At 33.7% G+C, this 141274-nt stretch overlaps 15 protein-coding genes across 25 annotated transcripts in view; 12 read left to right on the forward strand and 3 right to left on the reverse strand.

Annotated features, from left to right (window-relative positions):
• The window catches only part of LOC108321266 (L-ascorbate peroxidase 3), a 3482-nt gene extending 1086 nt beyond the window's left edge, over nt 1-2396 (forward strand). Inside the window, exons 3-9 of one of the 2 annotated variants that reach the window (XM_052869583.1) lie at nt 1-35; nt 155-220; nt 615-666; nt 1355-1470; nt 1571-1668; nt 1771-1870; nt 2146-2396. The exon at nt 1-35 is cut by the window's left edge and continues 21 nt beyond it. In XM_052869583.1, the coding sequence (XP_052725543.1) occupies nt 1-35; nt 155-220; nt 615-666; nt 1355-1470; nt 1571-1668; nt 1771-1870; nt 2146-2355 (677 nt within the window). In that variant the 3' untranslated portion in view covers nt 2356-2396. The remainder of the gene's footprint in view (nt 36-154; nt 221-614; nt 667-1354; nt 1471-1570; nt 1669-1770; nt 1871-2145) is intronic. The other variant, XM_052869584.1, reaches the window with a different exon arrangement.
• Nucleotides 2397-3715: 1319 nt separating this feature from the next.
• On the reverse strand, nt 3716-4316 carry LOC108321267 (uncharacterized). The gene has a single exon (XM_017552967.2). The coding sequence runs from the start codon at nt 4220-4222 to the stop codon at nt 3845-3847; it is 378 nt and encodes a 125-aa protein (XP_017408456.1). The 5' UTR covers nt 4223-4316; the 3' UTR covers nt 3716-3844.
• A 2854-nt stretch (nt 4317-7170) lies between these two features.
• On the forward strand, nt 7171-20492 carry LOC108321285 (DNA-directed RNA polymerase II subunit RPB1). Of its 2 annotated transcripts, XM_017552990.2 has the most exons (15): nt 7171-7503; nt 7640-7903; nt 8141-8440; nt 8536-8694; nt 8846-9007; nt 9113-9333; nt 9420-9561; nt 9645-9980; nt 10089-10375; nt 10730-10988; nt 15936-19018; nt 19157-19228; nt 19374-19427; nt 19531-19634; nt 20118-20492. In XM_017552990.2, the coding sequence occupies exons 1-14, from the start codon at nt 7420-7422 to the stop codon at nt 19631-19633; spliced, it is 5526 nt and encodes a 1841-aa protein (XP_017408479.1). In that variant the 5' UTR covers nt 7171-7419; the 3' UTR covers nt 19634; nt 20118-20492. The 2 variants fall into 2 exon arrangements, with proteins under 2 accessions (XP_017408479.1, XP_017408478.1); XM_017552989.2 differs by having other exon boundaries at nt 19531-20492.
• A 595-nt stretch (nt 20493-21087) lies between these two features.
• LOC108321278 (uncharacterized protein At1g76070-like) lies at nt 21088-24320 on the forward strand. Of its 2 annotated transcripts, none has more exons than XM_052869585.1 (2): nt 21088-22153; nt 24257-24320. In XM_052869585.1, the coding sequence occupies exons 1-2, from the start codon at nt 21687-21689 to the stop codon at nt 24306-24308; spliced, it is 519 nt and encodes a 172-aa protein (XP_052725545.1). In that variant the 5' UTR covers nt 21088-21686; the 3' UTR covers nt 24309-24320. The 2 variants fall into 2 exon arrangements, with proteins under 2 accessions (XP_052725545.1, XP_017408466.2); XM_017552977.2 differs by lacking the exon at nt 24257-24320 and adding an exon at nt 22687-22891.
• Nucleotides 24321-27677: 3357 nt separating this feature from the next.
• LOC108321294 (phospholipase D delta) lies at nt 27678-36031 on the forward strand. The gene is made up of 10 exons (XM_017553000.2): nt 27678-28864; nt 28964-29080; nt 29868-30062; nt 30968-31270; nt 31374-31442; nt 31670-31817; nt 32237-32385; nt 33880-34032; nt 34851-35051; nt 35443-36031. The coding sequence occupies exons 1-10, from the start codon at nt 27917-27919 to the stop codon at nt 35737-35739; spliced, it is 2580 nt and encodes an 859-aa protein (XP_017408489.1). The 5' UTR covers nt 27678-27916; the 3' UTR covers nt 35740-36031.
• Nucleotides 36032-46613: 10582 nt separating this feature from the next.
• On the forward strand, nt 46614-49472 carry LOC108321244 (serine/arginine-rich splicing factor SR45a). Its single transcript, XM_017552940.2, has 8 exons — nt 46614-46739; nt 46839-46858; nt 47605-47733; nt 47845-47868; nt 48024-48123; nt 48228-48377; nt 48953-49022; nt 49116-49472. The coding sequence occupies exons 1-8, from the start codon at nt 46737-46739 to the stop codon at nt 49349-49351; spliced, it is 732 nt and encodes a 243-aa protein (XP_017408429.1). The 5' UTR covers nt 46614-46736; the 3' UTR covers nt 49352-49472.
• Nucleotides 49473-51097: 1625 nt separating this feature from the next.
• LOC108321261 (ankyrin repeat domain-containing protein, chloroplastic) lies at nt 51098-54896 on the forward strand. Its single transcript, XM_017552958.2, has 7 exons — nt 51098-52011; nt 52478-52554; nt 52861-52959; nt 53041-53139; nt 53348-53446; nt 53537-53635; nt 54392-54896. Exons 1-7 carry the CDS (start codon nt 51264-51266, stop codon nt 54506-54508), a joined length of 1338 nt encoding a protein of 445 aa, XP_017408447.1. The 5' UTR covers nt 51098-51263; the 3' UTR covers nt 54509-54896.
• Nucleotides 54897-55380: 484 nt separating this feature from the next.
• LOC108321307 (ankyrin repeat domain-containing protein, chloroplastic) lies at nt 55381-61292 on the forward strand. 4 transcript variants are annotated; one of them, XM_052869589.1, is made up of 9 exons: nt 55381-56371; nt 56529-56611; nt 56966-57064; nt 57149-57244; nt 57447-57545; nt 57634-57732; nt 59826-60179; nt 60276-60375; nt 61071-61292. In XM_052869589.1, the coding sequence occupies exons 1-7, from the start codon at nt 55675-55677 to the stop codon at nt 59922-59924; spliced, it is 1272 nt and encodes a 423-aa protein (XP_052725549.1). In that variant the 5' UTR covers nt 55381-55674; the 3' UTR covers nt 59925-60179; nt 60276-60375; nt 61071-61292. The 4 variants fall into 4 exon arrangements, with proteins under 4 accessions (XP_052725549.1, XP_052725547.1, XP_052725548.1 ...); XM_052869587.1 differs by having other exon boundaries at nt 59826-59997; nt 60083-60179; nt 60276-61292; XM_052869588.1 differs by having other exon boundaries at nt 59826-59939; nt 60083-60179; nt 60276-61292.
• Nucleotides 61293-68609: 7317 nt separating this feature from the next.
• LOC108321263 (bifunctional nuclease 2) lies at nt 68610-71336 on the forward strand. 3 transcript variants are annotated; one of them, XM_017552961.2, is made up of 10 exons: nt 68615-68969; nt 69192-69386; nt 69487-69539; nt 69634-69690; nt 70090-70155; nt 70235-70306; nt 70477-70586; nt 70686-70777; nt 70870-70934; nt 71030-71336. In XM_017552961.2, the coding sequence occupies exons 1-9, from the start codon at nt 68705-68707 to the stop codon at nt 70920-70922; spliced, it is 963 nt and encodes a 320-aa protein (XP_017408450.1). In that variant the 5' UTR covers nt 68615-68704; the 3' UTR covers nt 70923-70934; nt 71030-71336. The 3 variants fall into 3 exon arrangements, 2 of the variants coding, with proteins under 2 accessions (XP_017408450.1, XP_017408451.1); XR_008245692.1 differs by lacking the exon at nt 71030-71336 and having other exon boundaries at nt 68610-68969; nt 70514-70586; nt 70870-70926; XM_017552962.2 differs by lacking the exon at nt 69634-69690.
• Nucleotides 71337-99578: 28242 nt separating this feature from the next.
• Nucleotides 99579-109026, forward strand: LOC108335786 (serine/threonine-protein kinase STY17). Its single transcript, XM_017571939.2, has 16 exons — nt 99579-100009; nt 100381-100495; nt 100769-100869; nt 101031-101150; nt 101631-101685; nt 102739-102849; nt 104324-104374; nt 104771-104946; nt 105032-105139; nt 105959-106032; nt 106432-106607; nt 107190-107285; nt 108008-108088; nt 108205-108258; nt 108348-108482; nt 108559-109026. The coding sequence occupies exons 1-16, from the start codon at nt 99810-99812 to the stop codon at nt 108625-108627; spliced, it is 1722 nt and encodes a 573-aa protein (XP_017427428.1). The 5' UTR covers nt 99579-99809; the 3' UTR covers nt 108628-109026.
• Nucleotides 109027-111890: 2864 nt separating this feature from the next.
• Nucleotides 111891-114264, reverse strand: LOC108335064 (thiosulfate sulfurtransferase 16, chloroplastic). Its single transcript, XM_017570989.2, has 7 exons — nt 114073-114264; nt 113895-113972; nt 113460-113567; nt 113269-113342; nt 112711-112781; nt 112559-112612; nt 111891-112195 (listed from the first exon to the last, which is right to left on the reverse strand). Exons 1-7 carry the CDS (start codon nt 114171-114173, stop codon nt 112121-112123), a joined length of 561 nt encoding a protein of 186 aa, XP_017426478.1. The 5' UTR covers nt 114174-114264; the 3' UTR covers nt 111891-112120.
• A 1345-nt stretch (nt 114265-115609) lies between these two features.
• On the forward strand, nt 115610-119917 carry LOC108334578 (thiol-disulfide oxidoreductase LTO1). The gene is made up of 6 exons (XM_017570438.2): nt 115610-116031; nt 116133-116389; nt 116482-116594; nt 117203-117350; nt 119334-119471; nt 119562-119917. The coding sequence occupies exons 1-6, from the start codon at nt 115716-115718 to the stop codon at nt 119634-119636; spliced, it is 1047 nt and encodes a 348-aa protein (XP_017425927.1). The 5' UTR covers nt 115610-115715; the 3' UTR covers nt 119637-119917.
• Nucleotides 119918-123033: 3116 nt separating this feature from the next.
• On the forward strand, nt 123034-124823 carry LOC108335117 (uncharacterized). Its single transcript, XM_017571057.2, has 3 exons — nt 123034-123337; nt 123441-123705; nt 124354-124823. Exons 1-3 carry the CDS (start codon nt 123214-123216, stop codon nt 124574-124576), a joined length of 612 nt encoding a protein of 203 aa, XP_017426546.1. The 5' UTR covers nt 123034-123213; the 3' UTR covers nt 124577-124823.
• A 4342-nt stretch (nt 124824-129165) lies between these two features.
• LOC108336130 (protein S-acyltransferase 10) lies at nt 129166-134440 on the forward strand. 3 transcript variants are annotated; one of them, XM_052869590.1, is made up of 11 exons: nt 129172-129560; nt 129722-129836; nt 130009-130083; nt 130205-130276; nt 130405-130542; nt 130614-130647; nt 131320-131429; nt 132369-132455; nt 132778-132861; nt 133393-133458; nt 133718-134440. In XM_052869590.1, the coding sequence occupies exons 1-11, from the start codon at nt 129470-129472 to the stop codon at nt 133890-133892; spliced, it is 1047 nt and encodes a 348-aa protein (XP_052725550.1). In that variant the 5' UTR covers nt 129172-129469; the 3' UTR covers nt 133893-134440. The 3 variants fall into 3 exon arrangements, with proteins under 3 accessions (XP_052725552.1, XP_052725550.1, XP_052725551.1); XM_052869592.1 differs by lacking the exon at nt 133718-134440 and having other exon boundaries at nt 129166-129560; nt 132369-132555; nt 133393-133462; XM_052869591.1 differs by lacking the exon at nt 132369-132455 and having other exon boundaries at nt 129174-129560.
• Nucleotides 134441-136775: 2335 nt separating this feature from the next.
• On the reverse strand, nt 136776-140153 carry LOC108334739 (lysine histidine transporter-like 8). The gene is made up of 5 exons (XM_017570672.2): nt 139611-140153; nt 138972-139108; nt 138426-138853; nt 137663-137794; nt 136776-137550 (listed from the first exon to the last, which is right to left on the reverse strand). The coding sequence occupies exons 1-5, from the start codon at nt 140042-140044 to the stop codon at nt 137062-137064; spliced, it is 1620 nt and encodes a 539-aa protein (XP_017426161.1). The 5' UTR covers nt 140045-140153; the 3' UTR covers nt 136776-137061.
• Between the last annotated feature and the right edge of the window lie 1121 nt (nt 140154-141274).

The following is a 141274-nucleotide window of genomic DNA, read 5'->3' on the forward strand; positions in this document are numbered from 1 at the left end:
AACTTAAGAAGGTTTCATACGCAGACCTTTACCAGGTTATTTGTTTTCAATTTGCAACTATTTATGATGATAAAAAAAAATTATACTAGAGTGGATTCAATCACCTTAAGTTTGATTATATTAACTTGTATAATTGGATGAATTTGCGTTTCAGCTTGCTGGTGTTGTTGCAATAGAGGTTACACAGGGTCCAATTATTGACTTTGTTCCTGGGAGAAAGGTATACTCATGTGTGTGTGTCTATATATATACAAAGTTTTGGTTCATAAAAAAGTTTAGATATAAGACACTCTTGAAAAGTATAGCATGTTACCGGGCTATTTAGTAAAATAGATTGATTGAGCATAATGAATACTGATGTCTTTCAAATTCAACACTTAAAAAGGTGTGAGTAGTTAATAGTGAATGAACACTTTATAGCAAGACAATTGAATCTTTGATTTTTTTTTTCTTTAATCACATTTAATGAGGGTGGCATTATTTTCTTATCATATATCACACATTTGAGGAATTCGTTGAGGTCTCTTGACCTTTGATTTATCATTGAAATATATGAATGTCATTCATTGTATTAGCTTTGTTTGATTTGAAAGTTCTTAATAATTCTTTGTTAGGATTCAAATGAATCTCCACGAGTCCAAGCACACTTTCTAAATGGTGAAGAAGGTAATGTTGGCTGTTAAGTCTCTAATTTTTCCTACCGTTTATTAATGTATATCCCTTTGGGTTGTCTTCCCAGTTAAAGTTGAAATTAGATTTTGTTAACAATGATTAAAAAAACTTTATAAAATTAAAAATACATGTCTCACTTTTTGTATTTTAGTATATAATGAAATTTTCTCAATAACTTTTTTATTTTTACATCTTTAATCAATAACCAATGGTTAAAAAGTCAATTTAGTTTTCTCGTGCTAACTAGTTATAGTTTATCGTTTCACCACCTGAAACTTTGTTTAAATACTAGTTATGTTTATGTATACAAAAAGGTGAACAACCGCAATAGACTGTGAATTATGTGATTATAGAATTTACTTAATTTTTCTAATATAAAGTTTAACAATCTTTTGTAGAAATTGTTGTTCATGTGTCCTATATGAGATTTTGACCTTCATTTCCGAAGTAATCAACTTTTTCATAGAAATCGTTGATATATAATTTGCCCGTACATGCCTGCTAATTGTTTGATTTTATCCTTCTGACCACCTCTAATCTGGATCTAGCTATTAAAACATTTTAAAAACATAGTTTTCTTTACAATAATTGCTTATTCTTATTCTGTTGATGGTATGCAACGTATCTGTAATCTTGGCTCGCCATTATTATGAAAATTCTTTTTTATATGGAAAATTTTCAGATGCAAGGAGTTTAAGGAGAAAATTTTCACGCATGGGACTAAGTGAAGACGAAGACATAGTAGTTCTATGTGGAGGCCACGCTTTGATAAGAGCTATGCATCCAAAAGTAGCAATGGTAAGCACGATATACTCATAATCATTAGAAAAACTGAGTGATATGTCCAGGAGTCGCTACTTATATGCATAACTTCATTTTATTCACTTCAATTGACAAGAGAGAGACACCTAAGGGTGAGACGCATGAAGATCGCAGCAAGTTCGAAGAAAGAAAATGGACAAAGGAACCTTTGAAGTTTGATAACTCCTATTTTAAGTAAGATATTTATTTACACGATGATAATTATTTGTCCATTTAAAAGTATACAATTGAAATTCCACGCAACACTTAACTATATTCTTTGAATGGGGGAAGCAGGGAACTACTGAGTAAGGGTGCATCCTTTTCGAGGCTTCCCATGGACTCTGCTTTAGTAGAGGATCAAAGATTTTATCACTATGTTGAACGGTATGCTAAGGTAACTAACTATCAAAGGCTTCCTTTTTTATCAAATACATTTTTTCCATTTGAGACAAATAGAAATTTAACGCAGTTACAAATTATACACTGGGGCAGTTAGTAAATTACATTTATCAGATAAAATCGAATAGTTCAAATTTCAATATCAGAAAATCAAATTTAAATCTTGAAACGAATGCTGAGTTTTATTCAGTGATCACGATGTCATAACCGCATCAACTGTGCTAACTTTTTATTATATTGATATCTCGATCTATATTTTAATTTTAACAGGATGAGGATATCTTTTTTAAAGAATATGCAATTTCACATAAGAAACTCTCAGAGCTGGGCTTCGATCCCCAAAATCTAAACAAGTCCAAGGGACTATATCAGAAGCTAAATCAACACAGGGGACTCGTAGGAATCGGTATAATATCAGTTGCGGTGGCCGGAATATTAGGTTACTTACATAAGAAGAAGAAAAATCAATTGAAAGATTGATCCAAAATTGGAGTTTGAGCTTGTTATCATCATCATCTTCTTCTAAAAAATGCTTACAATTTGTGAACTTCAAAAGTCACCAAATATCTCTCGAATATAATGTACATTCTATTTAACTCATCCTGGTTTACTACTATCAGGTTCTTTCATCCACCAAGCAGCTTTGGTAGCTTGGAGAAGATTGGTTTAATTTTTCTGGTCAATAGTAGTAGCCCATAGTTCAATAATCAGTGGAAAAGAACAATGTAGAAACCAGAGGAATTTATTACTGAGGCTTAGCTGACTGAACGAAAACAAATTTCAATGAGACATCAAAGATGGCTCAGTTTTCTGGTAAGTGTACTGATACGTTCTTATTGTAATACTAATAATTTTGTCTACTTTAATGTACATGGAGTACTATAATCAACCAAGTGCTCTTACCACAAAACTGGTGAACGTAAAGCTGAACATCAAAGATTTCCGCACCTCAAGAGCACTACAGAACATTGATCTAATCTCTAAAGATAAATATGAAATACAACTTTATAGTCAATTTTATCTTAGTATAATATGTGAATGATCAACGTCCTACCAACCACATCCTGATCCTGCCCATATTACCCACCTTCACTCTTCCCTTCCCAGGTTAACCATAGCACAACGCCAATTTGTCAGAACAAACCATTTTATGAGTACCATCAAACTGAAGGGGTCTGGCAAGAAATATAAAAAAGAATGTTATAAGAGGACACTGATCAGAAAAGTTATAGAAATTAGTTCACATCCTCCAAACAAAACACAAAGAAAACTTTATCAAGTTTGAAGGAACTGTTATGTTTTTTCTCTCCATAGCAGAGAATTTTACTTCCAGTCCCTCAGCCTAGGAGGAGCAGAACTTAGTGACAGATTCTTTTGTAATTACAATGGTTGTTGTAGAATATAATTATAATAATTAATAGACAATTTAATTTCAGACTCGATAGATTAGATTCTTAAGCTCTTAAAGTTGCCTCTACCCTTTTATTCTTAAATGAAATGCCATGAATTCTATATTTACATATAGAGTGGTTTTTCCCTACTTTGTAATCATCATATCAGAAATAAACTTACGTTCCAGTTTTCTTCTTTCAAATCTCTCTATTTTCTAGTTAGTATAGTGTATCCAAAATCTATATTATTAGTTCACCTGAAACAGCACACTCTAGACTATAACCGTAGACGTGAAGATAATGATTGTTGAAAAGCAAGTTTGATTCATTTTCTAATCAAACCCAAAACTCATCTTTCTAAAGACCTAAACTACCTGCCACATCCAATTTGCAATGCAATCTGTAATCGAAGTATAAAGCAGTGTTCTATTATGATTCTAAACACAAAATGCCAATCAAGAACGTAGATTACATATAGTAACAGCAAAAATGTACACACACAAATTCAAAGAGAAGAGTACAATATTACAGAAGCTATAAGCTACGGTGGTCTGTATAACAAAGGACATAGTTTGAAATTAAGTAGAAGAGATTGTGATGGCTTTGGTCTTAAACCTATATCTTGGTGCTCGGGGGATGACTTGGCTGGGTCCCATGTGAAACTGACCGGGAGAATTGGTAAGCGGTGGACCGTCGTCGTAGATATGGCCAAGGAGAGAGGAGCAGGTGTTGCACTTGATCTTGGTTCTCTTCCTATGAATTCCCCAGTAGTTGAGGGTTTCGAAGAAGGGGCGAATCTTGTCCTCCATCTCGAACTTGAACTTGGCTTCGTCTACGGTGGAGAAAGAGACGGTGTCCTTGTTTCCGGCCTCAAAGTAGAAGTCCGGGAGGAAGGCGTGGGCGGAGTTGAGATTGAGGTTGGAGCCGCACGCCGTGCAGGTGTACTCAGAGGCCATGATCGGCAATGGTGTGAGGAGAGGGTGTTGAATGTGCCAGAAGTAGAAATACAAGGTGCTTGCGAAAAGTCCAAAGCGTGTAGTTGTGGAAAAAGGACACAATGGGACTGCTTCATTGCTAAGGTGAAATTATTTTTAATTTTTAAATCAAATTTTGCAGATCATATATGACAATATTCAATGACTTAAAATCAATTTTTCTATCTTGTTTTATTTATAACTTAAAATAAAAAACATCTTAAAACCTGTTTTTAAACTATGTAAAAAACCTTTTTCTTATAACTAACTTTAATACCTCCTATACCACACCAAACTGAAAGAAAATTAAATAAACAAAATAAACATGTTTAACCAATGGTAGGTGGAAAGTAATGAAGAGAAGATAAATCATTCGCTTACAAAATAATTATACATTCCATCTTATATTTTATCTAAAAGGATACATAAGATGTTATATTAATTTGTATTTATTTACTAAATATACTTTTTGAAAAAAGATTGCAGAGTTGCTTAATTTTGCCAATCACATAATTGTTTGATAAACTTACACATCGAGCTCAAAGCCTTGAATCAGAGAGGTGCTTGTGTTGTGTTGGATAATCATAAGTAACAAAAAGTGCTATCTCTGAAATTTATGAAGTGTTTTATAGACAATTTGGTTTTGGATCGAGCGTGATTTAAGCAACTAAGCAGAAAAGTCATGACTGATTGTGTTGTTGATACTTTAACTGAGGAATTGTTAGTTTCTGCTAAATCTCTCTTGGAAGTTCTCTGCTTCATGCAACTTTGTTTCAGTACTTGCATATATCTTCAAAAACTTCAGCTATTTTAAATTGCAATTTCTGTAGTTGTTTGTTCAGGATGAGTCTCTCAGACACAGAGGAAGTCAAAAAACAACTCCAACTTTTGAAAGATTTAGACCAAGAAAAGAAGATTAGCCGTTGACAAATTTTGCATCCCTTTTGTGTATGGAAATTTTAGGACAAATACAATATTGAATTATATTCAATGAAATGTATTTAAATGATAGAAAAATAACAACATTTCCATCAAATAAAAGAAAAATGTTACCTATCATATATAATGTCTGATTTCAATTTTCAACAACTGGAATAGGATTTATATTGAAATTAAGTTTTATGCTAAGAACTGTATAGTGAAAACTCTAGGCAAGGATGATTTTTTTCTCTCTCTCTATCTGCTGTGTGTCATAGAAAAGCACACCACATTTATTGTGTTTGACTAAAAATAGAGTATGGATAGAGATAAAATAAGAAAAATACTTTTACATTTGATACATTTAAATTTTTTACATACTACTTTATTTTTTATTTTTTTTAATATATAACCTTACATTTATTATTATTTTATTTTTATATTTTGTATTAAATGAATATAAAAATCTGTCTTAATATCATTCTTCGTAAAATAATATTAGTATGAAACATATTCATAAAATAATCTTACTGAATTTTTGTAATTAAAAAAAAGTAAAAAATAAATAAAAAAAATGTCAATAAAAGAATTATGTATGTTAAAATATTATTTTTCTTAAAATTATGAAGTAAACAATAAAAAAAATTAAATTTCATGCCAGAATACCATCTTATAAAACTTTGACTAAATACATGCATAATCGAGATCTTATTTACACAATCTTTTGAATAAGCAATTTTGAAAAAGAAAAATTAGTTTCTTAAAACTACAGTGTATTTATGCATAGATTAATTTGTAGAATTTGTTTTCTGACAAAATAATTTTAGTTTATGAGAAAATTAAATTTATTTTTCATGTTTTCTTATAAAAGTTTGTGGAAAAGTTATTTTTTAAGCAGGTTATATAACTTTGGTTGTGAAACAGATGGTTATTTGTTTGATCTATTCTCTGTATGAAAAATATTTATTAAGAAGTATAAATTTTTTAAATGAGTATTAGTCTTTTGATGAAATAGTTATTTGCTTTTGATGATGCCTTGATTGTTCTAAAAAACATAGATGGGAGTTGTGGCTAGTAAAGAAATTAGTTAAGGTGCATGAAAAAGAAAAGGAAAAAAATGACTATCATGGTTTTTGTTTTCAATATAATTAAAATATATATATATATATATATATATATATATATATATATATATATATATTTATTGTAATTCAGAAATGACATACCTGGTCTATCAATGCAATTTTGCCTCTTATTGGAACTTTAGCTGTGCTAATTATCTTTTTGTGTCTAGTTTAACGTTCCAGGAAACTGCGATTATTGGGTTGGACCAAGAATGTTTAAAAGAGGTGGAAACTTCTATCATTTCAAACAAAAAAAACGAGGGTATATATATATATATATATAAATCATAAGTGATTGTACACCCTTCGTTAACATAATACACTACAAATTGCTTATATTTTTTAATAATACAAAACACTAACAATTATTGATCATTTTTAGGTAGCTATTATAACTATTTTATTTATTAAAAAATATAGAAGTTTCCTTTATCTACCAATATTTTAAAAAATAAGTAAATACACAAATTATTAGACCACATGATTAATTGGGTATGTGATTGTTTACTTTGTTTCAAGATTAAAATATAAAGCTTAGGACTTGGTGATCACTGATCAATATTATTAATAAATAATAGTTTTTTAATATACATATCATATCATCTTACAATTTTATATTTTTATATTATTTTTTAAATATATATTATTGTTTATCCTTTTAAATATAATTAATTTCACCATGAATAAAAATATAACAATTCACAACAATTTTTTACATTTATAACTTTTTACATGTATTCACTTTTTATAATTTTAATATAAATTTTAACAATATTTTTTAATAATTATTATGATAAATAATTTTTTATTTTTATGGTAAAGCAAAAGCGGAAAGGGGCATAGTTACCTGTGTTTTTCCTGGTATTTAAGAAAACCAATGAACAAATTGATACATAATCTCTCACTTTGTTTTAAGTTCTAGGGCTTGCGCTGCCCCTAATACTTCTGAAGAAATGAACAAACCAATCCATAATCTCTTACTTCATTCTGCGATTGAAAAATAGAGACTAGGGTTTGCAGAAACCCTACGCAAAGAGCAAAAATCCTCTGCAGCGAGCAGAAATCTACTCCTCTAACTCCGAGAGCTCTTGCGTTAATCTTTGCAGCGAGCAGAAATTCTTTCCTCTAATCCTTGACATGGATATTCGATTTCCGTTCTCTCCGGCGGAGGTCGCCAAAGTCCGGATGGTTCAGTTCGGAATACTCAGTCCCGATGAGATCGTAATAAACCCTAAGCTACTATCTAATTCTTTCACTTTGTTTCGAAATTTCTCGAATGAATGTAAATGGATTCGAGTGTTTCTTTCCAGTTTTGTGGTTCTATGAAGTTGATGATTGGTTTATGTGTGTCTTTCAGAGACAAATGTCTGTGGTGCAAATTGAGCACGGTGAGACGACGGAGAGAGGGAAGCCGAAAGTTGGAGGATTGAGTGACCCTCGACTTGGAACTATTGACAGAAAGCTCAAGTGTGAGACTTGCACGGCTAGTATGGCTGAATGTCCTGGCCACTTTGGACACTTGGAGCTTGCTAAGCCAATGTTTCACATTGGGTTTTTAAAGACAGTGTTGACTATAATGCGTTGTGTTTGCTTCAACTGCTCTAAAATTCTAGCTGACGAGGTATTTTTGCAAGTGGACTTTGCATAATATTGACTTAGCTATTTAGGTTGTGGGAAATGAGAAAATAGAGGAATCTGAGTTCCATTGGTTGTGAATTGTGGTCAATTGGAGTTTTTGTCTGTTTAGTAGGAGAGGGGAATTTGTTGTTCCAGTTATTGTTTAATCTTCTATTTTGTAAGTGTAGTAGAATGAAATTAAATGTTTTTTATTTTTTTAAGTTGATTGCCTTTTATGCAGAATGATCACAAATTTAAGCTAGCTTTGAGGATCAGGAATCCCAAGAACAGGCTGAAAAAGATTCTGGATGCTTGCAAAAACAAAGGCAAGTGTGAAGGGGGAGATGAAATTGATATTCCTGGACAAGATACGGATGAACCAGTTAAAAAGAGTCGCGGTGGCTGTGGTGCTCAGCAACCAAAGATCACGATTGAGGGGATGAAAATGATTGCAGAGTACAAAGCTCAAAGGAAAAAAAGTGATGACCAAGAACAGCTTCCTGAACCTGTAGAGAGGAAACAAACCCTTTCTGCAGAAAGGGTAATTTTTCGTAATTCTGGATATTTAGCATGAGCACTTTTACGATCACTCTTGCAGGAATTGATGTAGTTGGTGACTTGTTATATCTGTTGAAGGTTCTTGGTGTTCTGAAAAGGATAAGCGACGAGGACTGTCAGTTGTTGGGCTTGAACCCTAAGTATGCCCGTCCTGACTGGATGATTTTACAAGTTCTTCCAATTCCTCCTCCACCTGTGAGACCTTCTGTGATGATGGACACATCCTCTAGGAGTGAGGCAAGTTTTTTATGCTTTCTTGGTTGTTGCAATTTTTGCAAGTGTATGTTGTTAATTATAATTTTCTCTGGTCATTTTGACTGATATCATTTGGGGTAAAACTTTTAATCCTTGTTACTTGCTGACTTTTTTTGGTCTTCCTTATTTGTAGGATGATTTAACTCATCAGCTGGCTATGATCATCAGGCACAATGAGAATCTTAAGAGACAGGAGAGGAACGGATCTCCTGCACATATTATTTCTGAGTTTGCTCAATTATTGCAGTTCCACATTGCAACATATTTTGATAATGAGTTGCCTGGACTGCCAAGGGTATTATAGGAATTGAACATTTACTATGGATATATACTTCCTGTAATCTTCATCAGCTTTTTAATTTTTGATGAAGTATTGATTAGTTGCTATTTATTTTTGCAGGCTACTCAAAGATCCGGAAGGCCTATCAAATCAATATGTAGCAGGCTGAAGGCAAAAGAAGGACGGATTAGAGGTAACTTGATGGGTAAAAGAGTTGATTTTTCAGCTCGAACAGTCATTACACCTGATCCAACAATCAACATTGATCAATTGGGAGTGCCATGGAGTATTGCTTTGAATCTAACATACCCTGAGACCGTGACTCCATACAACATTGAAAGGTTGTGTTTTGGTATGCATTTCCTGTTGCCATTTGTTGCATTCTCTTCCATTTTTAACAGAAAATATTTGAAATAAAAAAAATCAGGTTGAAGGAACTTGTCGAGTATGGACCCCATCCTCCACCTGGAAAAACTGGTGCCAAGTACATCATTCGAGATGATGGACAAAGGCTCGATCTCAGATATTTAAAGAAAAGTAGTGATCACCATTTGGAGCTTGGCTACAAGGTACCGCTTTTAAACAATGACGATATTGTTCATTTTGGTTTTCTCTCAGTGCCTTCTAATAGCTTTTGATGTTGTGGTTTTAGGTTGAGCGTCATTTGAATGATGGAGACTTTGTTCTCTTCAATCGTCAGCCTAGTCTTCATAAAATGTCCATCATGGGGCATAGAATCAAAATCATGCCATATTCTACATTCCGACTTAACTTGTCTGTAACTTCACCATATAATGCTGATTTTGATGGGGATGAAATGAATATGCATGTTCCTCAGTCTTTTGAAACCAGAGCTGAGGTGTTGGAGCTTATGATGGTGCCGAAATGCATTGTGTCACCACAGTCAAACAGGCCAGTGATGGGAATTGTCCAAGATTCACTTTTAGGATGCAGAAAAATCACTAAGAGAGATACTTTTATCCCAAAGGTTAGACAAAGTGAATTTTTCTGCTGTTGCAGTTTATTTAAGCTGCATGGTTATTGTACAGACTTTATTTATAATCTTATCAGAACTTTCCTTCTTTTTCTTAACTAGGATGTTTTTATGAACATATTGATGTGGTGGGAAGATTTTGATGGGAAAGTTCCTACTCCTGCAATATTGAAGCCAGAACCATTATGGACAGGGAAACAAGTTTTCAATCTCATCATTCCTAAGCCTATAAATCTAATTAGGTATTCTAGTTGGCACAGTGAGAATGAAAGGGGATCCATAACCCCTGGGGATACCATGGTCAGAATTGAGAAAGGTGAACTACTTACTGGAACACTTTGCAAAAAGACACTTGGAACATCTACTGGAAGTCTCATTCACGTGATTTGGTATGCAGCTTATCGTTATAGTTTTATATTGTCATTATGCTATTTTTAATAAATTTGTCGTTTTATTGTTTTATTAGTGTGTATAACTTATCGGCCACAATTCCGGCCACCACACATGTGTGATATTTATAAGGCGGGTTTTTGGCTCAGCCAGATGCCACTTTTGGTATTTGATAACATTGCTTAATAGATGAATTGGTTTATGTAATAATCAATCTACCTCTACAGGCTCAGGAGAGGGGTTGTTTCTATTGATCTAAACTCCAACTCTTAAGTGACTTTGTTGTCCTGGAAACTACTTCAATCGATTCCTTTTTTCTATGTTTACATCACTGAATGTCTAATTTAATACAGGGAAGAGGTTGGCCCTGATGCAGCTCGGAAATTTCTTGGGCATACTCAGTGGCTTGTAAACTACTGGCTTTTGCAGCATGCTTTTAGCATTGGAATTGGTGATACAATTGCTGATGCTTCCACTATGGAAACCATAAACCAGACTATATCAGCAGCTAAGGAGAAAGTGAAACAACTTATCAGGGATGCCCAAGAGAAAAAGTTGGAGGCTGAGCCTGGTCGGACAATGATGGATTCATTTGAAAACAGAGTGAATCAGGTTTAATTTGGAATGTTTTTTACATTGTTATTGTGAGAAATGGAGAGGATTAGGAGAAAATATCCCCTTGTGTTTTGAATACACTAAGGGTAGTTTTATTTATAGTGAAACATAAGGGCCAATGCCCTTAATACAGAATGGGCTAAGCCCAACTAACAGAAAATAAATCCTTAACATCTAACACTCCCCCTCAAGCTGGAGTATATAAATCATATGTTCCAAGCTTGTTACAAAGATAATCAATTCTAGGTCCTCGTAAGGACTTAGTGAATATGTCTGCCAACTGGTTGCTTGAGTTAACAAACTCAGTCTTGATGTCTCCGGATATGATCTTTTCTCGAATAAAGTGACAATCAACTTCAATGTGCTTGGTTCTCTCATGAAAGACAGGGTTAGAGCTGATATGGAGAGCAGCTTGATTATCACATATAAGTGTCATTTGAGTGACATCTCCAAATTTCAATTCACTGAGTAATTGTTTAAGCCACACAAGCTCGCAAGTAGCTGATGCCATAGCTCTATATTCTGCTTCTGCGCTGGACCTTGCCACAACACTTTGCTTCTTACTTTTCCATGATATTAGGTTGCCACCAACAGAGACACAATATCCAGAAGTAGATCTCCTATCAGACGGGGAACCAGCCCAGTCAGCATCTGAATAACAAACGATTTTTGTATCGTTGTTAGGACCATATAGCAAACCTTTTCCAGGTGATCCTTTAATATACTTCAGTATGCGAACAACCGCATCCCAATGGTCTTCACATGGGGAGTTTAGGAATTGACTCACAACGCTAACTGCGAAGGAAATGTCAGGACGTGTAACAGTAAGATAGTTTAATTTGCCAACTAGTCTTCTGTACCGTTCAGGATCTGAGAAAGGCTCCCCCTGATTTGGTAGGAGTTTGATGTTAGGATCCATAGGTGTCTCAACAGATTTAGAGTTCATTAACCCTGTTTCCTCCAAGATGTCTAACGCATACTTCCTCTGAGATATGACAATACCGGTGTTGGATTGTGCTACTTCAATACCCAAAAAATACCGGAGTTTGCCAAGATCTTTGGTTTGAAAATGATGGCAAAGGTGTTGTTTCATCTTAGAGATGCCAAGATAGTCACTTCCTGTGAGAACAATATCATCGACATACACTATTAAGTAGATACATCCAGCATTTGAGTGGCGATAGAACACTGAATGATCCGCTTCACTGCGAGACATACCAAATTGTTGAACAACACAGCTAAATTTACCAAACCAGGCCCGAGGAGATTGTTTTAAGCCATATAAGGATTTGCGAAGACGACATACCAATCCAGATGACTCCCCCTGAGCAACAAAGCCAGGCGGTTGCTCCATATAAATTTCTTCATGCAAATCACCATTAAGGAAAGCATTTTTGACATCAAGTTGGTGAAGAGGCCATTGGCGAAGAGCGGCCATGGCAATGAATAGGCGAACAGAGGTCATTTTTGCCACTGGAGAAAAGGTATCACCATAATCCAAACCAAAAATCTGTGTGTAGCCTTTGGCAACCAATCGAGCTTTGAGACGATCAATAGTGCCATCAGGACCAACCTTGATAGCATACACCCACCTGCAACCAACAACAGACTTTCCAGATGGTAATTGGACAAGCTCCCAAGTTCCACTTTTCTGTAAAGCACTTAATTCATCCAGCATAGCTTGACGCCAGCCAGGATGAGTTAAGGCGTCACCCACAGAGTGGGGAATGGACACAGAAGAAATGGATGAGAGACATGTATAAAAAGATGGTGACAATCTGTGGTAACTAAGAACAGTATAATGGGGAGAAGTGTTACGGGTAGAGCGTATACCTTTACGAAGGGCAATGGGCAGGTCAGACTCATTTGCTGGAGCCGGAGGAGACACAGGAACCGGCACTGGAAGTGAGTCATGAGGGAGACGATTGCGACGACTATACACCTGAAGGGGTGGTGGTGAAGGACGATCCTGTGGTGAATGAGAGTCCAAAGAAGGAGGAGACAAAATGGGTGGAGCATCACTAGGAGAATCACAGAAAATAGGAATATCAACAGTAACAGGTGGAGGTTCAAAACTCGAAGATAGATGTGAAAAGTAGAAAGAAGATTCATCAAAAGTAACATCAGCAGAGATAAAATGACGATTGAGGGAAGGGGAAAAACACTTATAGCCCTTTTGTGACCGTGGAAATCCTAAGAAGACACATTTGTGAGACCTAGGAGATAACTTATCAAGACCAGGACTAAAATCATGAACAAAACAAGTAGACCCAAAAACTCTAAGAGGTAAAGGATGTAGAGGATCTTGAGGAAACAAGATAGAATGAGGGATTTTGTTATCTAAGACGGAAGATGGCATGCGGTTTATAAGATAACATGCCGTGAGAACGGCGTCACCCCAAAAACGTGAGGGTACTTGACCATGAATTAGAAGAGTACGAGTTGTCTCAATAAGGTGTCTATTCTTGCGCTCAACCACCCCATTTTGTTGAGGGGTATAAGCACATGAGGTTTGGTGAAGAATGCCATGAGAAGCCATAAAATGTGTAAACGATTGAGAAAGGTATTCACGACCATTATCACTACGTAGAGTTCGAATAGAAACCCCAAACTGTGTTTTTATTTCATTGAAAAATGATTGGAAAATAGGAAACAACTCAGAACGATTCTTCATTAAAAACAACCAAGTACATCTTGAGTAGTCATCAATAAAAGTAACAAAATACTGAAAACCTAAATTGGACTTAACACGACTAGGTCCCCAAATGTCAGAATGAACCAATGAAAAAGGGGACGATGCCCGTTGTGAGACACTACGAGGAAAGGAACTACGAGTATGCTTTCCTAACTGACAAGACTCACACGACAAACTTGATAATTGTGACAATCTCGGGACAAGTTGTTGTAGTTTGGCAAGACTAGGATGACCTAACTGAGCATGAAGAAGGGATGGTGACTCCATGATTACGCCAACATGTGGAGAAGGGCGGAGATGGTATAGGCCATGAGACTCACATCCTGTGCCAATCATGTGTTTCGAACTCCGGTCCTGCAACCAAACAGAATCTTTAGTAAATGAGATAACACAATTAAGGGTACGAGTTAGACGACTTATGGACAATAAGTTGAAAGGAGACCCGGGAACATAAAGTACATGATCAATGGATATGGACGAAAAAATATCAACAGTACCAACACCATGAGATGAGACTCTAGACCCATCAGCCATTGTTACCGAGGGTAAGTTATCCGGACATGACAAAGAAGAAAATAAGGACTTGTTACCAGTGATATGATCGGTGGCGCCTGAGTCAAGGACCCAAGATCCGAGGGAGTGAAAGTGAGTCAGACCAACAAAAGGTGTACCTGTACGTGCAACAGATGCAGATGTAGTGGAACTAGAGTGCTGACGATCCTCATACCATCTGAGAAATTCGTTAAAGATTGCAGGTTTTTCTACGGTATTAGATGAAGTAGGAGGGTCTCCAGATGGTTCAGAATTGGCCATTGCTACAGGTCGAGGAGGTCGTCCATGAAGTGCATAACATTGATCAATTTTGTGGCCTAACTTGCCACAGTGGTCACATTTTGTAACACGTCCTTTATTTTGCCTGCGAGGCCGACTTCGATCATTACGTTGGATAGCCATAACTGAGGAGTCATCAATATGAGGAGATGTCTCAGTGACTGGTTTGCTCGGTATACGCAGAAGAGCTGAACAAGTAGAAGTAAAGTTGGGTATGACAGGAGAACCCAAAATCTGATCACGGACATGAGAGATATCATCAGAGAGTCCGTATAAAGCCAACAACATGAAGAACTTTGATCGTTGTTCCAGTTCTTCAGCAGGAGTGGGAGCAGGAGGTAATATATCATTAAAATCATGAAGAAGGGCATGAATTTTACCCAAATATTCGGCCATGGGACCATGATTGCGTGGACCAATAACAGTTAATAGGTCCTGACAAACACCATACAGGCGTTGAGTGTCATTTGTGTACAACAACTTCGCCTGTGCCCAAACTTCTGAACATGTTTCATATGATCGAAACATTTGTTTCAACGAGGAGTGAATGGTGGATTTTATGACAATGCATAGCTGAGCATCAATTTTCATCCAGCGGGAAGTGTCATCCGTTGTAGCAGTAGTCACATCTTGAGTAAGGTGATCTAAGTACCCTTGACTCTTCAACCAAAGTTTGATGTCAGACGCCCATGTTGCATGATTTGTGCCATCTAACTTGTCAATAGACAAGTGTACATTCACATAATTGGTGTATATTGAAGGATCAGAAGAAGAGCCACCAACATAAGTGTTCGTAGAAGAGGAAGATGCCATGGAGAAGGAGAAACCCTAAAAATCCAAAGTGCTCCGATTGACGCAACGATCACAGATCCAGAAAGAGGACGAGGAGGCGATCACGGCGGTCCAGATCGGCGACGGAACTCTCCGGCGACGCGCCGTCACGCGCGGTGGGAAGCGGCGGCTCCGGCGATTCTGGCGGCGGCGCGTGGAGGCGCGTGACTGGTCCGTTGGCTGTGATATTTGTACCACGGTGGTCGCCCGGGCGAGACGATGCCGATGATGTGGTCGTCGGTCAATTCTGGAACTCCGGCGGCGGCGGAGGCGGCGGAGGCGGCGACAGCGGCAGCCACAGTGGCGCGGCGGCGGCGATGAGTTGTGCCGGAAACTAGAGTTGGCTGGACCTAATCCTATGCTCTAGATACCATGTGAGAAATGGAGAGGATTAGGAGAAAATATCCCCTTGTGTTTTGAATACACTAAGGGTAGTTTTATTTATAGTGAAACATAAGGGCCAATGCCCTTAATACAGAATGGGCTAAGCCCAACTAACAGAAAATAAATCCTTAACATCTAACAGTTATAATATTAAAATTTTCTTTTGGGTAAATATGACAAACTTCCATATGTGATAATTTCAGACACTAAACAGAGCTCGTGATGATGCTGGAAATAGTGCTCAAAAAAGTTTATCTGAGAGCAACAATCTGAAAGCAATGGTGACAGCTGGTTCCAAAGGAAGTTTTATCAACATATCTCAAATGACTGCTTGTGTGGGCCAACAGAACGTTGAGGGTAAACGAATTCCATATGGGTTCATAGATAGGACATTGCCTCATTTCACAAAAGATGATTATGGGCCTGAAAGTCGTGGCTTTGTGGAGAACTCATATCTGCGAGGATTGACCCCTCAAGAGTTCTTTTTTCATGCCATGGGTGGTAGGGAAGGTCTTATTGATACTGCCGTGAAGACCTCTGAAACTGGGTATATCCAGAGGCGACTGGTGAAGGCTATGGAGGACATCATGGTTAAATATGATGGGACTGTTAGAAATTCTTTGGGAGACGTCATACAGTTTCTCTATGGGGAAGATGGTATGGATGCGGTTTGGATTGAAACACAGAAGCTGGATTCCCTTAAAATGAAAAAGACAGAATTTGATAGGGTGTTTAGGTATGAATTTGATGATGAAAACTGGAAGCCTACCTACATGCTTGAAGAACCTGTAGAAGACTTAAAAACCATCCGAGAATTTCGTAATGTGTTTGAGGCTGAGGTTCAGAAACTTGAAGCTGATAGATATCAACTTGCAACTGAGATAGCCCCTAGTGGTGACAGTTCCCTCCCACTACCTGTTAACTTGAAGAGGCTTATCTGGAATGCTCAGAAGACATTTAAGGTTGATTTCCGAAGGCCTTCTGATATGCACCCAATGGAAATTGTGGAAGCCATTGATAAGCTGCAGGAGCGGCTTAAGGTTGTTCCTGGTGAAGATCTTTTAAGTCAAGAAGCTCAAAAGAATGCTACTCTCCTGTTTAACATTCTTCTTCGCAGCACTTTTGCAAGTAAAAGGGTCTTGGAGGAATACAGGCTTTCTCGTGAGGCATTTGAGTGGGTAGTGGGAGAAATAGAATCAAGGTTCTTGCAGTCGCTCGTAGCCTCTGGAGAAATGATTGGTTGTGTAGCTGCCCAATCAATTGGTGAGCCTGCTACTCAGATGACTCTTAACACTTTCCATTATGCTGGTGTCAGTGCAAAGAATGTTACTCTTGGTGTTCCTAGGTTAAGGGAAATCATTAATGTGGCAAAGAGAATTAAAACACCTTCTCTGTCTGTGTACTTGAATGCTGATGTTGGTAAGACTAAAGAGAGAGCCAAGAGTGTGCAGTGTGCTTTAGAATATACCACTCTAAGGAGTGTGACTCAAGCTACAGAGGTGTGGTATGATCCGGATCCGATGAGTACAATAATTGAAGAGGATGTTGATTTCGTGAAGTCCTACTATGAAATGCCCGATGAAGAAGTTGCCCTTGAAAAAATCTCACCTTGGTTGCTTCGCATAGAACTGAATCGTGAAATGATGGTGGATAAGAAGTTGAGTATGGCTGACATTGCAGAGAAGATTAACCTTGAATTTGATGATGATTTGACTTGTATATTTAATGATGATAATGCTGAAAAACTTATACTTCGTATCCGAATTATGAATGATGAAGCACCCAAGGGTGAGATTCAGGATGAATCTGCTGAAGATGATGTTTTCTTAAAGAAAATAGAAAGCAACATGCTGACTGAAATGACCTTACGTGGTATCCCTGACATCAACAAAGTTTTTATAAAGAATACTAAAATCCAGAAGTTTGATGAGAGTGAAGGTTTTAAGCCTAATGAGGAATGGATGCTTGATACTGAAGGTGTCAACCTTCTGGCTGTGATGTGCCATGAAGATGTTGATGCGACCAGAACCACAAGCAACCACTTAATAGAAGTTATTGAAGTTCTTGGTATTGAGGCAGTTCGGCGAGCTCTTTTGGATGAATTGCGTGTTGTCATTTCGTTTGATGGTTCCTATGTCAATTACAGACATTTGGCTATTCTTTGTGATACAATGACTTATCGGGGGCATCTGATGGCCATTACACGTCATGGTATCAACCGGAATGATACTGGGCCAATGATGAGATGCTCATTTGAAGAGACAGTTGATATTCTGCTTGATGCTGCAGTATATGCTGAGACTGATTACTTAAGGGGTGTCACTGAAAACATTATGCTAGGTCAGCTTGCCCCCATTGGCACAGGTGAATGTGCATTGTATCTTAATGATGAGATGCTGAAGAATGCCATTGAGCTCCAACTGCCTAGTTATATGGATGGTCTTGATTTTGGCATGACTCCTGCTCGCTCTCCAATATCTGGAACTCCATATCATGAAGGCTTGATGTCTCCTAGTTATTTGTTGAGTCCAAATTTGCGTCTGTCTCCTACGTCGGATGCTCAGTTTTCACCTTATGTTGGTGGGATGGCGTTTTCTCCCACCTCCTCTCCTGGGTACAGTCCATCATCTCCAGGCTATAGTCCATCATCGCCTGGGTATAGCCCCACATCACCTGGGTACAGTCCCACATCTCCGGGCTACAGTCCCACATCACCAGGTTACAGTCCGACCTCTCCCACATATAGCCCTAGTTCTCCAGGATATAGTCCTACAAGTCCGGCTTATTCGCCAACCAGTCCATCCTACTCTCCCACATCACCCAGCTATAGCCCAACATCACCCAGCTACAGTCCCACATCACCCAGCTACAGTCCCACATCACCCAGTTATAGCCCGACTTCTCCCAGCTACAGCCCGACTTCACCTGCATACAGCCCCACTTCACCTGCCTATAGCCCCACTTCACCTGCTTACAGTCCCACTTCACCTTCCTACAGTCCTACGTCACCCTCTTATAGTCCTACCTCACCTTCATACAGCCCCACTTCACCCTCTTACAGCCCTACCTCCCCATCATATAGCCCTGCATCCCCTGCTTACAGCCCCACTTCACCTGGATACAGCCCTACGTCACCCTCATATAGCCCAACATCCCCATCGTATAGTCCTACTTCCCCTAGTTACAATCCCCAGTCAGCAAAGTACAGTCCTTCGTTAGCATATTCTCCAAGCAGTCCAAGATTGTCTCCATCAAGTCCATATAGTCCCACATCCCCAAGCTACAGGTGAGTTATTCTCTGGACTTCTTTAAAGTTCAAACACTGGTTTCCCTTGATTTTTTAGCCAAAAACTTGGGTTTGATTGCATATTTATTTTTACTTAATTTTGCATTCCAAGCATATGTCTAATTTATCATTTTCCAGCCCCACGTCCCCATCATATTCACCGACATCACCGTCTTATTCACCATCAAGCCCAACATACAGTCCCAGCAGGTAAGTTAAGTTCATTTGTTGTCGTGTCAAGCGTTTATACAGTTTATCTCTTGTCCGTGATAAGGACAGTGGCAGCATTGGAGATTCTGTTATAATAGACTTTTGGAGGCCTATGTATGACTTGTTCATTCTTTCTTTTTTCTAGCCCATTTAATTCTAGTGGGAGCCCAGACTATAGCCCAAGTTCACCCCAATATAGGTATGCGTTTGTACGCTGAAAATTCTTTAACTTATAAATTGTAAGAAAGCCATATTCCTGAGCACGGTCTGTTTTTGTTCTTTTTCCGTTTTATCATTTGCAGTCCCAGTACGGGTTACTCACCAAGTCAACCTGGTTACTCACCATCATCAACCAGCCAGTACACTCCTCAAACTAGTGATAAGGATGATAGAGGCACTCGCTGAGGTAAACTAACAGCTTTGCTGAAGCGCGGATATATTGACTTATTTTTTTTATCTTATTGGGTGGAGAATCTTCGATATAAATAGTTCTGAAATTCTACAACTAGAGGCTTAGACTGTAAAAATTTCTTGGTTCTGCAATTTCCTCTCCTTTTGGTTCAAAATTGTGAAAAAGGGAATTTGGCAACGAGGTGTTTAGGAAGATTTGCAATTGATGTCCGATAATTGGAAGTGTGAAGGGTTTTTAATGATCATATTTCTAGAAATCCCCAAATTTAAGGAAACAATTGCTGTTAATTTTGGAATGGGGAAAGCTGATTTAGATTTTAGACTATATAGACAGACAACTAGGGATGTTGTAAAGAAGTGATGTGCATTTGGCATTTTCATCGAAGTATTGTGCATATGTGAAAACAAATTCTCATTCTCTCCCAAGTTTGAATGTAAGCCTTATTGAAAAAGTACCTATGTCCGGTAAAATGTTCAGGACAACTTGAGGCTGGACAGAGGAGGACTTTGAGTTCTGCAGGGATCAGACATCGAGATGCTCGAAGTCTATTTCTTTGCATTTTATTAATCCTCTATATCATCAGACGCTGTTTACAATAACTTCTGAACAGTGCATCGTAGTGTCGAACTATGAATTCAAATTGTGGTTTAATAGTTTGAACATTCTTTGAGGAATGGCTTGTGAACTGTGATTGTTCATCCTCTTAATGCATTTATTCAACCCATGCCCCAAAAGTTGAGGATGATATAAATCACTGTAAAATATTTATTTGTAAAAAATGTATGGTATATGTTGAACAAAGGATATTCTGATCTACTTCTAAAATAATGATACATTTGGGTTTATCTTAAATGCTTTTTTTTCTCTTTAAATATGCCGTGGATTCAGCTGTGGCTTTAGGTTATTTTAAGGGTATGGTGCAATTACATCAATTTTGGTATGAAAAATGAAAATGTTTGTACTTCTTTTCTTATATTTTTTTAAACCTTTTACTGGTACGAAAATGTTTTCTCATTACGTAAATTGAACAATTTAATATTATTTAGTATATTCTTTTGTAATTTTGTAAAAATTAGAAATGTAATCTTCAAGATAATTTTTTAATTTTGGTAAACTTGATATCAATGGAATGCATCTAATTAATTTGCTTAGTAATCTCGAATAAACCTCATTAAATCTAGAGCGTGATTATTTGTAATAAAAAGGGGTTGGAAAATATTGATTCTGCAACAGGAACCTGCTTGCTCAAGCGGTAAACGTTTGTCATATTCTCCATATCACATCATTTTCTTATTCAACGATTTCTCGTTTTCTTTTATCCCTTGAATAATGGAATTTTTTAAACTCGTCTTTCATGTTTAATATGTTGAAACATGGTTTATTTGCCATTAAAAAGTTGAAAAGCGGCTAAGTAATAGTTAATTGCGACAGGGGTTCAAACATTTTCTTTTATTATTGAGACGGTCTGGAAATACTTGTTCCAAATACATATTTTCCACAGATATTACTCTTATGCCTTCTCTTCACAACAATTACGACAAATGAAAACATCCCCTAATATTGTAAAGTGATCATACGTAAAATGCAGTAACTTTCAGATAAAGGATGAGTAATTGATACCTCATCACTTTCCCCAATCACTAAAATCAGTTCTTAGCTTACTCTTTACGATACATCAGAACTGAACAATACAGACTTCTGAAAAGACAAGAAAACAAGAAAAGAAGCAACAAATAATCATAATCATACTAAAAGTCAGTGTCACAATGACGCACCAATCTGTGAAACCACGACCAAATCCAATCTTCGTGTAATTTTATATGTCTTCGTGTAATTTTATAATGTGCCGGCAACGACAGCGTATTGCGACAAAACTTTTCTTCCTCTCCAAAAGCACGCCACACCATATCAATGTCAACCATAGTGCTTTTTCAATGGCCCCCTGCTTTTGTTTTTGGCTGATTAAATGATTTATAACCATGCATCATCCCTCTCTGTATCATAGTTACCCCGTGGTTGATATCATATATTGTGTAGAATATCATCATGGAGAAACTGTTTCAGATGAGAAGAAGTTTCCTGAAGTTTCTGACAAAACAACCTGCCACTTTGGTAGTAGCGTTTCAGAACCCAACTCCTAGTCCTTGTCGATCACCGGCACGAATGGTTTCGATAATTCCCAGGGAAGCGCGAAGGAAGCGCCGAGGCGAGAGCTTTAGCACGAAAGAGCCCACTTCTCCCAAAGTATCATGCATGGGCCAAGTTCAAGGCAAGAAGAAGAGGAAGGCCCGGAAACAGAAAAAGGCCCAGACCCAGAAGGATTCAACAAAAACCGTTGACTCTGTTGGAGAATTGAAGAAGATTGTGCTTCGGATTAGGAAGGGAAGTGATGAGAGACAAAAGCATAAGGTTTTGGAAGAGAAGAGAGTGGAAGCTCCATCGTTGAATACAATGAAGAAGTTTGCCAGTGGGAGAGGATCCTTGTATGATTTTGATGTTACAATTGCAGAAAGGTAAACTTTTCACTTTCACCAAAAATCATAATAAATTGTTTCTCTTTATCAATCTCTTTTTTCTTCGTCTCACTGTCTTTATATGTTAGTTTATGGTTGAATGATGAAAGCTTTATCTATTGAAATACAGATATGTTTAATCAAATTATTTATTAAATAGTTCATACATGTAAGGTGATATAAAAGAATGTTCGTATATATTTTGTTCAAATTTTGTTTTTGTAATTGTAGTTTTAAATATAGATTACCGTTTTATTAATTTAAAATTATTGTTAACTTTTTTACAGTGCAATCTTAGTGCCCGAAAGTTTTTTCAAATTAAAAAAAAATAGGTTTAATCATTCCCTAAGTCCCTATTTTCGCATGGAATCTCAATTTCGTCCTTTTCTTTCTGAAAATATCAATTGGGTCCCAATTTTATGAAAATTGCAATAAATGGATCATTTCCGTTAAATAGTGTCAAACGGCGTTACGGTGTGTTTGACGTGGCACGCTGTTGTGGACGTGTTATCTGACGTGGTTGATTCAAGCAGGAGCAGTGGGCACGTGGAAATTCGTCCTCTCCCTCGTACCCCTTGTCCTCTTCTTCACCGGCTTTGCCGCCGCCATCGCCTCCTACAACCAAGCCCTAATCCACCACATCCTCCCCGACTTCCTTCCCCTCCTCCACTCCTCCTCCCTCCCCTACCAGCTCACCGCCCCTGCCCTACGCAGCCTAGATGACTGTTTTCTAAAACCTAGATCTAAGTTTGTGTTTGAATCAGTTGGGAGAGCTCAAAAGAGGTTTTTAGATGCAACAAGTTCTATCTTCGTTTGATGCATTTCAATAGCAAATCTGAAGACAACAATTTTTTTAATTGATGATGGTTAAATAAGCATCATAAACAAAGGCAGGCACATGAAGAGAAAGAAAGGACAAAAAGGCACTGTTTCCCTTTTGCTGAGTTCTAAAAGTCCATACAACCAAAACCACCAACGCCATTACTCTGCTTCTTCTCCTTTTCCTGTACGAACAGGGGCTGCTCACAGAGACGAAGTCCAAGAGGAAGACCCAAGCCCTCGTCGCAATGGCTAAAGAGAAACAACAGCAGCAAGAAGAAGACTATCACAAGATGTTGCGTTCGTATTTAGGGCTCAGCTTCTCCATGTTTCTGGCCACGCTGGCAAACAACTTGGTACCGACGCTTCAGGGGAAGATGTGCATGTTGTCGCTGCGGGCGGTGGAGGCGGCGGAGGAGCTGCGCCAGATGAAGTCGCGGCGGCAGGAGGACTCGAAGGCGAACGCTCGAGTGGTGGAGATCTTCGCGTCGCACCGGAACGCGTGGCAGGCGGAGGAGAAGCGCCTGTTGCAGCAATTTTAGATCAATTTTTAACCTGAAGACAACAATTTCTTCTTCATTTGGTGCATTCGAATTGGCAGAAGTACTTTTTAAACTTAATTCAAACATAGTCTAACGTGTTAGGGTTCTATCTATTTGGGCCTTTTATAATGTTAATGTGAATTGTGTTTGTGATTGGACTTTTTAGGTTGGTAGTTAGTTGTGGTTGATGGCGAACCCACACGTCGCGGAAACACCGCGCCTGAGCCACCAAACCTGATCTCCACTCCCAAAGAGAAATCGCTGGAATCAGAGAAGAAGAGAGGGAAGTTCCCTATTTTGATTCGAGCCTTGAACCCATAAGAGTAAGGGAAAGAACTTTCCCGTGCACGCCGCAACTCCCATTGCTTGAGTTCTTGGTTCAACGTGAGACAAAGAGAAAAGGGAATGAAGCTTCCCTGCTTTACGAGCTCGAATCATGGCGAAAGAGGAGAAGAAAAATTCTTTTCTTTTTACTTATAAAATATTCAATTTCCACGTGCCCCACTGCTCCTGCTCTCTTAAACCACGTCAGATAACACGTCCACAACAGCGTGCCACGTCAAACACACCGTAACGCCGTTTGACACTATTTAACGGAAAGGATCCATTTGTTGCAATTTTCATAAAATTGGGACCTAATTGATATTTTCAGAAAGAAAGGAACGAAATTGAGATTCCATGCGAAAATAGGGATTTAGTGAATGATTAAACCAAAAAAATATTATGATTTTTCTTTTTTCAGCTTAAAACAAATAAGAAGAGGGAGTGCAGTCGAGAATAATGGAATATCTTGAGTTCAGAAGTCTAAGTTTTTCCTTTTCATTTCTTTTAGATTGATTAAAATTTTAAATATTTCTAGAGAATGAATTTGATTTAGTTTTTTTTATAGAAAATAAATACATAAAAATAATACCACTTACACATAAGTTACTTATAGTGCATTACTTAACGTAAAAGCGTTAATTTATAAAGGTTAACCTAAATAAATTTTACAAATGTTATTCCAAACACACACAAAAGGTTATTCTTCCATAATCATACAAATACAGACAAATTATAAAGTAATGGATTAATAATTAATGTACATTAATATTAATTAATTTAGAGTAAGATGTAATTATCAGCAATTGAACAATAACTTTTAAGTTTATAAATATAAATTTGAATTAAAAATATAAATGATTGTATTTAATACGTATTATATTAAATCATACATTAAAGAGTAAATGATTAACTTTTTCCACCCTATAACCTTAATATCATAAAAATAAATAAATATTAGCATTGGTGAATGCCACTGGCAGTAGTTTTATGAGTGAGATTAGATATTTCTAAGATTTGTGAGTGGTCTATATTACATTTTATTTCTATATTATAATTTTATTTTATTTATAATTAATGTGAGATTCCATCTATATTTTTCTATCATAAGACAGTTTCTGGAATGTGCATGTAGAGTGGTACATAAATTTTTGTTATTGTGTGAAAGTTCATTTAATGTTTCAATTGGTGTACTTCATCCAGTGAATTATAAAAACGAGACTGCAGAATGTAATTTAAAGAAGTGTTACTTTACCATCATAAAAATTATTACTTGGCTTGAACTTTTAATATTTAAGGTTATTAAATAGGATGCTTCAGAAACATGAAGTACTTTGAACTTTTTAACTGCAACATATCACTGTCTTGTACTTGGATATTCCATTGCAATATATAACTTCCATCAATGGAAAAACAAGTCTTCATACCCAAAAACATAAAATTTTAAGACATCATTTATGTGTAAATCTTTAAAGGAGATTTCATGATTTATTGTAAAAATATCATGACATTTATGTTTTGTTCACTTGGCGGAGAATAGATGGATTTAGAAGGATTTGAGGATAATTTTTTTATTATTTATTTAAGTGAATTTGAAGATAAGTGAGAGTGAATTTGGAAGTAAAGTTTCTTAAAAAATAGTGTAAGATTTGATTGATGTAACAGAAAACTAAAATTTATTTAATCGATAGAAATTAAAGATTATCAAAATATCCATAGTTATTAAAGTAATATAAAATGATAATTGTTAATGTTATATTTAATTGTAAAAATGTTTATAAAAAATGAAAAATTAACGATAAGTATTAAAAATAATTTTAAAAATGTAAAAAAATTATAATTTAGTAAAAAGATTTTTTTTTAAATTTAATAAAACTTTTAAACATCAAAAATTACAAAACTTGTTAGAGAGGTTTTAATTAATCTTAAACTAGGTTTTCTTATTTATTTTAACTTTTAAGTTTAAAATAATTTTTTACATTTAAAAAGAGTAAGTAAAAGTACAATTCCAAATATCTTGAAGTTAAAAGCATGCTTCATTCAAAAAGACACTTAAAATTGGAAGTGGAATTATATGGGCATAGAGGGACACATCAGATTTTTTGACTTGGATCCCTCCAAATTTCACCTTCTTCGCACGTGATTAAAAAATACATAATCTCACAATTCCCTTTGATTTCTTCTGTGCATTTCTCTCCATGTGAACACAAGTTTCCCTTATATTTGTTGCTCGCAAAAATGCTTTAACAGTAACTTCCCTCCAAGTGAACACAGTGTTAAAGAGATGATAATGTAAGATAATTCCTTTGTTTGGAGGATGTTGGGTACAAACAAAGTCCCATATCAGATAAAACAAGAGATGAACATGAGTTTATATACACATAAGATACCTCTATTGGTAAGAGACCTTTTGAAATGGTACAAAAAACAAATCCATGAGGGCTTGACTCAAAGCTGATAATATCTTACCATGGATAAAACCTAAATTTATTGTCTTCTTCTATCTCATTTAAAAATTTAGGTATTAGATGTATCCATTTCAATTCAGATGAGAATACCATAATTTATTTTTCTTTTGTGAAGGATGTTGAGTTGACAGATTCGATATTCTTACATTATTTATTTATTATTATTATTATTATTATTATTATTATTATTATTATTATTATTATTGTCAAATATGTCAAAAGTAAATGAATATAGAAGGCTTGGAATCTGGTTTTAGTATCTTTTCACGGTTGCATGATGAAAGTTTTCATGATCCTCCTTTGAGTCGAGAATATCACATGCCAAGACATCAAAGCGATTCTACTTGTCAATTTCAAACACCTTAATATTCCATTACATAATTTCCTAACTTATTATACACATTTTCTCCCTCCTTTTCCCTTCCTTTCTAATTAACCATAACTCAAACTTTAAATTACCAACTACTTTAACTTTAGTCATTATCAAAAACCTTTCTATTCCTCTCTAAGAAAACTATTTTCTATTTCGCATCATTTATTTCCATTTATGCCCAATGAAAAAAAAAACACACATAAAAATCAAATGTTGCAATAATTATAGAAACCAAACTAAGTCACAATTGGTATGTTTGTCTGTAGTGATGGACCCACTTTCAATCACGTCTATGATTTACCCTAATGGCTTATGACACCAACATCACCAACCATTGCAATTATTCAACTCTTGTTTTTTAATTCTCTGTTTTTCACCCTATCATAACTATTAAGCACCGCACACAACAAAAATAACTTTAAAAAAATAGCTTTTTCTCTTTAATCCCAACATATTTCTTTATTCCGGTAGTCTATTCCCATGCCAAAAATAAAAAAGGAGAAAAGAAAAAGAACAATTTTTTATTCTTTAATCTCATAAAAAAATTGTAAAAAGCTTTAAATAACGAATGATGAAGCTTACCTTTTCCGCTACTAGGGACACAATTTGGTCAACAGTACAATCTAAAAACAAGGTTGGGCCCACCGAATGTTGAATATGACCCATAAGGCCCACTGACGCGCCACCATGACCTAATCCAGAGGCCCACGAACAACGCAGAGAAAAAGGATTTGTGATGAGGATTCAATTTCTCACGATCCCACCATCCAGCAGGACATCGTGCAAAGATCTGATCAAGAATCAATAATTTATTGCACTGTGATTAATTAAAATAACAACAACGTTGAGAAAATACAGTAGGTAGTAATAAAATTAAACGGGATTTGGGTGTCGTGCACTCTCCACGTGCGATGCGTGCATGACTGCTGCTACCAACAGATTAAATTCAAATCAATTTTTTATTTTTTATTGAAGAAAAATGGTGGTAAATTGAGAATGACATGGAATACTGCGAATGAGCCAGCAGAGAAACACTCAGACTGTCCCCCCCGCTACGCAACGGAAATCCAAAACCAGAAGCTAACAAAAACGTTCTCAAAATTCAAACCAAGCGACCACGTGACTTCACTTCCTTCGTTGCAAGCTATTCCAAAATATTTTATAGTTTCGACTTGTACACTAAAAACCCTCGTTCGCTGCGGAGTGTAAATTCAGAACTATACACTCGGCGCACGGGAACATGGCGGACACTGGTGGCGACGATAATGGCGTCACCTATCTTCACGGTGACCTCAATTTGAAAATTATCGAGGCGAGGGACTTGCCGAACATGGACATCTTCTCGGAGCGTCTCCGCCGCTGCGTAACCGGCTGCGACACTATCAAATTCCACTCCGAGGACTCCGCCGACGGTGGAAGCCAGCGAACGCGGCAGCACCACCACCGGAGGATCATAACAAGTGATCCGTACGTGACGGTTTCCGTGCCGCAGGCGACGGTGGCGCGCACGCGCGTGCTGAAGAACTCGTCGGATCCTCTTTGGAACGAGCGGTTCCACATCCCGCTCGCGCATCCGGTTGTGGATTTGGAGTTCCGCGTGAAGGACGACGACGTTTTCGGTGCGCAGATAATTGGAACCGTGAAGATTCCGGCGCAGCGGATTGCCACCGGCCAGTTGATTTCCGGCTGGTTCCCTGTCGTCGGGCCGTCTGGGAAGCCGGCGAAGCGGGACACGGCGCTGCACGTTGAGATGAAATTCACGTCGGTGGAGAAGAATTTGCTTTACAAGCGAGGCATTGCGGCGGATCCGGAGCAACGCGGAGTGAGGAACACGTATTTTCCGGTGAGAAAGGGGAGTTCGGTGAGGTTGTACCAGGATGCGCAATGTCCTGAAACTGGCGGAGCGAAGTTACCGGAGGTTAAGCTTGAGAATGGAGAGGTTTACAGGCACGGGAAGTGTTGGGAGGATATTTGTTATGCCATATCTGAGGCTCATCACATGGTGTATTTGGTGGGCTGGTCGATTTACCATAAGGTGAAGCTTGTTAGAGAGCCTACTAGGCCGTTGCCACGAGGTGGCGATTTGACGCTTGGCGAATTGCTGAAGTATAAGTCTGAAGAAGGGGTGAGAGTGCTGTTGCTGGTTTGGGATGATAAAACTTCGCACGACAAGGTTTTCCTCAAGACGGTTAGTCTTTTTCTCTAATTGGCTTTTCACACTATTTCTTTTTTGTAATCGTTGATAATGATTGATTGATTGCTGATTGCTTTGATGCTTTTTGAGCAGACTGGTGTGATGCAGACTCATGATGAGGAAACCAAGAAGTTTTTTAAACATTCTTCAGTAATGTGTGTTCTGTCGCCTCGGTATGCCAGCAGCAAGATGAGCTTCTTGAAGCAACAGGCAAGTGTTTGGATCATTCAGGGTTTGATCCACTTTTCACTCTAGAACAATTCCACACTACCCAGGGATCAATTTCTCATACAAAACCTATTAAGTTCTGAAAATTGTTTTCCAAACAAGTTTTTTCAAAACCAAAAACAGGAACATCTGGGAAATGTTCTCTCATTCTCTTCAGTTTTCTTCAAGTGCTCCAACACCGAGACGGACTATTTGTAAACAGAAATGTACACTGGGAAAACGTACTCAGGGAACGACCTCTTTCAAATGTACTAACTAGGGGAACAATCAAACGTTAGAGACAGAAAACTCTTTTTTCAAAACTGTAAGCTAACTAGGCCTCAGTAATGTGGTACAAGTTTTGAGTTTGGCTACCTGCCAATGATAATTTGATCGTTGCTGTGTTAAATGATAATAATGTAGTCAATTCTTGTCATATGGTATTGCTCGCTTGTCGTTTGTGTTTTGTTGTCTCATAGAGTTGATACGTCCCTCCTGTATGTTGTCAGGAGATAGGATTCTGTGTGAGCTAGTTTTCAGTGGAGTCAAATATGAAATGCCCTGTGTTTTGTGGCCTAAGCTCTAAACAGAGGGTATGTATTTTGTAGACGCAAAATTTAGCATGGGAAATATACCTTCGTATGGTAATTTAACTGTTTGAATTTACAAGATATGTTTCTGTTTATTCAATTTCCTCTCACCTTTCCGCCTGTAACTTTAGTAGTAGTTGTTAAGTTGTCTTGTGTTTTGAGATAGTGTCATGGAGTTGTTTTAATATGCTATTATATAGGTTGTTGGAACGGTCTTCACACACCACCAAAAATGTGTGATTGTGGACACACAGGCCACGGGGAATAATCGGAAGATAACTGCTTTTATTGGAGGTCTTGATCTTTGTGATGGTCGCTATGACACACCCGAGCATCGTCTGTTTCGTGATCTTGACACTGTATTTTCTGAGGATTTCCACAATCCTACATTTCCTGTAAGTTTCAGCCCAATTGTTTGTTTCACTTGTTCTTTCATTTTATTAGGAATCAGGACAGACCAGTTTTTAACTATATTTAGCTGAACAATTTTTTGTTATATCATTCATTATGTCTGGATCGAACCCATGGTGGGAATGAAGACTGTTGTGTGGACCTCTATTAATCCTTATTTCCGCCAAGTACACAGTAGCTTCTGACCGGAAATTGTATTATATATTATCATTGATAATACCTTGGCAAAAACCCTAAGTTACAGGGTTGAGTTAGATAGATACATCATCAGATTCTATGTGAGTTCCTGCTTAGATACTATGATTTCGTTTTGTGGTCACCAAGTATACTGAAATTTCACCACAGAATTTGTATTTTGTAATATTGCTCATAAGCACCTATAGGATGGGATCAGAAGAGCTACACCATTTCTATAGTTGGGGTTTATTACCAAAACTTAAGATCCCTTTCCAAATGCCCACCTACTCCCGACCATTGATTGCAAATTTGCACTACTCAAAAAGGAAAGAATTATTTTGTGGAAAAGATGGTATAGTATATGTGGTGTGTTGGCTTTTGAGGGATGTTAGGTTCTTGAATCGGCTTATAGGTTATGCCTTAATGCCATCACTACAGTTATTTTCTTGCCTTTCTTGTCTTTTGCCATAATCTAGAATAGGTCATAATTGTAGAATAAGTTAATATTTTTTGTAGATTCATACCTATGAATTGGTGAGTATGGAAGTCAATTATCTTTTCCTATTTTTACATTGTAGGAAGTATTGTTTTATGTTTTATTACAATGTGGTTACACTTTGCCTTTTCTCTCATGTTTTTCCAACAAAAAAATGGAATCATTATCTGATTTGTTGTTACTTCTCAGCTCTCACCCCTCTTATATTGTATGTAGGCTGGAACAAGGGCTCCTAGACAACCATGGCATGATTTACACTGCAGAATAGATGGACCTGCTGCATATGATGTTCTTATTAATTTTGAGCAGAGATGGAAAAAGGCAACTAAGTGGAAAGAATTTGCAATCCTTTTCAAAAAATCCTCTCAATGGCATGATGATGCTTTGATAAGAATAGAACGCATCTCATGGATATTAAGTCCTTCCGTTACCACAAAGGATAATTATACAGTTGTTCCAGAGGATGATCCTTTAGTATGGGTTTCTAGGGAAGATGATCCTGAAAACTGGCATGTTCAGGTTGGACAGTGCAAGCTTAGTTCTGAGTAACGTTACTTGACTGCTATTCTTTGTTGACTTGGGATATGATTCGTTTCATTATGTTGTTTTCCAACTCTTACAGATCTTCCGCTCCATTGACTCAGGGTCCCTTAAAGGATTTCCCAAACAAGTTGATGTTGCTCTGTCCCAGGTTTACATACTCTCTTGTTCATCCTATTTTCCAAATATAAGTGAAACTCTATACAACATATTTGCAACTCAAATATATATATATATATATATATATATATATATATATATATATATATATATATATATATATATATATATATATATATATAATGAGTTTAGATTGTAATATACGGAATTGAGTAGACCTTTATGCCACACTTTCTAATCAACATAATTTGTATGCAGAATCTTATTTGTGCTAAAAGTTTGGTCATAGACAAAAGCATTCAAATGGCGTACATTGAAGCAATCAGATCTGCTCAACACTTTATTTATATTGAAAACCAGTACTTCATTGGATCATCGTATGCATGGCCTTCTTATAAAGATGCAGGTTAGGCTTAAATTCTTGGTTTTTAAAAGCAGGATAATTTTATGTATTTTATCAGTTGGTATACTCTGTATGCGGAGAAGGGACATCCTGTAAAATTTGATTTATTGATCTTGAAGGCAAAAGAAGACAAAGTTGAATGCAAAAAAAAATGTGATTATATTACTTTAATTTAGTCAGAAAGAACTCTTCCTCCCATGTTTTTCCAATCTTCTTCTCTTTGACTTAAGAATTTTTTTTTATTAATTTTCTTAATGAACTAATGGTATTATTTCTTTTGCTTTTAGTAACTATTTGACTTGTTTCTATCCTTGTTCATAAGACATACTTTCAAATCGTTGGTGTGTTTCTTTTGTCTGCAAAGGAAAAAGAAGAAAAAAAATTAATGATGATGAGATGTTTCATGTGTATTCTGATGTCAGGGGCTGATAATCTTATCCCAATGGAGTTGGCACTGAAAATTGCTAGTAAAATCAGAGCTAAGGAAAGGTTTGCTGTCTATGTTGTTTTACCAATGTGGCCAGAAGGTGATCCAAAAACTGGGGCTATGCAAGAAATCCTCTTTTGGCAGGTATTAGACTGTGTGCATTGTTTTGAAGTTTATTTTCCAATGGTGGAAATTTAGAATTTGTGAATATTAAGGATTTGCTTCTCTAAGTTTTCTTTATAGAGTTCAGTTTAATTGTTGACGACCAAATCAAGGGAGTGAGTTCTCACAAATTCTGATTAGAACCAGAAAAGGAATGGTAAAACAAAAGTAACATTAATACTGAATTAGAACTATATCAGAGGTATAAACCCTTGCTACAAGGTTGCATGCTGGGAAATATGAAAATGAAACTGGGGTAATGGCCGGAGACAAGGTAGTTAAATTTGACATTATGAGTACAATCATCTATAAAGATTATAAACTATTTAGTACATGAGATAAGGACCCCATACATTAGTATGGACAAGATAAAAAGGGACAAGACTCCTCTTATTGTTAATCGGAAAATTTACACGCTTGTGTTTATCAAACTCACACTTCGTAGTGGAGACTTTCCACCTTTGAGTTCCTAAAATATGAAGGGAAAACACCTTGAAATTAAGGATGTCCCAACTAACAATTGTATAGTTGAATTTTTTCTTTACTAGTCGTGGTGGATTCATATATCAGGAAGTGGCTATTGATAAGTTGATTCCAAGAAGTAAGGGTCATTCCATTCTCTAACATGTCTAATTGTCCTCCCTGAGTTCTTGTCCTGTAAAATACAACATTTTCTATGAAAAACAACATTACGTGAATGATCTTTAAGTTTTTGTGCAAAAATTAGATTAGTGGACAATTTAGGGACATAAAAGACACCTTTTAAGGTTATGTATGAGCTTATTTAGACCTCTTCTTGTCCTACTTCTGTTACAATGAAGGCTTTGTTTTAGGGTTGATAGACATGGCCAGATACTCCCAAAGATCAAGAGCTCTAATACCATATTATGATAGTGGAATTTAAGCTTAACTTTACAAAACCAGTTTAGAAAGGTGAACTTTGCCCCCTTTACATAATGTAATTTGCTCATATATTTACTATATGTGGGATCTCTAACACACCTTATGCTGAGGACATTGAGCATGGGAATAGAGGGGGACCCTACAGTAGGTGACATAATACGTCCAACAAACTTGACCTAGGATGGACTTTAAATGATTTTGATATCATCTCAAATTTAGAATGAATAATATATTTCTTTTATATTATAATAATGAGGTCATTGGACCTATAAATACATGTGATTGTTGGTTATTTTAGGAAATTTGGAGAACTAAATCTAAGGAAACAAATCTCGGTAATTATGGGATTGACTATAAATATATATAACCCTAGTACTAATGACATGATGCTACTGTAATAAAGAATAAACTTATAGCAAAGATAATATAGAAGACTCCTACAATACATAAATCAACCATTACCAAACCCTCACTTTACTCTCTAATGTGCTCTCTCTGTTAAAAGATCTTTCTAAAGCTTAGTGCTCCTAAAAAATATATATTTATTGTCAATTCTGTGTTTTTGGTGTACAGGGCCAAACAATGCAAACAATGTATAACGTAGTTGCTAGGGAGTTAAAAGCAATGCAACTTTCTGATATAAACCCACAAGATTACCTCAATTTTTATTGCCTTGGTAATCGGGAAGACTTCAATGAAGAAATTTCAAGCACGAACGGTGCACAGGTGATTCTCTGAAATAATATTATATCCGTCTTATTTATATCTTCCGTACAACATAATTATTTTCTTTTAAACTTTTTTAAAATGTAGTTTATTAACATATTAAGCATACAACCTTGGTTTTATTGTCCATGATGAAATTTTCTGTATACCACTTCACTCACGAAAGGTGTATTTTAAATTATTGTTTATTTGCCCTAAGCTTCGTAGTATAGTAAAAATCATTGGTTACTTTATTTCATCCATTAGAACTCATATAGGCAGCATCTTCTAAATCAGTGTTGACTTTTGTTTGTCAATTGTAATATACAACATTTTGGTAAGGCTTTGGCCATTTTTTGAGTGAACATAACACTATAATCTTCTAGTTTATCCCTTTACATGATACTGGGACTCTAAATGAAAATAGCAAGCAATATGCAGTTGTGTGTGGATGTTCACCCAGGCTGCATTTGTAGTTCTTCACTTTGCTCTTAATTAAAAAGCCATTAGCGTTTGCTTTCACTATGCTTATATGATACGATATGATATCCTTGACATATGAATTAATATATTCCAGTCTTGTAATGGGATTGGCTACTAATATATATACTTATGTTCTATGATCAAATAGTGCAAAAAGTTGTTGTTGGAATCCCTCTTTTCCCAGTTGTACATTGTTCTAATCAGATGATATCTTTTTATTCCATTTTGATAGTAGAAACTGTGGATACATTTTTCCTTTGTTATGTATCTCCAATATCTCAGCTTATGGAGTATTTCAAGTTCTCTTACGTATTAGACAGTGAACGAAAATGGGTTGAGTATATTTTTTTTGTTAGGTCTCAGGAGCATATAAATATCGCAGATTTATGATTTATGTGCATGCTAAGGGAATGATCGTTGATGATGAGTATGTTATAATTGGATCTGCTAATATAAACCAAAGATCTATGGCTGGTACTAAAGATACTGAGATAGCTATGGGTGCATATCAACCCCATTACACATGGTCAGCAAAGCAAAGACATCCATATGGTCAGGTTTGTATTTCTCCCTAAGCTTTTATTCTTGAAGCAGATTTTCTAGCTGTAAATCTTTCTATCCAGCCACAGATGTCATGTTGTGTCATTTTACCTAAATGGATTATAAATCAAATATATCAAATTACTGGATTTTCTAGGCATAGATAGACCTGAAAATCACTCTTATCTTCTACTGAATGAAAATCTCCTAAATTATTGAATGACTAAATGGTGTCATGGATAAGTAACCAGATAGAAAGCATTGCTTGTTGTTCTGCCTATGTATCTCTAGTACCTTGTCTGTTTGGAGAAAATTGACTGATGCCTTAATGTTTGAACCTCTTAGCTTTTTGTCCCAATATACTATGTGAGATTATATTTATCAAATTCAACGGTTTTGTTCTTGCAGATTTATGGTTACAGAATGTCACTTTGGGGAGAGCATCTTGGCATGTTAGATGAAACTTTTGAGGAGCCAGAGAGTTTGGAGTGTGTGCATAAAGTGAATGAAATTGCTGAAAACAATTGGAAATTATTCGCTTCTGAAGATTTCTCACTATTGCAAGGACATCTTCTTAAGTATCCTGTAAAGGTAGATTCTGATGGAAAGATTAGATCCCTACCCGACTGTGAGAATTTTCCCGATGCTGGCGGTAAGATATTAGGTGCTCACTCCACAGCAATCCCAGATATTCTAACAACTTAAACTCCTGAATTCATGTTGTGAAGATTGTGTGACGTGTTGTTGTCTTTCCCTTCCTGAGAAAGATTATACAAAAAGAAGTTGGGGTGAAGTTATGTAGCTTTCTGTACTTAATTTATTGTTCAGGTCATTTGTAAATCTTTCACACAGTATTGATTCATATTTTGAAAAGGATCACCTGTTTATAGATAGTTTTTGTCCGTTATCCTGTCATTTGTTTCGTTATAGTTTTGTGTATCTAAGCTGCATTCATAGATTGCATCCCCGAATGAAATACACTTTTTTTAAGTAGCAACATCTCCTTCAGGTGGTAAATACATGATACTTAGATACTATTAGCAGTTAGAGTAAACGTGAGGACTTTCAGAAGATTTGTAAAAGCAACTCTTAAGGTTCATTTTGTGTTGAGTGAGTTTGGTGTGATTGTGAAACATTCTCTTATGATAATATATCCTACATTCTCTTACCTAAATTTATTTTTCATTTAATATGATAATATCCTCTATTGTTAACATTTACCATGGTATCAATGCTTTGAGGGACTGAGAGAAAAGAAAAAGCCAAAAAGTCTGAGAGAAAAACTATGCACACAAAATCTCCAGAACTAATGTGACTTTCAATAATTCTTTCTCTTCACTTTCGGTTGCAAAATGAGAACTTACTTAAGAGCTTAAAAGTTGTGGGATACAGTGGAAAATGGTAATATTCAAATTTCATTACCTGAAAACCTAATAGTAACAAGACCATTAAAAGTCATGATGACAAAATAGTAAAGGAAGGAAAACTACTTCTCATCATACTAGTAGTTGTACATGATGGTATTTTCATCGAGATTGTTACTTTGGAAACTGCCGAGGAAACATGGAATCAATTAAAGGAAGAGTTTCAAAGAAGTGATAGATCGAAGAGGAAGGAAGTTGTAAATCTGAGAAGTTTGAAGATGTCATGAAGTACAGTGAAATTGTCAAAAAGTTCACTGATAAAGGTGGTTACACGTATAAATAAGGTTACTTGGTAAAGAACTATGTCATCAAATTGTAGTGGAGAAAATCTTGGTTTTTTTTCTGAGAGGATCGAATCAAATATATGTTTTAGAAGATAACAAGGATTTCTCTATGATAACAGTGACAAAATTGGTGAATGTGTTACAAGCCGTTGAGTAATGATGATCTCTCTAAATGGAGGAGAGTATGGAAAGTGCCCTAAGATAAAATCGAACAATGGGAAAAAAATGTTAGTGGTAAAAGTAAGTTTGAGAATAAAAACGTAAGAGTAAAAGTTAGAATGAGTTTCCCCCTTGCTCATACTTCAAAAAGAAAAACCACACTGAAGAATTTAGTTGGTTTAAACCAAACACAAGATGTAGAGTTTGTAACCAACTTGGTCACAGAAAAATTGTCAGAATAGACAAAACCAACAAAGATAAACTATTTAGACTTTCCATCAGTAATGTCAGACAAGAGAGAAACTCTTGTTACAAGTTGTTGTGACTCAACAAGAAAGAGCAAAGAAGCTTGGATGATATACTGAGGATGAACAAATCACAAAAACTCACAATGCTAGCATCTTCAAAGAGTTACACAATGCATACATATCCAGAGTTAGTTTTCTGTTGAGAGACAGAGGAGTTGTCTGTTTAGATTTCCTCAAGTACAAAATATATTTCAAATTTTTTTATAAGTACTTAAACTGAGTTAGGGTTGAGTGTGGGAAAGATGTTAAAAAAAATAATTTCTAGTTTTTAAAAAAATAAAGTTTAAAATACTTTATCCATATGGAGGTTAGATATGTCCTGATTGTTACTATGGGCTCATAGCCGACCGAACAGTAAAAATGCAGAAGAGTCAGCTCGACCGATGATACCTCTCAAGTAAGTGAACCGATCGGTAAAAAGAGCCGTTAAGGTAATCAATAGTAATAACTATCGTGGAGTTAATGAAAATAATTGTCATTTATTGACAATTAATATTGTCATTCATTGGTGGTTAATGACTCAGATCTAACGGTAAGCTCATTAGAATTTATAAATATATTTCTGGCAAAGGAGACAGGTAACTTCAACTTGAACTCAAACTTAGAGCTCTGATAACTAAATCTTGATTACAAGATTATTACGCAAAGTCACTGACTTGAGCGTCGGAGTGCCTTTTGCAGGCACCCTCCCCCGCGGCTTGGACAAGGAGAAGAGAGAAGACAACACAACTGGACGTCGGAGCAGACAACTTTGAATATTTTGGATTAGGTTCTAAATCCTGCCGAAACATTTTGGTGCCCACTGTGGGGCCGAACGACATCCCCTTTTGGCCACTAGAAACCAGACGAGCGCTCGATCTCAGTATCAGAACTTCGATCAAAACCCCATCTATTGACCCTGATCGGTGACGGCAAACAACGTCAACCAACTTCGCCACTCGCGAGCACTCTGTTTTGTTCAAACATGTCTATATAACCATTTTAAAGTTATTTTATTATTATTGAATAATTTAATTCAAAATTATATTATTCAAAAGATTTATTCAGGAACAAAGTATTGGACTAAGGATGCACCTGAGATGCATATGTTATTTGTAAGATCTTGGAAAAGTAAACCGTAATCAATCTGTCTAATCTAAATTAATGCACTGCTGAGTCACCTGGTTGCTCTCATAAATGCACCACGTCACACACTCAGTCTCATTAAAAACGCACTCACGAACTCTGACGTACGTCCGCCAAGTGTCAATTTGGAACCTTCTGAATCTGTAGTGGAAAACAGGTGTCCGCATGAGAGTGCACGTCCGTTTGACCTTGGGAAGAAAACTAATTTTTCTGAAAACACTTCTCCCACTCTCTGCATTCACCTTCTTCCTCACAAAACTCTGACCTTTCTTCTTCTCCACCTTCTCTCTAGAAAACCCTATCTTCTCTCTACTGTAACTCACCACTCCGTCCTCCGTTCAACTTTCAGAAACCGTAGGAACGTTCTCGGAGCCATGAGCTTCAAGTTGAACCGAACAGTTTTAGGAACTGAAGCGGGTAAGTTTTCCTTTAGTTGTTCGTTCTTAGGTTTCCTGAAAAACTAAGTTTTGGTTGCATGCAAGTGTGTAGTCTGGGTATATTAATTTTCTTGTGGTTAGATTTGATTGGAATAGTAAGCGATCGTTACTGGTAGAAAACGGTAGTTGGACGAGTCACAATTCTTACTTATTGAACGTTTCAGTCATCAATCCGGGTAAGGGAAGCTTATTTAATTTAATTGATACTTGTATGTTGTATGGACGTCTGAGGTTGACTAAATGTATGAGATGTATGCTGATTGGGTATGCATGAACGATCGCTGTTGTACTGAATGAATAGAGTATATGTTGGTTGAAATATATGTTTATTATTGATACGTATGAATATGAGATGAGTTATTACTTGGAAGTATGAATGATTAATGTGAATCATATAAAGTTTGTAAATTGATATGAAGTTATAAAGTATGAACTGATATGTTGAAACTTGATAATTGAAATAGACGAAAATCTGAAATATGAAATCCTTACTATGATAAAATACGTTCGTCATCGTACGGTCTTATACCGTTCGGTTTCTAGTAAAATGCTTAAAAAGGAATCCTTTCATTTGGAAAGAGTTCTGATCGAGAACGAACGTCCCGTGAAATACTATGTTTGAGCGTTCGGCTCAGCCTAGTGGTAACCGTATATTTTAAATTAAGTCATAATGTATTATCCCCTTATACTTTCAAATTAGTAGCGCTCGGTCTTATACTGAGCGTTCGTCCTCATTAGTGCTCGGTCTTATACCAAGCGTTCGTCCTAATGAACTATAGGTCTTATATCTAGCGTTCGTCCTAAGTAGTGTTCGGTCTTATACCGAACGCTCGTCCTTACCTTTGATTTCTAAACGGGCGTAAATAGCGTTCGTCTAAATTATTAGTAAATGTATATTATCGCGTTCGATCATTGACTAACAATCGATCCCTTTAAACAAATTGTTCTCAGTATAATTAATTATTTGTCTTGTTGTATCTTTATCCATTTGGATTCGGCCTAGAGCCTTTGTACCTAAATTATTCTGAACATTGATTGTATATCTCTAAGAGTCGGTTCATTCAACTGATTCGAGTAGCAATGACGTTCGTCATATAAGTATGTGTTGACTTATTCTGATTGGCAACGAGTCTTTTTAAATCTAGTCTTTAGCGTTCGTCTTCGTTCTTCAGAAGTATGAACGTTCGTTATTTTATGCCTTTAAAACTAAAGATAAAGATGATGATAAATTATAAGATTTTGAAGTGTGAACACTATATTGAGTGGTTATACGATTATGGATTTTGGACGAGCGTTCCAAGGAGGAACGACTCATATATATATATATATTAAATATTGGATTTGGTAAAGTATGACTGTGGCTATGCTAAGACTGGCTGTCCATCCTGATGTTCCATGAGTACTCATCCTCACGTAAAGGGGGTAGGTCATGTGTGGGAACGGCAGGAGGTCCTTAGACCATAAGTTAACATGGGCGACGTAAGAACGGACTAACCTCGAGTGGTAGCTATTGAGTGTATCCCAGTTACTACATCACTCGGGTGCAAGGACGCTTGTAGCTACACAGATTCATACAGTCCGGACGATTGGTCTAGTATATCTATTCCGTATGATGTTATATTGAATTATGTGCTTGTGTAGATTAAATTGTTTATTTTATATGTTGATGTATAAATTAAATTACATAAGTTTACCCTGTCGTTTTCCTTGTGTTGTCTGTTGTCTCTGTACGTTCGTCCTGTCATTGCAATGATCATCCGTGTGGATGTGAGCAGATGGAGGTGCATCTCTTGAAGAAATGCTGGAAGAAGAAAATTTGGAAGACGCTAATCTGGTTGAAGTGGAAGTTAAAGCCGAGCCTTAGAACGCTCGTACATATTAGAAGTTTAGACGTTAGCTTTTATTTTGACGTTCGGTCTATTGTGTTTTGTTAAGCCGTTCGTTCTAAAGCTTCACTGTTTCCGCTTTGTGTATTTTGGATCTGTACTTTAAGCCGTTCGGCTTTTTGAACCTCGTATCTTAGTGTAAAGACTGCATTGTTTTACTATTAAATGTAATTAATTCTGATTATGGTTATTACTGTATTTTGGGATGTTACATTATTCAATATTCAAAATTTATCCTTAATTGGTGCACTTTTCTTGATAAAGATGCAACAGGTACTTAGCCAAAATTTGGCATTAGATGTTCGGCCCTTCGGCCTCAACTGCTCGGCCGGTCGACCTCAACTGCTCGGCCGGTCGACCTCAACTGCTCGGCTGGTCGGCCTCAACTGCTCGGCCGGTCGGCCTCACAGGTACTTAGCCAAATTTGGCATCAGATGTTCGGCCCTTCGGCCTACACTGCTCGGCCGGTCGGCCTCACAGGTACTTAGCCAAAATTTGGCATCAGATGTTCGGCCCTTTGGCCTCAACTCCTCGGCCGGTCGGCCTCACAGGTACTTAGCCAAATTTGCCATGAGATGTCGGCCCTTCGACCTCAACTGCTCGGCCGGTCGGCCTCACACGTACTTAGCGAAATTTGGCATCAGATGTTCGGCCCTTCGGCCTCAACTGCTCGGCCGGTCGGCCTCACAGGTACTTAGCCAAAATTTGGCATTAGATGTTCGACCCTTTGGCCTCAACTGCTCGGCCGGTCGGCCTCACAGGTACTTAGCCAAATTTACCATTAGATGTCGACCCTTCGGCCTCAACTGCTCGGCCGGTCGGCCTCAACTGCTCGGCCGGTCGGCCTCACAGGTACTTAGCCAAATTTGGCATCAGATGTTCGGCCCTTCGGCCTCAACTGCTCGACCGGTCGGCCTCACAGGTACTTAGCCAAATTTGCCATTAGATGTCGGCCCTTCGGCCTCAACTGCTCGGCCGGTCGGCCTCACAGGTACTTAACCAAATTTGACATCAGATGTTCGGCCCTTCGGCCTCAACTGCTCGGCCGGTCGGCCTCACAGGTACTTAGCCAAAATTTGGCATTAGATGTTTGGCCCTTCGGCCTCAACTGCTCGGTCGGTCGGCCTCACAGGTACTTAGCCAAATTTGGCATCAGATGTTCGGCCATTTGGCCTCAACTGCTCGGTCGGTCGGCCTCACGGGTACTTAGCCAAAATTTGGCATCAGATGTTCGGCCCTTTGGCCTCAACTGCTCGGCCGGTCGGCCTCACAGGTACTTAGCCAAATTTGCCATCAGATGTTCGGCCCTTCGGCCTCAACTGCTCGGCCGGTCGGCCTCACAGGTACTTAGCCAAATTTGGCATCAGATGTTCGGCCCTTCGGCCTCAACTGCTCAGCCAGTCGGCCTCAGAGGTACTTAGCCAAATTTGCCATCAGATGTTCGGCCCTTCGGCCTCAATTGCTCGGCCGGTCGGCCTCAACTGCTCGGCCGGTCGGCCTCACAGGTACTTAGCCAAATTTGGCATCAGATGTCCGGCTCTTCAGCCTCAACTGCTCGGCCGGTCGGCCTCACAGGTACTTAGCCAAAATTTGGCATCAGATGTTCGGCCCTTTGGCCTCAACTGCTCGGCCGGTCGACCTCACAGGTACTTAGCCAAATTTGCCATCAGATGATCGGCCCTTCGGCCTCAACTGCTCGGCTGGTCGGCCTCACAAGTACTTAGCCAAATTTGGCATCAAATGTTCGGCAGGGAACATTTTTTCAACTCGGTGAGGCAGACTCTTTGTGAGCTCTCACCTTGGTCTTAGGGCACGCTTCTAGAGAGCTCCTAAGACCTAAACCGAGCGGGTGAGGCAGATTTCTTTTGTGAACTCTCACCTTGGTCTTAGGGCACGCTTCTAGAGAGCTCCTAAGACCTAAACCGAGCGGGTGAGGCAGATTTCTTTCGTGAACTCTCACCTTGGTCTTAGGGCACGCTTCTAGAGAGCTCTTAAGACCTAAACCGAGCGGGTGAGGCAGATTTCTTTCGTGAACTTTCACCTTGGTCTTAGGGCACGCTTCTAGAGAGCTCCTAAGACCTAAATCAAGCGGCGAAGCAAGCACTTTCGTGAACTCTCGCCTTGGACTGAGGAACACTTCAAATGAACTCTTAACGCAAAACCCGATCGGACGATAAAGAACGCATGCTAGTATGAATTGAAACTCAGGTAAAAATCCTCTACCGATCGATATAACTTTATAAACCCAACGCAACATCAAAATTTTTGCTAGGGCTTGGGAGGCTTATGTTACTATGGGCTCATAGCCGACCGAACGATAAAAGTGCAGAAGAGTCAGCCCGACCGATGATACCTCTCAAGTCAGTGAACCGATCGGTAAAAAGAGCTGTTAAGGTAATCAATAGTAATAACTTTCGTGGAGTTAATGAAAATAATTGTCATTTATTGACAATTAATATTGTCATTCATTGGTGGTTAATGACTCAAATATAATGGTAAGCTCATTAGAATTTATAAATATATTTCTGGCAAAGGAGACAGGTAACTTCAACTTTAACTCAAACTTAGAGCTCTGATAACTAAATCTTGATTACAAGATTATTACGCAAAGTCACTGACTTGAGCGTCGGAGTGTCTTTTGCAAGCACCCTCCCCCGCGGCTTGGACAAGGAGAAGAGAAAAGACAACACAACTGGACGTCGGAGCAGACAACTTTGAATATTTCGGATTAGGTTCTAAATCCTGCTGAAACACTGATAAAAGATACAAATTTCCCAGCTGAATGGAAGATAATAGAGGACCAAACCTTTACTGGAAAAACAGGCAACTCAAATTTGTGGCAAAGAAGATTTGGTCACCCGAATTTTTCTACTTTGAAAAATATGAACTCAGAGTTACAAGAATTGAAAGTCATGAACTGAGATATAAGTCGTGACATGGAATCTACAAAGATAGAGCATGAGAAGCTAAACATGGATTTGAAAGAGACGAAAGCTCTGCATGGTTTGTACTAAAAGAGTTTTCTTATGACATTGCAAAAGGAACATCATGAAAATGGCCTCTCTTCGATTTGTTGCTTTGAAAAAACAAATTAATTACAAAAACCTGTTGAATCTTACTAAAGGTCTAAAGAAGCAAAATGACCAACTGAATTCTAAAATCATTCACCTTAAAAAAAATCAAAGAAAAAAAAGACATAAAAGAATAGGGAAAAGAAATCGAAAAGGTTTGGAGTAGTACCATTTCAACGAAACTACAATAATAAATGGGTACATTCGAGTTGGTAAGTTTGATGAAGCACAAGAAGTTTAGAATCAGATGCCTTGCAAAGGCATTACAACGAATACGACAATAAAAAAAAATGAAAGGATAGAGATGAGGCTAATAAAATGTTTAGTCAAATTCATGCACCCATTGTTATTTGGAGCAACATGATCTCATAAAATAAATGTATTTATTACACCCAATAATCTCATATTTTATGTCAAACACAATTTAAATACTTATTCCAATCTCAAATTTGTCAAGTAACATAATTATGACTAATCATTATACATCTAAAGTATTGTTTGCTTTAGAATGTAAAACTCCATTACCATTATTTATTTAAACAAATGTCGATTAAGAATGTTGTTTAATGAAATACTTTTATTTATTGATATGCTAAGATTGGGTATATGAATAGAGTAACAAAGGTCTTTCACGCCATGAGGGAAAGAATTTAGTTTCCTAAAATTATGTTAATGCATGTTTCCTACAAAATAATCTATACTCTGAATGTTTTTTTAAGACTTTGGTTATGTGGTGCAAAAGGGAAAAAATCCTTATCAATCAAATTTAGCATCTGCCGCAAGTGCATGTGTGGATCTTGCTTTGAAAGTAGGTAAGCAACTTCATGAAAACATTTTGAAGAGTTGTTATAAGAATGATTTATTTGCCAACAATGCCTTGGCCCCTATCTATGCAAAATGTGAAAGGGTACAAAATGTTTAGCAAGTGTTCAGAGACATTGGATGTAGAACTGTCAAAACAGATAACCCGGCCCGACCCACCACGGGTTGACTACTTAGTGAGTCAATCCAACTCGACTCATTTATTAGTAAGTCGAAAAAATTCGAACCCGACCCAACCCACCACGGGTTGGTGGGTTAAACGAGTTGGTTCATTGGCTCATTTAATTAAATTTTTTTTACCCATTTCTTCTGAGATTCTTATAACATGTTACTTTGATCGATCAAATTGAAACAATAATAATTTGACCAATTGATATAAAAGAAAATGAAACAAAAGAAATATATTGTTATATATATTCTAAGCTATCAAGCATAAAATTTTGCCAATTTAGTTTAATGAAACATACACAACCGTTTGACCAAGAAACTATATATAACCGTTAATAAAATTATATAGTACAAGATAAAATTGTCATGCATAGGTCTAAAAGCAAGATAAAACAAATGATATATTCCTGAATTATCCAATCTATAATATTATCTTTATTAAATTGGAGTCCTTAATGGATAAATTCACCGTATTATGCTCTCTTGAAGCATCTTCTTGTTTATCTCCATCTATAATATTATCCAATCTATAATCTTAAGGTTTTATTTGCAGAGGAAAACTTTTGGAAAGACAGCAGCGCGGATGGCTCTATTGCTAAGTAAAGGTTGTGGATTTCGAATAATCAATTTAATTAATTTTATTTCAATAAAAAAATAGGATTTGAATAATTAATTTAATTAATTTGATTTAATTAATAAAACTAGGTGAGTTGGTGAGGCAACCCGACCCACCACAGGTTCAACCCGTGTGAGCCGGGTCAAAATTGGCTCGCATAAAAAAATTTGCATTTTTTTTAACCCAACCCGACTCAAACACGTGGTGAGCCGGATTGACTCACGGGTTTCATCCTATTTTGACCGCATTAATTGGATGTGTAATCTTATTTCTTGGAATTTCTTGGAATTCCTTGATTTGGAGTGATGCTTTTGAATGGATACGCAAATAAGGAATTTATAGCCTTTGGCAAATGTTATAAGAGAGTGGTTCTTAACCAGGTTACTTTTATTGGGATATTGTTAGAATGTAGTCATATAGATTAAGCAATTGAGAGTTTGGGTTTTTATTTTTAAATGTATGATTGGGGATTTTTCTATTGAATCCTTGGTTGTGCACTACAATTGCTCAGGAGAAAAAGTTGGAGGCAGAATCTGGTCGGACGATGATGGATTCATTCGAACATTGTTAATCATGCACTTAATTTGGACTATTTTTGACATTATTGGTAAATATGGCGAACTTTTTCATATTTATCATTTAAGTTATTTTGATATTGTTATAGAGAAGTTTGAATTAAAAATATTTAATGTATATATCTCTTTTCTGGTAATTATGTAGAGGTAGATTTATAAATTTGGAAACATTTATTATCGACCTATTATCTAGGAATAATGGATCTTATTAAACAAAATGAAATAAAAAATAGGACTTTTTATCTCAAGTCAAGCCCAATATTAAGATAAAAAAATCAATATCTTGCCATAAGATCGAGAGTAGTTATCCTAGACAGATTATTAATATTTATTTATAATCTTACTTTGTAGTATTATTTTTTGCATTTTTATATAAATACTTTACTTTTATTACTATTTTTTACATACTTTTTATAACTTTAATACAAATTTTAATAATATTTTTCATTTTAATATTATTATAAAAAATAATTTTTAATTAAATTTGGTATTTTCATAAAAATATTAATTATTTCGGATTATCATTGAAAAGTATTGTTATAAACCTTTTTATTTTCCTAATAATCGATTCTAAGAACTCTCATCTTGGGAAGTAGTGCCATATTTGGGCTCTTTTTTTAAAAAAATGCTAACCAGAAAAGTAATGGGTCCAGTCCGATTAAAAAGGACCGACTCAGTGACCCGACCCTTATAACAGCTCGCTATATGAATCGAAGGTCAATTCGTTGCTCTGCGATTGACAAAACAAAACCCTTAGCCTTCGTGGTCTCTTTCTTGATTCTTCTTCATCTCGGTTCAAGAGGTCTACGCTTGAAGATCTCGTTGAAATGGCATGTTCCCCTTATCAATCCATTCCAATCACTCAGATTCTTCTCTATGGCTTGCCCAAGATATTCTAACGCTTTTTTCATTTTTCAATTATTTTGCAGGCCGATTCTCCGCCGAGAAGGTAAACTCCGTAATTCTCTTAGATTATGATGATAATGATTATCCTGTAATTTTCATGCACTGCGTGGCATTTGATAACGAGTGTTTGTATGTGTCTGTGTTTGTAACCCTAATGCACAATGAATTAGAACATCGAAAATTATTTGTTGACGAATTTGTTCTTGACAAAGTTTAGCGTAGGAGGTAGGTCCGGAACCTAGGTTATTGCTATGGCGATAGCTATGGCTGAAACATTTAGTTGTGCCGTGTTCGGTGTTTAGGGCTTGCCTTAGGTATTCAACGTTGTTCTAGTATTGACCTAGGACGTTGATTTGGGATTTGATCTCCTCTCTGTCGGCGAGAATCTGTGACGATAATTGAGATCCACCATGAACCCTCACATTCGGGCTGGTTTATGCGTGTACAGCGCTGCCATTCCCAAGCCGTAGATGAAAGGACTGTCTATAGAGAAAACTTGAGTTACACATAATTGGCTACTAGTGTTTGCCTTTGTCCAATTTCAAGTGGGGTCCTCAACCGAGTTTTGCTCTGATTATCTGCCCAAACCTAGAGGGTCCAGAATTAATTTCTTGATTCGGGTATTGTGAACAAGTTTAATACTAGAATTCATGTGTCACCAAGGTGAACACGTTCAATTTTGTGAGATTTTAATTTTAAGCTCATGTTTAAAGGATGAATGTGGAGGACACTCTAAGATTACTGGTTAATGAAACTGTTTGTCCTTTGTGTTATGATTGGATATTTCAGGAATTCAAGGTCCCCTTCCCCATGGAGGGCTCAGTCAAGATCTAGGTCTAGATCTAGGCCAAGGTCTAGGTCCCGGTCAAGATCATTTGAAAAACAAAGGCCAAGGTCTCGCTCCAGAAGTCGTGGAAGGTTAGTGCCAAGCATTTATCTTTCATGAGTTATGGCTATTGTGTTAATGTGTTTAATACTTCTTCGTTTTTTGTGGCTGTGCTGTGGACTAAACCATCTTGTCTCGTTCAGATCAAGATCAAGAAGTAATGACAGGTTAGTCACTTTCCGATTTATTTGTATCTGGACATAATGCTTCCATTAGAAGATAAATATTAAATTGTAAAGTATTTCTGAATTAAGTACGGTTGTGCCTTTTTGATATGGTTTAATGATGTGTCAAGGGCTTATATGTTCAATTTATGTTTCAGGATGGAGACTAAAAATACAGGGAATACACTTTACGTCACTGGCCTATCTTCAAGGGTCACTGAGAGAGACCTGGAGGAGCATTTCTCTAAAGAGGGAAAGGTGAGTGTTGTTTGATTTACACTTTTTCACTTAATTGTCACAATTTTCCTCCCCGTTGAACCCCATATTTTGGAATGGGTGTTAATAGTCGTCTTCTTTGTTAGGTTGCTTCGTGTTTTCTTGTGGTGGAGCCCCGTACTCGCATTTCTCGAGGTTTCGCTTTTATTACAATGGATAATGTTGAGGATGCAAACCGCTGCATCAAATATCTCAATCAATCAGTTTTAGAGGGTCGCTATATCACTGTTGAGCGGGTATTGTGTTCTTCAATTAACTTGTAGTTGCTACAGAATACTTGTGCTCTTGTTTCTTCTTAACTTGAAGGTTTTGTGGTCGTATTCAGAATACATTGCCTCAGCTATTTTGGCAGCAATCAAAGATGATCAGTTCATCCATGTCAACTTTAGTGATACAGCTTGATCAATGGCAAGCTTAAACAGCTCTAATCAAATGCCTCTGATCCACTAAACACATAGCAACTATATTGTCCAACAACTTTACAACATCAGCATTCACTTTCAACTCAACTAATCAACGGACATTATCAACAACTTTCTAATCAGGCTTTTATGGTATCTCACACCTGGCATTAATCATGTGTGTGGATATACATTTTTTTTCCTTATAAGCTAGCCTGTTTACGTTGTAGAAACTTACTCTTAAAGAACAAACATAGATATAGTGTGCAAGTGTTAGTACATTTTGCTTAGGCCACAGGGACATCACGATATTCTACGTGTTTTTCTTCCAGTGTTACTTGGATGATATATTTATGCAGTCTTTAGCCAAATAAACTCCAGGGATTGTGAGCCTCTGTGTTTTATTTCAGTCACGAAGAAAGCGTGCAAGAACTCCTACACCTGGACACTATCTTGGTCTGAAAAGTACTCGAGACTATGGTAGGTTTGAGACAGCGTCTTTTGAATGGTTAGTCTAGTCTTCATCTTTTGCTTTATGTAAACTTTTACTGAACCCCACCTGTTTGTCTGAAGGATATCGCGGTGACCGCGGAAGGTATAGAGGAGGTGGATCTGGCCGTGAAGATTATGCATATCGAGGAGAGCGTGGAAGGTCTCCAAGGCGCTCACCTTATCGAGGTGGTAGAGATTATTCTCCGAGGCATTCACCGCCACCTTATGGCGGAAGAACTAGGAGGGATAGGTCCAGGTCACTTCCATACTCTCCATATGGTAGCCCAGACAGGAGGTATGCTCGTGGATCTAGGTGATGTCTTTTGAAGCTTTTTCCATCTTTAAATTTCAAGATGGAAAGGAAAAAACTGTTTTATGAACATCAGTTTGTATCCATGTTTTGGAAACAGTTTGCACTTATTAATACTTTCTTTCGTACTTCTGTTTGTTTTAAACTTAACTAGTTAGTATAATTCGTAATTTATTGGTCAAATCTAAAAGACCCACTACTATGTAAAGCTCCATTTTGTCTGATATTTTTCGGTTCGTTATTCGTACCACCAAGCAGATTCGCAAACTTAACTAAGTTTTTAGTAGGGGGTGTGTGTCGTGGCCAAGTGGAAATTAGTTGGGTATGCCAGTAATTGATGGACATTTATTAAACTATTAATTGTCGAAGTTTGGTTTTAAAAATTTTAAGCTTGTGGTTTATGACATCTTTTTGCTTAAACATTTTCAATATGGAGGTCTTTAAATAAGTTAGCCACAAGTAATAATTGATGAGCAATATTTTATATGTAATACTTAATTTTGAAAGTTATAAAAACATAGATCTTTATAAGATATTATTTAGACAAATACATACGAAATATCCCGAGTTTGCAAAATAATGTGACATTATCCATGTTAATTTTGTTGAAAGCTTTATAATAAATTTCTGGTTAATGTTTTAGCAATCTTTTGAATTGTAGGTGTTTTAAAGATAGATTTAGTTATAGAGGTGAAAATATCAGTAGTAGAAATGGGGGATTCTTTTTCAACAAAATTTATGGTCGCTCATTAAAGTATAATTTTGTAAAGTTGGCAAATGGTGTTTTGACGACAGATATTAATAGTATAATAAAAAGTTGCCATGATATTGGAAAAATGGTAAAGTTTAATAGATCAATAAAATTGATTATTTTATAAATTAGGGTCTTGGTGGGGATAGTTTAAATGGTAAACGTATTTTTTAATTTTTTATTATTATCTAGGTTCATTAAACTTGTAAAGTATTTGTCTGTAATTTTACTAAGAGTCCGGAGAAGAATAAACGCATTCTCGATGTTATGTCTAAAGAATAAACGTTTTTCCTTTCTCTTTTCTGGATCAGTTGCTGCTGAAGCTACAAACCTTTACTTATCATATATCACACATTTTCTTAGAAACCATTCATGTGAAGAAAAGTGAAGCAAGCTTATATGAGACGTTATCAACATCATGAGACTATGTCGTTGTTTATTGATGTTATAACGCTTCTGACAAAAACAAAGAACCATGGTATGAAGCTGATGTGGTTAAAACCAACACATGGTGGTGATGACCAATTTCATTATTTTGATCCTTGATGGAAGAAGTGTAAAGAGGGAAAAAATGAGGGGAGAGAAAAAAAATAGTAATAAAAAAAAAGAAAGAGATGAGAAAATAAATTTTGCTTATCAATTCAAAAAAGTAATATATAATAACAATAAATAAAATTACATTTCAAGGTAAATATTATGTTCCTAAATGCATTAAAAAAAGTCCTTGAAGGAATAATCTTTTGTTCTGTATGAATTAATCATTTAATATCATTTTAATCCCCGAAAATAATTTGAAACATCAGTAAGAGTAAATGCTTAAATTTAAAAAATAAACTACAAGTAAATGATTAAATTTAAGGACTTTACCAAAAGCAATTTTTTAATTTCAGAGATAAAAAAAGGATAATAAATAATTAAGTTCAAATATTAAAATCAAATGAAGTGATAAAGTTAAAGGGACAAATAAAATTCGTGGATAGAATGGTTGTTCACACAACATGATGATTCAATAGCACTATTTGATGAAAGAAAGAGGCAATGCCAACAATTTTTGTGCATGTAGGATTCAGAATTGAAATATAGTTCGAAATTAAAGACAGATAGACATAGAATGTGGAAATTTATGAGCTAAAGAGGAGACAGGGTTCAGGAAGAGCAACAACCTGGTATGGTAATGCAAGCGACCATGTTTCATGTTTCTGCGATTGTGCTCAATCCTCAACCTCACACTTTCCTCTTTCCCTTACCCGTTTCCACCTCACGCAACTTCAAACTGTCACAAACTCTCCACTTCCCCAGAAACTCTATTCTCCGCTCTCTCTCGCCGTCGCTGCACCCAACTCCCCAATACGACGATTCCGAAGAACACGTCATCGGCGACTGCATCGTATTCGAGGAAGGCGTTTTCGATGACCCCCTTTTCCACAGCTCCGACACTCTCACCGTCGATAAGCCCAAGCCCAAGCCCGGTTGGAGGAAAAAGGTGGAGGAGAACGTGGGCGAGAATTTGGTTCCGGGTAAATGGCGAGAGGTTCAGGCGGAGATAAACATCACGAAGAGGGATAGGCGCAAGATAGCGCGGGAAATGGAGTTCAATAGCAAGGTTGAAAAGAAGAGAAGGGGGTTGATTCCCCTTAGGGATATGAACTTGGATGAGTATAAGGCTTATAAGGAGGCCAAACTGGCGCAGATGAAGTTTCTCGATAACGCTTCTAGTTCTCCGGTGAAAGAAGATGTTCCTCAACCTGAACCTGAATTGAATCGTGGTGAAGAGGGCCACCCTGAACCTGAATTGAACGGAGGCGAACGTGTGGAGCCCAAGAATCCTAGATGGCTTGTTTATGGAAGGGGTTTCGAGGATGTCACTGAGTTTTTCAATAGTGAAAACTATGACCCTGACGCTAAAACCCTTCAAGGTACATAAATCAGTTGTTTTTCTTTTCTACGCTTTGCTCGATTGCCTACATTCTAGTGTCTTTGGTTTTTGTTTGCTCTTGTTTTGCTACTTGTGTTGGATATGCTTATTCTTCTTTGGGATATGAACTGATCAGTGAAAACTAATGCTTTGGTTTGGATATGTTTTCGAATAACACTTTCGTGAGAAGGGTTAAAATTAGCTGCTTCCATGAGTCAAATTTAACTTACCTTCCAAGCTTAATTCATTTTATCTTCTTCTGATGAGTATTTATTTAGAGGTTTACTAGGGTCTAACTGGTTAGTCGTTAGTGCACTGTTGCTGCATGTCATGGTTGTTATTAAATGACAATGTGGGCTGAGAAATTGCACTGTGATCAAATTAATGATTTTATTCTTGTGGCATGTGTCTGGATTTTATCAAGTATTGGGATCGTTGTTCTAATTCTTCCGTGCCTGCATGAATAGGTAAGCGGAAGCTGTTTACCAAGGAGGAGAAGCTTTTATTGAATAAGCGGGTGCCAGACTTGGAAACTGCTACTTCAGTAAGTTTTATGTTAGAAGGAAAAAAAATGACTGTTTTTTTTACTGTCGTTATTATATTTTTGCTGATGTTGAAAAAAAAATCCTCTTTTTCTTCTTTAATGGAAGTTGTTGTCATTTTTTGTTCGGCTAATGATGTTGCTGAGTACTCCATCCCATTAATGATGTTGTCAGTCCTGTTGGACTGGATACTCTGTGGTCATAGAAACCTTGTTGCAATGTTTTTTGACTGTGGTAAAGGTCAAAGGAGGAAAAATGGTTCTGATTCACTTATAGCCTCTGGTGAATATTCTCAACGCTATTTTCAGGATAAATGGCAACCCCTGCACACTCTTGCTGCTTGTGGAGAATTTGAACTTTTAGATTCTCTGTTGAAGCATAATGTTGATATCAATGCTGTGGATAAGGTATTGCAGTTCTAACTTTTCATAATGGGAATTGGAATGCACAAGTCCTCTATTTACTTTACTGATTTACTTCGTTTCCAGGATGGTTTGACTGCCCTTCAGAGAGCAGTAATTGGAAAAAAGCAGGCCATAACCAATTATCTCCTGAGAAACTCAGCTAACCCCTTTGTACTGGACAAAGTGAGTAAAATTTTACTAAATAGTTGAGCTGTGCTGTTGTAGTTGCATCCTTTACTTTCCAATGTTTTTAGCTCTTCTGCCATCATTCAAAAATCATTAGTGTTGTTGTTCCATCTTAATCTAACAGCATATTGTTCTTGTAAGCCTTAGTTGTCTGTTACTGATATGTTTATATGTAACTGTTTTGTTATTTATGTTCTGAAAACAGGAGGGAGCCACATTGATGCACTATGCGGTACTAACAGCTTCTACCCAATCAATTAAATTACTCTTGCTGTATAATGTGGATATAAATCTTCAGGACAATGTATGATTAATTTTTCTCTTGGTTATTTTATCTACCTTTTGCTTTTTATGCTGAGCTGTTTGAGAACATAATTCATTTTCTGTCTGTTAGTATGGCTGGACACCATTACATCTTGCTGTGCAAGCTCAGAGAACAGATTTAGTGAGGCTTCTGCTGATTAAAGGTGCTGATAAGACATCAAAAAACAAGGTAATTTGTTATTGATTTCCTGCTTTAATCTATCAATGTTAAAAAACCTTGGTGTCTTGCATAATTTAGCTGAATGTAGATGCTTCGGTCATTGCTACGATTATCAGCTTTTGTTGTAGTTAGAAGGTCTGTCTCTGTCATATGTAGTTAGGTGATTTTAATGAAAGGTTATTCTGATATCCAAATCTTGATTAACAATTTTGAATTTGAGATATTAACATGATATTCTCCCTTCAACGAAAGAAACCGCTCACGTGTCATAAACTTTTTTAGTTATTGAAGATATTTTTTCAAAAATGATTGAGGAGTTATTTAACTTTGCCAATAACACAATTCTTTGAAAAACTTATATATCCAGCTCAATGTCTGAATCAGAGAGGATGGCTGTTTTAGACAATCACAAGTAACAAAAAGTTTGTGCTATCTCTTTGACATTGATTAACTGTTCTATGGAAAAACTAGTTTTGTATTGAGCATGATGTGTCAAGTAGCCAATCTGCTTAGGATAGATCATATTTATGTTGTTGTTACAGTAACTGAGGAATTGTTAGTTCATGCCTAATGTCTCTTCGAAGTCCTGTGTTTCATGCAACTTTGTTTCAGCTGTTAGTATCTTCAAAAGTTTCTACTGTTACTAAACTGAGAAACCTTTGAATAGGCATTGAATGTTCAGTTTCTTTTTCTAGGTGCTTAATTCTGGTAATTTATTTCTTTTTTGTTGATCTTATATTGCAATTTCCATGATTGTTTGTGCAGGATGGTTTAACTCCACTTGACCTTTGCCTTTACTCTGGACAAAGTGCCAGAACATATGAGCTAATCAAGTTGTTTAAGCAGCCTCTAAGGCGAGTTAGCCATGTATCAAAACGATGATGGAGCCTGAAACAACACAACTTTCGAAAGATTTTCACCAGCAAAGAATATTAGCCCTTGACAAGTTTTGCAGAGAATTTGCACCCTTCAACATATGGAGATTTTAGGACAAGTACAACATTGTACTATATTAGTAAAATGTATTTAAATGATAGGAAAATAAGAACATTTTCATGAAAAAGAAAAGAAAAATGATATGCCATTTTTTAAAATTTGATTCTCATACAATACACCAAGCATACCTAAAATCTCAGCTTTAATTCTAAATAACTTGTTTGTGCTAAACTTATATTAAGATAATATTTTTATTTATAAACATCTCCTACGGGAAATGCTGTAAACTATCTTTTATTGAAAATCTAGGCAGTGATGGTTTTTGCTCTATCAACTTGTTGCCAGGAAACCACGTTTATTAAATTTGGCTAAAAATATGGATTGAACAAATTAAATTGTAAGCTACCACACCATATGTATAAAACTTTCACCAAACACATTGCATAATTGATGTCTTGTTTGGATAAATTTTATTATAAACACTTTTAGGAGGAAAAAAATATGAAATTAGTTTATTCATAAGTTAATTTATACGAATTGTCTTTTTCTCTAAATTTATATTTTTACCTTATGAATAAATTAATTTTAGTTTATGAAAAATTGAAACGTTTCTCCTTAAAACTGCCGGTGAACAATTATATATATATATATATATATATATATATATATATATATATATATATATATATATATAATTTTGAATTATAAACCCGTGATTAGTTGTTTGATCGATTCTCTGTCTGTATGAGAAATAACTATCAAGAAATGTAAATTTTTAAATGAATATAAGTATTTTGATTTTAGGAGTTCGCCAAAAACCTGAACCAGAGTTCTTTCTGGGTTATGAAGTAATTGGTTAAACCATATGAGAAAAAAAAAGGAATAAATATGGTTGCCATGTTTTCTTCAATGTGATTCAAAATTTGAGGTTAGAACTCAAGAAGTATATATAAATCCAATGTTATCATGTTGATGATAGTGAAATGGCATACCAAGCATATGATATATCCAATGAAATTTGGTACAGAATCATCAATATCTAACTGATTTTAAGGATTTTGTTTAGATCCAACGTTGTTTTAGCTTAGTATTTGCAGCAGTAGCAACTGGAAATGGAAGCCTCCATGTTCAACTTTTCCACCGTTATGTTCAATGCTCAACCTCACAATCTCTGCTCTCACCATATCAGTTTTCCTTTAACCATCTCTCCCCTCCGGTTCCAATCCCTTCAATTTCCGGCCAAACGGAATGAGCACTCCCAAAAGAACCGCAACTGCGTCGCTTTCGATGATGACATCTTCGAAAACGACACCGTTTTGCTAAACGACAACAACAACCCCAAACCCAAAGCGGGTTCTGGGAAGAAAGTAACGCCGATTAAGCGCGAGAATTTGGTTCCGGACAAGTGGAGAGAGGCTCAGGCAGAGACCAAAATCACCATTAACGAGAGGCGCAAGCAGAAGAATCGAAGAAAGATGGTTCCATTCAGAGGTTCCGAGAAAATTAAGTTCAACGGAACGGTGGAGAAGAAGAGAAAGGAAAATGGAAAAGTGTCGAGTCCCTACCAGGATGTGAATTGGAATGAGTACAAGGCTTCTAAGAAGGAAATATTGAAAAAGCTGAATCCTCTGGTTCTCAAAAACCCTTCTAGATTTCCCGTCGATGAGAAGGTTCCAGAACCTGACTTCAATGGTGAGCGTGTAGAGCCTAAGAATCCGAGAGGGGTTGTTCAGGGGAAGAATTTGGAGGATGTCTTACAGTTTTTCAATAGTGGGAGCTACAAACCTCGTGCTAACACCACCCGTGAAGGTGATGAATGTTATAGTTTTTAGTAAGTTAAAGTTAATAATTTATGTTAAGATCAAAATCAGTTTTCTGGAGAAGATAAAATCACTTGGTATTGGATGTGTATCTTCTTTTGAATGTTGGGATTGTGGTATTGATATTTTCGTGCCTGAATGAATAGGTTGTCGGAATTTGTTTGTTATTAGTAAGGAGGAGATGTTCTTGTTGAACAAGCGAATGCCGGACTTGGCTACTGCTACTTCAGTGAGTTTTCTGTGTCTGACGAACAAATTACAATGACCTGTGCTTTGTTCTCATTATGCATGTATTATTGCTAAGATGAAATTCTATAGTTCTCCTGCATTGTGATGGCTTACTATGCTTAGAGATAATTTGTTCCACGAATGGATGTTGTTCAGCAATTTCAGTAGTTGTTTATGTTTTGTTGCCGTTTATCTGTCTTCTTTGGACCGGGTTAATTGGAGCTAAAATAACGGTGTAGGATGTTGTATTTTCTTTTTTTGAGAACCATGATTGATGGAAAGGATTCTGATTCTTACTGGGAAAGTGTTTGGTGAGTAATGTTTTTTTTTTGGCTAATGCTAACATTATTTCCAGGATAAATGGCTTCCTCTGCACACATTTGCTGCATGTGGAGAATGCTTCCTTTTAGATTCTTTGTTGAAGCATAATGTTGATATCAATGCAGTCGATAAGGTAGATAAATTCCAACTTTTTATATGGCAGAATAAACATTGTGAAGTCGTTGATTTAAATAATAGTGATTTACTTTGTTTCCAGGTTGGTTTGACTGTCCTTCACAAGGCCATTGGTAAAAAGCAGGCCATAACCAGCTATCTTCTGAGAAACTCAGCTAATCCTTTTGTACAGGATAAAGTGAGTAAAAAATTACGTAATTGTTGTTGTTGCAAATGTGAGCCTTTGCGTCCTTAAGTTTTTATATTGTGTCTTTCCTTCCCCCGTTGAGAAATTGTTACTTTTATCGCTCCATCTTAATCTAACAGCATAGTATTATCATAGGATTAGTTGTTTGCTGGTGATAATTTTATGCATCTACCTTTTTTATGTATGGGAACAGGAGGGGGCCACCTTGATGCACTATGCTGTACAAACAGGTTCTACCGAGACAATTGAATTACTCTTATTCTATAATGTGGATATAAATCTTCAGGACAAGGTATGGTCAATTGTTCTCGTACTTAGCATACCTACATTGTAATCTTTTCAGTTGCTATTGAGAACTTAATTTGTTTACTCTGTTTCAGGATGGCTGGACACCATTACATCTTGCAGTTCAAACTCAGAAACCCAATGTAGTGAGGCTTCTGCTGCTTAAAGGTGCAGATAAAACATTAAGAAACAAGGTATTGATTGTTGATTTCCTGCATTAATATATAAATGTTAAAGGACCTTGATGCTTGCATACTGTTACCTGAATATGGATGTTATTGCTGGACAATCCGTAAAAGGTATCTGTCATTGCTATTTAGACTGTTTCTCTTTGCCATACCAACTAGTTAGGTCATCTGAAAGAAAGGCCATTTTCATATCCAAACCCTGCGTCACAATGTAGAAACTGAATCTAGATTTTTCTGTAAACCAGGGAAACGTTTCCAGAGTCATTATAAATTTATCAGTTTTTGAAGAAAAAGGTTCACAATTTATCGAGGGATCGTTAAACTTTTCCAATCTAATGTTTGTTTGCTAAATTTTACGTAGCTGTTTCAAACCCTGGGTCAAGGACATTAAGTTTTTCCAAATCTTTATGACATGATAGAATATAGTTTTATTTGAAATTTGGTTTTTGTTTGAGCATGATCCTTTAAATAACTGACTTAAGAAGATAAGGCATGAATGATTCTGTTGCTTATGTAATTGTGGGATTTCTTATTTTTGCTTAGCTTGGTTGAGGATAGAGAAGAGTGTGGAAAAGAAAATATTGAAAGAAATAGAGTGGGAAAAAAAGGATGTTTGGTTGAATTGAACTAAAGTGGAAAGAGAGAACAAATGGAGTGAAATTGTGAAGGTATATATGTATTTGGTTTGGAAGAAAAGAAACAGCGATTTTGGATAATTTTTTTAAAAAAATTTTGGTGATACCATTGTTATGGTTGGGCATATTCACACTGGTAAACTACTAAACACGTACCTATGACTTACAACGATTCTATTATGCAAGATTTAATCGATTAAACAGTGATGATAATGTATTAAATGAAAGTCCAGGATGAATGATTTAATTGATTAAACACTTATAATAATTGATAAAATTGGCACCTATAACTTTCAACAATTCCAACATGCGCGAAATAATCAATTGAAATGTTCTATGATCGATTAATTTGACCTTCATATGAAAACTTGATCAGTTCCTTACACAATACACCATTTGAATTAATGATAAATCATTTTATGGTGTACAACAAAATATACCAATGAGAATACTAGTCATTCAAGATATACATTACAAGTGGTGTAATAAGTTTAATAGGAAGTCACAGTCTTCCAAAATATCCTGCTACAACAATCCTAACCAGAGTCTTCCAATATATTCATTACACTTCACTTCTAATCAAAGTCTTTCAAGATATACATTACACTTCAAATCTATCAAAAGTCTTTCAAAGTGTACAGTACATTATAAATACACTTCCAAAACAATGTTCGTTTTTAAGGTTGGTTGTTGCATAAAAACTTGTAGCATACATTAGTTGTTCATCTTGCAAATTCTTTTTAACCAACATGTCCCACACATCTGTGATACTGTATTGTGGAACTTCTCCTCAAGATTGTTACTTGTTCATGCATCAATTCATTGCGTTTTTCAATAGCCACAACTTGCCGCTGTGCAACCTGTGACATATTTTCAGTCAACACATTCCCGTTAACAATTGCCTCAACCACTCTATCCAACCCAGTTGTTAGTTTATCAAATTATGTATTAATTAAAACAACCATTGGTGTTTTGCGCTTTGTGCAACGGGAAGTGTAAGTTCCAGTAACGGGATTGAATTAAGTCATACATGATTGACAAAAAAACTATCAACTTCTTTTCTTTCAAACTAAACACAAACATTTACAAATTCCTTCCATTTTCCTCTCTTTTCCACTTCAACCAACAACACTTTTCTCCACTCTATTTCCTTTCAATTTTCTTTTCGCTTCCACACTTTTCTCTTCCCTCAACCAAATGCAGCATTATAATGTCCTCCATGTATGGAATGTCACGTAAGTTGTGAGTTTTACATACTTGCATCTTCTAATATATCAGCTGTTGCTCACTAAAAGAGAGAGAGAGAGAGAGAGAGAGAGAGAGAGAGAGAGAGAGAGAGAGAGAGAGAGAGAGAGAAACTTGGGAATAGTGATTGGGTGTTCAATTTCTTTGTTTTCCTGGTTAGTGCTGATCATTTCTTTAATGTTAATTTTCAAATTGCAATTTCTCTGTTGTTTATTTCAGGATGGTTTAACTCCACTAGACCTTTGTCTTTACTCGGGTCAAAGTTTCCAAACATATGTGCTAATTAAGTTGTTAAAGCAACCTCGAGAGTATCTTTGACATGTATGACAAATGGTGTGTCTCTACCCATTTTGTCCTTGGTTAAATCTATTTGCCTTTTCATGCTGATCAAGTAAGAAGGATTTTAATCACTTGTGTTTCCATTATTACTTTCTATCATTGATTCTTGCGATGTTGGAACTGAATGGGTAAATCAGTTGCTAGAGATTAAGACTTCCAGTCGAAGTGATGTGACTTAACGAGGCAATCACATTTTGTTGTCCTTGTGTTCAATTTCAACAGATGCCAAAAGCAGTTAGTATTTCATTCCCAGTGTGCTGTTATGGATTCTTTTTTTTTGGTTGGTTCATTGAGTCGCTTTTGTGATGCACTGGGTGGATTTTATTGTAGGTCAATTGTGGTTGAATTCCATGCCAGGGACTTCGGCAGCTACTTTTGGAAACGCTAACTGCAGTGTAAATCGATCAAATATGAATCTGATTGGTACTTGGTATTTTACTATGCCTTTTCTACTCCATGTCACTGCCTATTATAAGGAGATAAAAGTAGAAGAAAGAAAATAAATTATGCATACTGTGTTTTGGGGTTGATAATGTACAGAAACAGATGTCTCATACACTATATTATCCTGAGCTCGGATTCTGGTTTCGTTCGCGTTGATGGGAATCGTAGTGATATTATTTTAAGTTAATGATTATCTTATCTGTGCCAAAATAATGTGTTGTTACCCGGTTTGTGATTATTCAATAGCAAAAATAGGTAAGGATGATCAATTCCATACAAGGAATAGGTTATGGATGGAAGTTGCATCATCATATTCTGATTTGTTCTGGATGATGACTAAATTTATGACAGGAAGATGTCTTTCATGTTGTCTTAGCTGATATCATTCTTCATCCTGTCAGTGAAACTATATATAACAGAAACTTGAACCTCCACCATTGACGTTTTTTTTATGAATTAATTTAAATACTCTAACACTTTAGTTCAAGAATCTTTATACTATCATCTAATCGTGTGCTCTATGAATGATAAAATTGTTCGTTTCTTTGAATACTTAAAACTTAAACTATTTGAAGGTGATTTTAAATTTACTGGTAGTGAAAGTCTTTACATTGATTATTTGATTAAACTCGTTTCTATATGATTAGTCCCACTGCTGGCTTTCCTTGTTTAATGTCTAAGGTGCTTGATGGATTCATTGGATTTTTGGAAGCTTTCGGTCATGTTCTCTGCCTCTGCAATCATCCCTACCATGGTTTTTGCCAAGCCTCAACCATAGATTTGTAGATAGTGGATTATGTGCTAGATTTTATGTACATCTAGTTATCTTTCTTTAAAGTAGCTTTAAATTTTTTTGATGATTATGACTTCGACCTTATGTACATATAATTATTTTTCTTTAAAGTAGCTTTCAAAAATTCTGATTTAGTTGACTTGTGAACACGATTTGCTTTTATTCACTTCATTACCGGTCTGTTCGCCTGAGATGAATTTACTATTCACGAGTAAAGGAAAGCGCGGATTTAGAAAATATTTCATGTTCGCTTTAAAAGAATTGCGAGCGATTGAAAGGAAAGATTTGCGGGATCAGTTATTTTTCCAATCATTGGTGCTATGCGAAGATTTAAGATGATTTATAATCAAATGTCTTTTTAGTCCCTTGTACTTACCATTATGTAAATGTATTTTATTACCACTGTGTAAATGTATTACATCTTCAACTAAGAAACAAAAATAATAACTAATAATAATAATAATAACTAATAATAACTAATAATAATAATAATTAATAATATTAATAATAATATTCATAATAATGATTTTCTCTCTCTCTTTATAATAATAATAATAACGATGATAATAATAATAATATTAATAATAATAATAATAATATTAATAATAATAAAAATAATAATGTTATTAATAATAATAGTTATTATTATTATTATTATTTCAATTTACTAAATTATCATTTTTTTATATTTAAAAAATTAATTTTTATTTTTTCTCTTATAAACATTTTTACAATTAAATATAACATTAATAAATAACATTTTATATTACTTTAATAACTAGGGGCATTTTGGTAATCTTTAATTTTTATCAATTAAACAAATTTTTTAAATCTATCACATCAATCAAATCCTACACTAATTTTTACAAATTTTACTTCCAAATCCACTCTCAACTACCCACAAATCCACTCAAAAAAACAACAAAAAAAGTACCTTCAAATCCCCTCAAATCCATTCAATTACTCTCTCCCAAATCATCTCCCACAAATCATCTCATGTGCACAAAGCCTACGTGAGCATAGTTGATTATATTATCAGACTAAGAGATTAGTTGTTCTATGTTCCGTGCAAGTGAGAAAAAAAAAGTTATTAAGAGCTCAAATTTTTAAGAATTAATAGTTTTGATTAAAGCCTAATTTAACTATGAACATAAATTACTCTTATTTCATTAATTTATCGTGAATGTACTTTTTTTTAGACAAATCATTTTAAAGAATATTGGGTGGGAATTATGGGTGTTCTTCTATAAGAATATTATCATGAAAAAAGAAAAAGAAAAATGGCATTTAAGTTTTTTTTCGTGTGAAATGTTATTTAAAATATTAGCACGGCTTATTCGGCTCAATATACTTAGTTCAGTTTGGTTTTGTTCGATTATGTTTGATATGGATAGGTTTGGCTTGGCTTGGCGCGATTCGGCTCAGTTTGGTTTGGTTTTGTTCAGTTCAGTTTGGTTCGCATTGGTTTGACACTGTCCGACTGGGCTAAGTTCGGTTCAACTAGGCTAGTTTAGCTCTACTCGGTTCGGTTTAGTTCTATTTGGTTTTGTTTAGTTGGGTTCGGTTCGCTTCAGTTCGGCTCGGGTCGATTCAGTTTAGATTGATTTTGGTTGATTCGGTTTGGTTCAATAAGGCTCGACTCATCTTAGCTCGGCTCAGCCCAGCTCGTCTCGACTCGGTTCAATTCAGTTATGATCAGGTCGACTTAGTTCGATTTGGTTCAGCTCAACTCAATTCATCCGATTTTGGTTGGTTCAGTTTGCCATTGCTGGGCTCGGCTCGTTTGACTATGCTCGACTCAGTTCGATTTGTTTTGGTTCGACTTGGTTCGGTTCAGTTCAGCTCGGTTCGTGTTGGCTCAGTTCACTTCAATTCGGTTCAAGTCGGTTCGGTTCGATTCAATTCGTTTCGGTTCTGTTCGCTTAGGCTCGACTCAGGTCAGCTCAACTCGGCTCTGTTCCGCTCGATTCAGTACAAATCATTTCTGTTTAGTTCGGTTCAGCATGTCTAGGTTTGATTCTGCTCGGCTCGTCGGCTTGGCACAACTCAGCTTGAATCAGCTCGACTTCGTTCCTTTCGGTTGCGTTTGATTCAATTCGGCTCAGCGCAGTTTTGTTCATCTCGGCTTAGCTTGGCTCACCTCATTTTGCTTGGCACTGCTCAGCTCGATATGATTTGGTTTGGTTTAGTTGGGTTTGGATCCAAACTGAACCGAACCGAACTGAACCGAAGCGAAACGAAATGAAACCCTAGCCCCAACTCCAACCCCAACCCCAACCTAGCCACCCCAACCCAACCCCACCCTCCCCAACCCAACCCAACCCTACCCACCCACCCCACCTAACCTCACCCAATCCAACCTAACCCAAGTCGAACTGAGTCATGTCGAGCCGAGTCGAGCCGAGTCGAGCCGAGTCGAGTCGAGTGGAGCTGAGTTGAGACAAATCGGCCAAACTGAACTAAGTCGAGCTGAGTCGAATAAGCCAAACGAAACCAAAGTGAACCATGCTAAGTTAAACTAAATTGCGGTGAGCTGAATCGAACTTAACCAAACCAAAATGAACAAAATCAAGTCGTGCGATCCGAAACAAATCGAAACGAATATCTGAACAACACGAGAGATAACATCTATTCTTGGAATCCTAGACACACTTTTTCCTCTATTTTTTTCCCTTTATTCTATAATTATTACTTTTCCTTAAAACTTACTTGATTTGGTTTACATAATGAGTTCTCAAATTAAATATATACCAAATTAAACATTGGAGCATATTCACGTCATGAAATAAATTCGCACTAAATTAATTGTTTTTTAATTCCTGAGAATGAGTATAATAATAATTATTATTATTATTATTATTATTATTATTATCATCATGAAGATAAATATAAGAGGTGGTGTTTGTGAGTACATGAAAAATTAGAATTAGAAAGCTGATAGGTGTATTACGTTAATGAAGCCAGATTTTAATGTTAAAACACATTCACCAGTATAAATATAATTTTAGAACATCCTGGTTCATTAGTCAAATCCTTCTATCTCTCTCTAGAACTCAGTTCTTCAAGTTCCTCTGCCTTTTCTCTACCATTCCTCCTCCTGAACCCTTTGATTTTCGATCTGGTGGTGCCCAAGTATCCGCAGCGTAGAGAACTCCACAACTGACCGATCACTTTCTTCATTCGGACCGGTAAGTTGTTTTTCCCTTTCCTCCGCTGTTTTGGACCTAAACCATGCAATCTTTGCTGGTTGCATGCGTCTTATGCTTCCTCTTTTGCATTTCCTGTCTGATTCTAGCTAAGAGTTGTTCTTGGTCACCAAGTGGTGGTGTGTAGGGTGTTGTCTAGGTTTCTCACAACTCAAGGTACTGTTGAGGCGAGTCTTTGAGCTGGGCTATGAAGTTTTGAGGTAAGGGGAGCTATAATACTTCTTTAAATTTGTGGTATGATATGTATGTATACTGAAATTTGAATTAATGTGATGTTTTAGAGTGGTATTTGAGGTCTAAATTTTATGGTGTGGTTTGTGCTGAAACTGAAATCTATGAAACTGTGTTGTGATGTTTGGAATTGATTTGGATGAGTTTAAATTGCTATAATTGATCAAATTGGAAGTGTTTGAAGTGTGAAATCTGTTATAACTTTGGTTAGATAGAAAATTTGGAGTTTTGATAGTGTTTTAGGTTATTATAAAGGAAGTGAGGTAGTGATTTTGAGAAGTAGTGGTCAGGGACTATCGTGGTCTGTTGGGGCAGTCTTAGCAAGTGTATTGTGACTTGTTTTGGGTCACCAAAGTGGTCCAAATAGGTGCAAAGTGTTAGAATTGGGTTTGGGGTCCTCAAGTTGTGGAAATTGATGTTGAGGAGAAAAAAGTTGAGTTGTAATCAAGTTAGAATTGTAGTAGGAAGGTTTAGGAACATCTAGACAAGTTTAATTAGGTGTAAAACATGAACTAGAGGTGTTAAAAATTGGAGATAAGGCCTAGAAATGGTAAGGGGGTGTTTGAGTGCATAATTCTGCAGAATTTGCGTTCTGCAGATTATGCAGACTTGCTATGCGAATGGTCTCGCATAGCGAGTCTCTACCGAGGGTGCTCTTTGTTTGAGTCATTCGCTGTGCGAGCTGGTGCGCTATGCGAATGACTGAAGGGTGATGCTCTCTGTTTGGTGATTCACATAGTGAATCTAGGCGTTGTGCGAATGGTGGTTGCCTGGGAAAATGCTAGTTTAATTCGAACAGCGAATTTGGGGCGTTATGCGAGGGTTTAGGGTTTGATAATGTGTAGCAGAATTTTCAGTTTAGCTAAGCGCACAGACTTGGTGCGCTGAGCGAATGGACTTTAGTTGAGCGCATATGCTTGGTGCGCTGAGCGAATGTGAGTGAGTAAAATCCATTGTTTCTGTTATGCGCACAACGAGTTTGGTGCGCTGAGCGGCTTGCCCATAACCTGTTTTTATTCTTTTTATTCATGTTTTCTGATAACCTTGAACTATGTTTTGATTATTAGAATGGTGTAGAAGTATCTATGATAGTGTATGATCAGTGAGGTTATATGTTTGGATTCAATGTGATAGTATTATGGTATTTGGTTGTTCATGTCTTGAGTTAAGTTTCAAAGTGACAGTATGATTGATGGACATAATTCCATGGATCTCAAAGGTAGGTTACATGGTGGTGCCATATGTTATTGGACGTAATTCCATGATCCTCAAGGAGGGGATCCATGGTGGTGCCCTTAGTATGTTTAGAATGATTTGCATGGAAGCTCAGTCTTGGGGGTTATCCTGAAGCTCCAATAGTCTTTCTTCTCGCTTAGAGAGGATCAATCTATGTCGTGAGGAGTAGCAGGAGGTCCTAGTCTTGGGTGCTTCTAGTATGACCCAAGGTGAGTGATAACGGACTAACCTCGTGAGTGTGGTAGGGTGAAACCCATTGGCAACGGCTTTGCAAAGCAGTAGAAACCACCACGAGTGCATGACCCGTCATAGCTCGACAATCATTCCTAGTCCGGACGAGTCAAGTTTTAAAGTGTAACAAGTTATGTTATGTGATCCAGTAACTTGGAATTAAACTTGTATGTTGTGTGTGATTGTTATAACATGATTTTTGTATATCTAGCTCATCCTTCTGTTTGTTCTGTGTCTGCTTGTGTGTGGTGTGTCCTTTTTCCAATGATCATTCATTTGGATGTGAGCAGAGGTAGGTGATGTGCCCCTGGAACAGGTCTTGGAGGAAGATGATTCCGCTGCTTAGCCTAGTTAGGATTCATAGACGTTATTGTATTTTGAAATATTCTTATGGATGTTTAAAGTTTTAAAGTATAACTATTTTGGGATGACTGTAATCTTAATATTTTATCTACAGTCTTCTTCTAACTGTTCTGTTATATTAAAATATGAATTATTATATTATATATTTCTATATAATCTGGAACGTTTAGAGTGTTATATTTATATATAATATTGGTATTATGATAACATATAAAATATACTATTAGAATTAATATTTATTTTAAAATAATGAGATTGAATAATTTCGTTTAAATAATTTAATAATATAAATAAAATTTTATTAATACATTTTATTACTTAAAATATGTATTATCTCTTTACAATTCATTTTCTAGATTTCTTCTCTTTTCTCTGTACAGTATGATTCTTTTAAAATTAGCTTATTTTGTTTTGTTTGTTTTTGTTTGATCTTTCTTCGTAATAATAATCACTTGATGAGTTGAGTAGAAATTTTTTTGTTAAGAGGCTGCATATATATTATTTATTTATTTAGCCTAGTATATTTTTTAATTTTTCGATATTTTCTTGAACTTTTAGTTAAAAGTTTAGATGATATTAATATTAAAAACTCTTGTATATAAATGTTTAAATTATAATTATATTTTTGAATAATTATAATCATGTTTTTATTTTCTTTGTCGATTAATGTTTTTTATTATGAAATGTGTGATAATTTTTTTTATAGTATAAAAACAATAAATTTGAAATGTTACACATAATATAAAATTTCAGAATTATTATTTGTTTTCAATATATGATAATAATGCAACAAAGATTTTTTTTTCACATGTTCTTATTTAATTTAATTGAAAAAAAGAAACAATATATTTTTTCTCGAAACTGTTTACTAAATTGTGAGATGAGAACAGAGAAAAAATATCAGCATCACAACTTGGTCAAAATATCTTTGTTGTCCAAGGGACACTTGTTAGAACGAGATCCAATTTGGTGACAGCTAAATTTTAAAGTATATAAAGAAAAAAAAAAGAAAAAAAGATAGAAACATAGACATTGATGTTACAAAGAGAGAGAATATTCATAACATAATACTTAAGAGGAACCAATGCCCTTGTCTAACCTCTTATCTACATCCAACATTAACAATTATACAAGATAACTTTTTTTAAAAAAAAATGTAAGTCGTACATTATTTAATCAAGAACGAAGATTACATATTTGCAGTTAAAGAAGCGTAATCATTTTTAGTTAACACTTAATTCAAGTTTAAAATATCGTATAAATATAGATATTTTAATTAACTTTTCTATTGTTAGGCATTTAAATTTTTTTATTTTTAATTGAATATGTCGTTTAATTTTTTGTTAATTGATTTATTCGATTATATTTTGTTTCATCGTCCTACGTATTTCTGTTACTAAAAAAATTGCGAGATTTTATAATTAATGTAAATAATATTATAGTTAATATAAAATAGTTTTCTCATCAGAAATAATAATGGAACAATATCTTAATCGTTGCAAGTGAGGATGATGTGTAAGTTAACAAGAAAGATAATAAGTTGTTATCTAATACTTTTTTTGAATTAAAATAATAAAACTAACTCGTCATGTAATATTGTCATTTTTTATTTTAATCACAAACTTCATTTTTTAAATACATGAATAGATAAAAATAATTAAAATAACATAATAATGTAATCGTCACATAAAAAATATAACGTTAAACTTAAAAATGTAAAACTTAAAAAATATAATAATGTAATCGTCACATTATAATGTTAAACTTAAAAATATAAAAAATATCGAGTACTATTTAAAAAATGATATTAATAAAATTTGATTAAAAATATCTAAATCATAAAAAATGTTAAATTTAATTAAATTTTTTATTAATTAGCCGTTTAAACCCAAATTTGTTTCTTGGATTTTAGTTGGAACAGAACAGACATAAGTTGGTGCATGAGTGTGATAAAAGCAACGCATAGTTAGCATTGCCAGGAGAAGAATCTCATCCACGGCAAAGGGCATAAAGCACACGCAATTAAAGCGGGGTTTAATTTAATTAAATAAAGCTAAGCATGTAATTAAGTATTAACATAATAACATCAACTCCAGTCTCACCAAAAATCTGTCCCCTCTCCTAATCCATTTCACCTCTCTCTCTCTCTCTCTCTCTCTCTCTCTCTCTCTCTCTCTCTCTCTCTCTCTCTCTCTCTCTCTCTCTCTCTCTCTCTCCTCCTCCTCCCAGCATCTGCGTCGTCGTTTCGATACAAAATGCTGGGTTCAAGATTCTGCGTCCGCACCGTAGCCGGCGTGGGCTCCGCCGCGGCAGATCACACGAATGCCGCCGCAACCATCGCCCGCTCCGCTCCCAACTCTGTCGCCCTCGATTTCTCGCCGCTCCACCTTCCGCCGCTCCGGTCCCGCCGCTTACGCTGCCGCCGATCCGTCCTCATTTCCTGCAATTCCTCTCGCCGCAGATCCAGCTCCGACGATTCTCTCGGCAACGATTATCTCGAAGCTTCTCTCCTTCTCTCAGGTTACTCACTCTCATGCATCGATAGCGATTATAGAAATAAACGCAATGCTTCCTCGTGTTTGTTCACTTTTTCTGCTTTCTCAAAAGTGAAAAAGTTGATTACGAATTATAATGGATTAATTGTATTACAGTAGCGTTTTGTAGTAACTCTGGTTGTTTTCATCCTTTAGGTCTATCCATGTGTATGAATGCCTGAAATTTTAATTACTTAAACTGGCGCAGAAACGTTCTCGCACTATCATATGTGGAAGAAAGGATTCCAAGCGGAGTTTCAATGGAAATCGTCTGCGCCATCAATTCCCTTGTCCAGAACGGATAGTAGTTTATTGAGACATAGCTTTCTACAGCGTTTCCAGAACCCTACGATTTTTCTCAGGATTTCTTGCGATGGAGACTATATACTGCCAATTGTTGTAGGTAGGTGTCACATGTAGACGTGTTTTTTAGTTTGTTTGACTTTTTCTGATTTTTTTTGAAAAATTCAACTTTTATTAACTTTGTGTCTTTGTTGGTTCAGGAAAGATTGCTATTGAGAAACTTATGGACGAGGAGTTTCAACGAGAAAGTGAGGTAATTTTAAAATTGGTCCTTGTGGTTGTTCAAGTTGTGTTTATTATTATTATTTATTATTATGATTGATGCTTAGCATATGGTGATATTACAGGATTGTCCTGATCAGTTCCAGTTTGTGAAAAATCTAGTTGGAAGATTAGACCATGAAGTATGAAGCTGAGCATTTCCACTTTACATTGATGCATGTGGATATGTTATCAATTCCTGCTTTTTTTTCTTTTCATTTAAGTTTTGTTTATTCTGATGCTTGCATTATAGGTGTAGTGAGATTGCTGCAACGAGTAGTATTCCACCTCATTCTTTTAGCTTCATTATTTTGCCTTGCATTCATGAGATTCTGCCTGTATGTAGGAGGATCATTGTGTCATTTTTCCTTGGACCTTTCCATTGTTATGCATTCTTCTTCCTGATTATATGTATCTCTATGTGCCTAAAATTTGGCGTTGATCTTGAACTCTTTTTTATTAAACACCCATTTCCATTGAATTCATTTTTCAAATACAAATTTGGTATTAAATAAATAATTCAACTCAATTTACACTTTCAGGTGATAATGGTGAGAATTACAGAGAGAGTGGTCAGCACTTACTTTGCTAGATTGTACATTAACCAGGTTTTGAAAGCTATTTAACTCATAAATGATAAAACACCTCTATTTTATGTTCTTTCGTTATAAAACTTAATTCTTTCAGCCAGGGAAAAGTGATCTTATCAGTGTGGATGCACGTCCCTCAGATGCTATCAACGTTGCAAATAGATGCAAGGTATGAATTCTATGTTATCCTTAGCCAATATTTGTTATCAAAACTTATGTTGAGCAAGAATCAACAAAAACTATAGTTCATCTATTCTTATGCAAAACTCGTAGTAAAATGCATTCTGTGCATAAGTGATGGAAAATGCAGTTGTGTGATTTTAAAGTTGATTTGTGCAGGCTCCGATATATGTAAGTAAAGAAATTGTTTTCACAGATGCTATCCGAATTGGTTATGGAATGGGCAGAGTACGTAATAAAAAGGCTGTTTATGATGTATTGCTTGACAGGTATTACATAGTTACTTTGTTATGTGCCAATTTTGCTGCCATAGATTCTGTGTATCAGTTACTGCAAGACCGATTCTAAACTTTACATGCTTTTTACAGCCCTGTAGATGGTCCAGATTTGGTAGCTCAAGAACTAAGTATGATGCATAATATGCATATAGCTATCAAACAGGAAAGATTTAAAGATGCAGGTGAAATATCTTTTGCATATGATTGTACTTAGTATGTGTGTGTTTTGATTGTGTTATGGAATGCCTAAAGCACTATAGTATGGCTTTTGCAGCTATATGGAGAGACAAACTTGCAAATCTTCGTAAATCAGCCCATGAACACTAATTAGCTTGTTAGGTACACTTGGAATTTGATGTTTTAAAAATTTATACATTTGGAATTTTGTAGTTTGACTGTCTAATTGTATATTGAAATTTTTTATGTGATTACAGGGTGAATTCTGACGAAGAATGTGGGGGAAATGTATGAGTAATGTTATTCCTGTTAATTTCTAGACGGAGATTTATTGGGGTATTGGTTACAGAAATGAAGGAAACTAGCAAAATCTTGTACAGCTGTGTATTATAGTTTTCGACCCCACTTTATGTACATAAATTATTGAAATGCCAATACCTTGTAGAAGATTGTCAAGCATCTGCCAATACCCAGAAATTACCATGATCATCTTGTATGTATTCACTGTTCAATCCCAGGACATGGGTCATGGCTATTAATGAGAATCGGCTTCTGTTTGCTTTATATTCACAATTAATTTTCAAACTTTCCAAAAAAGAACAAGCTAACTTATACGGATACTTGTTGAGGTACTGTATAAATCACAAATATGTTTAATGTTCAAAATTAATTCTATCTCCCCTTTAAATCAAGGGCTTTTCTATCATGTGCAAACTTGAATATAACTAAATAGTGCAAGTTTGAGCATGATAAAATAAACTCTTAAATAAAATGGATACTTGACTTGGGGATCTTTTGAACTTAGCACTCTAATGAATGAATATAGCATTTTTTAAGTTGTTGATATTGATGTTTTTAAATATTTGCTTATAGTATTAATATTGATCTATGGTACTGTCTTTCCTATTGTTATTTCCAAAGGTACAGTCTTTTCTATTGTTATTTCCAAACAAACTTTAGTTGTCTCGTTAACATTTTATGACAATAGTAGAATTTAAGTTATACAGAAAGAAATGATGTATGATGTATGATACATAGTTGATTCAATAGTCAAAATTTGTCCATAAGACTTGTTGTTGGACTGGTTCTAGAATTGACCTACTTGGATCAATCCATTTTCTTTGTTTTGAGGAATGTTTAGAGTGAGAAATTTGTCCTTTAAAGTTACATTTTGATTTTTTTTTCCACTATTCAAAATTACTTACTTATTTTATGCTCTTAATATTCATTTAAAATAAATAAACAATGTATATTCAAAAGTATTTTGAAATTAAACGTGTTGATAAAATATATTAGTCTGTAGCTATCACTGAATATTTTAGAAATACTCCATCAAAGTCAACTCATAAACTTATCAATGAGATTTAAATAAACATTTTAGAATTACTAATATTGCATTTAAATAAATTACTTTTAAACATGTTTTTATTAAAGTTAAATTATTCTTCGATCTCAATTTTAATTGTAATAGTTAAAATATATAAAAACTAATAAATTTATTAATATAGATAAAAAGAATTTCAAAAATATTTAATAAAAATGTAAATTTTAACAAAAATTTTAGTATAACATTTATAAAAAAAAATATAGATTCGATCTCAATTTGAAAAGAACACATTATTCTATTTAAAAAAATTAAAAAATTAAAAAAATATAGATTTATCTCAATTTGAAAAGAACACATAATACTCTCAAATTACACCAATAGTATGAAATGACACAATATTAATTTTGTGGATAGAAAAAACAAAAATTATTAGTTGACCGATGACATGTCCTTAATGCACTAATTAAATTTATTATAAATGTCAAAAAAATGTGTAATTTTTTCTTCAATCTCCATTATCAAGAGTAGAAGTGTATTATATAAATATTAAATTAGAATATCAAATAACAATTAGATATAAAAATAAAATAATTATATAAAAGAATAAAATATCACATGTAAGTCTTCAGAGTGAGTTATGAAATTAAAGAAAAAAAAATCATATGAATTTTTTGAATTATTTAATAAATTAAAAGTGTTGTAGTAACTCAAAACAAAAACTAATATGAGAACAGATATTCTAGAATAAAAAACGAAACAAATATAAAAACAAAAACGAATATATATTATTTCCATATTCGATTTAAAAATTAAATATTACTATATTCATATACATACTGTAAAAATTCATCTTTACACGAAAAGAAATTAATTTATCATCCCTAACGAAATCACACTTACTCATGTGATACGAGGATATATCACTTACTCATGTGAACAGAATAGACATCTTTATGATTAAAGCTTTGATACAATGTTTTGTACAAACGTGTCTCCCAAATCTATATGGATGTAGTCACACGTCTATAGTACAAATTTCCTTGGAAGCGCAATATTTATGTAAACGAACCTATGATGGAATTTTTTATACAATCTATTATATGAATGTCTCCCACATTTCCATAGACACCATGACACTTTTGTCATTGAACCTTCTATGCATTTTTTTACCAGCAAGTCTTCATTGTACAGTGCAATGTATTTTAAACGCAATACTAAACTTTTACACCAAACAATTTCAGACATTGTCTTTTTTTTTTTTTAACTAAATTGGTGTATTTTCATACTGTTTATATATCGTTATAATTGAAATTTAAAATTTATTAGGGAAGTTATAATCTTAATAATAAAAATAAATTAATACTAAATATAATTAGGTAAAATTAATTAATTTATAATGAAATACATGACATTTTTTAGTAATAATAAAAAACTTACCACATACCACTAGCATAAGGAGTTATGCAGTGTTGTAAAACCATGTTGGTGTCATAAATTTGATGGGAGATTCGATGTGAAAAATAAAGGTGGTGGGTATTATAAGTACTAATTGTTGTCATAAATACACAATGAACCTACCATCAAAGGGCTTTTAATAGATTTATGGAAAAGAGAAAATGGAGAGAGTCAAATGGTTGTAACAGCTAGGAGACAGTGTGAGGAGTGAGTGGTACAACCATCTCTTTTACGTCTGGAAGCTTATTAATGGATTTAGATTCCCTCCTTTAATGTTTCTGCTCTTTACACTCTCTGCCAGACACCCACTCTACGCATCGTATCTCTTCTATTGCTTTTTTTTTACACATTTATCATTAAATTTTTTTGTCAAAACACATTTTTTTTAGTTTACAACTAAAAAAATAAAAATATATATACTCTGCTTGTTGTTAAAATTGATTTTTACATCAATTAAGATGTTGAGTTTGTTGTCGGGATTTGGTAATTGTTATGAGAAGGTTAATATATTCGTATACAAATTCAAAATCATATCATTTTCTCTTTTCTCATATATCTCCATACTCAAAATATCATTAATACATTTCTTTCCACATAAATACAATATCATGATCAATAATTATTCTTTAATTAGTTTTCCAGTTTAGAATTACAATCTTTACATACATTATTAATGGATTAAGACCAAATAGTGAGTTGTTGTAATTTTAGTAAAAAATCTTCCTCAAATTATTAAATGGATAAAATAATATTTACATAAAAAATATTATTTTCATCATTAGATTTTTTATCTTCTTTTTCTTTCTGAATTTTTGCTTCTCTCAACTTCTTTTCTTTAAACACCTTTTTTCCTTTTTTTTTTCTCTTTAACTTCTTGTCAATTTCTTTTTCTCTTCATCTTTCTTTAATCTTTTCATCTTTCAACTTCTTTTCATTAATTATTTTTCTCTCGCAACTCTTTTTCTTTAATTTTTTCACTCAGATAACTCTTTTTCATTAATTTATTTTTCTTAATTGATCATAATATTTTGATCATGTTTCTTTTAATATTCATCAAACATTTTTTTCTTTATTTTTATACCTTTGTTATTTATTTTTTTTCTTTTTTTCTCTTATGAAAATTCTCTTTCAATTTTTCATCCAACTATAAAACAAACTCATCAACAAATAATTTGCCATAAACATTAAATTGAATGACACTTTTAGCATGAATATATGCAATAAGTCTAAAAAGTATAAATCAAATTCGAAATATATATATATATATATATAAATAAACTCACTGAATATCAAGAGTTAAAGTTTTGATACCAATCTTATAAAAATTCAAGAAAGACCATTAATGAATTTGGAGAATTACATTGATATTATACTTAAGAAATACGAGAAGGTGAGTGATAAATCGTGAGGTTGATAGTCACAAGTTCCATTGATAAAATCCAAATTCAGTTCTTATAACTCAAAACTCCAAAATGTGAAAATTTTCATTTTTCTATCATTTTCTAGTATCTTTTTGGGGTTTGTATATATGAATGACTCCAATATATCTTTTCAGATGACACGGTAATAAATTAGTCATATATTTTGTATCTTTATGTTTTGTGTTTGTTAATTATATAATTTTTTATTTAATAATTTGATGTTATTTAAGGTTGATTTACCTAAACATAAAAAAAAAAATCTTAATGCAATTTTAATCACTTTATACTTAGTGTACCCTTTTTCATTTTTATTTATATTAGTTAAGCTAAATTGAACTCATATTAATTAAGAAGTAACTTGTTATTAGTTTCTTACTCTCTTTAGTTGTTTCTTTAATTATCGAATGATTAAATATGTTTTAAGTCCCTTAACTTTCAGTGAAAATTGAAATTAGTCACCCTTCAAAACTTTAGACTAATTTAGTCATTCATCTTTAGAAGAGCATGAATTGAGTTCTTTTAACCAAATTCTTTTAATTTTATTTGAGGTTTCAAAATGCATTTCTCAATTGATATTGAAGAAAAAAATGTGATTAAACAATGTAAACAACTCAAATGGTATTATAAAATGTGTTTGAAACATCAAATAAATTTAACAAAATTTGGTTAAAATGACTAAATTCACATATTTTTAAAGTCGATGAACTAAATTAGCTCAAAATTTAAAAAATAAACTAATTCTAATTTTCACTTAAAATTAAGAGAGAAAAACATATTTAACCCACCTAAAGTATACTTCATCAATTGTAAATTCACTAATTATACATATGATAATGAATTGAAGTTTATGTCTAACTAAATTAATAGAATCAATAAATGAATTACATGTTGTATTAATTAATTATTTAGTGAATAATTTTTTACTTGTTTAGTTGCTTTCACTACAATAACTATTTTAATTTTTGATAGATTATTATTTATAACAATCAATTTGTTAATAAACTTAAATCTATTGACAATTTTTTCTTACAAATTTCACAACCAATTTATCAACAAAATATCTATTTGTAAAATTCGTAAAAAATAGTCGTTAGTAAATTACAATTAGTATTATCAAAGAATATTTTTTCAGTAACTTATCATTATAATTATCAACGACAAAAGTCGTTGGCATCGTTTATCGATAGATTATATTGATGAATATTTTTTGGGTAACTTGTCATTATAATTACTAACAATCTTATTTTTTTGGTAAATATGTCAAAAATCGTGTGACAATGGGATCCCTTTAATAGAATTTCTTTTATATTTAAGAAAAATGTGTAAGAAAAAGAAGATAAGTGAATGATAAGGAAGAGAAAAAGGTGGAGGAGGAGGATGTGATGTGGTAATTGCTAGGTGGTAGCTTAGTGGTGACGCAACAGTGGCTTAATGGTGACATGAAGGTGCAACAATGACAGAGAGGTGAAAGATGTTGGTGACGGTGATTGTTACAATTAAAGAATGAGGTGGGGGAAGAGGAAGGGAAAGAGGCAGAAAATGAGTTGAAGGTGGCGATGGTGGCGTGACAACGACGAGAAGAAGAAGAGGAAAAAAATGGAAGAAATAAAGGAAAAAAAGAGAGAAAAGGGAAGAGAGGAAGAGAAAGAGAGTCAATCATGAATTTTATCGATAGATGTTACCAACGACCAATATTTGTCAATAATTACTAATAAATATTTATTAACAAGAACTTACGATGAATTTGTAGTTGTCGGTAATTATTGACAAATTTATTCAACTATGAATAATGTTTATCAATAATCATTTTACTGACGAACTTTTAAACGTCAGTAGTTCATTGATGAACATAATTTACTAACGAATTTTTGTTATTATTGATGAATTGTACATGTTAATAATACATAATTTCCTTGTAGTATTTATTATTAACTAATAAGGTTTAATTTATTTAAAAAAATATATTTTTTATAATAATAATTGATTTAATAGAAAAAAAAAAGTGTATTTGCATACATATTTTAAGTCTAATCACACTGGAGTATCCAGTGATCAATACTTAAATAATTTTAAAAAAATTATACTAATATTATATTACACTTCATTTGAATAGCTAATTTTCTTTTTCCTTGTTAATATGAATTTTTTTTTATATGATTAAACAAGCTAATTGATGTTAGTATTATAATGATATTTTATAGTGTTTTCAATTTATTTATTTTTAAATTAGTTAATATAACTTATTTCATTTAATTTTATAGTGATAATATTACTATAATGTTAAGTGATATTTGTTGCTCGTGTCACATGTCATTTTTGTCTATAAACAAATTTTCGTGACAAACAAATTTTGATTTATGAAGTGTTATTTGTTGTAACACTATTGTTATTAATTTGATGAAAAAGAAAAGTATGTTGATTAATATAAAAAAATTGAAACTGAATTGAGAATATTTGAAATAATGGGACTAAATGATGATAATATTGGATAAAAAAATGTATTTAACCATCTTATATTTATTAGTATTTGTTTTTCATTATCTCCTCTCATCATGCATAATTGTAATGTTAGTGAATAAAAGTCTTTCTAATTAAGTAATATTATACTAATTAAGTAATATTATACTAAGAGGTATTTATTTCTAAAAATGAATTTGAGAAAGTGAATTGGAGAGAAAGGAAATGCGAAAATAGAGTCGTATAAAATAAGAAAAGATGGTAAGAAATGAAGACATAAGAGAAAAGTTTATCAAAGTTTCTTAATGAAGAGGTTTAATTATAAATTAAAAAATATTTTAATTGTTAAAAGATTATAAGATTATCACTCTATCCTTAGTCATAAAAATAAGTTAAACTAAAATATAATAAATATAAATTATGTTAAAATAAAATGTGACTTATTATTTAAATTATAAAAAAGAAATTAAGATAATAAAATTATATTGAAATAAAATAGAATTGGTAAAATTTAAGTTTAAATAAATTATGGGTGAGTGATTAATTTAAATAAAAATGTTATTATTATTATTATTATTAAATGTGAATTATTATTTAAATTGAAAAATTAAAATTGACAATATTATATTAAATGTGGAATTGCACATAACCATGAAAAAAAAACAGAATTATTTTTATAATTAAACATACAATTCTTTTAATCTCTTCATTCATACTAGAATTCAATAAAGTTCACCTTACTCAAATCTCTTTGTGCAAATCCCTTCAAATAAGTTCATTCTTTCTTTTTCTTTTTCTTTCATATGTTGTAGTACTTAGACAAACACAATCTAAATCTTATTTTAATTTATATTTTAAAATATTTTTGTTTAAAAAATAACTTTTTATTTTTTTTCTTTAAATAAAGTTATAATTCCGACTTTTAGTTGGTTGTTAAATAAGAATTTAAAAAATATATATTCTTTTAAAAAAAATACAATACAAGTGATTTAATATGATAGAAAATAATAATTCTAAAAAATGCATAGAAAACCATTTTTCATTAATATGAATTATGCTATATATATTTTTCAAAGTTTGATTATATAACAAACCTTGAAACATTCACAGTCAATATTTTAATCGAGATATTCTATTTAAATGACACCATATATCTCATAATTTTAAAAAGCCTAAGCATTAAAGTTGGATTTATAGTAAAGACACAAATTAAAGATTAAAAAGTTATTCTTCAACCCAACAAAATTACAACAAAACTGAATAATATCAATCTAAGTTCTTATACATCTATAATTTTGTGCCTTTCTTTTAGGTATCATGCATCTCACTTTTTTTTTTCCCTTTTCCAAATACGATCTAGAAACTGAAAATAATGAAATCACCATATTTGACATTTTTTCTCTTCATAATTCTTTATCAATAGTTTTTTTTCTAATGGAACATGATAACTGATAATACGACCTCTTTAATGGGAGTATTTTATGGAATTTTATTCATATTTCATAAAAGAATATACAAAAGTGAGATACTAAAATATAACTAATTTTAAACAAGTAAATATTAGTGTGTTTTTGTTACTTCTAAGTGGTTTTCCATGTTCACGTCCACACCTACTTAATGTTAACTAAATATTAAAATGATAAAAAAAATATTTATATGAATATAATGAATTAAAAGTTAATATACTTATAAGAGTGTCCTTCTTTGTCACTTAAATTTTTTCATCATTATCATATACTTATTGTTTGAAATAAATGAATTTTGACTTTAAAATAATTTTAAAAATGTGATAAATTTGAGATAAAAAAAATTATACAATATTTAAGTAGATTATTTTCGAAAAATAAGTGATAATATTTTTGAAGTTAAAATTTAAATATATGTAAATTGAAACTATAAACATTTTTAAATAGAATTTATGTTTATTTAAATGAGAAAAAAATGTTTTATATACTCTATGTTACTCACATTATTTTTTTTCACTTATTGAAAGATAAAAATTATTATCATAAAGAGCGAATACACATTATTATAAGAAAAAGAGAAAATTTGACACATAAAAAGAAAATGCATTATTGTTATTGTAGTTAAAAAAATTAAAAAGAATATTAAAAATTATAAGAAGTAATGTTTTATTTGTCTATGATAGTATTTACTCCTATCTTAATTAAAGTTTTTTACACCTTGATTAAGATTAATCTTACTCTGTCAATAAATACAGTATACATGGTATTTACTATTGACATATTTGATATGAAGACAAGTTTAAAAATGATTAATACTAATATATCAGAAATTAAATATTAAGTATTTTGAGATAAACTATAAATACTATTTATTTTTTACCATAAAAAAGTTTTAATAAAACATAATTATTAAAATTAAAATAAAACCTTTATTTTATTAAAACTTACATTAAAATTATACAAAATTGTTTATGTAAAAGATAATGATAATGTTTTTTATAATGTTATAGTTATATAATAAAAAACTTGTAATTTAAAAGAATAGTAATTAAGTATTTTATTTTTTTATTAATAATTCTAATAATACAATAATCGGAACTAAAATTTTATTAATGAAGATAAAGATAAAAAGGAAAAAAAGAAAAATGTAGTTAGTAATTCTAATCTTATTATTAATTATTATAGATAAATTAAAAATGGTTAGATTGGAGGTTGATTTTAGGAAAAAGAAGAAAAAAACTATCTGGATATGCATTAGGATAAATATATGAAGAAATTAAATAAAAATATTGCTTTAGTATATATATTAGTTGTTTAAGAGGAGAGAAAGGTAGATAGATAGAAAGAGAAAATGTTTAGGTTCTGACAAAACAGTTGAGACGGTGCAAGAAAAAGTTTGGATAAAAACAAGATTTTAATCTGATGTCGAAAACCACGGTTGTGAAACAACATTAAAAGCGTTATGTTTTGGGTTAAGAAATGGAAAACAACGGTAAGGCATTTAAATGCTCTGTCGCTGCTTTATGCTTTGGTAGTCGGGTTCTTTTAATGCCATTTTCAGACTCTCTTAAACGCTCTCCCCACACATTTTAGTATAAAACGCTCCTTCGATCAACGATTTCATCAAACAAACATAATCACTTTTCTATGATATAGTTATTGTGCTATTGATTCGGTTCATTCACACCTCAAAACACTTCTTTTATTTTTGAGGTTTTGATTGAGCCGCGTCAATATCTCAATACTATTTCATCTTTTCTTTGCTTCAGACAACCTCAAACACAATACAAACAGACATAGTTAACTCTCTTTCAGTGTTTTCAATTTTTTATTTTTTATGAGTCCATTACATATCAATGTTAGCTTAATAAACAAAAGAAAGATTCATTTTTTAGTGGAAAACTATATGTTTAATTGGTCACTACCATTTCTTTTTTGTTAATTTTACATTTTTGTTTATGTTAATGTTTTATTATGGAGAAAGTAATTGTGATTTGTATTTTTCTTTTGTTTTCTGTGTTTTGTATTGTACTGTTTTTCTTATTCTTGGTTTTAAATAAATCAGTTTGAAAAGATTTTATTTTCCACCGTTCATGTTTACAAGTTTGTTGTTGTTGGGATACTGTGATCCACCCATTATACTGAGATAACTCTTCAAGTTTAACATTTTTCATCTTTATATATATGTACATTTCAATGTTTATTATGTCATTTTAGATTAATTATATAAAAGCTAAAAATAACTAATGAATGAATGAAAAAGAATATTTTTTTTTTCAAAATTAATCTTGCCATTATTAATTTGTTTATAATTATGGTTATTTATTGTTTATTTTATTGAAAGTAATTAATATTACATTAAAAGCTAAGATACTTATTTCACTTCTCGACGTTTATGTTTTTAAAATATTAAAGAATTATGTGTTTAATTTTTGTTATTTATTATATTCATTTTATTGAGTTTATAAATAGAAGAAATTAATTAATATTTCATTAAAAGCTAACATGTAACTTATCTCACTTCTCGACGTTTATGTTTCTAAAACATTTAATGCAATAATTTATTTTTTTCATTTAAAATTCAATTTATGATGTTAGCAATGGAAAGTTTAGCCCAAATGTAAAATTTTTAACTCATATTGCAATGTTACATTTATGTATGATAATGCTATCGAGAGGTATAAGTAATACATATATTTCTTTTATAATAGGGGAAAAGGTGGGACTGATTTATAGGATGGAATCAAGTCCTAAAACTTAAGATTTTCATTTTGTATTTTTTTAACAAATATTTGACTATATTGTGTATTTTTTTTTCAATTATACTTAGAATGAAAAAGAAATCACATCAATTTTATTAAAAGAAAATTACTTTATCCGTGAATTTTGGTTAATATTATAAAAATGCTATAGAATAATATAGGTTGTTTCTGAATATCTTTATAATGCATTTTATATTTTAAAATGAACATTTGTGTACAGATAATTGTTTTGAGATCATATGAATATTATTTGTAATGACGTTTTTTTTAGTGTACTTTTTGTATTTTAAAATAATTGTTTGGTAAAAAAATATATTTATACTCTGATAAACTCAGTATGTGTTTTTGATATTTTGAAATTGTATTTATTTTCACTTTGTATTAGTTTAATTGCAATTATCTTAAGTAGTTGTTAAGAGAACTGTTATTTCTATTTTGTTGTTATTCTAAGTTTCTCATTAACTTTTATTTGTACAATTTTTCTTTTTTCTTATCAATATTATAATGTTCTTTATTTATTTATTTATTTATTGTGATTTGTGTCATTCTTGTAATAAAATGTATTATAAAGATATAATGTTCTTTTTCAGAATGAACATTTATTTATTTAATATTGATTTATATTTTATATATATGGTTTAATTATATTTTATAAATGAATTTTAAAATAAATATAATAAGTATTGTTTTAGTTATGAAATCGAGAGACTACATGTTAGTTGTATGCGTTTTAATGGTTGTTTTTATCACCTATCCCAAACCGTAAAATTGGAAGGTTATTTGGGAGAGGTATTTTGATGACAAAGTCAATAAAAATTTGACTAATTTAACGGTTAATGTGTAATAAATGCAATCACCTACCTCATTACTTCAAAATTGTAATTATAAATTTTGAAATGGGTTTGAAATTACTAACAACCTCATAACTGTTTAATTAGAATTAATCATACTTTAATACAAGCTAATAACTATCAAACTAATTGTTATTTAAAGATGGATGCTGGATTTGTAAGATACAGTTATTCACTCTATAAGTGATTTAATAAATATTTTTAACTGTGTGAACCATTCGATTCTAGGTTGACGGAATGACCATACGATATATTTTGATATAGATTCTTAAAAATATAAATAAAGTTCTAAAATTAAATATACGTAGGGGTAAGTTTGAAATTTAGGTGGTTTATCATTGAAAAATGTGTGTGGAAACTCTTATGAGGTGGAAGAAGAAGGTGCTTCATTGATTTAGTTTAGTTTGTTGAGTCAACATAGTTATTAATTGTTTTTTTTCTAAGGTAAGATGATGGATAATGTCATATACGAAAATGCAAGGTGTTTGTCAAAGTTTTTAATATGAAATACCCCCACTAGACGTAATTGAAACAAGTAAAAAAAATTCAAATCATACACCTAAATGACGGAGACTTGTAATACCTAAAACAAATCCTCATTAGAGATTAATCATTCTGAAATACTTTCAAAAAGTTATAAATTATATATTACAAAAAAATTGAATTATATTATAATTACTGTATAAATTTGTTATATTGCTCAATGTTTTACAGTTTACCCTGATTAAAGAGGTTGAACAAAATCATGGTAACAATGAAAAACTATGATAATAAAAAATAACACAAGTCATTTTTATAATGATTAAAAAATTATTTTTATTCTTATGACATTGTTATTCAACAAGTAATGAAAATAATATAATTATTTAATTACTTCATATTATTTATTCTTAATAAAAATATCTGTGTGTTTATTTTTTAATGATAGTAAAATTATCATTATTGCTATTATTATAATTATAAAATTAAATATAAATAATTTTTATAATTTTATTTATTTTGTAGATAGTTTTATAATTAAAAAAATGGTCAAATTGTAAAAAAAAGTTAAATTCAAATAAATGGTCAATTAAAGGATAAAATTGATAAAATAATTATTTTAATTTAAAAATTATTTAAATGGTAAAATGAGAAAATAAAATAATAATAAATTAATATTTATGTCATTCTATTAATAGAAAAGTTAAATCACAAAAAATATATTTAAATTTAAGTATTTAATTAAAAATATCCAAATTTAGAAAAAAATTAAATCTTAATTAAGAAAAGAAATATTACTTATTTAAATAATCAATATAGTATATCTGTTTATGTTTATAAAATATTGATTACAAGAACAACTCTTTTACATTAATGTAATGTTTACATATATTAATTTTTATAATGATTTTTTCTTCCATTGTTAAAAAATATCTATTATGAAGCAAACAACACCATATACAACTACATTTCTTTTCATTTGCAACATAATATTACAATGTCCCACAACATGCCGTTTGTCACGTCCCATTTATTACTGTGATGAGTCACCACTCTGCTTCCATTAATGCTCTGTGCCACGCGTCCAGTGCATTAAAAATCCACCACCGAGCCATGCATGCGCACCACTTGTCAAAGTGGAAACTTCTGAAATCAGTGGTGGGGTGCAGGTGTCGTGTAGAGGGACGCTCGTCCGTCTGACAGTGGGTTTTGAACAAAAGTAACTTTTCTGGAAAATCTTCCACTCTCTACGCGCACCTTCTTCTCTTCCAAACTCAGACTTTTCCTTTTCTCCTCCATCTCTCTAGAACTCTTACCCTTCTCTCTTCTGCAACTTACCATCCTTTGCTCCGTTCACGTTTCAGCACCGTGAGAACGTCCCCTGCACCGTGAGCTTCATATTGGACCGAACAACTTCCAGTTCTGGTAAGTTTCCACTTGGACGCTCGTTTCTGGATTTCCTGCAAACCAGTTCCATCTGCATGCATGGGTTTAAAACCGAGCTCTTTGTGTTTCTTTAGTTTTAGTGAAGAGCTCAAGAGAAAAGTTGATAGAACCATATTTGGACAAGCCAAGACCACTCTTTTTAGAACGATCACTACTGATCCGGGTAAGGGAAGTTTATTAGATTTAATTCATGTGATTTTCTGTACTGCATGTGCGTTTGTGTGATGCTTGAACTACGATTCATGATATTGGACTGTTGGTATATGAAAATGATTCTGAAATGATGTATGGAAATGATGTAATGTTCTATGGTTTGATTTAATTGAAAAATGAGTTGTATGATGAGATGATGTATGAAAATGTATGGATTTGTACTATGATTTGAGTAAATTGATGTATGAAAGCCTATACTGGAAAATATTTGTATACTGAAATGTGAGTTTGAATATCTAAATCCTATGAAAATGAACGTTCATTATCGAAATGGTCTTTTACCGTTCGGTATTTCTAGTAAATTCTTTGAAACAGTCGAACCCTTTCAATTGGAAAGGATTATCCTTGAGGACGAACGCCCTCTTAAATATAGTTTTACGTTTGAGCGTTCGGCCAAATGTAGACATCATGAGTGTTGGGTAAGAATTTGAGAAGCCTGAAAATATCCCTTTGAACTCTTAGTCAAACTATTAAAACATAAACTTTAAGTATCTCATCTTATATAAATTCCAAATTTTCTATGATTTTGAATCAGCGGATAGCCTTGACCTAAAAGCGTACGTCCTAAGTGGCGCTCGGTCTTAGACCGAACACTCGTCCTAAAAGTCTAAATGATAAGTAGCGCTCGGTTCTATACCGAACGCTCGTGCTTTCCGTAATTATCAAACGAGCGGTAATGGCGTTCGTCCTGAAATTGTAATAGCGTTCGTCCTGAATTACCATAAGCGTTCGTCCATAAATTTAAATAGCGTTCGTCCAATAGATCTAGTAACGTTCGTCCAAAACTTCAGTGACGTTCGTTCAAAACTTCATTAAATGCCTATTTTCGCGCTCGGTCATTGACTGGCGGTTGGTCTCCTGAATTACCTCGTGTCCAGTTTATTTATCTAAACCAGTTTGTGACGTATCTATCCATTGGATTCGTTCCAGAGTTATTGAACTTAAATTATTCTAAGTATTTTCCAGATCGTACTAGATTCAGTTCATCTAACTGAGTCAAGTTAATATGAAGTCCGTCTAATAACCTGTATTGGTTTTATTCTACTCGTGAACGAACCTTCTTGGTATTGTATTAACGTTCGTCCTCTATTACAAAGAGGGCTGGACGTTCGTTCTTTTATGAAAGTGGAACTAAGAATGAAAGTGTGAATAAGAGGAAAGATTAAGATGTGTGAATGGTGTAAGAGATGAAATTATGATTGTTGAATTTGAACGAGCGTTCCAGGGAGGAACGACTCTTGTATGGAAATTGAGATTTGTAAAGTATGAATGTGGTAAGCTTAGCTGGCGGGTCATCCTGATATTCCGTGAGTGCTCGTTCTCAAGTAGAGAGGAGTATGTCATGTGTGGGAATGGCAGGAGGTCTTAGTCCATAACTGTAACTTGGACAGAACGGACTAACCTCAGGTGGCTGTTGGCGAGTATTCCAGCTATCCCACCTGGGTGCACGGACGTCGTAGCTACACAGAATTCATACAGTCCGGACGGTCGGTCTAGTATCATGACTTTGATTGAGTTAATGGATGAATTGAATGTATGTGTTGTGATTCATTTGATGTATCTGATATGTATGAAATGTATGTTTGACTTGAATTAAATTCAATAAGCTTACCCTTGCACTTTCCATTGTGTTGTCTGTATTTGTGTATCCGTCTTGTCCTTGCGATGATCATCCGTGTGGATGTGAGCAGAAGGAGAGGCTTCATTGGAGCAAACGCTTGAAGAGGAAATCATAGCTGAGGAGAATCTTGTAGAAGTAGGAGTGAAGGCCGAACAGTAGCGCGTTCGGTTTTTAGTTAGTGTATTTTTTGTCGGAACAATCGGTATCGTTATAGAGTCGCGCAGCGGAATAAAATACTTAGAAAGCGTGTTACGGTCACAAATCAAGTTTAATGGTTCGTTTTAGAAATTTAATTTTCTTAGAGACAAATTTCCAAACGGTTGATGTACGTACAATAAAATAAGTATAGGGAATAAGAAGAACAACACAGAATTTTTATCCTGGTTCGAATCAAAAGATTCTACGTCCAGTCGTTAATCACTATAAATAGTGATTAACCTTTTTCACTAAAAATTGTTTAACAGATTACAAGATAATGAACAATAAAAATGAATGGAACTACTCTACCAACTTGAAGAGAACCACTTCAGCAATCGACCAACGATTCACAAGCTTCTCCTTTCACAAGACCAGGCAGAGCACCTTGCTAACTTGAAGAGAGTCTGCTCCGACTATCGACACACGATACGCGAGCCTCTCCTTTCACAAGACCAAGCAAGGGAACAATGAACAAAAAGCTTTCTGAGAACGTTCCTCTGACACACAGTGTTCTAAGCTTTCTCAGTTCAAAAACAACGTTTTCGTTCTAATTTCTCCAAAACAAAATATATAGCCAAGTACACTGAATGCCAAAGGTCAGCTCCCAACTGCCATGAATAATCGATTATTGTAAGTGATAATCGATTATTCAAAGTCCGTTATAGGTTTTCAAAGATGTGATAATCGATTATATGAAGTGATAATCGATTATTCAAGTATGACTTGTGATAATCGATTATTGCTTCATCATAATCGATTATTGTAGTTAAAAATGTAAGTTTACAGGGTTTACAAGAATTTCCTACTACATTTAATTTCTACAAATTGCTTTTAACTAATTCTAATATCTTCTGCAACTAAAACTTCTTGTAACATCATCAAAACAAATTTCTTCAAGATTTACCAATACTCCTTATTGGTAACAATCTCCCCCTTTTTGATGATGATCAAAAATTCAATTTTAAAAGCAAATTTGGCTTATCTGCAAAACATACAAGCTAACAAACAACAACAAGGTTAGCAATACCTGTAGTAATTTATACTTCTCCCCCTTTTTGATCAGAAGCAAAAAGATCAGATGTTAAAGGCTCCCCCTAAATATGATCTCCCCCTTAATTAATCAAAGGATGCATATAATCAAGAGATCATTTTATTTATGAAAATAAAGATTACATTGGAAGAGGACACATAACAGACTGAATTATAACATAGATGAAATGGCAAGTAAACAACAAAACAGTCTTACAGAGAACCTATATCTAAAACTCAGGACTAGGAGATCTCTCGGGAGGTTGAATGTTGAGATGATTCTCGATGTTAGATAGGCGAACATCAAGATCAAGAAATTGATCAACCATGTGCTCATCAACAGATCGTTGCCAATCATAAATCGCCTCAAAGTGAGTCTTTTGTGCAAGACTCATATCCTCCAATTGTTTAGATAACCTTGCAAAATGTTCTTCCATAGAAATTGAGGAAGAGGAGGGTATGTTGGATGGTCCAGCATCAGACGGAGCAGCGGCACTTACGGGGTCAGCCATATGAGTGTCCATGTCATCATCTTCAACTACATCAGGATGATCATCATCTTTGTGAATAAGGACCCTGCCTCTAGTAATGAATCCCATCTGACGAAAGGTAGTGTCGCCGATTTCCGAGCCAACAACTTGAGTGGCTTGGACAAGTTCTCCTTCAATATTGACCCCTTTGTACTCCAAGATTCTAGAAATAAGAAGAGCATAAGGAAGGTGATAAGAATGGGATTTCTTAGCTTTTACCATAGTGTCAGCAATGAGAGCAGGCCAATCGATGTGGATGTGATTCAGGATCCCATATAGAAGAAGTAGATCCTGTTCAGAGCATTGAGCATGATTGGTTGCTCTAGGACAGAGGATCCAGACAAGTAAGTAGTGAATCATCCTTTCTTCAACCTTGAAACCTCCAACAAGCAATTGCCTTCGATTAGTCTGTTGTTCAGGGTGACGTAGGAAGGATTGGAAGGTCAATAAGCGATCGAAATCTTGGAGTCCGAGATGAACTTTGACAGCATCATCCCAGATGGGTAGGTGGGCAACGTTGGTCCACACATCATCATCTAAAATTATAGGGACACCCTTGACTTTGGTGGAAATAATCCCATCTCGATATCGCAAGTTGAAGTAGAACACTCTGATGAGATCGGGATAAATGCAACCGTTTTGCTCCACCAGATTTGAGAGTCCTTGATCATTAAACAGCGCTGGAAATTGAAATCCATAGAAACCGAAAAAATCAAGGCGAATATACTTTACTGCCATGATGCGTCTCTCTTGCCAGGAAGAAACATAGTCCGCATGTCTTTCTTGATCTGAAATCCATCCATCAATCGTTGCCGGACGTGGTTGAGAGGAAGAGGATGCTCCAACAGCTCTGCGGCGATGTCTCCTTGAATCTGCCATGGAGAAAGGTTGAGGGAGTGATAGTTTGAGAGAGTGAGCAAAATTGGAGGGATTTGAAGCTCAAGATTTTGATTTCAGTAGTTTCTAGGTGCAAAGAGATGGCTAACAATCGATTATCGAGGCCTATTTATAAGAAGAAGGGAAGAACTAGCCGTTTATGACCGTTTTGAGCCGTTATGGAGTCTCTAACGGCTTTATTTTTGAAACTGGTAGCGTGATAATCGATTATCGTAAGTGATAATCGATTATCTGCTCATTGGTCTCGTTCCAGAAATTGTGCGATAATCGATTATGTATGAAGATAATCGATTATTTGCTCATGATTTTCCAGGGATGAGTTTGAAGATTCATAATCGATTATGGTAGTGTAGAGGATGTATCCCAGGTTTGGAATAATCGATTATGACCTGATGATAAGCGATTATTAACGCTGATATTTTGAAAATTTGCAAAGAACCATAAATGTGGAGTCTAAGACATGTCTAATACCCCTAACTCTCTTCTAAGCTCATAGAATCTATCTTTAGGCAGGGCTTTAGTAAAGATATCAGCTAATTGATGTATCGTGTCAATGTATTCAATTTGGCAATCTCCCTTTTGAATGTGATCTCTCAAGAAATGATGTCTAATTTCAATGTGCTTAGTTCTTGAGTGCATTATGGGGTTCTTAGTTAGGTTGATAGCACTAGTATTATCACATTTCAAAGGAATGTGATCAAGGAAGATATCAAAATCCTCCAGTTGCTGTTTCATCCATAAGATTTGGGCACAACAATTTCCAGCAGCAATGTATTCAGCTTCAGTAGTAGATAATGCTACACAAGCTTGTTTCTTTGAATGCCAAGACACTAAAGAACAACCCAGAAAATGACAAGTGCCACTAGTACTTTTCCTATCAATTTTACAGCCACCATAGTCTGCATCAGAATAACCTATTAAACTAAGTGAAGCATCAGATGGATACCAGAGTCCAAAAGAAGTGGTTCCTTTAAGGTATTTCAAAATTCTTTTGACAGCAATTAGATGAGATTCTTTAGGATTAGCTTGGTACCTAGCACACACACATACACTTTGCATAATGTCTGGTCTACTAGCAGTTAGATACAGTAGGGATCCTATCATTCCTCTAAACATGGTTTCATTTACCCCTTCACCAGATTCATCCTTATCTAAATAGCAAGACGTTGCCATAGGTGTGTTGGCTTCTCTACAAGTATCCATACCAAACTTCTTAAGTACTTCTCTACAATATTTAGTTTGAGAGACAAAAGTCCCCCCATCTATTTGCTTTATTTGCAGCCCTAAGAAGAAGGTAAGCTCACCCATCATAGACATCTCAAATTCACCTTGCATGATTTGTGCAAATCCCTCACATAATGAATTATTTGTAGACCCAAAAATAATGTCATCTACGTATACTTGAACAATCAAGATATGTTTTCCTACTTTCTTAATAAATAGGGTGGAATCAACCTTTCCTCTAGAGAAATCATTTTCAATCAAGAAGGTGCTAAGTCTGTCATACCAAGATCTAGGTGCCTGTTTAAGACCATACAAGGCCTTTTTTAACTTATAAACATGATTAGGATATTTAAAATCCTCAAAACCAGGAGGTTGACTAACATATACCTCTTCTTTAATAAAACCATTCAAAAATGCGCTTTTCACATCCATTTGGTACAATTTAAACTTCATCAAAGAGGCATAAGCAAGTAATAATCTAATTGCTTCTAACCTGACTACTGGAGCGTAAGTTTCATCATAGTCGATACCTTCCTCTTGACAGTAGCCCTTTGCAACTAACCTGGCTTTGTTCTTTGTGATGTTTCCATCTTCATCAAGCTTGTTTCTAAACACCCACTTTGTTCCAATGACTTGAAGATCATCTTGTCTAGGAATGAGTTGCCAAACATCATTCCTTTCAAATTGATTAAGTTCTTCTTGCATAGCAACACACCATTTATCATCTTGAAGAGCTTCCTTTATGTTCTTAGGTTCTACCTGAGACACAAAAGCTACTGTTAAGCAAAAATTATTAAGATTGTGTCTAGGAGTTACCCCTTTTAATATATCTCCGATGATGTTGTCCAGAGAAAGTCCTCTTGGTTGTTGATAGCTTTTAGGATCAACTACTTGATGTTCATTTTGAGTTTCTGGTGGATAGTTTTCATTTAGATACATCTCTTCAAGAGCTTCCCTCAAATAATCCTCATCACCTGCAATTGATTTATTTGACTCAAGAGGGTTCACCTCAAGGTCCACAATTTCATCAAAGACAACATGCATTGATTCTTCAATTGTCAAGGTTCTTCTATTAAACACCCTATATGCTTTGCTAGTTAAAGAATATCCTAAGAAGATTGCCTCATCAGATTTAGCATCAAATTTGCCTAAATTATCTTTACCATTATTCAAAACAAAACATTTACATCCAAAGATTTTCAAGTGAGATACATTTGGTTTTCTACCGTTAAACAGTTCATAGGGAGTTAGCTTAAGAATAGGCCTAATTAGCATTCTGTTCAACACGTAACAAGCAGTACTAACTGCATCAGCCCAAAAGTATTTTGGCACATTTGATTCATTTAAAAGAGTCCTAGCTAGTTCTTCTAATGACCTATTTTTCCTTTCAACAACACCATTTTGTTGGGGAGTTCTTGGAGCAGAGAAATTATGAGCAATTCCATGTTTTTCACAAAACTTTTCAAAAGATTCATTTTCAAACTCACCACCGTGATCACTTCTCAAGGTTTTGATTTTCAATTCCTTTTCATTTTGAACACGTTTTGCAAACGATTTGAATGCTTTAAAAGCTTCATTTTTAAGGGTTAAGAAGAATGTCCAAGTAAATCTAGTGTAATCATCAACAATCACAAGAGCATAGTAGTTTCCACCAAAACTTTTAATTCTAGATGGACCAAACAAGTCCATATGCAGAAGTTCTAAAGGTTTTGATGTTGAAATCATAGTTTTAGATGAGAATGAGGATTTGGTTTGCTTTCCCTTTTGACATGCAGAGCAAAGTTTATTTTTCTCAAATTTTAAATTTGGCAAACCAATCACAAGATTTTTTTGAAATCAATTTATTCAAATGTTGCATATGTATATGTGCAACTCTTTTATGCCATAGCCAAGGGTTTTCCTCTTTAGCAACTAAACATGTTATATTATGACTAGATGCATTTTCAATATCAATCAAGTAAATGTTATTATGCCTAACACCTTGCAAAGCAATTTCAGTAGAATCTTTAAGATATACGGTGCATCTATCACGTTCAAAAGTTACCTTGAGACCCTTGTCACATAATTGACTTATGCTTAGGAGGTTATGTTTGAGACCTTCAACACATAATACGTCCTTTATAGTCAATGTGTTTCCTCCTCCAATGTCTCCATTTCCAATGATTCTACCTTTGTTGTTATCTCCATAAGTCACAAAGCCTTGCTTCTTCTTCTCAAAAGAAATGAACTTTTTCTTGTCACCGGTCATGTGTCTTGAACAACCACTGTCAAGATACCACAGTGACTTTTTTGACTTAATAAGTTCCTACAAAACAAATTTGAGCAAGACTTTAGGTCCCCAATCTTATTATGGGTCCTTGGGGTTTGTTTATGCCAACATACATCATTTTACAGTTTTAACCCATGCATATTTACCATTTGGAACACCAAAGTGTTTGATGCTGCATTTGTTTGAGGTGTGACCAAGTTTCATGCAGTAAAAACAACAAGCCTTATACACTTTATTTTTCACAAAAGTCCCTTTTTCTACCCAAACTCTACGGGTTCTTATCACTTTAGATTTTTTGTGTAGATGTGTGTTTCCACTTCTTGCATTGCTTTTCTCAAAGTTTGTTTTGGCATATGATTTAGACTTAGTTGCCTTTGCAAGTAAGTGCTCAAGAATGTCAATATCAAATAGATGACTTTTACATGATAGACATTCAATAGGATGTACAATAGTATCAGATTCAGATAATTTAGTTTCCAAATTACTAACTTTGTTTCTTAAAACAACTTCGTCATCTAGAACTTTTTCATATCTCAATTTCAATTCATTATGCTCTTTCTTTAGCTTTTTATGAGCAACATCAAGTTTTTCAGATTCATTTAACAAATCAAGAAATGCCTTTTGTAAGTCAAACTCATTACTTGACTCTAAGCTAGAATCACTTACTTGGCTTCCTGCATCTTCTAGGTCTGCCATTAAGCACAAATTTGCTTCTTCATCTGAAACGCTTGAGCTTGAAGAACTAGAAGCATTCTCTTCCCAAGCTATGTAAGCTTTCTTCTTCTTTGGAAACTTTCTTTCTTTCTTTTCTTCACTTTTCTTATTTTTTGGACAGTCAGTCTTCACATGACCTCTTTCTCCACATCCATAACATTTAATGCTTGAAGAAGATCCATGATTTTCTTTCCTTTCTTCACGGTATTTGTCTTTTCCCTTGGCTTTCATAAATTTTGCAAACTTCTTAATCATAAGACTCATGTTTTCTTCATCATCATCGGAGTCATCATCTTCAATCCTTTTAGAGTTCTTTCCTTTGGAGATCTCGGACTTGAAGGCTAGTGTCTTTCTTTTGCCTTGATCTTCTTCAGCCGTCAATCTTCTCAACTCAAGCTCATGCTCACGAAGCTTTCCAAAGAGAATCGCCGTTGACATCTGAGTGAGGTTTTGAGACTCCGAGATGGCAGTCACCTTTGGTTGCCAAGACCTGTCTAATGATTTCAAAATTTTCACATTCAATTCATCAGTGTCAAAATTCTTACCTAAACCTGTTAGGTGGTTCACAATGTGAGTGAAACGCTTCTGGACATCAGAAATTGGTTCTCCAGGTTGCATTCTGAACATCTCATACTCCTGGATGAGTGTATTCTTCCTTGCACGTTTCACGTCGTCTGTACCCTCATGTGTGACTCTGAGGACCTCCCACATTTCCTGTGCTGTCTTACATACTGAAATTCTATAAAATTCATCAAGTACAACAGCAGATGAAATAATATTACGAGCCTTAATATCAAATTGGGCTCTTCTATTTTCCTCAGGAGTCCAGCTAAAGTATGGTTTTTCTACTTCTACACCATCAACAGTTCTTTTAGGAATATAGGGACCATTTAGTACAGCTTCCCAGATGCCTCTGTCAACAGACCCCATAAAAATTTCCATTCTGACTTTCCAGAATGCATAGTTATCACCAGTAAAGAGTGGTGGTCTGTTGATGGAAGCACCCTCGGCATATACTTGAGTTTGATGACCGGCCATTTTCGAAAAGATTTGAAAGAATATCAAAGCAAGCTCTGATACCAATTGTCGGAACAATCGGTATCGTTATAGAGTCGCGCAGCGGAATAAAATACTTAGAAAGCGTGTTACGGTCACAAATCAAGTTTAATGGTTCGTTTTAGAAATTTAATTTTCTTAGAGACAAATTTCCAAACGGTTGATGTACGTACAATAAAATAAGTATAGGGAATAAGAAGAACAACACAAAATTTTTATCCTGGTTCGAATCAAAAGATTCTACGTCCAGTCGTTAATCACTATAAATAGTGATTAACCTTTTTCACTAAAAATTGTTTAACAGATTACAAGATAATGAACAATAAAAATGAATGGAACTACTCTACCAACTTGAAGAGAACCACTTCAGCAATCGACCAACGATTCACAAGCTTCTCCTTTCACAAGACCAGGCAGAGCACCTTGCTAACTTGAAGAGAGTCTGCTCCGACTATCGACACACGATACGCGAGCCTCTCCTTTCACAAGACCAAGCAAGGGAACAATGAACAAAAAGCTTTCTGAGAACGTTCCTCTGACACACAGTGTTCTAAGCTTTCTCAGTTCAAAAACAACGTTTTCGTTCTAATTTCTCCAAAACAAAATATATAGCCAAGTACACTGAATGCCAAAGGTCAGCTCCCAACTGCCATGAATAATCGATTATTGTAAGTGATAATCGATTATTCAAAGTCCGTTATAGGTTTTCAAAGATGTGATAATCGATTATATGAAGTGATAATCGATTATTCAAGTATGACTTGTGATAATCGATTATTGCTTCATCATAATCGATTATTGTAGTTAAAAATGTAAGTTTACAGGGTTTACAAGAATTTCCTACTACATTTAATTTCTACAAATTGCTTTTAACTAATTCTAATATCTTCTGCAACTAAAACTTCTTGTAACATCATCAAAACAAATTTCTTCAAGATTTACCAATACTCCTTATTGGTAACATTTTTGATAGCGGGCCGCTTGTGAGCGAGCGCCCTTTTTCTTGATGTAAATACTTGGACGTTCGGTATTTTATTTTGTAAACCGTTCGTCCTCATTGTTTTGTAAACGCTCGTAACTTATGTATGCATGTAAGGCCGTTCGGCCATTCGCGAATTTAACCCCTCTTATTTTAGGACTGTTTTGCCATATTAATACATGTGATTATTCTAAGTATATAGTTGATGACTGTATAATTTTGGGATGTTACACCGTTCACACACAAAATACTATAATTTAAAAAAAGGAAATAACTTATCTCAACTTTAGGAATGAAATTTAAAGTAGAAAAAAGAATGGTTAATAGAAAGTTCCTCAGCGAAATATATTATTGTAACAAATTTTGTGTATAACACTTAATAAGATGTAAGAGGAAGTACTGAAATGGAAAGATATATAATCTGATAATTACACTGTCAGATCAGCTTATACAAAACTGCAATCTGAAGGGAACAATATGAGACTTTTAGTAAATTTTGGGATGTCAAGGTCCTGTCTTCTTCAAAGTGAAAAACTAAGAACACTAAGATTTTTAAAGTGAAAAACTTCTCACAAAAAGGATAAAAATCACGAGTACTTCATATCAAAGAAATAATTTTACTATAATCAACAAAACAACAACAAAGTTGATAATAAAGAAGATAAAAAAAACATAAATACACAATATGCAATATAGATTTTAAAATCACAACTTAAAAAAAAAGCAAGAACATTTTTTATTGTATTTTTTTTATTCACGTAGTTTTATAATTAAAAAAACAGTTGTTAAAAAAACAGTTAAATAAAAAAAACAGTAAAATTTAAAGGAGCAGTCACTTAAAAAGATAAAATTAACAAAAATAATTATTTTAATTTTAAAAAACATTATTTAAAAAGTAAAATTAAAAAATAAATATAAACCCCAAAAAGGAAAATCTCATATATAATTTTAGACCGTACAATTTAAAATATATTTTTAAATTTGAAAATACATATTTTAAAATACATCTTTTAAATATATTTTAAAATATAAATTTTAGAACATTTTCAAATTTGAAATATTTTTAGATTAAACAATTCAAAATTCATTAAAAAAAGCGCCTGGGCAGTTTTACTTTTTGTATTTATTATATTTCAGAAAAAGATAATTTGAGATTTATGGGAGTGCATGAAGAAGAAAAATAGCTGCAGAAAGAAACAGTCAATTACGAATGTGGACCAGAGCCCATTGAACCCAACACAACTTTTGTACTTGGTTCTAAATCCTCCCAATAAACGAAACGAAGAAAGTTAAAGAAATAAAAATTACTATTGAGGAAATTGATCTTATTTTGAAAGGTTTTGAAGAGATAAAATGATATATTAATAATTATAACAACGCCATACATAAAAAAGATTTGCTATAATAATATTTATTTAAAAAAGTTAAACTAAGTAAGTGTTCCTAGTAGTGGACATTAGTTGTCGGTGTTGAAATTGTTGGTTGGTGAGACCAGCATCCAAATGGACATACACATGATACATGTCTTTCAATTAATAAAGTTTCTTCTCCAATATTGTAGTATAAGGATATTGATTCAGAACCTTTCAGATAAGATCACAATCACGTTTATAATAAAAAATTCAAGATCACCTTATCTTTTCTTTTTCAAAATTTATTTATTTTTAGAGTGCCTATGCACTTATTGGCTTTAAATATAAACAAGATGATGGAATGATATATACATCACTAAATAAAAAATAAAGACTTAATTAAAAGGTATATACAAATTTTAAAAGTATCGAATATACAATTTTTATAGAGGCTAATTTAAAAATAGGTTTAATTGAGTTTCAAGATAAATTTAAGTATATTCTAAAGTTCTTATTAATTATTTTTTTTAACAATTTAGGATTTAACTTTAAATTTGTAAGTTGGGTACTTTCTTTTTATCTTTTCTATTAACTTGTTAATTGGTTGACATTATTATTAATATTTTTTTTTGCTTATTTCTTTTAATATGTTAAAAAATATATGAGATTTTGTTATTAATTAATATATGATAATGTTAAACAGATCAGGGAGTTTTATTATTCTTACTAAAAACTTGTGGATAACAAGAAAGTAATAAAAAACAATAAAATTCAACTGTCAGTTTATATTAATCGCAGTATCATTTTATATTAACAAGAAAGCCGTGAAATAACAGAACAAAATTACATACATATCACAAAAAAAATCGAAAAATAAAAGAACAAATATAAATTAAAAATACCTAAATTTATCCAATACTTGTAACCTAATTAAGCCTTAAAAATATCCAAATTATGAAATACGTAAAACTTAATCAAGTTGTAACAAATTTTAAAAAAATGATTTCCGTACAATATAGAAAACTGATTCAGAATTATAAATTTTCAACTGATTTCCAAATTTCGTTCCAATTCTTCTGTGTGGATATTCATATTTTTAAAATGGTAATATGTTGAAAATAATTATGACAGCAATAATAACTACTGGTATTATTCTCACCTCCCTCTTCTTATCTGCATTATTTTTTGTTCCACCTTCATATAATTTTGCAGTATAAAAACTATTCTTGCCAACCCTGTAACTCGATCAGCATGCATGCATGCACGCAGAGCTGACTTTTATTCTCAGTGTTTTCCCCCATTTCTAAATCTGAATTTGGCTCCTAGCATGTGAGTAGAGTCATTTCTGACCATGTCAAACCTATCCTTTCTCTCTATACATAGATTCAAATTCTCACCAACAAATTCTTGAATATTCTCCTACTCCACCAAACATGCTGCATGCACAACAATCATCATATGTTTCAAACCTCTTGTTTTGTCATTTTCAATTAAATACAAATTATCAATACTTACTCAATAGAAATAAAAATGTATATTTCAATTAAATTATATCATATTCCGTCTATAGGTTTAATTTTGTTAAGAAATAAATTTTAAATCTAATTCAATCTTATCAAATTATCTTTAAAACGAGTTTTATATCTATATATATTATAAATTTATTTTATTTTAGTGTTGAGATAAGACTTTCAATAAATTTAATCTTTTCTCGTTTTTTTGTAGAACTAATCTAAGTGATGACGACTTTTGTTTTTCAATATAAGTTGTTTTCTGCATATACATTATTTAGAAATTATAATTAAAATAATTTAACTTTACTCATATTTCAACTGATTGAGCATGGCTCCAAAGATTATTTGTATATTTTAGAAATTTACTAGAAAGTAAAAGAACAGTGAAAAAGTAATTCATTGGAAGTGGACTTTCCTTCGAGAAGAAGCATGGTAAGAAAAGAAGTTTTGTTTGAAGTGTTTTTTCTGATCAAGGAATGAATGTAAAGTATGTTCATTTCAAACTTCGAAAAGTTATTCTTATATTTTTTTTTATCTGCAGTTATTCTTAGGCAGGTGAATTAACTGATTTGACAATGTCTTTTAGAGATATATTTTATTCTTCAGGGAGCATTTTGTCAGACACGCTGTTGTTAGTGTGCTATGAAGTTTAATCTCACTGTAAAGTTATAATAAAAGGTTAATTAGTTTAAGGTCTAAAATAGAAAAAATTTTACATCTAATAACCCTAACAGAGTTGTGGTGGTTGGAATAACATATAAGGTAAAACATTATCTTCAATCATTTAAAATTTTTAACTTTTTTTCCAGAAGTGCTAAACTCTAACATCACTAAAAATGTTTATTATTAATTTACCTATAAAAAACATTGTTAATTGTAACCTTTTCAATTTCGTTCCAAAAGAAAACATCCTTTCCGATTTTATTTTTCAGGAATATAGTAACTTCTTTGGTATATATTTGATTATTTTAAATAAATTTTCTGATTTATATTTTTCAAAGAAAATTATTTATATAAAAAAACACGTAGATTAAAAGAAAAATCCCTCCGAGAAAGGTACGTTACATCAGATTCCTAAACTCTTGCTATTTATCTTTGTTTGCTTTTATTCTTCCCATTACAGATCGTGCTCTCTCAACGACCCTAAGTCTAGCAGTAGTGCAATAAAAAAAGAAACTTCTATGGTTTGGTAGGCCCAGAATTTTTAATCCGAGAGGATAAGGATTGAGGATTACAAAAAAGCCCATATTCCCGAATAAACCATAGACGGAGTCCCTGTGGGCCCATTATTATTTTTTATTTACTTATTTTTTACCCATTTTCTAAATTTGATGTTATATTATTGTTATTATTATTATTTTATTTAGTCCACAATAAAAGAGAAAAGAAGCATCTTGATTTATTCCGAGAGGAGATGCGGAAAAGAAATATTTAATTATCCAATGAGCAAAGTTTCAATTTGCTGTGTGTGCCCACTTTGGGAGGAATGCGGGGCCCACTCTGACGTGGATAGCTGGGAACAAACACTCAGCGCCGAAGCAAAAACACTCATTAGTACCTGGAAAGAGAACCCAACCAAACAAGCAACAAATTAAAATAAAAGAGTTTTCCGTCAACTGAATCTCCATCGTCTTTCCCCTTCGCTTCCCTTTCTCGCCTTTTCCTTCGCTGCTTCTTCTTCCGTTTCACGATCCGTTTTCTCTCTCTCTTTCTCGGTTTCTCTTCTTCTTCTTCTTCTTCTTCTTGTTAAGTGTTTGTGTGTGGTGTTGATCGTTCATGGTGATCGAGCATGACATTGAGAGCTGCGGGAGCAGAGCGGTGCAGTTGTCGCACGCTAACCACCCTCGACACCACCGCCAGAAACTGGAGGTGTACAATGAGGTGTTGCGGCGGATTCAGGATTCCGATTGCGAGGAGGCGCACGTTCCCGGCTTCGATGATCAGCTTTGGCTTCACTTCAATCGCCTTCCTGCTAGGTCTCTCACGCCGTTTCCTTATCAATTAACTAACTAGCTAACTGACTTCTGTTCTCACGTTCTCCTTTATATTTGATTATTGTTTTTTTTTCTTTTGTAAAGCGGTGAAAATGATTGGTAGGGGAATTTGTGACCAGTGATTTTGTATATTCCTGATTGTTTGTGTTTTTTTTTAAGTGATTCCTGCAATTCAATTGTTTTTCGTGTTATTTTGAATTCTGATGAGATTTGAGAAAAACAAAATGAAGAAGGAAGAAGATAGCTGAGTGTTTTTTTTTTGTTGCCTTTTTTTACTTTACTTTTGTAAGTGATTTGCCAGAGTGGTTTTTGTCCGAGTCTCCTGGTTGGTCACTATGATTGCTACTACATAGGTACGCGTTGGATGTAAATGTTGAGAGGGCAGAAGATGTTCTGGCTCATAAAAGATTGCTCAAGTTGGCGGAGGATCCCGCATCTCGACCTGCATTTCAAGTTCGGTTAGTACAGGTAATTAAAACACATTTCATTAAGGTTATTGAAGTTCTTTAGTATGTATTTTCACTAGTTTTGACTAAGGCTAGATGTTTTCCCATCAAATGGAGAATTCAGTTTTTTAAACGTTGTGGAGGATACATCATGGAATTGTTTTTTCCTTGACTGCATTGTTAGCTGGTAGCAAATTTGGAACTATGTTATATCATTTACTTTATGAGCTCTGAATCCAAGTACAGAGACGTCCTACATTCAAATTAGTTTATAAAAGCTTCGTCCTTAATGCAGGTATATCCTTTTGGTGGTGCAAATTATTCTGATTCCATACATTCAGATCCTTCTGAAATAGAGGATGCTCAGAGTTCTCTTAACTATTCTTTAAAGCAGGGGTACGGCTTGTGTAATTTTGTTATCGGTTTTATTTCCATCCTTGCCGTTGCTCAATAAGTGCAGTCCTCTTTTATTATCTATGCACTTGTTTTTATGTTTTCGTTTGTGCCAATTATTTTTTTTTAATGTCATTTCTTTGTCTCTCTCTTGGGCAAAACAGAATTCATCCACCACCCACATTTGGTTCATCCTCTAATCTAGAAGCTCTTGCTCTTCAAACAACCAAAAATAACATTGAAGATGGGGGAAGTGCTATGAGTGTAACACCATATTTTCACAGGTAATGGATTGCTCACTTCTGCTTTAGTTAGTATCGCTAAAATGTGTCTTATGTTGATAAAGTAGAAACATGTATTATATGATAAGTTTGATATACAGACTAAGGTAAAATCTCACACTTTGAAGATAAAATATTTTCGAAGTGCAAGTCTCTTGGTTTATTATTTTTCACCAACTTTTTAGACAGAGGGAGATGTTGCAGAATATTTAACTTTTGTATCATGCATTTTCATCTTTTCATGAATACGTGATAAGCACTGACGTATGATGTACAGAAAAAAATGAATTGTAGAATCAGTCAATAGGTATTTGTTGTTTAGGGTATTGCCAAGGTTGTCAATGCCAACACTCTCGATTACACACTCTCCATATTGAGTTTCTCTAGGGATAGCATGTTGTTTCCATTAGCTTATAGCAGTTAATAAATGTACTAATGTTTTAAAGTTTAACTAGAACTAATCTTTTACTTACTAAATTTTAGGCCCATGCACGAGATTACCTTTTCAACAGTTGACAAGCCTAAACTCCTTAGTCAGGTGGTTAATTCTGACTTTATTTTAAAAGTGTTTTTATGCTTTGTAAACGGTTCTTTAAAATTACATTGTTATTTTATTTCGTACAATCCTTGTTATGTTTTCTTTTCTACCGTATTATTCAGCTTTTGACATGATAGCAAGCAATGTCTCTCGCATTTCTGAGCCGTCAATTGGGTTAGGGAACTTATTGTAATGTACTTCTATTCTGGAGATAATTATGACTGTAGTGTCTTTTCTATTGATTATGGGCAAATTATCTGCCAATTGCTGTCAAACTAAAATTGTATGTTAAGAGTTTTCATTGTAAAGTACTACAAGTTTTAATTTTGCCCAAGTATTCTTTTCTCACTCAGATTAGATTGAGAATTTATGAAGGTACAACGGTAAAAAACTAAGAAAATCATTCACAAACGCATATCATAATCTTTTCAATTATCATCTCTTAACATTTTCTGTTATGGTAACTTTTTAAACTCTAATATGAATGCACACCTGTAAATATATAATTTATTGTGTAATATAAAATTCATAGAGAGGAGTGTTTTACTTTAACTGCTTTTTTTTTGGGGGAGTGGTGTTGGTGATTACTTTGGCCTGTCATAACTTCTCTTTTATACTTCAAAAAGGGAAACTTTCATTTGTGCTCAAAACTTTATTATCCGGATAACTAGATTTAGTAGGTTTAAAGTGGACCTTGGAAAGGTGTGAGGAGTACTTGATTTTGCAAATTCTGTGGCCAACTCGAACTGATATCCTTGCACTAGGATACAAATCTTTGGAGTTCTTAAGCAAGTTTAATTTTGATGCCTCATCAATGTAAAAAGTTTTTCATTGACATCTAATGATGATTTATCACATCATAGATGAATTTGACAATGTTAACGCTTGCATGAGGTGTCAAATTCATTGCACGATTTAACAAGGTTATTGGATGTTAATGTAATTTTTTTCACACGAAGAGTGGATGAAAATTAAGTTCTTCATTTGTGAGATAGAATATAACAAATGTATTTTGTATCATGGCTGTCTGTCAACCTTTACTTTGCGTTTCAGTTAACATCAATACTTGGTGAGATGGGACTGAATATTCAAGAAGCTCATGCTTTTTCCACCACTGATGGATTTTCTCTGGATGTCTTTGTTGTTGAGGGATGGCCCAATGAGGTAGGATGAAAGTAGCCAAATAATGATCCCATAAAACTAGCAAGTATTTTGGGAAATAGAAAGACTTTATGCATGTCTTGATCAGCATCTTGCCATGAGTATTTGCAATTTTGATTTTGTAAAAGGATATATAATACCTTTAACTTTTCATCTCCTCGTGTTATGTTTACCTTTTCATTTCAGTAGATAACGAGTGATTACTTCTGTTGTCTCTGTGGCATTTCTAGCAAACTTGTTTTACAGATATAAATTGATAATAAATATGGTGGTTTTTTTGACAAATTTAGAACATTGTGGGGTATGTTATTGTATCCCTGATTTATTTTTTCTTTATTAACAAACAATTGGTGCAAACGATATCTTCAGCCAACAAAATTTAAAACTTTCCAATTTAAACAATTTTGGAGGATGCAGAATAATTTTAAATCATAGCTAATGAAGAAATTTTCTCTTCCTCTATTAAAAAGAGAAACATGAAGAGAGGGAGAAAGAGGGCTGATCACGAGAGGGGTGCTGCTACCTGATGTCCCTCCCAATAATAGCCAAAGCATGATTGTTGCTGTTGGTGTTGGAGCCAAATTACAAGGCACCTGTTAATTAGAACAGGGAAGGAGGATTTTATTACATCGATGGCCCCCTGATAAAAATGGAGCATGGTTCAATTATAAGTAATATTATTGCTGCCATTATTTTTTGGATCGTCTGGATCATTTTGGCCCATTTTAAATCTCTGTTTCAATTGTTCTTGATAAAATCAACATAGAAAAAGATAATTATACCTCAAACATTCACTGAGTTTCACTTGCTAACAGGTACATACCTAGTAGAGGTGCTATGTCAAATTGATGTATACGTGTGGCCTAGAGTATCAGTACAAATATATACCTAGGCATGCTGTATAAAATACAGTTTATTGTTTTAACTCTTCTGAAAGACTCACCCTGCAATTTTTATAATCATAGATAACTATTTATAAGATCTTTCTTCTGTTAAAAAGTCTTAGTAGCTGTGTCTTTTGTACAAAATTTGAGACTTCCTGTTTCAAGTTCTAATTGAATTTATTTCAAAACTAATATAGGCACATTCAGCACAAGCTTCCTTAATGATCATGCAGTTGACTTCCACAACATAATGGAATTTTAATAGCAATAAAATTTTAGAGGAAGGTTTGGGGACTCCTTTTGTGTACATCCAAATTGACGAATAAAATTTTGTTGAGATGTCTTTTTATCTGCAAGCTTTTCTCTTTTCCACTTTTTGTTTACTAATGTAATGGCTCCTTGCAAGAGAGCTGAGCCGTCATGTAATTTATCAGGATTTTGTATCTTTTTCCTTTCTATACATTGATTGTTTTACTCTTTACGTGTTTATGATTTCTCTATTGTTATCTAATATTTAATTTTATTTGCTTTTTCAATTGTGTTTTCTATATCCAAACTTATTGTATCTATTGTATATATGTTTTGGCCATTAGGAAACTGAGGAGCTGAAAGGTGTGTTAGAAAAGGAAATTTACAAGGTTAAGGTATATTCTCCTTTTTTAACTTTTTCTGTTAGAGATGTAATATAACAACCCTTCACGAGTCTTCACTTAACACCTTAACATTTGGGATTGAGAACTCATGACAATTTCAAAATACTGAGTGCTATATATTTTTGGAAATATCTTAATTTTTTATAGTTGCTATGAACTTTTTATAAAATGTCGTTTTCAAGATTAAGCAGGGAAGATGAGATTATTGTTGTTTGGATTTTATTAGAAAGGATTGATATTAATTTGAAGTTGAACTACATTTGAGTAATGACAACGTCTGTTAAAATAAATTGGTCTTTACATCCGTGCACTTCATATAGACAACTGTAATTCATTTCTCCTTTTGTTAAATACTAAATGATATAAATTTTCTTATTTGCTTTGCAGGAGCAGAATATGTCAAATCAGGGCATACATTGTGCTGCCAATGATCATTACCAGACAAGGATAGAGCAATCCCCTCCTTGCATTCAAATACCAACTGACGGAGCTGATGTCTGGGAACTTGATACCAACCAGCTGAAATATGAAAACAAAGTTGGCTCTGGGTCATTTGGTGACTTGTAAGTTATTTTTGCTAGATTATATTTGAACTCTTCTAATCCTTGTAGCTGAGGTCTATCTCTGCATTTCTTTGATATTCCTTAGGTACAGAGGTACATATTGCAGTCAAGATGTTGCTATCAAAGTTCTGAAGCCTGAGCGTATAAGTACAGATATGCTGAAGGAGTTTGCACAAGAAGTTTATATCATGAGGTTTGTTTGGATGATTGAGTGTAGTTATGGAGCTTATATTTACAATTACTGAGATATTTATTTCTCATGCTTTCCTGCCTTGTGCTGTAGCTTTCACTTTCTTGTTTATAATTATTCATTTTGTATTGAATTACATGATAATCTGGCTTGCACAACCTATAACTACAACAGAGGAATGGAAGGGATGGAGGAATCAATGTTCTTTGATATATTGTGCTATTAGTTTCTTATTTTCTATTTAGGATCATGCCTTTCATACTATTCCCTTAAAATATGAACTGGTCTGACATTATACTGATGGCTAGATCTTCATTGTCTTATTTTTATTTCAGTTTCAAAACCAGCAACCCCTGGTAGCTTGATTCACATGCACACACATGTAAAGTTGTGCTACCAATAGTGCTGCTCAATTAAAGTGAAGCATGTTGTAATTTATTTTGTTTCTTAAAGTTCTAACATTTCTGTTACATGATTTCAATTCCATGAAATTGGCATCATAGATAGACTGTTAAAATGCATGTATCAAAGGTTCATGAACTTTGACTGAATTACAGTTATGGCATTAACTTCCTTATTTGTCTGACTTAGACCATTCTGGAAAGGAATATATTAACTAAAAACTAATATCTCAATTTCAGATTTTCACTACATCAAATGCTTCTGAAAATATCTAATAATATTTCAATCCTGACAACTTCACTAGTTTGTGAATCTGTCTTTTTATCCTAGTTAGTGAGTATTAGTAATTGGTGTGTGGTATCTTTGTAGTCTTCAGTAATCATTTTTCATTTACTCACTATGATTTATCTTGGGTTGTAGGAAGATTCGACATAAGAATGTTGTTCAGTTCATCGGCGCATGTACCAGGCCCCCAAATCTTTGTATTGTTACGGGTAAATAGGAAAGAATCCTGAGAATTTATGATGTTGCATGATTCTGTTTGAAGAATTTTGTTTGTTTAGAGGGTGTGCTTGGGTTTAATGATAATATTACTGCTTTGTGGTGATCATCAATTTTAGTTGTGGAAACAAATTCTCTGCTTATGGCAGAGGCTGCATACATTTTGATCCTCCCCACACCCCTTGATGCTGGAAGCCTTGTGCACATCCCTTCCTTTCATATTCATATTGCTGCTTTATTTTTTTAATTTATACTAGTTCTAGAATTGGTATAATATTTGTGCTTACCTGTATATGTTTTATCTAGGAATTCTGAGATGGTTTGGGTGCCTTATTCAGTCTGCTGGTAATGCAATTTTAATGCTTATGTGCTCATGTTTATGACTTTATCAGAGTTTATGTCTAGGGGAAGCTTATATGACTTTCTGCACAAACAAAGAGGTGTATTTAAGCTTCCATCTTTGCTAAAAGTAGCAATTGATGTTTCCAAGGGAATGAACTATTTGCACCAAAATAATATAATTCACAGGGACCTCAAGACTGCCAATCTTCTGATGGATGAAAATGAAGTAAGAGGATTCCATGAATATTGAATGCACGCATTGATACTGTCTGTTGCATTTTCAGTGTTATTATGGTCCATGTATATATGTTCTCTGCATAATATTTTGGTTTTGTAATATAATTTCAGTACTTTTATGTTGTCGAAAAAACAAAAAGAGATTTGTTTACCATTGGAATACACTTTACTGAATAAAGAACAGCTATAGTCATTGATTAAAAAATCAATGGTTGAAATTGTGATAAAATACATGCACATATCTCAATCAATGTTTTCCAAATCAACAGACATAACTGCACTTTAATTCATCGCTTTGAGGAGCCAAATGCTTGAATTTAAAAGGCTACTAGCCTTGTGTGTATCTGTCCCTTTTCTTATTCATACTAGTGTTTGGTCCTATATTTGTCAATGAATGAAAATTGTTTGTTATCTTGACTCACAATAATCACCATAGTCTATTATTTGTAGAAATAAGTTTAAGATGGGTAACTGTGTGATGCTGGGTTCTTGTTAGAATACAGCAAAATATGAGCTGCGAACACAGACCTGAGATGGAAACATCACTAAAATAGCAGTTGTTCTTCAACAGGTGGTAAAGGTTGCTGATTTTGGGGTTGCTAGAGTGCAAACTCAGTCTGGTGTGATGACAGCTGAAACTGGAACATACCGTTGGATGGCTCCTGAGGTATAAATTTTCTTGGATTTCATGGTACTTCCTGTTTCGATCCTGTGGTAGGCATTTATGTTTTTCCTGCTTGAAAAGTGAGAAATATGGTGGTGGGCAGGGAAGAAAATGGTGTTATTTTATTATTTTTATTTTGGGTTGTGTGGCGAGGGCAAGGTGAGCATTAGTGTAAGAAAAACATCCTAGGTGGAATTTAGTTCCGGGTTCTGGCAAAGTCGACCGACTTGAGTTATTGTTCTTGGTTATGATTGAAATGTCTTTGCCCATAGTGAAGGAGAATTTTAAACTACTAAAAATATATTCGTTTGGATTATCTTACATTTGTGATATTAATATTGAATTTATATGTTGTTGATGTGAATATTTTGTCATATAGATATTGAATTTATTGTATTTTAGTATTGAACTTAGGATTTTATTTCAATTTTATCTTTTAACTCTGAAATTTCAAAACGAAGATTAGAAAAATACATGAAATGGTTGCCTCGTTTTTATTCTTTCTTGGCTATTTCCTTACAAAGTATGCAGTGGTTTGGTATTTATTCCTCAGTTCCATTCTTATTTTCATCTTCATATAACATGCCTTAATACTTGGAGGCTTTAATTCCTGGACTAAGGCATTTACGATTTAGGGCATGTGCTCTGGTTTGCTGATTTTTTTTTTTTTTTAATGTTAATGGTATACCTTAGATCTCTTTCGTTGATTTGACTTTTATTTGAAGGTCATTGAACACAAACCATATGACCAGAAGGCAGATGTTTTCAGTTTTGGAATAGCTCTCTGGGAGCTTTTAACCGGAGAAGTGAGTACTTTCATGCCAGACAGTGGGTTTTGCATTGTGATTTGTTCTCTTTTTTTCCCAAATAATCAGTCTTGTACCACTCTTATCTCATTGTATATACTATTTTTGTTAACCAGCTACCGTATTCTTGCTTGACCCCATTACAAGCAGCAGTCGGCGTGGTGCAGAAGGTTTTTATTATTTTTCTTTTGTAAATAATTTCATCGGAAACAATTTCTTGTTGATGCATAATGATTCTATGTGCTTAAATTGCTGTTAGGGCCTAAGGCCTACAATTCCAAAAACAACACACCCAAGACTTTCTGAACTGCTTCAGCGCTGCTGGCAACAAGATCCGACTCTCAGACCAGATTTCTCTGAAATAATAGAAATTCTTCAGCACATAGCAAAAGAGGTAAAATTAATTCTTAAGTTTAAAAACCAATGTAGAGTTGGACCTGCTGAGTAATACGGTTTTATTTTTCTACCAGAGTAATAATGATCACAAGGATAAATCATCCCATGGCTTTCTCTCAGCTCTTAGACGGGTCCATCACTGATATTGATATTGGAGGATTACACGACAGTATAGCCTTTTTGTCCTGTATAGTAGCCAGACTCTGACCAAATATCTATTGAGTTGGTTGTTTCTACTCTTGAAAGATTCGGTGGTATTGTGCTTGCCTTAATTTTCTTTTAGAATCTTCGTCTTTCTCCAATTTATCTATTCAACTTGTTCTCCTGTGAATAGGATGGATACAAGATTAGTGAAGGTCGAAAATTCGAGGTATCATTTATAATTAATTTTTTGCTAATTGTATTCCATGTGTTTTGACTGGGAGTTTTTTCGATGCACTCCCTTGTATCCAAACCCTCGAAGTTGACTCGCAGAGGCGTTATGTGTTGATACTTGAGATGTACCAAGTTTAACTGTAATAAAATCGGCGTATGTTATGCAATTTGATTCAAAGGGTATATTAAACATGAATTGTCATAATTTTCTTTTAAGGACAACATATTTTTGTATTAAGATTGTGCTTAGTCAATCTGTATTAGATTTGTCAAATTATTTTATTGGCAGTTTAGTAATTTAAGATCATCAATCAATAATTATAAAAAATAGCATTGTTCTTTTAAAGGCAGTTATAGTAAAAGTAAATACAGGTATATATATAACAGTTTGTGATTCGATGACTATAACAGACTATTTACTCAAGCTATTCTCTCTTCACCCTAAGAAGTCGTGAATTATTTTCTTCGAACATGTTTCCTTTGCAAACAACACAGAAGCTTATATTATATGCTTTTTACATGGACGCAAGTCTTCTAGCGCTGATGCTACCAAGCATACTCAAAGAACAATTGTTGTTGTGAATGATTTTCACATCAGGTATTGGAGAAGATAACAAATTTGTTAAAATCGATGGCTTATACTATACTACATCGTGCGTAAGTGAGTAATCACTTTCTTCTTAATGCTTTGAAATTAGTTTTATTTAATTTTTAGCCGATGGAGTCTATATCAGTTTGATTGAATGGAGTGTATGAGTTGTAAATTTTTTTATATGCAAAATGAATACTTTTTAAAAAATAAATGGGTCCTTAAGGAGACAGAATTATGTTCAACTTTGCATGTATTATTTTTCTCATGTTACTTTTTATCAATGAATTATCAAATTTACTTAACTAAAAATTTACCAATAATTAATGAAGAACTTTTTTTTGCAATTGGAATCGTGTGCATAAAATAAAAGAAATAAGGGTGTTGCTCCCTCCACCACCACTCTATACTTCCTCTACCTCCTCACATTATTTTAAATACAATTATATCCTTAAGTTAAAAAGATTTTTACTTTTACCCTATTTTAAATAATTTGAAATCCTAATTTTACTCTCTTCCCCTTTCCCATTTTCGTTTCACCTTCCCACCTCCAGCACTTTCATTTCTTTTTCTTCCCAGTTTTATTTTTGGTTTGAAAGCTTCCATTGCCGCCGTGGTGTGAAGGAGCGTCGCCGCCATGGTGTGGAGCAACACCCAAGAAATAAAAACAGCTAAATGAATAAAAATATTCGGGTGTTGCTCCCTCCACCTCCCCTTTACTATTTTGTCCCTCAGTAAAATTTTATTTTTAGGGTTATTATTTTTTAATTTTACCTATTCACAACCTATTTCATTAATAACTTATTCTAGTCCCGTACATGAGTAAAATACTTTTCTTTCATTTTAACATTATATTTCTTCCTCTCTTTCTTTCGTCGTTGTGAGATACTACAAGTTGCAAAGGTTGGTGGTGGTGGAAAGAATTATCAAGCAGTCTCCCTATCGTGGTGCAGTGCGTGGAGTGGTGCAGTGCATGGAGTGTTTCCTCGTATTCGAATAAACCTTGAAATAAAACCTAAAATAAAAAACGTAACCTTTAAGCGGATGTCAACATCCTTCAACGGATGTCAATATCCTTCAACGGATGTCAACATCCGTTTAAGGAAAAACGGATGTCGACTCCGTTTTACCTTAAACGGATGTTGACATCCGTTGAAGATGTCACCTAGGTTACGTTTTTTATTTTAGAGTTTGTTTTATTAGGTTAGATCTCCGTTGATGTATACTTCCCCACGCTGGTTGTTGCTCTGGACGTTTCTCGATGTTCCTCCACACCACGGCGGCGACGCTCCTTCACATCACGACGGTAATGGAAGCTTTCAAACAAAAAAAACTGGGAAGAAAAAGGAATGGAAGTGTGGGAGGTGGGGAGGTGAAAAAAAAATGGAGAAAGAGGAAGAGAGTTCCGTAGGTGGGTGCTGACAAAGTAAAATTAGAATTTCAAATTATTTAAAATTGGGTAAAAGTAAAAATCTTTTTAATTTATATAATTGTATTTAAAATAATGTGGAAAGGTGGAGGAAGTATAGGGTGGTGGTGGAGGGAGCAACACCCCTTGTCAAAATGTCCAGAAGGTGTAATGTATATTGACCCCAAGCCCAAGTATCGGGTTGGATGGAATTCGAATGAGAACTTTTGCAGAAAAATTCCATAATTTGGATAGTCAGTTTTCTCCTACCATTAAGCTCCTTATGTACAAAAATGAATGCAGTAAAAAATGTGTTATAATAATTGATAAGAATAATAAAGTCGTAATGGTATACAATATTCTTCATTATTTTAAATTGTATTTAAAAAAAATTATCTTGATAAATAAAAATAATTTTTATTCAACTAAAACTATAGTCTCAATTGATAACTTTTTCTTAAATATAAACTCTTTTTTCATTTTTTCTAAAACTATGTATCACCACCATTCTCAAATCTGTAGTCCCTAACCAATATTTACTATATGCACATGGAATGATCTTAAGAAAATTTACCACGTGCTTCTAACTTTTGTGAAATTACAAGTGATAAATATGTGTTGGTCCTTAATTGAAATTAGTCTTTTGAAATTGTAGATTAATTTAGTTTTCTATCTTTAAAACCATAAGATGTTTGAAAAACTAAATTAGATCAAAATTTTAAAAAGAAACTAATTTTAATTTTTATTAAAAATTAAAAACATATTTAATTTATATTATAAGAAGTATAGATGGTGAAAGTGAGCGCCAGTCCTGTTATCTTGGATGAATCCAATGTTTTACCCAATACCTTTTCCTTACCATAAATATAATTTTTCTAACTTACTAGGAATCAAAATATTGTTCTCTTTTGGAAAGCAAAAACGAAACTTGTTATCAAGTTGTATTAAGTTTTGGCCTCAATTTTTCATCAATAAATATATCATGGTTTGAATTGGAAGTAGAGGAAGACGAACATCACGTCAAGGCACGAGAATTTCTTTGCAAAGTTCGAAAAATATTAACCTTTTTTTTTAATTGTCTATATCGACAAATTCACAAACCCTCTTTTTCCACATTTTTACATGAACTTTTCTGGTATCAGATTTCATTTTGTTTTCACTGTGTCAGATTCCCACTGTCTTGGTGAGATGTTTCCGCATTTTCATGCATGCGACTCATCCCACAACTTATTCTATATACAGCTGCAGCTCCAACAGGAACACTTCATCGTTCTGTTGGAAGCCCATTTTGTGTCCAAGCTGCAAAGCCACCAGCAATGTCTGTCAGTCCTGTGAACCCCTGCACAATCAAGAAATTTTTGCAACATCGTTAGCAATCAAAATATTCTTAAGAAAACCGAATGACACAAAAAACCAATACCAAATTTTCCTAAATATGTCTGTCTTTGAAGCAAGGTTGTACTAATCTATAAATATCAATGGTTTAAGATCCTTTTGCGGTACAACATTAAATAACAAAATTAACTTTATAGACCAATTGACTTCAGAGTAACCTTATTCCACAATAAATCTAGTTTGTATGCAGGTAGACATGAAATATGCCTTGATTTGGAAAAACAAAACTTGATTCAGACATTCAACCAAACTAGGATGCTTGTTTTCAACTTCAAATTTAAGGCGTTGAAGAAAAAAAAATGCTTACAGCAGCTAGCAAGTCACTCGCAGCCATGATAGATCTTTTACCAAGCTGGCAGCCCTGTGAAACCGCAAGTCAAAATCTGGATTAAGCAGGAGTGCTAAAACTAACATAGAACTTAATCACTCAACAAGAGTTTTAAGAAGATATGCACTCACAACTATAATTTCATCGTCTTTCCTAAAATGTGACGATACCTCTCTAATGAAGTTGCTGTTCTTCGTCATCCCTGAATACATAATGGAGAATCTATATTGAGATCATGGAATATAATAATACAAGAAAAAAAAAAGAGCTTTTCAGATCATAGGGTAAATTTTTCGAGTCATAACAAAAATGTTTGCATTTCAAGAATGGACAAAATTGAGTGTGATAACTGACATAATCTTGAAACTATCAGTCAGGTTAAATTCATCAGATACATAAGACAGCCCTCTAGAACAAGCCGAAGAATCCAAATCTAAAGAACAATAAGCCATTGGATCAGGTAGCTATCTTTTCTGAGTTGCATATAAACTTTTACTCTGTCAGCCAATTAGCAATTAGTTTGTGATGGAAATACAGTGAAAAAAATATTTTATATAGCTATTTCGTATATCACTCCTTTTCTTTTTGTATTCAGAACAAACTTTAGGAATCAACAAAGTAGTTACTACCACTAGTTCATCATCACTTAGATGATTATTATGAATTGAATTTGAGAATTGGAATGGAACCTGATCCAACTCTGAACATGTAAGGTATGTTTATTGCGCCAGGAACGTGTCCTTCATCAAACTCTTCTGGGGTCCTGCAACAAAATAGGAGAAAAAATTGATAAGATTTGGGTTCATTAAACAATATCATTCAGAAAAAGTTCTGTACTTTTACTTTTACTGTTAGTTGTTGTAATTAATATTGAATCTACCTCACATCCAAATATCGATGACCAGCTAGAAGAAGTTCATATGCAACACGCACAGGCACCGAAGTTGGAACAACAGCCTCCAAATCCCCCTTCAGTGCAACTTCCCTCCTTCAATCACCCAAAAACCACGTTTCATTTGATGAAAAGATCAAATTAAATAAGCGAAACGAAATTTAATAATATTTACATTCTATTTCGTCTTTAGCACGCTATCTGCCAAATATAAACATGATCCTATTTTATTTAATATTCTGCTCATCGTTTTCTTCTATTTATGAGAGGTACAAGTCACTCTGCACCTTTTTTCACTCATAAAAATATTCAGACCAAAACTTTATCACCTTATATACTCCGTTCCATCCAATAATTCGATTCCACTGAGAAAAAACAAGACAAAACAAAACGAAACACTCGTTTTTCGCAGTTCACACTTACCGGAAGTTTGGAAACTTGGGTGGAACGTTCACGCTAATCCGTCCCCTGTGAGGATTCAAGGAGTTCAGAACTGAAAACCTGCAACAACACTTTCAAGTTTTTGAAAAAGTAGAAAGAAGAAAAAAAAAAGAGAGAAAGTTATCACTTTTGGCATGAAAGAATGGAGAAATTATTTCACCTGGTGTGGCATGGATTGCGTGAGAAACGAGGAGAAGACGAAGGAGGAACACGAAAACAAGCGGCGGAGACATCAAAGGTTGTTGCTGTCGTCGTCGTCATTGTTTGCTGACACTGTTTTGGAATGGAATCTGCTACCAAATGCAAATAAGTGGTTAGCTTTGATATTGATGCAATACAATGCCAATTCTTGCCGCTTCCAACTTACATATTTGAAAGGCTGGTTCATAACTACTGGTCCCACATCTTTTATATTTATTTCTATTAAACATTTAACATATTATTATAATATAATGTTGTAAAACCGATATATTCTTCTTTTGCAAATGTTCAAGAAATCATCAAGAACTTTGGTGTGAAATAAAGTTATCAATGGGATCAACAAGGATAAAAAATGTATTCTTCTCATCCGAAGTCGGTCAACTGATAAAAAAAATAATCAAAATATATTTCAAAATATGAAAAAAAAAGAAATCGTACAAAATTATTGAATATAATATGAACATGAAAATATAGTGTAAAATTTTGTTATAAATAAATAGAATATATCTCTTGATAATATTAGAAGAGCTAGAATGTCACGTAAAGGAGACAATGATAATTTTGCCGCGACCATTAATCTACGACCACGTTAACGTTTTCTCAAAGATTCTTCTTCTTGTTTTGTTTTGAGGTTAATCCATCTCCACTAATTGCTCTTTGATTTTTCCTCTGGACTCGCTCGTTTTTTTGGATATTATGCATAACAATATATCTCCATCAGGAGAAAATTTTATACTAGAAATGAATTATTTGGAAGTGATATTGTGAGTGTTCATGATTTGTTGTGGGAGTTGAATATCTAGTGACACGTGTTACGTGAATGTATAATGTGTATGAATTATTGATTTTTCTAATGTTATATAGAAATTTGTGTGCAAAATTATAAATGAGAGGTTTTGGATAAAATGTTGGTAGATGACACGTAATGTGTGGTATTTTGGATAAAGAAGGAAAGTAGTGCTGACCCACCACCACGACTATGGATAAGTATCCACCTCACAAAGCCCATCGGATTTCGGTGGAGAGATTCTTCTACACGTGGCACCACGTCCTCTACCCATCTTATGGACCTTCTATATTAGGCTTACTTATTGTCACAACAATAAGGCCCATTATACACTTTAATGGGCTTTCCTCCAGTTTCATCAAAATGAGGCTTTTTCTTCTTTTACTTCACAATTTCTTTTCGCACCTCCTAAATTTTCAAAATAAATTTTGTCTTTTGTAAAATTGACTTTTGGATCACATGTTTTGAAAATTTTCGATAACAAGCTTTTTGGGATTTTCAAAATAAAATTTTCAGAATAAAATTTGCAGAATGTATGAAATTCATTTTGGAATAACATTTTCGTAAATTACTTTTCATGATATTAGTAATTTTTATGACTAATATTAGAAGAAGAAAAATCAATTTTAACAGAAGAAAAGTTTATTTATTTTATCTCTTAAAAAATCACTTATGCTTGAAATTCCTTCAAACGTGTTCTAAAGAGAGGTAAGTGAATAATAATTACGTTGACAATTTTATTTTGACTCTCTCTTTTGAGATGCGAAGGAAAGAAATGGTGAGCTAAGTAGCCTGAGACGGTTAAAACTTCCTGAATGGCTACTACCTTTGCCTTCGCCGCGCCGTCACTATCCTCATCTTCTCGCGCTTTCGCTCGCCGCGCTCCGATTCCCTACCACCGTTCTCCTAACCACCTCAGGTTGCCGCCTCTTAAATGCTCCTCTTCCGAGCCAGAAACCTCCGTGTCTCCCGCCGATTGGACTCACAAGTTCATCGCCGGGGCTGCCGGACTCGGATTCCTCGAAACCTCCTATCTCACTTACCTTAAGCTCACCGGCGACGATGCCTTTTGTCCCGTCGGTGGTGGCACCTGCTCCGACGTACTCAACAGTGATTACGCAATTGTTTTCGGTATTGCTTTTTAACGTGAAATGTGCCATAACTAGCTGGATTGTAAGTAAATGCCTTTGGAATTTGCGTTGTGAACGGTATGGTCGTTTTTCAATTTTCAGGTATTCCTCTTCCGTTGATTGGGATGGCTGCGTATGGCTTGGTTGCTGCGCTAGGTCTTCAGTTGGCTTCGGATAAGTTGCGTTTTGGGATTAACAAATCAACTGCACAAGCAGTGTTGCTTGGAGCCACGACCTCTATGGCAGCTGCTAGTGCGTATTTTTTGTACACTCTAAGTACGAGATTCTCTGATTCGTCTTGCTTCTACTGCTTACTTTCGGCTTTCTTGTCCTTCACCTTATTTTTTGTTACACTCAAGGTCCGTTGTGTTAATCTTTAATCAATGTGTTTATGCTTCTTTCCTGTGTTTTTGCTTGATTGCTACTTTCTGTTTTGGAATTTAAATCATAGGACCTTGGATTACAAGAGGTGTCTAAAACACTGGGTCTACAACTGCTTGTTGCCACCATAGTGATTCTCACGCTGAACACCTCCTATAACAGTTCTAAATCTGGATCCTCAAGGTGAATTTGTCACTTGCTTAGGATCTTTAGGTCACTTCAATTTCTCTCTATTCCATGTGGTGCAAATGTGCAATTTTACTATCATATATCAATCAATCCCATGTCTAAAGCTTAAAACAGATGATAACTAATCTCTAATTGTCATTTTCTCCTGCCTTTGGTTACTGTCTGCCAACATTTTCTTGTTCTGGGCATACCTTTATTTCCCGTAAAATTTTACTGTCTGGTTTTTAGGTCGTGGTGGCCTATATTTCCTTGTCTGATGTCTCTTTTTGTTCGATGTTTCAATTTTGACTGTCCTTCGTTTTTCAACTGCCCCAAAACCCACATATTAGGGTTTAAGCATAGATAGTAAAATGGAAGTAGAGCCCCTGTCTATGACATTTTAATTTATATAATGTTATAAGATTATAATGCGAATGGTAAGGAAAGGGTGATGTATTTACTGATAGAATTTTCCTGCGAAGATTAGGCTTATTCTTTCAAATAAACTACGCCTGGCTCTATGTTTGCTTTTACCTGCTGGAGATGAAACCAAAGTGAATGTTTGTGCTTGCAATGTACAATTTGAAATGCTCAAAATTTCCGTTATCTACTAATTTTAACAGCCTGGCTGAAATTGAACTGCCATATTATGCAACTGAGATTACAACTCCGTCAAGCCCTTTCGCGCTATCTCTTGCAAGGCACTTGCATTCCATAGGAGCTAAAATGTATGGTGCTTTCTGGTGTTCACATTGTCAGGAACAAAAAGTGGTATGTGGTCATTTATAAACCTTTCAAAGCCTTTATACACTAAATGGATCCTAAACCATCGCAATCTATGTTATGCGTTTCTCTACCTTAAAAAGTTTGAATTTTCGTGAATTTAGTGTGGAGTGCATGTCTTGTGTGTAAGTTCAGAATAGTTTTTAGAATTCAACTTGAGAAATTGATGGCTAACTCCCATAATTAGATAGTAAATAATTAGTTTTAATTATTACATATTTAGTGAATCAAGTTGCTTATTATGCATATAGACAGGAAGAGCGATTTGAGATGGAGTCATTCTTTGTATAGAAAATTCTAGATGAATTGGGAGAGACTTGGACCTCTCGAAAAGGGCAGGAGTGTTCATTTCATTGCCTTTTACATATTCTTAATTATGAAACGACATTGGGGTCAGTACTGGGGGTTAGGGATCTTAAAATGTATTTCTTGTGTGTTTTTTCTAAACCAGTTTCTATGAAAGTGAATTAGGGTTTTTGTTAAAATTTATCTATACGTGTTTCTATCAAAACTCTGATCTTGGAGCTGTGGGAGGACTTGTCAGGATAAGTCTGAAACATTGATTTGATTATTGATTGAAGGGAAAACTGTCAGCCACTTATCAAGGTAAAACAGTATTTTTACACCAACCAAGTTCATGAAGTTATTAAACTAACATGGGCTATGATGGCAACTTGGCGTTGGAAGGAGATGCTCTCAAATGATGGGTTTCTTGGAAGTAGAACAATCTAAATGCAATCTGGTTGACTTTTCATAAGGCAGTGCTCAAAAAATTCCAACCAGAAACTTAAGTTTGGCTTCCAAATTCAGAAACTGAGGAGCAAGAAAGCAACTCTAGAGATGAAGTTCGAGGGGAAAGCCAAGAAGTGGTGAAGTGGGGGCAAAAGCTGATTAAGAACGGCTGCACAAGATGAAGAATTAGAGAGAATAGAACTAATGGCTCAAGGGCAAGAAATTAATACAAGAGGTACTAAAACTTAGAGAAACCCAACAAAATCCCAAACTGCCGAACAACATTAAATAATCAGAATAGAAGCAAAATGAAGTTCTTGAAAGCAAGAATTTCAGGGAAAGAGATGAGTCAGACTCATTTGTGACTTGCAAAGAGGAGACAATATTTGTGGGAAACCCTATGTGACACGAGGTGGAAATCAAGCACAGATCCAGTGGCAGCGATATAGTTTTTGGTTTGGGTAGTACCATTAACCTAACACAAGCAAAGTAAGGTGGAGGATCGTGATAATCCTCCGTTACAACCATGTGCAGTAGTTCAGTCTGTGACAGCCATGCTTCCTTCTCAATTTATCTACCTACAGAGGCTCGGATGCTCCTTTCACGGCAAAAGAAATACCAAAGAGAATCTGGCACTATATGAGCATGGTGGCATTCATATATATATATGTTTGACCCGAGAGGAATGCAAGGTGGAACGGGCTTAGTCTTTGCTGTTCAATCAAGTAAATAGCTTGTAACTTGTGGAATGAAGTTATTTCCATCATGCAGTCCATTCTAGCCTTTTAGTACCTGGAATTAGCCATACTGAATGGAACAAAAATCATCATGATCTGTGCTTTGCATTTCTCTACCTTGAAAAGGTGGATTGTTGTCATTGTAGTGGGAAGTGAATAACATGTGAAAAATATCTTATTAGTTTGTAGGATTCAACTTCGGTAATGTAGTTTTCAATCAAAAACTCAACCATATGACTACTCGTGAAGATCTTGACCCTGGTTTTAGGATTAGTCGTCAATGAATTCGTAAATATCATGGTTTCTTCTTCATGAACAATTTTCCTATTTTTGCTAGTGTTATTAGATTCCTGTGCTCTGGATCTATCCCTGCATTCTAACAAACTCAACTTTTAACAATGCCTGATAATGGCCAGAACTTACAGTTCAGAAATCTAGCTTGCTGCAGTTTATTTCCTAACATGTCTTAAGCATAACTATTCACTTTAACCTGCTGATACAGATGTTTGGGCGTGAGGCCGCCAAGGAGTTGGATTACGTGGAATGCTTTCCCGAAGGATATCGTACAGGAACTAAAATGATCAAGGCATGCATAGACGCCAAACTTGACGGTTTCCCTACGTGGATTATCAATGGCCAGGTAAAAAGACCATAAACTGTGATTAGAGCTATGTGTCTCTATTTATTCTACCCCAATTTAAGTGCATATGACTTGCCATTCCTCCTCCAGGTTCTAAGTGGTGAGCAAGAATTATCGGAGCTGGCTGAAGTGTCTGGTTATAAAGAATCTGTTCAACCTAGTTAAGGCTTGGACTAAAAGTAACAAAGGTAGCATTGTAGAATTCTTAGTTGCACATTGTACAGCTTATAGATGAATAGTTTGTCCTTTTGTAGGCATATCTCTCGTTACAAATTCCATCTCATTGCACTATAATACTGGCACGTTATAAATTATAAATTATTAGATGTTTTTAATTGCTATATGTCCATTATGATATCAATATGATTTTTGACGTTGAAAATTGTAAAATGTGATAGTAAAATTGTTGAAAATTTAGATGGTGAAATTAGTAATTTATTTATTTATTTTTGGTTTCTAAGTTATGTAAGAATACAATAGTTAGCATTTACAATTTTTTGGTCAAATCTTTAGTGTGGGTAGTTGTTTGTTGACATTTATTTTTAATTGATCAAATTTCTATGAAATTTTATTAATCAATGAAGGTGAGAATCAGAAGCAAATGATCTAGAGTTCGGATAATACCAACTTATTCAATTAAGTCATGCTAGTGCTAGGAGGAAGCTAAATTTTCCTCTTGAATTCATAAGGCAAAAATTATTAGAATCCCAACTCATTCAATTAAGTCATGCTAGTGCTATGTTTCAATATTGATGTCAAAAATTATGTAGTTTAAATCATTAAAACTTCAGCAATAAATATACTAATAATGAGAAATATCAAAAGAATTAAAGTGGGTAAAAAGACTGCAAACCAAAGACACACACTGCGCTTTCCACCGTGCCAGATAAAAACTCTCGTTCTTTTTGTTGATCATATTTTTTCATTCTTAAACAATATTTCAATTTAAGCTTTGAAAATGAAAAATAACACTCTGATAACCTAATCTTAAAAAAATATTTGTATCTAATGAAAAAGGTTGTTTGGTTATAAAATCTTCCATTTCTCTCCTCCTAGAATTTACAGTTTCTAAATTTGACTCACATTCATACTGGTTGAGGACTACATAAAACATATAAATATTACATTACTTATAATGCCATAGTTATTACTTCTTTATATCAGATATTGAACAAGTCCTCTTCGGTTTTGAAGATAAGGATATATAAATAAACAATATTTTATTTTTCAAGTAGAAGAAATTATGAATCATTATCTTGAAAAGGATAATCAGCGTAATTTATCTTCACAAGAATAACTATTATTTAAATAAGATAAGAGATGAATATTATATATATTTGTGTGTGTGTGTTTTAAAGAGATAAATTTCTTCTAAACTCAAAGATACTGACAGCAAATTAATTTGAATAGAGAAATAGATAAATAAATCAGGAAGGGGTGAAATATCATAAATACTTTATTTTAAATTGAGGAATAATTTTACAATTATATGAAAAATATATATTAATTGAATTTAAACTATAATATAAGTATAATTCAATATTTAAATGTGAAAAAATTATAACAAAACAAAATATTTTAAAATAAAGCATTTGTGATAATTTGTGATAACAAAACAAAATATTCAATATTTTAAGTCAGCTTTCTCTTTGTGATAATTTGTAATTAACAAAATAAGGTAAACCGAAAGGTTTAGTATACCCAAATAATATAAATTAAACATATATAAATAACCCATGCATCTTATTCAATCTATTTAGTTACATTGATTTTCTTTCCTCTTAAACCAATCAATTCTAAAATTTTAGATATCCAAAATGAGATTAGAATAGTTATTACTTTTAAAATAACTCGTAATTTATAAATATAAATTATACCTTGTCTTATAATATAACTGTTTTTAAGAAAAATGTTTTGAGCTTAGAAGGTAGTATATTTCTCTCACTTAATATTTATATATTTTATTGTGACGCATTGCCAATACTTATAATCTAATTGTACAGTACCAAATCACTAAATAAATTTTGCAAAAAATATACTTATTTAACAAACTTTTAAACATAAAGACAATTATCTTTATTTTTTATTTTTAAAAAAGAAAAGATATTTTGGAAGAAAGTATAATAAAGATTAAGAAAAATAAAATAATCAATTACAATAATGTTCTCTTAATTGTTCAAATAGTTCGATCTTAGAATTGAGACTAAGATACTTTTTCATCTCTTTTAAAAACAAAACTGTATAGAAATTTTAAAATCCGAAATAAAATATCTTAAATATATTAATTCATCATAACGATATTATTATGAAATCGAAACATCAACGGTTTATTTCTTAGATATAATTGAGTGTATGTGAATAAAAAAATATAAAGACGAAAAAAAGAAAAAAAACACATCACATATTAGTTGAATCAAGATTTTTGAACTAAACATTATTTATTTAAAAAATTACATGTTAATTAGAAAAATGTCAAAAACTGAATATTAAATATAGTACTATTAAAAGGATAAGATAGTTTAACGTACCTTCGAAACGAAACTACCCTCCTTACACGCCCCCAATGACATCACGTGCAATAATTGCAATCACTAAAACCACTACGCAATCGACCACAGTTTCATTAACAGAGTAATTGTTCCCCGAAACCCACCTTTAATTAATTATAACGTTACTAATTAAAACATTTTAATGGACTTTAATAATGACTATTATTTTTATTATATTTTACTAAATGAATTTTACCACATAATCTATCCTCAATAGATTTAAAAGCTATAATAATGATTCTTCATGTTATTTTTTTATTAAATGATTCACTATTTATTCTAAATTAAAATTATTTTAATATTTGAAAAGTATATAATTCTTTTACATAAAAAAACTGCATATTCCCCATTAAAAAATAACTGATTCCTCAATTTAGTTTTACAAAATTATTTACATTTTACTTTCCAAAATTTATTTTCTTTCATATAAAATACAATCATACAAGAACAGAAACTATGTATTTTTTATTTAATATATATTTTTTATACAATTTTCTCTTTACTTTTACAATAGTTTGATAAGTGTTTTATATTTTATATGTAAACTATTGTGAATACTATGACAACTGATTTAATATCAATTTTTTTTACGCCTCGTGTCACTGATAAAAAAATCCATTTGAAAATTTTCCAATAATTTTCTATACAATGAAGAAATGGTAAACGATAAATTTATCTAAATTATTCGAAATAAAATATTTTACCCAATTTAATATATTTGTCAAAGTAAACACGTTCAACACTTTCCCATTTTCGTCTCGTTGTACGAATAATAAGTGAATTAAGCAACGATAATTATGGAGGAAGCCTGGTTTCTCCACGAATCATGATGAAGGAACCTACGGCTGAGATTGCGTGTGGATAGTGTGGGCCCATGGTACTCTGAAAAAGGAAGATACCTTCGAATATTCCTAGGCCGCGAAACTGCAGCAAGCTTGTGTTGCTTTCAATTTTTATTTTGAATTTTATTTATAATTAATAATATTCCAATCCCTTATTTTCTCTTTCTAACACTCCTTATTTGTGTTTCTTTTATCCATAATCAAATAATTAAGTTCTGTTTGTCCCTTATCTTGCATCCCTTATAATGCCTTCCATCATTCTCTTCTACACCATCACAATCAATTTCTCTTATCCATTCTCTAATTTTTCTTCTTCCACTCCGATTTTCTCTCTTTCTCTATAAACCAAACATGTGCGCGCCCATATCCGAACTCGAACAGGAAGAGCTGCTCGAAAAACTAGAGGTTTTCAAGATCAAAGGCCGTGACAAGCATGGCCGCAAGATCCTTCGCATTATCGGAAAATTCTTCCCAGGTCAATTCAATTCCTAATTTTTCTCGCACTTTTTATTTTATGGATTTTAACTGTAACTGACGGGATCGTGATTCGTTTCAACGATTCACCAATTTTGTCTCAGCGCGGTTGATCACTGTTGAGGTGCTGAAGAGGTACCTGGAAGAGAGGGTTTTCCCGAAGCTGGGGAAGAGAAAATTCGCAGTGCTCTACGTGCACACCGACGTCCAGAGAAGCGAGAATTTGCCCGGAATATCCGCTCTCCGGTCGATCTACGACGCGATTCCGGCCAACGTGAAGGAGAATCTCGAAGCTTTTTATTTTATTCATCCGGGCTTACAGGCCCGCCTTTTCCTTGCTACCTTGGGCCGCTTCCTCTTCAACGCTGGGTATGCCAATTGTCATCCTCCTTGTTAATAATTTTACTTTTGTTCGTATATAGATTCATTTTCATCGTTCAATAATACTTCACACATGCATCATGCATCCCTCACTATTTTTAATTTGTCACCTATTTTCGTCAATTTTTCTTCATCAAAAATCCTGGCACCATGCAATACAAGTTTTTTTTTTGTTACAGAAAAAAAATCAAAATGATCCGTTGATTTTTTATCAGATTATGATGGAAACATGTTTTATTATTATCTCGAGAACAATTTTTTTTCAGAAATAAGATGTAAATCTGAAAAGAAATTTTCAGTCTCATCCTTTTTCAATTTTATAATTTTTTTCACTTGCTGCATGTCGAATCTTGGAAAGATTTCTTCAATTATTGATTCTATCTTTATCTGTTTATTATTTTTTATTTTTTTCGATAAGTTAAATTTAACATTTAAAAAGAATTTCTACATTGAAGTTTAAAGTTTTAAAAAAATAATATAAAATTAAGTGTATGATTATGCAATGCGAAACAGTAACTACAAAGATGAGTTTCAATAAATTGTAGTGTCTGTTAGTAATTGATTATTGAATGTGAATGTGAATGTGAGGTTCCATCGTGTGAAATTGATGTTGCGGAGTTTGATTGCGTGTGATAGGCTGTATGGAAAGTTGAAGTACATTAGCAGGGTTGATTTTCTGTGGGAGCACGTGAAGAGGAACGAGGTGGAGATTCCGGAGTTTGTGTTTGATCATGACGAGGATTTGGAGTACCGTCCGATGATGGATTACGGGTTAGAGAGTGATCACGCCAGAGTGTACGGTGGTGCTCCCACTATGGATTCACCAGTGACCACCTATTCCATGAGGTGCATCTCATAGGATTCCACCTCCAGAAGATTGAACAATCCGTGATGCCTTGTTTTGTGGGTTAGGTAGACTGGGCCTTGCAGTTAGTTAAATAGGCCCATAGTTATGTGGATGTTGATAATGTGTAGAAAAAAGAAAAGAAAGAAAGAAAAGAATAGTCGCTTTTTAGGTTTTGCTAATGTGGTAATACTTATCAAATAGCATTTTCAGTTTTGCTTGGATGATTGAGATCAATGATATTAAAAAGAATTCCACCGACTCATTTTGATTTTGCTCTTTCACATTCTTCCATTATTTTTTTGGTCCAATTGGAGCTTCTCAATCTCACCGAAATCTGTCCACTATAAACTATATTACATTTATTTTGAATAAAACAAACCACTGTATCGTGATTCGCATATTTATATCATTCATTAGCTTGACAACACACGTATTAATAGCTACAAAAATTTAATTGTGTGAAATAAATATGTACTTTAAAGGATACTAACAAGTGTTTTAGAGTGTTAAATATCTAAAAAAAATTAAAAAATTATTAAAATAAAAAATAAAAATAAAACAATTAAACATCCAATAATTTTTTATTTCATAGAATTCTTTCATATGCTTATTTTACTGCAAATTATACTTTCCGACAACTCCTGGCAATTGGTGATCAGATTCTTTATACTTTTGTAACTTGTAGAGCTTAAAAAAATCGGGGCACCATTTTGAATATTTGTGACGAAGTATAGCATTGAACGAAGAGCTAAACTTGGAAGTAATATGGCATATGCAGAAGCTGTGTTTTGTTGATGGCAACTCTTTTGGAATTGCTTCAGTCATCCATGGATCTTTGTCTGTCAATATTAGGTCGCATCCACATTAAAGTTACATAAGTCTATTGAAAAGTTAAAGAAGGATTAGAAATTTCACTAACATTATAAATAAACTCTATTCTTCATCTTATCTCTACCACTATCTCCATCCAATGTGCAATTTACCATCTGCGAATATAAACAATAAAGAAAAATATTACTTAGTGTACTAAAATAACAAATAAGAAAATTGTAAAAACCATTACATAATTCATTCAAAATAATCAAGAAAAATTAATTTAAAAGAGTGATATAAAGCATTACGAAGAAAAAGAAAAAAACTTTCATAAAAAAGTGCATTCTTTTTTTTAAAAAGGGTAAAAATTTTAAAGAGATTTTTTTTACAAAAATTAAAAACCCTACATTTTAAATATTTCAAGCTTTCACCTATAAATCTTCACATTTTAAACTCTCATTAAAAAACTGTTTTCAAGTGTCAAAAGATATTTTTGTTTATTTCTTGACAAAGACTTTACAAATTTCAAAATATTTATTTTGTGCTTAGAAAATAATTATAAAGATAAAAAAAAGAATATTTTTGTTTCAAAAAAAAATATTGTATAAATTTATATTATTTTAATAATAAAATTAATTATTCCAAATAAATATAGTGGAATTAATAATAGCTAATTATTAATTATAGTACCGTATCCTAAGGTGATGGGTTAACATTTTCCTACTTTAAAAGATGTCATATCATGACTACAGTATTAAATAGATAAATAAGATAAAGTAGATAAAGTGCAGGGTAAAGAATTCTAAATTAAGTAGATAAAATCAAACACGGGATAAGTGAAAATTTTAAAAATAAATACGGAATTGTTTTCAGTATGTATATTTACTACAGAATTAGCTTGGGTGATTTATCAATACTTATAAAAATAAAATATTGAATAAAAAGTAGAAAATTACAAGCGGTTAGTGATGCACTTAATTCATTTAGTTGCACATCTATTTTAATTTCCTACTATCAACTGTAAAAATAATTTAATAGTTTTTCTAAATCCAATCTCTTCTAGCACCATGTTATACAACACACGTCTTTTAGGGGTGAAAATTTATAGTCCATATGAGAACTACAAACTCACATAATCATTAAATTAAAATCATTACATGAAAACATTATTATTATAAAATGCAACTCTAAATTAAATGTAACATGATAAAAAAATTAAATTAATTTATTTTAAAGTTAAAAAAAATCTAAGTTGCAAAGCTAGTAAATAAATGGATTTTTTTTCTTAATATAAAATTTATGACTAAACACCATAACAGATTATTATTTCAACATTCCTTCTAATAGGTTTGATTTAGGCTTAATACCTCTTTTTGTCCCTCTTTATAAGGGAAATGTTCAAGTTCGTCCTACCTTTTTTTAAAAAGTTCAATGTGGTCCCAAGTTGTGAAAAAAATGTCCAATTTAATCTTTTTTGGTCACGGCGTTAAATATTTAACAATCCATCTGACAGCGTGGACTGATCTGTGCAACGTGGTTGTTTAGGTTTATAACGTGGCTGCATAAGGGGTAAACTTGTGATTTTCATTAAAGTCCACATCAGGTTCATCTTCCACCTCCACCAACCGTGAATTTAGGGTTTCTTCCCTCCACTCCTTTGTCCACCACGACACTCAGAGTCATGTGCCGCCGTCTCCTTCTTCCTCCCCATCTTTCTCTCCTCCCCATAAAACCCACCAGCTTTCCAAGCACGCCTCTCCCTCCCACTCCGATTCCGCCGGCTCCCACCTCCATTTCCACTCCAACTCCGATGATCTCTCTCCAAAATCTTATTTCCCTGGTTATTCCATAGCAAGATCAGATTAAATGATAAAGATTAGTGTTTCGTGTTTAATGGAATGGAGATAAAGCATTTTCTTTCATGGAATTGATTAAACTTGGGATTGTAGTTGGTAAATGAATCTTATCTGATATGTTAACTCTGTTTTGTTTCTGTTCTTTTTTCGATTTTGTTTCACCGGTCTTTATCCCCGTTAAAGACCTTGCCAACTACAACGATCTCTCCATTGAGGCGTGCCTCTGAGAACGTAGATCCTGATGGTGTATCAATTTGTTGCCCGCAATGTATGCAGAACTGCGAGCGAGAAGTAGCACAAATGTTGAAAGAAACTGAGAAAACAGATATTGAACTCAAATCAGAGGCAAGAAGAAAATCCTCACTGCTATTGGTTTGCCAGAGGACCTCAGGTACCTCTCCAAGGATGTGAGAGAAGAAACCCTAAATTCAGGATTGGCGAAGGTGGAAGAAGAAGATGATGTGTCAAGCAATTTTTTTTTTTAAATTCAAAATTGACACGTCACCATGTCACGTAAGAGAAAAAATGAACAACTCATCAAGTTTAGTCCAGAGGAGCAGTTTCATCGTTAAATATTTAACGCCGTAACCAAAAAGGATTAAATTGAACACTTTTTTCACAACTTGGGACCACATTGAACTTTTTAAAAAAGGTAGGACAAACTTGAACATTTCCCTTATAAAGAGGGACAAAAAGAGGTATTAAGACTTTGATTTATTGTTTAAACAAAATTTGTCTAGATTCTTACATTATTTAGGAATCAATGCATTTGTTTTTCGAATGGAACAACAATTTGAATAAAAGAACCTTTTAACAATGCCAACAAACTTCATGTTATTTATCAGATTGTTCTAACTCAACATACAGTAATTAAACAGTGAAAGATCTGACCAAGAAAAAGGAGAAAAACAAAAACTAGTATTGAGTATATTCTTTCATCTCTTGGATACATGCTAATAGTATAAACCAACACCTTTTCAACTTCACCAAGTTCTATTAAAAATAAAATAAAAATGATAAAAAGAAAAGTTGAATGTGCCAAGGACATCTTTACCAGAAATTAGGCTGTGGTACTTATTTGGATTTTGCTAATGTAACTTTTGGGTCACTAATTTGTCTTACATTACTCTTCAAATATTATTAACATTATGTAATTAACCTCACCTCAAATAGAAACACGTGCTTTAAATCAATAATAAAAACACATCTTTGTAAAATGATTCATTTTAGAAAAAGAAGCTAACTTTATTGACCTAAAAATTTGTTGTCTAAGAATATGAAAATTTTAAGATTATTATTATTATTATTATTATTATTATTATAATAGAGATTAGCATATTTGGTGTAAAGAGTTACACATAATGAATTATTTCACCCAAGCAGTAATAATAACTTTTTTTACGCAAGTGATCCAAATTTGAAATGTGATGTCATTTTGAAACACGCTCTCAATTGGTATAAGCAAATAAAAAAAGCATAATAATATTTATATTATACTGTATAAAATAGTTATATATTACTCCTTTCATTTTAGTTTATGTGTTGTTTAAATTGCTGTATTTTCTAATATAATAATTGTAATTTTATTCATTAATTATAGATTAAACATGCGGGAGAAACTACTGCTTAGCCATCGATAGTGCATTTACAAACTAATTAGACAAGAAAATAAATTAAAATGTAATTATTTACATAGAAAAAAATCTATGTCCTAACTTATTTATTGGGTAAATAAACATTAAAAGTGGTAAGATAGATAAACAAGTTTTTGGTATTATTTTTACGTTTTATTGCAACATAATTGCTTCTTCTTTAACATTCTTCTTCAGTCTTCTTCACACGTTGAAGAATCGTTGTGATCGAGATTAAATAAATTCCTTGAATTAATAAGAAAATCGCTGCAAATTTTTTCGTTGGGTAATAATGACAACAACTAACAGTCTCACCCAGATTTCGCTTTGGCATAGAGCGCGCTAAGTTACACCAAGGATGCGCGATGCGCACCCTCCCTTTGTCGTCTCTCTTCTTCTTCAGAGTTGGCTTAGTTAAACTAACATACGCTTCTTATAAATTCCAATCCTCATCACTCCCAACACCTTTCGCTCTCTCCCACTCTCACCGGTCGTTTTCTCGGGAAAGCTCGATTTAGTGAGAAAATTGATTTTCCGGGAAACACACTCGCGAATCTCCGATGTCTATCGTTTGCTCGATTGCTTCCGCGGTTTCGCTTTAATTCATGACGATCGCCAGGATGTGCTCCCCTATGCGTACGTGGGAACGACCAATGGATCGTTGCTTCCGAATTTTTCCATGTCTCGCCGATCCTGGTAGCTCTCTTTGGTTCCTGAGAAAGCAACGCGGAATTTTAATTTATGTTGATTTTGAATTTGAATGTGTATTTTATCGGAATTTAATTTCCTTTTCCTGGAAATGTTTTTGTGGTAGCTTAATTTTTTCCTCATTGTAAATGTCTGTTGCTGAATTTAAGGTCGAAGGTCTTCGTTGTGCTTGAAGGTGTCCTTGGTGACGATTCACCTCGTTTATGCTGGCGTGCTCTTCTTGTTTGACGGGGATTTGATAGAAAAGACTAAGAAGGAACCGTGGTGAGCTGTTCTACCTAGTCTTGTTTTGTCTTTTGTGATATAAATTGAAGTTGCATTTTCTGCATGTGTTATGCACGATTAATGCACTATACAAGTTAGTGTTTCCTAGCAGTTTTGGATTGTTGCAGCAGTGTTTCTGATTTTCTGTTTTTTTACTTGGTTTTCCTGTCAGGTACACTGCTTTATACTTACTGCTGTTCGTTGGTACTTTAATTCAATACTTTGCCACCTCACTTTCTTCGCCAGGGTAATAAAACATTTGCTTACCCGTGATGAACTGAATAATGAGTGTCATCAGGAATTGGAGTATTTTCGCTTGAATGTTTACCTGATGGATTTGATTTCCTTTGCTAATTTTCTGTGTGCAGCTACGTTCTTGATGCCATGATGACTGTTCACGATAGAAATGTAGCATACAAAAAGACACCATATACATCCAGGTAGGCAGCCCAACTTTTCCTGTATAAAATTTATTGTTAGGAAAAGGGATTCAATAAGATGTGAAGCAAAATTATGTTTCTGGTCTCGCCTAACAATTTATTTTCAATTTTATATTGCTTAAGCAAAGTCAATCAGCTTCAAGCAAAAATGGGAGTTTCGTTGTTTCCATGGAGGAAAATCTATTAGGAAGAAATCTTTCAGGAAGCAGTACAACATCTTGGTCAAAGTTAGTGTCGGACTTGTATCCTTTGGGATCATCAATCAGGTAGATAGGACCGTTGTCAGTGCTGGTTAAATTTTCACAAACTGTTATTTATGGCTTACTTCTCACTGCAGAACATGGACATGCACCTATTGCAATGTGGAACAGGTATTTCAAATGACATTCTAATATTCTATAATCTGTATTATGTTTTTGTGTGGGCTATTTCATATTGTATTGCTTCTTCAGTTCATCTTTAGGTGGTGGTTTTGCATTCACTTGATGGTTTTAGTTGTCCACATTAATTTTGTACAGCATCATGAGAATTCACTGTAAGGATTTAAGAAACCAAGTGTTGACGCTGCCATGTCTTGAAGCATCTTTTTTAATAATTAAGTACAATTTTAATAATATTGTTAGGCTTTCCCGGATGCTACTCTACATCTTGTATCTGTGAAAAGCGTTTTTTGGGTTTTTGGTTGTCATTTGTGATCTAGATTCTGCTTGCCTGGTGACAGAAAGAAGTCAGCATGATGTGAATGCTTTTTTTTATTGGTTCATGACAAAAAAACGTAATTTATACTCAGTATAAGTGGTGGAATATATTTTTTCACTCTGGATTGGATGCCTGTATTTGAAGCATGAGAAAAATATTTCCACGGATAATGAAAAGATAGGTTGAGCTACACTTTATAAACTACTTTTTCCTCTTGTTATATGCATGAATTTTAAGGTTTTTAGCACGTTAGGAGTTCCTTCTACGCACAATGACTTTCTGGCTCTAATAGTTTAACATCAAGATTTTGATGGTCAATTATTTTATTGGTGACCATTATGCAGCCTCCACGAGCGAAGCATTGTCATGATTGTGACAAGTGTGTTCTTCAATTTGATCATCATTGTGTTTGGCTTGGTAACTGCATTGGACAGGGTAATCACTGTAAATTTTGGTGAGTTATTATATTGGATGTGAAATTCATAATTTACATTTGAAGATTTTGTATTTTAGACTTTATCTAAGCTATCGGTTTTTTTGATGAAAAAATTCCACCTTCACCAATAATGGGTATGTTTGCTTGATGATATTATTTCATTTATAATTAGTCTTGATATTCATACGAAGGATCAGTGGCCTGGAAATTCAATCACTGCTAATTAACAGTGGAATATCTTTTGTTTGTTTCATTATGATGACATTGTATAAGACTGTTAGTTTCAATGTGTACTCAGTCTTCTTTTTTCAATATTAAGGGCAAGGGATGAGTGGATAAAGTCAGAAACATATTTAGAAGCTTAATTAGTTTGTTATCCTTACGTTATATATTTAGTTTTTCTTAATATCTACTCTTATTTTTACATTTAGTCATATGTCCTAGTAAGGACTATGTGGATTTAATAATTATAGATGGCTTTAAGTAAATTATTGATAGTTTAAACTTTTTTTTCTCTCACTTTATGTAGAGAAGGGATATTAAGTGAGAAGTGTTCTGACTTAAAAGAACAACAAATCTTGACCATACAATTGTACACAGATGGCAAAGACTAAGATAATACCCAACAGAGCTAGGTTCCCTTGATATTGTATGATCATGATTCGTTTTTCAAATGAGAACAATTCTCATTGGACATGCTTCTATACATATGTTAGTTGAAGCACTATAGTTTACTATGCTTGGATACTTGTGTGAAATTTGTGAATGGGATTACTTTTATGGTTTATTTAAGGAAGTGCTATATATACATCTTTGTGAAGATTTTGCCATGTTTTCCTTGTAATCAATAAAATGCAGCATTGTTCAAGTTACTTACTTTATGATTTTTGTATATATCTAGTCTAAATATATTTCTCTCACTGTGATTTTTTTTTCTTCCTGTCTAAACACACTTAGGTGGTACCTTTTTGAAGAGACAGCTTTGTGCCTTTGGACTGGTGTCTTGTATATTTCATATCTGAAAGATCACATTACATGGATGTGGTATGATATCTTGATTAATGAAGCTCCCAGATTTGTAAAACCTTCATGTGCAAAATCCTCCCTTGGGGAAAGTTACGCACATAAGAATATTTGGGTGGGGGTGAGGGTTTTACTAGCTTGTGCATGCCAATAATTATACTTTTATGCCAAAGATCACCCTGTCTAGTATTAGGTGACTCTTGACATAAAGTTAAGGCTAATTGTTCAATTTACACTTTAAATTTATCTTGAGGTCTTCCGCAACGAAAGGAAAAGAATCCAATGCTCTTTTTTTCTTTATTTCTGTACTCTGACATTAGGTCGTTACTTTTTATGCTCTCAGGTGGCAGGATGCGATCTTGATACTACTCTTGATCACTCTGTCAGTTTGGCTCATCTTTCTTCTCCTGCTACTGCTATTTCATAGGTAACTTCTGCATCTAGCCTAAGATTTCTTTTTATATAGGCCTTTCTTCTGTTCCTTGCTGTAAGTTTTTTTGGTTGAGAGAATTTGGGGGGGAGGGGGGGACTGGGTGGAGCGTTGTTCAATGTTAGAATACTAGCTTTACTACTTATTTAATTTATGTATTTAATTTATGTATTTAATTTATGTATCTGAAACATCAAATACTAACTGGAGATTTCATTATGACAAATATTTCGTTTAATGAGTTAAACTTAAATCTAATATTGATCTCAGAATCCAATTTATGATATTTACTTTAATAAATAATGCATAGTGGAATTTCTTAATGGTATGTATTTGGTGAGTTTGCTACTGTTTTCATTCCGCATATAATCTAATCTTAGCAGCTCTGTTTTGCCAAGATAACCATACGTAAAATGAAATCTTTAACTTGTTCTTCGTCTTTTACACTCTGGCCCTTTTTCTCCATTACGTTGAATGTATAGTTGAGTATTCTATTCCAGAATGACAGTTGTTTTCTATTTTTCGCAGTTATCTTATTTTAACAAATCAAACTACCTTTGAACTTGTAAGGAGAAGACGGATTCACTATCTAAGGTTAGATAAGTTAGTTTCCTGATGCTTTTCTATGATTTCATATTTTTACCTTACATTTTGCTAGAATGCGATTCTCTTTCTGGGTTCAATTTATTAGCATCGTATATATATATATGTGTGTGCGTGTGTTTGTTTCTATCAGCATCAGCAACATGTATATGTTGGTGTTAAATGATTGAACTGTGATTTTGGCAATCTTTTTTACTTGCCAACTATGTTTTTGGGATATCTATGATAAACGCATCCAATTAATCTTCAGGGGAATTCCGGAAAGAGTGCATCCATTCAGTAGAGGAGTTCGAAAAAATCTATACCACTTCTGCTGTGCAAGGAGCGCGGTATACAGATTCGAACCATTGCCTACCACTCAAGAGATAGAGGAAAAATCAAGGCCGTACACTTGCTCGGATGTTTTAACATGTCGATGTTGCTAATGATTTTTGTATAAGTAAAAGTCTTTTTGTCCAACAGTTTAATTGGGAAAACTCAGAAGTATGTCGATGGGCGCCCGTCTGCGTATATGGATAGGTGATATCTTTGGGAAGTTTGCTTTATGATTTATCTTCTGCTATTCATTCTTTGCCTAATATTGGAGGTAGAGTTCCAAGTTTGATGTACAGTTGCAGTGGTAGTGTGCTGTTTATCTTTATTTGTTAGTTTGTAGACCTGGATACCTAGCTATTATCAAACTGACTATTGCTGTTGCCGTGGAACATCAGAGAAAATACAGTATTCATCTTAGTTGCATGCACAGGGGGTGCGGCATCCTTGATTTCATGGTGGGCGTTGGCTTCCCTCAACCTCAACACATGTTCAATACTCTTCTGAGTTCTGTTATTTTTACCCCCAAATACTTACTTTTGACCTTATCCAGCCTCTCACCCATCGTTGCTAGAATTCGCAGCATGTTGCACTGTTGTCTTCATTACATTAGAAGGTACAAAATACTCGTGAGATTGAAAACAAAGTCTTTAACACTTAACACTCTTCTGGAGCATCTCTTGAAATATTTCGGGCTACTATTTCCATTTCCATTTCCAAATTTTAATGGTTTGAGAACTAAATTCCAAAAGAATTGAAAAAGTTTTAAATTAAACTTTTTATTAGTTTGATGAATTGTTTTATCGAATTCAAACCGAACTGTCTCTTGAGCTGAATTAGACTGTTCTGAATTCGATCATATTCATTGATATTGCAAGGAAGAGAATTTTTTTTTATCCCTTTTAAAAGAAAATTTAAATTTTATAGTTTGGTTCATACCTGTTCTTAAACAATTTAGTTAATTTTTGGATATATAAACAGTTCTGTTTGATTTTGTTTTTTTTAACAACCCAATTTAAGAAACGTTGATAAAGGTATGTACTTCTCACTAACAGTTAATATTATATGACAGCTTAATTCACTTAAGATTTTTCTCTCCTAAAATATGAAAAGGTCAAAATAGAGAAAATAATTTCATACCTGGCCTCTTTGTGTTATATTGTCTTTGGTCTATTTTCCTAACTAAACAGAGGTACATGATAACTGGAGTTTTAATTAATGAAAAGTATTCAAATTTACTATATCTTTTATTAAGCAAGGCTTTGTTAAATGTTGTCAGTTATATAAAAACAATATTTTACTTTTTTTTCTGTTATTGTGAAATCTACTTGTCATGACTTTTCTTTCTGATTATACACAGAAGCTGATATAGATTTGTGGTGTGGGGTTTAATTGATAAACTAAAAAGCTCTCGATAGTAAACATTCTCCAAGGTTTGAATAACTCATTTAATGCTTTCTTAAACATTAAAAGAACATCATAAATTAATAAACTTATAATTCGAAGGCTAAAAAAATTATAATCATACTGTATCAGTAACTCTGTAATTCCCTCAAGCTGCACGTTAAAAACATACAATTTTTTATTAGTATAAATTTGTATGATTCTAATATTTTATTGAAGCAGTAAAACTCATGTCTAATTTAATCTTATTAAATTGGTTTAATAAAGTGAAATTTATTTTCATTTGTATATTATAATTTAGTGTTTGTAAAATCTACAACATGCTCAAAAAAGTATAATTGTGCAACGAACGGTTATTATTAAATTTTGAAAAATACGCTACCACACATGAAAGAAAAGAGATACTTCAAAGGGGCAGCGTCATACTTGGTCCACGTTCTAACTTCGCTAATGGCGGCCAATATCACATACGTCTTCATACACATTTGGTTTCACATTTAATTTCTTAAGGGCTACTTTGATAACGAGATATATATGATAAGATTGGAATAAAATATATTGTTTTTATTATATGCTTGTTGTATCTAATGATAAGTATTGAATATTAATAGGTAAGGCTAGTAATAATACTAAATATAATGAAAGTAACATTTATTTATTTATTTTTATAATGTTGTTGATGATGATGTGTAGAATAATAGAAATAAAGTGATGAAAACATATTAGAACTGGTGATAAAAGTTTTGACAACAAATTAGTATAATTAACAGTGATTTGTTAACTCCTGGTGGTATTGAGAATAATAAAAGTAACAATTATAAGTACATAAATGATGATATTAATGATAATTTGAGTAATATCAATAGTAAGAGTAATTTGAGTAATATCAATAGTAAGAGAAGTGAAATGATTAGAGAAGTAAAATGATAAAAAGTAAGATCAATTTAATAAACTACTTTATCATCTTCTAATAATTTTTTTTTCACTGTATAAAACAAATTATACTCTCATGACAGCATAAAATAAGATAATATACATAATATAATTTTGGTGGACCAAGCGACTGACTACAATCCTATCTTGATATACATATATATGTATATATGTATATATATTAGCATGAGCAAATAAAAGTTATCTGTATATTAATTCTACAAATAGGGATAACTGCTATCTGTATTTGCGCAGACACATCCGGATTTGATTCAGAACCTAACTTTTAGATATCCAAATTCTTATCTAATGCAATCATGCTTTATTTTTTATATATATAATAGCATATAGTGGTTACTTTTTCTTCTGTTATGTCTTGCGGGGCTCTATTTATCTAAAAAAGAAATTAGTATAGCATATTCATTACCTGCTTTTATTGAAAAAAAATTGTATTAAATTCAATATACATTTCATTAACATGAATACACCACTATATTATGTAATGCATAGTCTTTTTATTTTGTCTAACAAAAGCATTGTATAATATTGAAAACACAATTAATTTTTCTACTGTCAACTTTTAGTGTAACAACATCGTTTGAGTCATTAAAACTATCTATAATGTGATGATCACATTAATTTTTAAAAGTAAACAAAAATAAAATTCAAGCCCTCTTCAAGTACTTTTCATTTTCCAAACAAGAAATTTATACAACCTTGATTTACCTTCCCCTCCCCTTATGCAGTTAATGATATTTATACAAATATCATCATTGCCAGGACAAATGAGCCCATAACTACAAAAAGTGGGGTACAAATTTGAATTTATAAAAAAAAAAAGAGAAAACAAAGAAAAAAAAAAAGAAAAACACAAATATTCTCTTACTAATTATCTCCCAACATAATTTTCCTAGTATTTGTTTTCTTTCCCCTTTATGTTTTCCACTACTGAGGATTGAAAAAGCTGACATTAACGCCAGTATCAATGATAACATACAAACTAGATATAACCAACACCACACTCAAACACACCCCCAATGTCCCCAAGAACCAATTCAAACCCCACATCGCGCTGTACTTCTTTGGCTTCTTCGTCTTGAGCCACATAAAGCAAGGGTACGCGAACGTTACTGGCAATGCCACTCCTCCAATCAACCCTGCCAACTGAGACAAAAACGGAACAGCCACTCCAATGAAGAAGCACATAAACCCAAAGAATACACGAATCAATGCACGCAGCCACCATGGACATGGCTTCTTCATCCTTGTAGTGTACTGTGACTCCATGTCATCGAATGCTGGCATGCCATAGATTTGAAACGAACACAAAGCATTCACCACCACAAAGAAACTCGTCATTCCCAGCACAAATTTTGACACATCATGGGAATGGAACTGGTATAGTGCTGTCAGCATTCCTCCGTTTGATGGAATCTGTAAATTTTCATCACATTTTATGTATCAGAAATATTCATTCATTCATCTCAGTTTATACAAAATATGAAAAATATTTTACTGAATATAATAACATGTTATGTGTTCTTACCAATTGACCATAAGCCCAATAGCCACCAATGGTCATGGGAAACAAGCATGCTGCAATCACTGCATAAGAAACCTTCACCCCTTTCCACATTGGCACGTGTGATGGGTGCTTCTCACTTGAAGGCATAGTGGACTGCAAGAACAAAAAAAAATTAGAATTTTTTAATTTCTGCATTGATGGCTTAACAAGAAATTATTTTTTTATTTGACCGGTTAATATGCTTGCAACCCAAAGAAGAAAAGTCTATTTACCTACAGGGATGGTGACTTTCTTAACTTTAACTCAAGTCATTGAAATAATAATTGATATTGGCAGGCAGCGATAATGAAATGAAAGCCACTTTAGAATAATTAAATTATTAAGTCCATCACCAACTGTTATCTTATCTATTTAATATTTAATGAGATTGATTTTACTTAATACTTATCCTGATTTCATGACTTTCTTTGTTCCATGTTGGAACATCATCGTAGACTGATTATTAATTAGTACGAAAAACAAAGTCTTCAGCTAACTTCAATAATGTATGCTTGACCAGTTCTATACAAGTTTTTCAACAACTTTGATCTCTACTTTGAAAGCAGCTCTAATGTCAACTAAACAATGTACATATAAACTTCAAATTCTTTATGCTTATGTAACTCTATGACTGGTTATTCAGTTCTTTGTTCTTACAGTTCAATTTTTCATCAGTTTCATAAAATTCAACTGAGAGGAATATATATAAACATGTATAAAAATCGAGCATGTGATGTTCCTTTACCTGAATTTCAAGGATGAGATTGTGGCCCCTGAAAGCATAGGCAACGATACCTAACGCATTAAGCACACTAAAGGCAGTTTCAACACTGCTTCCAGCCTTTATAGGATCATAGTTCACACCATCTAGGGCACCCTGTGCTACAGAGGTGATCCAAATGGAGGTACAGTACCCTACAGCAGTGAGTGCTCCAATGAGTGATATCCCAGCAATGGAATTCAAGTTTGGCAACTGAGACAGCACCACAGCTGCACATGTAAACACCAAGTACCATTCCACAGTGGTCATGGGTTTGGCAGTGCAGGAATCACCACACACCACTTCATAAAATGTTCTTGCTGTGGATCCTCCTATGATGATCAGTGTCGTGCATGTTCCAGCTGATAGGTACAATATAGGAAACAGTGCTAGCAGTTTCCCAACTTTCTCCCCTGCAACATCAAAAACTCTCATTTAGCTTACACAGAAACTGGTTTACTTAATTTATCAGTTCAAAATGTTAATTAATGAAGTTAATTAGAACAGTAAGATAGATGCAAAAATTCGTACCAAAGGTAGCACCACAAAGTTGAAGGTATCGACAGTAGCGTACACCTTGCTCCACTGACTCGTGAAGATTGACCAGAAGCCATAGGGTGTAAAGTTGCCATATGAAAGCCAGAGTCAAACTTATGATTCCCCAAGTCCTGCAAACGCCAAAAAATCAAATGTTACTTCAAAATTATACACAGTTTAAATAAAAATCACAGTGGGCCATAGAACACATCAGTTTTGTAATATTGTATTTGAAACCAAATAATTCTGAAGAAACATTGAATAATGACACAATAGAAGAAAAGGAGAAACATCCACGAAGACTACATGGAACGTGCATCGTTTAATATTATAATAGAATGTTGTCATTTTATATAGTACAAGTTGGCAAGTTGTTATTATGATTGTCTTTTAATAATAATTCCAGCTACATAAACTCTTACCTACCAAGTATCCTAACTGTAATTTGATATGTTCACATGTTTACCTTGAAAAAGATTTAGCATAGAATTTGAGTAAACTTTTCAATTCAACACAAGGAACTTTTCGTAATTTTCAGTCAAATGATTGAGTTTTTGCAGACAGAAATGATAACAAACACACACACATGTTAATCAAAGAAAGTGAATAAGATTATGTATATTGGAGACTTACCAACCAAGAACAGTTAAGGCAACAGGGAGAACAAGAGCCTGAGTTCCAATACCAGAAGAGAGGGTATGAAAAGCAGCATAGTACTTGTTACCATTTCTGGACTCAGTGATTGGAAGCCAAGCATCTTGAGGATCAAGCTTGGTGAACCTAAGAGCTTTTCTGACAGGGCTACCCAAAGGGGTGATAAACCTTGGAGTTAAGTTGGAGAGCCTAAGTGGGGTTCTTGGGGTTCTTGGTGTCTTAGGAGTCTTAGTTTTAGGACGTGGTGCATCTCCATTCTCTGAGTGAAGAAGGGGTGACCTAGTTAGAGATGGAGAATGAAGCTGAGAGGGTGGACATGACACAGGTGGAGATGCCACAACAGGTGTTCCCATCACAGAAGCTGTTCTAGGGGTTATTGGTGCAGACCATATTTCCTTAGCTTCAGCAGCCATTTTTACAGACCAAGCAACCTAGTTTTTAGCTTTTGTTCTGCACTTGATGTGTGCTATGTTGTGTTCTCTCCTCCACCTTCTGTGTGCTGCACTTTCTCTCAAACATTTGGATGTATATATATAGTGGTGTGGAACAATACAAAGGAGGGGCCGTTCGTATAATAATTCAACATTACTTTTTTGACTGATTTCAACATATGATATTTTCATTTGCACAGTCATTGTGCATCTATATAAAACAAAGCTTTGGGTAGGATTTTAATTTAATAATAATGAAGTGATATATGGTCAATCCATTTAGCATGCCAATTATGGCTCAAAATAAGCATGTAGAAACGTGGTTGGAATAATATCAGTGTACATTATTTTGGAGACTTTTTTGTGAGACCGTCTTAAATGTTAAAGTAGCCACCTAGGTTGTCGAAGAATTTTCAGTATTGTTTTTTTGACGGCAATATTTTCAGCATTGTTTAAGCACCAAGTTGTTCCTCAACTCAACCCTCTTTATTTTCAAGGACGAATTTCATCAACAAATATGGCTGCTGCCTATCTGTCCTCCTTATAAAATACTGTCACAAAATAAATAAATATATATATATATATATATATATATATATATTAGTCACTGTAATGGACACAATAAACAGTTGTTGTTGATATAGCTTAAACTTGTGTAACACATAAATAACTATCTGTAAAACCCTGTTGTGAAATGATCTTACATCTAGTAATTATTAAGCGCTGTAATACAGACAGAAGATGAATGCTTATTTTATATTTAAGTAAATTATTTAAATATATGAATTATGTTAGAACTAAAACATATAATAAGTATGTATTTTAAAATATAAAATGATCATATCTATAACTAGTAAAAACATACACAGATATATTCGCTTCTTTTTTTATGATAAAAATAATAAAATTATTATTATTATAAAAATAAATATAAACAAATTTATATTTTATTTTAAATAGTTTTGTATAATATATAATTATTTTAGTTTAAAAAAGTGGTTAAATTGAAAAAAAGTCAAATAGAAAAAATAATTAAACTTAAAAAATAGTCAAGATAAAATCAGTAAAGTAATTATTTTAATTTTAAAAAAAAATTATTTGAAGGATAAAATTGAAAATAAAATATCTGAAAGGAAAATCCCTTTTATATGTCTTATTTTGTTTTTCCAATTTTATCCTTTTAATTATTACTTCTGAAACTTAAAAATTATT

This window comes from Vigna angularis, chromosome 10 (genome assembly GCF_016808095.1).
Source record: "Vigna angularis cultivar LongXiaoDou No.4 chromosome 10, ASM1680809v1, whole genome shotgun sequence".
Classification (NCBI taxonomy): Eukaryota; Viridiplantae; Streptophyta; class Magnoliopsida; order Fabales; family Fabaceae; genus Vigna; species Vigna angularis.

Bases quoted from the DNA above. Each gene is read 5' to 3' on its own strand.
- LOC108335064 (XM_017570989.2), bottom strand. From the start codon at position 114,173: ATGACGACGACGACAGCAACAACCTTTGATGTCTCCGCCGCTTGTTTT. The intron at 112,782-113,268 runs GTTCCATTCCAA...TTATGTATTCAG, and splicing joins CATGTTCAGAGTTGGATCAG to GGATGACGAAGAACAGCAAC. The intron at 112,196-112,558 runs GTAAGCATTTTT...TTGATTGTGCAG, and splicing joins CGAGTGACTTGCTAGCTGCT to GGGTTCACAGGACTGACAGA.
- LOC108321261 (XM_017552958.2), top strand. From the start codon at position 51,264: ATGGTAATGCAAGCGACCATGTTTCATGTTTCTGCGATTGTGCTCAAT. The intron at 52,555-52,860 runs GTAAGTTTTATG...CGCTATTTTCAG, and splicing joins ACTTGGAAACTGCTACTTCA to GATAAATGGCAACCCCTGCA. The intron at 53,447-53,536 runs GTATGATTAATT...TCTGTCTGTTAG, and splicing joins ATATAAATCTTCAGGACAAT to TATGGCTGGACACCATTACA.
- LOC108336130 (XM_052869590.1), top strand. From the start codon at position 129,470: ATGACGATCGCCAGGATGTGCTCCCCTATGCGTACGTGGGAACGACCA. The intron at 129,561-129,721 runs GTAGCTCTCTTT...GCTGAATTTAAG, and splicing joins TCCATGTCTCGCCGATCCTG to GTCGAAGGTCTTCGTTGTGC. The intron at 132,456-132,777 runs GTATGATATCTT...TTATGCTCTCAG, and splicing joins GATCACATTACATGGATGTG to GTGGCAGGATGCGATCTTGA.
- LOC108334578 (XM_017570438.2), top strand. From the start codon at position 115,716: ATGGCTACTACCTTTGCCTTCGCCGCGCCGTCACTATCCTCATCTTCT. The intron at 116,032-116,132 runs GTATTGCTTTTT...TTCAATTTTCAG, and splicing joins TGATTACGCAATTGTTTTCG to GTATTCCTCTTCCGTTGATT. The intron at 116,595-117,202 runs GTGAATTTGTCA...TAATTTTAACAG, and splicing joins TCTAAATCTGGATCCTCAAG to CCTGGCTGAAATTGAACTGC.
- LOC108321285 (XM_017552989.2), top strand. From the start codon at position 7,420: ATGGATATTCGATTTCCGTTCTCTCCGGCGGAGGTCGCCAAAGTCCGG. The intron at 7,904-8,140 runs GTATTTTTGCAA...CCTTTTATGCAG, and splicing joins CTAAAATTCTAGCTGACGAG to AATGATCACAAATTTAAGCT. The intron at 19,019-19,156 runs GTGAGTTATTCT...ATCATTTTCCAG, and splicing joins CCCACATCCCCAAGCTACAG to CCCCACGTCCCCATCATATT.
- LOC108321267 (XM_017552967.2), bottom strand. From the start codon at position 4,222: ATGGCCTCTGAGTACACCTGCACGGCGTGCGGCTCCAACCTCAATCTC.
- LOC108321263 (XM_017552961.2), top strand. From the start codon at position 68,705: ATGCTGGGTTCAAGATTCTGCGTCCGCACCGTAGCCGGCGTGGGCTCC. The intron at 69,387-69,486 runs GTAGGTGTCACA...TTGTTGGTTCAG, and splicing joins TATACTGCCAATTGTTGTAG to GAAAGATTGCTATTGAGAAA. The intron at 69,691-70,089 runs GTATGAAGCTGA...TTACACTTTCAG, and splicing joins TTGGAAGATTAGACCATGAA to GTGATAATGGTGAGAATTAC.
- LOC108321278 (XM_017552977.2), top strand. From the start codon at position 21,687: ATGGAGAAACTGTTTCAGATGAGAAGAAGTTTCCTGAAGTTTCTGACA. The intron at 22,154-22,686 runs GTAAACTTTTCA...TGATTCAAGCAG, and splicing joins GATGTTACAATTGCAGAAAG to GAGCAGTGGGCACGTGGAAA.
- LOC108335117 (XM_017571057.2), top strand. From the start codon at position 123,214: ATGTGCGCGCCCATATCCGAACTCGAACAGGAAGAGCTGCTCGAAAAA. The intron at 123,338-123,440 runs GTCAATTCAATT...ATTTTGTCTCAG, and splicing joins TATCGGAAAATTCTTCCCAG to CGCGGTTGATCACTGTTGAG. The intron at 123,706-124,353 runs GTATGCCAATTG...TGCGTGTGATAG, and splicing joins CGCTTCCTCTTCAACGCTGG to GCTGTATGGAAAGTTGAAGT.
- LOC108321307 (XM_052869586.1), top strand. From the start codon at position 55,675: ATGGAAGCCTCCATGTTCAACTTTTCCACCGTTATGTTCAATGCTCAA. The intron at 56,612-56,965 runs GTGAGTTTTCTG...CATTATTTCCAG, and splicing joins ACTTGGCTACTGCTACTTCA to GATAAATGGCTTCCTCTGCA. The intron at 57,245-57,446 runs GTGAGTAAAAAA...GTATGGGAACAG, and splicing joins ATCCTTTTGTACAGGATAAA to GAGGGGGCCACCTTGATGCA.
- LOC108321244 (XM_017552940.2), top strand. The intron at 46,859-47,604 runs GTAAACTCCGTA...TGGATATTTCAG, and splicing joins GCCGATTCTCCGCCGAGAAG to GAATTCAAGGTCCCCTTCCC. The intron at 48,378-48,952 runs GTATTGTGTTCT...GTTTTATTTCAG, and splicing joins GCTATATCACTGTTGAGCGG to TCACGAAGAAAGCGTGCAAG.
- LOC108335786 (XM_017571939.2), top strand. From the start codon at position 99,810: ATGGTGATCGAGCATGACATTGAGAGCTGCGGGAGCAGAGCGGTGCAG. The intron at 102,850-104,323 runs GTAGGATGAAAG...TTTGGCCATTAG, and splicing joins TTGAGGGATGGCCCAATGAG to GAAACTGAGGAGCTGAAAGG. The intron at 104,375-104,770 runs GTATATTCTCCT...TTTGCTTTGCAG, and splicing joins AGGAAATTTACAAGGTTAAG to GAGCAGAATATGTCAAATCA.
- LOC108321294 (XM_017553000.2), top strand. From the start codon at position 27,917: ATGGCGGACACTGGTGGCGACGATAATGGCGTCACCTATCTTCACGGT. The intron at 31,443-31,669 runs GTTTACATACTC...ATTTGTATGCAG, and splicing joins TTGATGTTGCTCTGTCCCAG to AATCTTATTTGTGCTAAAAG. The intron at 32,386-33,879 runs GTATTAGACTGT...TTTGGTGTACAG, and splicing joins AAGAAATCCTCTTTTGGCAG to GGCCAAACAATGCAAACAAT.
- LOC108334739 (XM_017570672.2), bottom strand. From the start codon at position 140,044: ATGGCTGCTGAAGCTAAGGAAATATGGTCTGCACCAATAACCCCTAGA. The intron at 139,109-139,610 runs GTAAGTCTCCAA...TGGCGTTTGCAG, and splicing joins GCCTTAACTGTTCTTGGTTG to GACTTGGGGAATCATAAGTT. The intron at 137,795-138,425 runs GTAAAGGAACAT...TTGTTCTTGCAG, and splicing joins ATCTCATCCTTGAAATTCAG to TCCACTATGCCTTCAAGTGA.